Here is a 144,179-nt window from a genome sequence, read left to right on the forward strand (position 1 = left end):
AGAAAAAGACCTCACCTACCCAACCCTTTTTAAATTTTCAGGATTCATTTGTCGTAAGATGAGACTCCTATACAACAGCTATATCAGCCTCCATCTTATACAAATGTGATAAAACCTGTTGTCTCTTTCTGGGAAAATTCAAGCCTCTGACATTTAAAGAGACAATCTCCATAGACATAACAATAACACATATAAGAAAAGAAGACCATGAGCCAGACAAACCATCGAGAAGCAAAAGAAAAAACATATATCAACCCAACTATACAAGAAAATAAGAAAACAATACCTAAGAAATAAGAAAGGTGAATGCAAATACAAATATGCAACACTGAATATAGGAAAAAGAAAGAAGTAGAATGAAAGAATGGGGGAAAAGGTGATAGAGAAAGAAAGAAAGAGAAGAAGAAACAGATGCGAGGGTAAGAAAGGCAAAACATATCAAAAAGTATCATATAAGGGTGTGGGGGTGAAACCACGTGGAACAGATGACACGCCCAAACTCAAAGGAACGGGGGACGAGGGGGGACCGCATCATATAGGGCTCGTATACATGGCGGGCACAGACATTGAAAATCCTGCAAAAAAGGAGAAAAGACAATTGGGATAAAAAAAGAATCACAATAAGATGTTAGAATAAAATATAAAACACAGCGTAAGCTAGTCAACCACACAATAAAGTTGTTAAACATGAGAAAAAGAAGAGAACCTACTACGGAAAATCATTACCATTATATGGTCTGAGATGTCGAGGCTCCAGAGAAGTCCATGGATTCTGATTTGCAAGAGTTATTGAAGCTCTGCAACTTGACTGGATCTTTATATGTTGTGATTTGTTCTTATAAGTGACCTTAAAGAGGCAAGGATGTAAAAGTCCATAAGAGGCCCCTAAAGAATGTATGCCAGGTCCCATGTTGAGAAATTCTTTGCTTCTGTTTGCTGTGGCTTTGTTGTAATCTTGGGCAAAGTACAAGGTGGAGCCTAATTACAAGACTCGCTGAAATACCTTCATTATGTGAGGTCTTTAAGTAGATCTGTGTACTCAAGAAAGTAAAGGATGACTCCCCTTGGTCTCCGTGAATTAGACACAACGGTCGGCTGATGTCCTAATCTTTGAGCACGCTGGATATTAAGCAATGTTCCCTCTGGTAAATGCAGCAGCTTAGGAAGGAATGATTTGAAGAAAGGGGGATGCTCAGAACCTTCCGAGCCTTCCAGCAGACCATAAATGCAGAGGTTATTCCTTCTATTTCGGTTTTCGAGGTATTTAATTTGACTTTGAAGTGAGGAGACCTGAGATTGAAGTACATTAATTTTGGCATCAGTGAGCCCAAACGAAAAAACATTATGTTTGACTGCTGTTAGCCGTACGTCCATCTGAGACCAGTTGTTGGTGGAAATCTGCAGCTTGGTGTTTGTTTCTTCCATGAAAGGACGAAGAGCACAAGTCTCCTCCAGCACTAAATCTAAGGTGACAGGAGAAAAAGACTCTGGCTGCAATGTCTAGAGGAGTCAGTGCATCCAAAATGGCGGTTGCGTTCAGCGCCATCTTGACGCATGTGTAACTATTGATGAGAGAGATGGGCCACAGTGCTGAGCAAGTAGCCGTGAAGGCTATCTTCAATGACCTCTCAGTAGTAACGAAAAATGTCTCATGGTAAAGAGCCCAAGAAGAAAGGAGCAACTGCTGTATTCTTCCCACTGATGCTTCGGTGCCTCAGAGAGCTGTCTCACCTAAAATGGCGGCCGCTGTCAGGGGCGCGTTGAGGCAGAAACTCCCATTGCTGCAAATCAGGTCATGGGGCTGTGAAAGTGGCTTCCAAAGTTATCCCCATGGGCAGGACAGCATCCGCAATCAGGAGCACCCTACCATGGAGAAAGAAAAAGCATTATGATGCAGCCCGTTCTCGCCGACCCGAGGAGTCTCACTCGGGCACCGCCATCTTCCACAGCCATGCCCCCTGATTTGCGCATATTATTGACCAAATATTTTCACTTTCTAAATTCCTTGGTAACCCTCGGTAACGTTAATTCCTGGGGAGTGGAAATAACAGGATTTATACTATATAATATGCAGTACTCTTGCTCCCTTCTTCTTTAAATAGATTACATAACTGACAAGTAGCACCATGTGATATGTGACCCCTTCCGCCTATCCTTCTGCTTTAGCCAACAGTACTATAGATGTTGACCTGCAAACAAAACTACACAATCAAAAATACTGTTAGCTAAAAGCACAAGACTTTCAGAAGGTGTCTGATTTGATTGGCACTTCATATCTATCGTTAGGCACTCAGTAGGAATCGGCACAGCGAGCCATTCGATAAAACAACATTATTTTTTTCTTGGGTAAATGGAACAGGTGCAATCAAACTCATTTGTTTGATTCTCCAGCTTTGGCACGTAAAATAAATGTTTTTGATTCTTAGATGGACAGGGGCTGCTCATTCCTATATGCTGCTCAAGAGAGACTACCTTCCAACCGAGGAGGATGTTGGAAAGTGACCCCTAAGGTCAGTCTCTGTGAGCATTACCATGTGACGTTATTTGACAAATGCTGGTGGCATTTAAACCACATACACAAACACACACATACACATATTTACTCACACACACAGTTCTTCACAGTGAGCGAAGGCTGTCATGACCCTACTGCACAACCATCACTTCACCATGTAAATAAGCATATTTTCAACTCTGTTAAAGAGGTGGTCAAAACGTGGCTTCTCAACAGCGGAATTCAACATGGTAGTACACCACTGGCCTGGTCAAAAAACTGTGTATCCCAGTGGCACAGGAGTGCAGCCTTGGCGATGTCAATGTTTGGTGGCTCAACTCAGGATTATCTATCACACTGCAGAGCCTGAGATGTACCAAAGATTGTCTAGCACACTGCAGGGCCTGGGATGTGCCAAAGATTGTTGTGTGGGGGGAAACCCAGTGCCCAGGTTCAATGAAAATGAGTAATCTAATTCCCTTTGGCCTGTCCACCAAGGAGTGGCAGTTTTTCCACATTGCATGGGAAGTCTCTTGGGTTCCCTCATAGCTGGAAGATGCATGCACATTTAGTGGAGGAAAGTCCAAATGATTGTTAGTGTTTCAGTTTGACAGTAAACATCTGCAGCAGTGTCCTCGTTATTCCTGGAACTGACTTGAGAAGGTTTGTATGTGATCCCGAAATAGTTCAACAGTCCAGTCCCTGAGCTTTATAAATGAGGAAACATTTCTATTGCTATAACGAGCATCTGCAGTGACCCCAATGTATTTTAGGAGCCCACTACTCTTGCTACCAAATGCCAGGGTTACCAAACGCTGGAATTACTGCAGATCAAAGCTGCCTCGTCTTGATTTTGCTCCATTCCTCTTACCTTTTTCTTCCTTCTTGCTTTTTCTATCTTTGTCTCTCTTGCTCTGGGTCTAAGTGTGGTGATGAAAAACAAGTCTTTGTGCTGAAAAATAAGCTCTAGCTCCCAACAGCTTCAACCACCTGCACACACTGAACACTGTCTAAATGTATGATAATATTATCATTAACAATTAATCCCTATTTAATTTATGGTTATGCACCAACCTTGTAGTGTGTAAAAAAATATTTTTGTTCATGCATGTCAACTTTAAACATTTGACCTTCTCCAATCCTATGATATATGTCAATGTGCAAAGGAGACCTTGGGGCATATTCACAAGCCCCTGTCACCACAGGAACGTCACTCTTTATGATGTTCCTGTGGTGAAAGGGACTTCACCTTATTTACAAGGCAGCTTTAAGCCTCTTAACATGGCTTAACGCTGCCTTGTAAATATGGCCCCCTATCATGATATGCTTAGCATGAAATTGGAGGGCAATGAGTGTTGCTGTAGGCACTCCACCGCAACACCCATTGATTCTTACGCTGTCCCCTGTTTACAAGGGAGGCGTAAATAGGAGGCAGCTCCAGAATTAAGACCAGGGAAAACCTGGTCTTACCCTGGCGCTATGAGGAGAAATGTTTAATTTCTCCTCGTTTTGGCTGTTTTCAAGTGTACTGCGTTGTGCAGCACACATGGAAACAGCAAAACGCCAATCAATGTTTATGTATAGGAAGAGCAAGTTTAGCGCTGGAAAGTAAATCTTTAACAAACGATTTGCACCAATTTGCACCACTTTTGTGGCGCAAACGCAGCGTGAAATCTTAGTAAATCCCCCCTTTATGTTTACGCATTTTATTCTACTTACCAACATCCTTTCAATTGAAACCCTTTTACAAGCGCAATCTACCATAAATATTTCATGTATGTAATCGTGCACCATATGTGGACAAGTGTTCTAATCTAAATAAAATCTAGCTATGTTAATTTATTATAGTGAATTTTAATTAAAGGTTATTGTTATTTGCATTTATATTGCAAAGTCATTAAAAAAACACAGCTAACACTCAGCACTATAATCACCAAAACAATGTTAAACGCAACCTTATGAATTCTTTATGAGTTTGAATTTAATGCAATTATTTTTTGAATTACTATTTAGTGAATAGATATTAGATCTGAATCTCCAATGTAGTCTTATTAGGCAATAATGCGTGTGCATTTCCTTGTTTTATTCATAGACTAGATGCATCCACCATTTAACAGCATGGTTAAAAATGAAACATATTTTTTACAAGCAGGAATAATGAGGAGTGTGTTAGAACATTATAGAGGGATTGCATTCTTCTTTGTCATGTGCATTGCAGCTGAGGCTGCAAATGAAAATTCGCCAGTCCACTTGGTGCTTGTACTTGTGAATATGTGTAACATTATTTTCTTGTAAAGTAGCATGGCTGAAAGATTTTTCCATTTTCTCCTCTGACCTATTTTAGTGTTAAACAAAGTTGCTGCCTTAACATGAGTTTATTTGTTATATTATTATTTATTTTAAATCGCTTCTTCCTACAAAGACTTAGGTTTTGAATGCAAGTTGTGCATAATGTAATGGGGTATTTGTCTTTAAAGAAAATGCAATTACCAAGGGATGAGCTATTTAACAGGTATAGCAAATACCCTCTATTCGATTTTAAAATAAGGAATAACTTAAGGAATTGGTTTTTTTATTATAGTACATTTTGCATGGGTTTTCCCCAATACATTTTGGCATGTTCGACCAGCCCAACACCGTTAGGAGAAAACAGATGGGATTAGCATGCAACTCATGTGCCATGTAGACTTCACTCACCGACACTGCCGGATTTCGGTGCACAGCTGCTTAACCTTCCCAGGGGCGACCTGCTGATGGGGGGAGACTGTAATGCCGCCCTTAATGGGGAACTGGATAGAAAGCCGCCCAGACAGGGAGAATCTCCCGGAAAACTATTAGCTGACTTCTTGAGGGCATGGGTGTAGTGGATATTTGGAGAACACAAAACCCCTCTTCCCTACCATACGTTTTTCTCTTAGGGGTCCACAGGAGTTTGTCCCGGATTGATTATATTTTCTGTAAGGCTGATCAACTCCCCATGTTTGGAGAAGTTGCCCATCAGCCAAGGGGCATCTCTGATCACTCTCCCATGGTGGCGCGTTACGGGGGCTCCCCCCCCGTTACACGTCGTGAGATGACTCTTAACCCATGGTATCTTAAGGTGCTGGCAATTAGGGTGAAGCTTATACAGGAGACCACAGACTATTTAAAGGACAGCGAGGGATCTGTAGAGTCAGACATAGTGCTATGGGAGGCATACAAGACAGTGGTGCGGGGAAGGGGTGTATCTGCGATCACTAGGCATAAGAAGGAACATAGAAAGTGACTGCTGGAGATAGAGGCTGAGCTCTGTCAACTGGAACATGATTTAATTACAACTAATACTCCAGATACTAAACATAGGATGCTTCTGAAGCAAAAGGAATACAAGGACATCTCAGAGGATGCAGCTAGAGCCCATCACTGCGCCACTCAATTCCGCATATATGAGGTGGGTGATAAAGCCAGCAAACTATTGCCCTGGCTAGATAGGCGGGAAGGAGCCAATAGATGGGTCTCCATGATCGAGGGCAAAGAGGGCTCAAGGCTACCGAATAAGACCGAGATTGTGGAGGCATTTGCGGACCACTTTGAGCAGATCTATGCATCTGTAGGGGCCTCCATGTACGAGGAAGCGCAGAAGCTACTGGCCACCCTCAGGCTGCTGGTCCTTGAGCCACAAGAAGCCGAAGATCTAGACTCGCCGTTGACCACTAAGGAAGTTGTCAAGGCAATCAGGGCTCTTCGGTCTGGGAAAGCCATGGGCCCGAGCAGCCTTCCAATAGAATTATACAAAGTAAACGCGTCCACGATCGCCCCATATCATATAAGAATGTATGCCTGTGGGCATTCTGCCCAGAACGCAGAGAATGGCCAATATTGTAGTTATATCCAAAGCAGGTAAACCCCCTTAAAGGTGCGGATCATACCGGCCCATTTCCCTCCTAGACCCGGAAGTCAAGCTACTCGCCAAGATTTTGCCAACGCGTATATCTCCCTGGCTAAGCAAGCTGCTTCATCCGTACCAATACGGCGTCATGCCCGGCAGAAATACAGCCCTTAACTTAAGGCGCCTTCATGGTGTCATGGGTGGGGGAGCGACAATCAGGAAAGACGCAGTGATTATGTCACTGGATGCAAAGATGGCATTCAACATGATTGAATGGCCTTTTTTATTTGCTGTACTTGAACAATTCGGGTTTGGTACGAAATTTCTCTCCTGGGTACGGCTCCTTTACTCGGAACCCCTGGCCCTAATTATAGTGAATGGCGGGAGATTTAGAACGTTTGCATTGCAAAAGGGCATGAGGCAGGGCTGTCCACTTATGCCCTTGGTCTTTGCTCTTGCCCTCGAGCCCCTAGCGATTTGGATCAGGGGGGATCCCCTCATCGGGGGTTTGACCTGGACGACAGAGTGGGAGGACAGACTCTCCTTCTATGCCGATGATATTTTGCTTTATTTGGCCAGACATTATTTTTCAATACATCGGACGTTACACATTTTCACTCTATACAAGAAGTACTCAGGGTACACCATTAATTGGGACAAGTCCCTGGTGTTGTTCTGTGTGGGAACTGCCCCAACTTGCCTCGAGACTGTGCGGCTATAACAGTCACAGAGAGTTTTCGATACCTGGGGATATATATCACGGCTAATCCCACCTTCTTCTACAAGAGCAACTTGGCTCCCCCCCTACGCCGCTTTTGGGAAGATGTGCTGCATTGGAAGACCCTCCCAGTAGCGTGAGCCGCCTTATACAAAATTATGGCACTTCCCCGTTTTGTTTATGCTTTGCAGAATACGCCTCGCTTGGTTCCCGATCATTACTTCCATTCAATTGAGTCAGAGGTGCGCTCCCTACTCTCGAATTGCATTGATTAAACTAACAAAGAGCTGGTGTGATAGAGGGATAGCTCTGCCGGCACTCAAATGTTACTACTGGGCCTCTCAACTGATGGTCACAAGCCACTGGGTTCATCGACCCCTAACAGATCCAACTAATAGGATGGACAGGTACAATATGACCCCTGGCGATTACAGCAGAGCAATTTACGGAGGAATAAAGAACACACCCCGTGCATTCCAACCTCTACTACCATCAAACTATGGAACATGGCAAATTCTGCACTGGGGTGGAAAAAAAAGTTCACACAAGTCACCCCCCTGCTGGAATCAGACAGATTGGGGTTATTGGCCAGACACCCAGGGTTCGACAAGTGGGACCTGATTGGACTCTCCACAGAGTCTCAACAAGCAGGGGACCACCCAGATGACTGAATAGGTATAGGATGGGGAATGCCATCAGATTTGATGTAATGGAAAGGGTCATTTGTAGCATGGGAACAGGAATAGGAATAGGAAATGGTTTTATAGAGCGCTTGAATGCCGAAGCGTCTTGGCGCTGAGAGGTGAGATAGGGGAGTTGCACAGCAGTGACTAAGTTTAAGGAGGTGGGAACAGCCGGGTTTTTAGTGCCTTCCAGAAATGAAGCCTGTTGGACATTAATCTCAAGGAAATCGGTAGCTGGTTCCAGAGTTTGGCTGCACAGAGGGACACTGGGATGATGGATATTGTATTTCTGCACTTGGCATGGAGGAAGACAATGGTGTTGCACTGTACTTTGTCTTTTGTCATTCCTTGTTTGTTTAATAAAAAGATCTTCCAAAAAAAGGTTCATCTAATAAAGAGAAAAAAATGCTCTCCTGAGCCAGTCCTACATCATTAGCAATCACCAAAAATAAGCATTTCAAATATTTCTTTGTTTAATGATGTCTGCTGTTGTTTTGAGACATAATGTGCCATTCTTCACTGAACGATCCCTTTAAACCCAGCCTATAAACAGGGCCATAGAGGTACTGGGATTGTATTAGACATAAACTTGAAGTTTGGGTAAATGAAAAGAATTCACTAAAAGTGAAACTGACTAAAAGCAAAAATACTAATAAAGAATAGTTAGAAAATGAGGCATTAGTTATGCGGCCTGCACAAGTAATGGGTCCACATTTGTCCTCCACTGAGAACCAAACACTTCAATGTGGCACTTGACTCTGATAGGGTAATGTTGCAGAGCAGTCCAAGGACTACTCAATAGAAATGGTGTGGGCTAGTAATCACCATTCGCAGAGACACAATAATAACACTCAATGAGTGATTATCCAACTTGTGCTTTTCTTCAAATAAAGGAAAAGTACATTTATTACACACACTACTCAGTACTATGCAACAATTTACAAATATACTCAAGTTGATGGAATTACTTTTAGCTATCATTGCATAATCATTCTTTCCCCTCCCAAAGCAGGGAAGACTAATACCACAACTCACATGTCTAAACATTCTTGTCCCTAAATGTCATGGGCTGAACATAAATTCGAGGAAGAGCACTTAGGTTCGACTCCAAAGCAAGTGTCTGTCCAGCTCATTATTTCATCAAGCATCTATAACCATGAATGAGGGCACATAGTACTGGCAATAAAGCATGTAAACTTTAATCAGGAGTGGTTCTAAGTCTCATTATCCAAATAAAGTATTAACAAGAATCAATGTCTCAGCAGGTCTGGGAGTGCAGTACACTCACCATATCTTTCTTTCTTTCTTTAATCTTTATTTCGACTACAATTAGTCATAAAAGATAACACAGAAAAAAACATAAATTCCACAATTATAACACAATTGGACATAAAATTTCATAATTTTTACAATCAAGAAAAAAGAAAAAAGAGTATATCCATCATACAGTTATGATTGGAAAAGCCACTAATCACGTTAACAGACATAATTTGCATCATTCGATCTAACAGAGAAGTGTGGAACTAGATAGTATCATATTTACAATGCTTTCTCCTTATTTTCCACATTGCATCTAAAAATTTACTAACTGCAAAAACGGTTAGAAGCGATAGATCCGTTTTCAATAATCGATATGCCTCCATGTGTTTTCTAAAACCCCATCTTTTGCATAGTGGGATAATCCATTTTTTCCTGGATTCTATGTATAAAGGACAAAAGAAAATTACATGGAGGTCATTTTCAGGGTGGGTGGTGCAAGAGGGACAATTAAGATCAGTTGAGGGGCGCCATCTATTCGTAAGAGCGCGGATGGGAAGGGAATTATATCTCCATTGTAGATACATTTTTCTTAAGGTTGTGGGGTAAATATCATCCAAGACCATCTCCAACCTATAATAATCTTTCATTAAAATGAATGATCTTGTCATAGAGCCCAAGTTATCAGAGGTCAGCCAGACCGAGCAATTTCTTTCATAAAACAATGTTACCAGGGCTTTACGTGATATGGCCTTGGATGCAGTTTCTGGAGAACTCCATAGGGAGGGGCAACCCAACCTATCACACTCTGTCTTGATATACCTTAACCAAGGAAGGTTTTGTATAATTTGGTACTTCAGTAAATCTGAAAGTTCTTGTCTATAGGTATTGAGTTCCGCGGTTGCCCATAAACGTCGCCAAAAGGTTAGAGGCTTTAAGGCTAATTCCTCCTTAATGGATCTAATTCCTAGGTCCAGCCTAAGGGGAAGAAGTGGGGTGCTAGCCGGTAAAGATGATAATTGTCGTAGAAAGTTATTTTCCACGACCATAAATGATTGCAGGCAATTATTGCCCCATAGTTCCGCCCCATAGATTACTGCCGCTCTGGCCTGTACCTTATAAATTTCTAAAGGTGGGCCAATTGGTTTTATGTAGGAGTTTTTCCAGAGTTTAGCAATCGCCCCAGTTTTCTGTGTTAATTTTAATCGTGATTTGGTTTGGTGTTGAGTCCATGTGAAGTTTTCATTTATTGTCACTCCTAAATACTCAAACACACGGACTCTCTCCAAACCAATTCCGTCAATGGTTGGGTTTGGCCGGGATTTTTTTGGGGGATTCAGAATCATGAATTTTGTTTTTGAAGTATTGATTTCCAAGCCCCTGTCCTGGCAAAAGGAAACAAACCCATCCAATACCCGCTGGATACCCATAGGGGATTTGGCAAGTAGCAAGGTGTCATCTGCAAACATGATTGCCGAAATCCCCACTCCAGCCAGCTTTGGGGCGTCTCTGTTTGAAACCTTGTTTAGGTAGGAGATAACTCCATTTACGTATAGGCAGAAAAGAGTGGGAGCCAGGACGCAGCCCTGGCGGACACCTCTATTGACAGGGAAACTAGCTGATAATTTTCCCTCTCTCCCACATCTAACCCTAGCATAGTTTTCAGTGTGTAATCGGATTATGATGTCCAGAAGGGAAGGTGGAATTCCTAATTCACGAAGAACAGCCCATAGCTTGGTACGTGGGACCAAGTCAAAGGCTGATCGGAGATCTACAAAAACTGTGTATAGGGATCCACCTTCAACCATGACAGTTTTCCAGTAGAGCATGTTAAACCTGAAAATCTGATCAATGGTAGATACAGATTTCCTAAAGCCAGCCTGATAATGGCTTAGGATCTCCTCCTCGTCAATCCAGTCCAGTATACGATTGATAATTAGTCTGGCAAACAGTTTTTGGGCTACGTCAATAAGGCTGATAGGCCGGTAATTGACTGGGAGGAGAGGCGATCCCTTCTTGTAGATAGGGACCACCTCCGCGCCCAGCCAAGTAGAAGGAATCTTCATACCCCTTGCGATCCCATTATATATAATTAAAAGATAAGGAGCCCAGACTTCTGGTTCATGTTTATAAAGGTCGCCAGGGACCTTGTCAAGGCCTGGAGCCTTCCCTGCTGGGAGTGCGGCGATAGCAGTCAGGACTTCAGATATAGTAAAAGTAATTGGATTAAAAGTGAAATCATCAATCAGTGGTGATTCAGATAAAAGAGGAGTTGGGCTGGGGGCTGGGTTGTTGTACAAAAGTGTAAAATGATCTTCCCAGACTTGCGGGGCAATATTCGGGCTAATAGCAGAGACCATATCAGTGGAACCGGTGGTGACAATTTTCCAAAATCTAAAGGAGTCTCGTTCCGCCAAAGCAGATGTTAGATCGGCCCAGTTCTGACTGGCCCACTCAAATTTGGCGTGGTGAATCAAATAACAATACACACGCCTTTTGTATTTGATTAGATCTCGCTCAGCATTTTCCTTTAATGCTGTCATTAGATCAGCTTTTGCGAGTCTACAAGCTCGATTATACCATGCATGTTTCCTGGGTTGGTGTTTCTTTAGGGGAACTACAGGATTCAAGATATCTCCTAGACTTGCATAGAGTGCATCATTATGTACAGCAATCTCACTATTAAAATCCAAAACTAATTGAGACTCAATATGGTCAGCAATTTGTTCCAGAGCTAAGCTAACCTTCCCATAAATTTTGGAGATGTCCTCCGGATTGCTGACCAATTTCGACCATTTCACCCTCCGTCTATTATTGGAGAGGGCAAGATTCTCAGTTCTGTCTGGAGTCGTCAAGGGTTCAATAGGACCCAAACCGGACAGAGCATAATCCAAAATTAAAGGGTTATGATCACTTTCCCTCCTTGGAAACACCAGAAAGTCCAAAACTCGATTCCATTCCTTGCACTTAACAAAGATGTAATCGAGATGGGCTTCTCTGCCCGATACATTGAAGGTCGACTTCGGGGGATTATCGGATTTGGAGCGTCCGTTACACGCTCTGATGGAATGGGCCAGCGATAGAGAGGTAATTTGAAGTGCCAATGGGGTCCATGATCTTACTATGGGACCAGCTACTTGTGGGATGTCCCAGGAATCATCCTCTTCTTGGTTTATAGAATCTAATAAACCCTCTAAGGGTTCAAAGTGGGAGTTGAAGTCCCCACCCACCACAAGAGGAATACCCTCAGGTAACTCTGCCAGTACCGTTGATAAAACCTCCACAGCTTTTGATTCTGTAGAAATACTAGTCGGTCTGGAGTAGATATTAACCAGGGCCATCTGTACCCTGCTGTGCCATTTCACTATTATGGCTTGAACATCATCAGATCCAGTACTAATGGGGGTAACGGTACAACCCAAATGAGTTGCCACCCAAATGATGAGGCCACCAGACGGTCGGCCTCTACCTCCCCAAATTGCCGGGATAAAAAAGGAGGCAAATCCTACTCGATGATAATTAATCCTAGCCCATGTTTCCTGGAAACAACATATGTCATGTTGATCTATAAAAAGGCCCCATTCGGGGGAATCAAGTTTATTGTTAAGACCCGCTATATTCCAGGAAAGGATCTTTAGTGATAAACTAGGACGTGGGTGGTCGGGAGATATACCAGCGTTAACTGAGGTACACCGGAGATCATTGTTGGTAATATCAATTGGTGGAATCTCCTCAGTCTGCACAAATACGGAATCACTTTCATCTACAGAAGAGGTAGATCCAACCTGCAGTCAGTCCACCTCTTCGAGTAGACTAAACCTATTGTGGCATGGAACAGTATAAGCAGTAGGATGATATGGCCAGGAATTATCACAATTGCGAGGAGCAGAAGAGAGTGAGCCCACCCTAGTCCATCCCTCTGCATTCTCAGCATATGCATTGTTATTTAAGGGGGGGTAGAAATAGGAGAGTGGTAAAGGTTGAATACAGGTCTCTCGGTGTTTTCCCCTCCAATTGAGGATGTATGCTACTATATTAGGGTCTCTGAAGTTCACCAGGACACAATCGCCCTTGTAACGTTTAGGTGAATTTCCCAACCAATTAATCCTCCTAACCATCAAAACAGCCGTGGTTACAAAATGCGGAAGTGGCCTGTGGGTATTTAACCAACTTGTGACTTTGTTTTTAAGAGAGTCATAGGTTTCTACATCAGAGTTGGTATACTTAGGAATTCCAGCCAGCACAAGTACATAAGGGGCCGCCTCGGGGGGTAAGTTAATCACATCCTTCCTACCCAGCTTACCCTGTGCACTGGTGTTGTTTCCAATTATGCCACTATAGGCATTCGATTCTTCAGCAGTGTCCGCAGGCCTAGATTGAGCAGATACACAATTCTGGATGGGGTAGGGGGGAGCGACAGAAGTCTGTTGGGGATTCATAGATTGAGCCAAGGCCTGTTGGTCAGTAACCACCCCCCCTCCTGCTTTTTTGGGTGGAGCTCCTGAACTTTCCCCCCTAAGGGACAAGGACTCAGGTAATTGTTTTTGGGCATCATTAATCATTTTGGGGATAGAACTTCCTTTGTTTAACAAACAGTTAGTAATAGTTCCAGTAGCTTTTTTTATTTCTATAAGCGTGTCATTGATGGAATCAAATCTAGCCAAAAGGGGGTGAATTAAAACTTTTAGCGCATTAACTAATGAGCTAACAAGCAATTCACTGTCTCGCTCTGATCCAACAACTCTGTTGAGGGGTGGGGGGAGTTGAGGAGTTTGATTACAGCTTATTATTGTGGGTGCTAGAGTCTGGTTTTCAATAATACCTGATAACTCAGTAGATGAGGCGTCAGTATCTAGCCTAGGCTTTTTACCACCCTTCAACTTCCTCACACTTTTCCTTTTGGGTATCGCCCCCTCCCGTGAACCATGAGCTACAGTTGGAAGTATTTCCTTCCCCTGGTCCGTAGGAACATCCGGTGCCACAGTTGAACTAGATCTTAAATCATATAGTACCGAATCAATTGTTTGATCAATGCTGTTCATTAGGGCAGTATGAGAGTTATCCAATCTCTCCGGGGTTCTTACAGCTGCTAGTAGGCCGAGAGAAGATCTCCTGGCACTTTCAATGCCTTCCGAGAGTCGTTGTTCCAACATTACCAATTCATTATTAACCACCGAGTTTGCCCTAATAAGAAAATTGTCCAATGTACCTGCAATTATTGAGGTTGATGGCTGTGTTCTCGACCGTGTGGCCATAATTTCTCCTCACAGGCACGACAGTCAAGAGAGGGGGCCCGGTCCGGTCTTGAGCGTGCTTGAACGGGCTTAAACGGGCCCGCCCTTTGCCCGGGCTTCGCCCCGGACTTCGCCCCGCACGCGTCCCGCTCACGCGTGAACTGGGAACAGTTAAGTAGCGGAAGGAGGTGTGTCCGGGAAGAGGACCAGGTGCGTTCGATGATTTTTGTCCAAGGCACCCTGGTCCTCGCAGTCCCTACACGATGTCAGCCTTCTGTGGTGAGCGCACCTGTCCGTTTCGCCCCACTATCCGGCCAGCTCCTCGGTAGTAAAAAGATGTAGAAATTTAAAACCAGCAAAGTCCCAGCCTGCGAACGGCTCCCGCGAAGCGGGGGCCGTGAGGCGTTTTGAAGCAATTGGAGGCAGAAGGAGGTGTGTCCGGGAAGAGGACCAGGTGCGTTCGATGATTTTTGTCCAAGGCACCCTGGTCCTCGCAGTCCCTACACGATGTCAGCCTTCCGTGGTGAGCGCACCTGTCCGTTTCGCCCCACTATCCGGCCAGCTCCTCGGTAGTAAAAAGATGTAGAAATTTAAAACCAGCAAAGTCCCAGCCTGCGAACGGCACCCGCGAAGCGGGGGCCGTGAGGCGTTTTGAAGCAATTGGAGGCAGAAGGAGGTGTGTCCGGGAAGAGGAGCAGGTGCGTTCGATGATTTTTGACCAAGGCACCCTGGTCCTCGCAGTCCCTACACGATGTCAGCCTTCCGTGGTGAGTGCAATTGTCCGTTTCGCCCCACTATCCGGCCAGCTCCTCGGTAGTAAAAAGATGTAGAAATTTAAAACCAGCAAAGTCCCAGCCTGCGAACGGCACCCGCGAAGCGGGGGCCGTGAGGCGTTTTGAAGCAATTGGAGGCAGAAGGAGGTGTGTCCGGGAAGAGGACCAGGTGCGTTCGATGATTTTTGTCCAAGGCACCCTGGTCCTCGCAGTCCCTACACGATGTCAGCCTTCCGTGGTGAGCGCACCTGTCCGTTTCGCCCCACTATCCGGCCAGCTCCTCGGTAGTAAAAAGATGTAGAAATTTAAAACCAGCAAAGTCCCAGCCTGCGAACGGCTCCCGCGAAGCGGGGGCCGTGAGGCGTTTTGAAGCAATTGGAGGCAGAAGGAGGTGTGTCCGGGAAGAGGACCAGGTGCGTTCGATGATTTTTGTCCAAGGCACCCTGGTCCTCGCAGTCCCTACACGATGTCAGCCTTCCGTGGTGAGCGCACCTGTCCGTTTCGCCCCACTATCCGACCAGCTCCTCGGTAGTAAAAAGATGTAGAAATTTAAAACCAGCAAAGTCCCAGCCTGCGAACGGCTCCCGCGAAGCGGGGGCCGTGAGGCGTTTTGAAGCAATTGGAGGCAGAAGGAGGTGTGTCCGGGAAGAGGACCAGGTGCGTTCGATGATTTTTGACCAAGGCACCCTGGTCCTCGCAGTCCCTACACGATGTCAGCCTTCCGTGGTGAGCGCACCTGTCCGTTTCGCCCCACTATCCGGCCAGCTCCTCGGTAGTAAAAAGATGTAGAAATTTAAAACCAGCAAAGTCCCAGCCTGCGAACGGCACCCCCAGCACTCACCATATCACAATTTCACCACAGGCCATAAAGGGCAACACAGTCCTAACTACAACCCTAAGCAATATTAGACTTCAACAAATATTGTGGTTTATATTCAATGTAACATTTTTGCCATAATCCTTTTGTGAATACACAAACAGTACAATTACCAAGTTTCAACTCTAGAGAGTGTCAACGTTTACACTTTCATTGAATACTTTCAGGCCACAAAGCTTACAACCATCATCTTTGCCCATGAAGAACATTGTACTCTTTTTTTTTTGTTTCCTCTTGTCAGGGCATTGTTTCTGGTTCAGATACATCAGTCGTCACCTTCCACAACACCCTATTTATTCGTCAGTCGTTTGCAACAAGTGTGCAAGCTATCCCATTGATCTCTTACCTGTGAAGGGAAAAGGTATTGTTAGTCAAATACATACAGGAAATAACTACATTTACTCCACCTGTCTTCATTTGCCTTCTCCTTTCCCCTGTCGCCACCTGGTCCCTGGTTTAAAGAAAAATGGACAAAAACAGGTTAGTGGCACCTCAAGGGTCTCCCCACGTGCTAGGGTACAAGTCATCGTCGTCGCCATCATCTGATCCGTCCAGTGCAGTGTATTCATGCAGGAGGCTGTGGATCATCTTACGGCACACCAGGGTCGATGTCTCCTTCATCCTTACTACCAGGAGATTTCTGGAAAACAGAAGAACATCTTCAAAGCAGTACAGGAGCCTCCAGCAGCCCTTGTGGTTACTTAGTGCATGTGTCCCTGGGAAAAAACCCATATACCCCAGAGTCTGCGTTGATGCATGAAGTAGGAATCCAGGCCCTAAGCTCTGTGCCTAGGGCCTTCAGCAGGTTCTTTGTGTACGTGCACTCCCAGAAGAGATGGTATGTCATCTCTTCCATGGTCCACCCTCTTGGACAGGACTTGTATCGGATGAGTCCTCTTGCATGCATGAAGGCTCTCACAGGAAGTCCTCCTTGGATGGATATCCAGGCAATGTCTTTGTGCTGGTTCGGTAGGTGCTTGGATGCGATGTTTCCCCACATGTGGTCCGCTGGGGCAAAGAGCGGCTGCGCCGGTTGGCTCCCTGTTGTCCCTTGCATGTATCTGGCATCGGACATGCTTCGGGGTCCATGTGGCGGGCGTTGTACTCTTGCTAAAGAACACATGCTCCAGCCACAGAACTACATCAAACACATTGAAATCCTAGGGGGATATCAATGGAGAGTCCCATCTAACTTAAGGTGCGAACTCTGGGACTGCCTTTGCGGGGTGGCTGTGTGGCTCCTGTAGCTTCCCCTGCATTTTTGTAATTACTTGGTGGTGACCCCATCCTCCTAGGTACAACACAAACTGAAAATGGGGCAAAACAGATTGCCTGTGTAAGTCCCGCAAAGCATTATAGGGTGACTTCTCACAATGAAGTGAATTCCTAAACAGCGTCTCTCCCGCTGAGCAGGGGAGACATGTGTTGCTGGTTAAGCTTTACCTGCTTCTTCTTCTTGATCCCACCCAGGCACCCTGTGTGCAGGTACCACCCATTGCTCTAAGATATATCCTAAAATCAATTCAGTTAATTAGAGCATGCTGAGGAAGTCCCATTTACTTATGCTAATTATAATTGCTGGCATAATGATGCAAGAGTGCCTCCATTGACGTTAGGCTGTCTGAAGTTTGTGAGTACTATGAGTTAGAAGTGTGCCACACTTTAGTAGATGTGGCGCCTTTCAGCTCTCTCCCTTTCACAAAACACAATGCAGCACGTTGCCTTGCTGTCCTGCTCTGCCAGAATGATTAGTAAATCTGACCATAAGTATATAATGTTGCCTGTACATACTGCCTAGTTAGAAGCAGAAAAGCGCCTATTGTTTTGTTTTTGGTCGCGCTGGACTAGGGCAAAGTCAAGAGTTCAAACCAACAGCGATGGAGACCGGGCCAGATACAGGAGCCATGCAAGACTTGCTGAACATAGTACCTTGATCCTGATCACAACAGTGAGATGCAGTATACAGCCAAGCGATGTGTCACTGTCGATCTTGCAGTCAAGGTGAAGTGTAAATTTTTTTCAGGCGGTAGACGATGCACTGGGTTTCTTGAAGCAGTATATGGGACATGTTGATCTTCCCACACTGCAGCGGTGGTGATTAAGCGGTTTCCATGCTTTGGTTCTTTAAGGCAATGAGCTGGTTCCGACTCAGATGCACTGATTCTGGTCCAGCAATGATGTGTTGGTTCTGCTTCACGTAGGCAGGAAATTTGTTGGATCGACTGGAGTAAGCACCTGGGTCCATTTCCAGTGGAGCTGGCACAGGAGCAGGTGGTGAGACTTTGAAGTCTCCGAGTTTTAAAAACAGGAGTCAAGCCAACAAGCCCTTGCAGATCACTCTGGATTCAAGCATAGCCCAGTTCTTCCACAGCAGGGGCAGATGGTAGAAGGCAGCAGGAAAACAGTTCTTCCACAGCAGCAGTCCAGCTTTGTGACAGTCTTTGTAGCAGCACAGCAATCCTTCTTCCTGAGAGAGTTTCTTTAAAGGTCCATGAGTGTCTGATTTTGTGAGGTCAGTGACACTTTACTTATACCCAGTTGTGCCTTTGAAGTAGAGGTGACTTAAAAGAACAGTCTTTGAAGTGCACAGAGGTCCTCTATTCCTAGCCCTTGCTCCAGACTCACTTCAGGGGGTAATCAACCCTCTTTGTGTGGACAGGACACAGCCTATTCAGGTGTAATCAACTGCCCCTACCTCCGATTCTGCCCAGGATGAGACATCAGGATGTAGAAGGGCATTCAACACACTTAACCTTCCTTTTAGTGTGGCTGTCTGGAGGAAATTGCACAAAGTCAAGCTGTCACCCACCCCAGATGTGAATTAGAAACAGGCTGCAGACACACAGAGCTTTAAGAGCAGGCAGAGAAATGCCAACTTTCTAAAAGTGGCATTTCTCAAATAGTAATGTTAAATCCAACTTTGCCAGCAAAGAAGATTTATCATTACCTCTTTCATTATATGAAACAAGACAGAGATAATCCTTTCCAAATCAGGATTAACAGTTTAAAAGTTTAATAAGGAATTTTCAGGGTTAACATATGAAAGGAGTTGGCCTCACGGTGGTGTAAAATGAATGTAGGTGTTTTTGACTACCAGGATACGCAGAACTTAAAATTACATCCTACCTGAGACATCTTTAAAGGACTACTTATGTGAGTGGTCCTATCAGTGCTGAAAGTGCACTAGTAGCATTTAATGTACAGGCTCAGGGCACAGGTAGTGCACTCTACAAGGGACTTGTAGATACATTAAATATCCCGCTTGTGGATGAACCAATATAACCATGTTTAGGGGAGAACTGTATGCACTTTAGCACTGGTCAGCAGTGGGGACGCTCTCAGAGTCCTAAGGCCAACAAAAATAATCAGAAAAAAGAGGGGGTAAGCATGCACGAGTTTGGGGAAGACCACCTTAAGGTTGACAGGTTTAACACCACTAATTTATGCCTGCACAATTCAGTCAATTCCAACCAATCTCCATAACAGCACCTCCCTAGCAACACATTGGCAATGCAGTTCTTATTGGAAAACTTCTTCAGTTCTCTTCTAATATATAGTTTTCTTTACATTGTATTCCTCCATCCTGTTTCTCTGTATTCTCCTAAATCTATTGTACCATTTCTTTCTGTTTATCCTCTTCTAGTACCTTGCATATTACTATGGTGGGACGGACGAACTAGGACAAATTCCATCAGCCAAACATCTTTTTCTGGGAATCGCTACTTTATCAGCTGCTTATATTCTGTGTTGCAAGCTGTTTCCACAGCCCTAGCGATTCCACCCTTGCAAGCATTCAAGTCATCTAGTAAGGTAGGGAAATATTTGTAGATGCACGTGCTAGAACAATGTCCTAGGCACTGTAGTTTGTTTTTGTTTTAGTGTCTCCTGCGGCTAATGGTAAGACGCCAGTGTAGACACTGATTGCATACCTTCAAGGCCGGATACAACAGAACTGTACAATATCATCCAAGCCCAGTGATTACCATAAGATCTTATTTATACAATTCAAATTGATCATAGTCTACAAATATATCTGATTTGCCATTGGTGCTACATGGTAGACAGCACTAATGCAGTGTTTCAAACTTGCTCGCATGACCAGGTTTGCCGGACCTTTATATAGTTCTGACCTTTCATAATCTTGTTAAAATTACCATTACCCAGACTGTTCTTGTGATGTGACCCAAGAGATGTCTGGTCCCCAAAACACACACACATCACCTACCCCACAGAGTTATCTATTTGAATAAATCAAAGATTTCTACAAATCCAGGTTTTTAGCACTGCTGTTGCAGTCCCCAAAACTTAGTTCGCCACTATCCAGGCTGTCTCAAGGACCAGTAGAAACGTTTTTTTGGCATATACTGTGCATATGTACTATTTTTCAAATTGTTATAATTTTTTTCATGTATTTAAAGTTGTGTATAGCACGAACATGACCCAAGTGGGTAACAGAGCGCTTTACATACGAGTTGAGGAAGACATAGGTTTATATATGTGGGAGAAAAGTAAAGACATATAGAAATAACATCAGGTACAAAATGACATATAAGAGGTCGACATTGAGGCCATAGCATTTGCCAGGTAGCAAATTAATCGGCTATACACAATAGCAGACAAAAGGAGAAAAGCTTCTAATAGAGCTTTCACTTCCCTGTTGAAGGAATCAGTCTTGTTTTCACAGGTAAGGAGTTCCAGATTTTCGGGGCAATACTTAAGAATCTACGATTGTAGGTTTTCATTTTTTAAAATTTCTTCGGATTGAGCAGCAAGGTACTGGAGCTCCTTGAGTAATGGAAGCCCCCCGAAAATTTGTGCTTATTTGCCAGGTATAGAGGAGTGTTGAAATGTCGTGCTCTGTGGGTCATACATGCAATTTTTAATTGAATCCTTGACTGAAACAGAAGCCAGTTGAGAGATTTCAGGTCCGGGGAAATGTGGTTGGTTTTCTTGGAGGCAGTGATGAGCCTAGTCGCAACATTCAGAGATGCTCTGAGGGGGCTAATCTTAGTCTCGGTAGCCCACATAGAGTGGCACTGCCTTATTCTAGTAGTGAGATGACTAGCGCTTGCATCGCAGATTTGAAGTCATCTTGGGGAAGGTGGGGTTGAGCTTTCTTAGGATGCTCAGTTGGAAGTTTGCTCCTTTGGTAGATGCGCTGATGTGATTTTTCATGTTTAGGTTCTTATCTAGCACAATTCCCAGCAATTTTGTGGAATCAATGATGTGTGGTGTGCAGTTGAGAGCGGAGAGGTTTTTCAGATATTTCTCCACAATAAGGGTTTGCTTAGTGGTTGAAATGAGGAGGAATTCTGTTTTAAGGGTGTTTAGTTTGAGGTGGTTGGAGGTTAGCCACTTTAGGGTTTTGTGCAGGGTTCTGTTGAGTATCTTGATACCTTCAGGGAAGAGATTTTCATGTACAATTGATTGTCATCAGCATACATGTGATATTGGATGTTAGATGCTTTGAGGATTACAATAAGAGGTTCAATGAATAGGTGGAAGAGCGTGAGGGAGAGCAAGGACCCTTGGGGCACCCCCAGTGTGCAAGGACTGGAGTTGGATAGAGTTTGATTGGATTTGACTCCCTGTGTTCTGTTATTGAGAAAAGAGGCAAACCATTTTATTACAGTGCCTGAGAGCCCCATTTGCATGCAGAAAGCTCTTACGTAACATCGTTGTTACTCACGGAATACGATCATGCCATCACCCTTCTTTTCTTTTTTGTTTTCAAAATAGTTTATTAAATTTTATAATAAACAATGACAATACAAAAAAGAGCACTATAAAAAGTACCCAAGGAGGTTACATAGCTATGAAGAACAACAGTTATATATAAAACTGGCACAATGTAATAGAGAATTAATGTTATTAAAAAACAAAAAGGGAGGAAGAGAAACAAGCATAAATATGTTACTAATAACATTTGAGTAGAGCTACTATCAAATAGAGACAGAGAAATTCATAATAAGTAACTAAGTAGAGAAGGATATATCTAAGAAGATAAATAATGATCAATATGTTTCCAAAATAAATGATGAGTTAAAGTTATGATTAATACCATTCAAAGATAAGTGAACACCTCTTCTAGTAAAAATAACCCATGACCACCAAACATCAACAGATATTAATGAACATCTTTTCAACATGTTGTAATGGATTTTAAGTATTTTTTTATAACATCCCAAACTTCAGTCCACGATGTAAAAACAGAAGTACAATCAAAAAGCATATGTTTTAACAAACCAGCATGTCAGTTACAATGCTAGCCATTTGAAGTCGGAAGAAGTTTAGCTTGAGATAATCTGAAGGGAGACCATAAGCAATTAGATAGAATATAAGAATTTGTTTGCTAAATTGATACAGGTAACCATCCTGAGATAATATTCAGCCAAATTGTTTTCCATATATCATATGAGAGAGAGGTTGAAAGTTCATTATTGCAAAATTTTGAAATCGTATCAATATTGTTACCTTGGAATGCATTCATCTTCTTATACATTAATGAAATAGCATGAGATGAAGAGGATACAGTTTGAATATAAATTGATAAATCTGATTTAGGTATTTGAAGAAATATCATGAGGAAAGGAATCTAATATAGAGTTACACAAAAGTTCATATTTGAGGAAATCAGAAGATGGTAAATGAAATTTTGTCTTTAAAACATCAAATGATATAAAGGTATTATTATTGTAGACATATTTGAGGTAAAAAAATACAAGCCTTAATTCCTGAAAGCCAAAATCCAACAGTTGGAGAAAGTTTTAGGCGTGGATTATACCATAATGATATATCTACAGTGTTGGACATGGGTGATTGAAAAGGTGAGTGGAAATCGTTTAATATTAGTTTTGTGAATTTTAAAATAATGGATTTATGAAAAAATATTGACTTATTAGACATGGATAACATGGTAGACAATGGAAACGCAGTTACCAGATTCCTTTTTATAAAAAGCCATGTAGGAGGATTAATCAGGTGAGAATGATTAACCCAAAGAGAGCTTTGTTTTAAAATAATGATAATTAAAAAAGTCTGGTAAACAAAATCCTCCATGACGTTTTGCCATTTTTAGTTTGTTATAACCAATACAAGGTGCTTTATTGCTCCAAAGACACTTAGAAAGGAGTTGATCAACAACTTTATAAAACTTCATAGGAAATTGACTAGGGAATAAAAACAATTTGGTGCTATAATCATTTTTATTGAGTCCATTTTACCCCACCGTGAAAGATGAAGCGAAGACCATTTAGATATTTTATCCTTAATGTAACTTAAAATAGATTCACAATTTAATGACATTCTTGTTTTTATAGACGAAGAGAACAAAATGCCCAGGTATTTGAATGTATCTCTTTGCCAAATTAATTCCTTTATGGGTAACATATCTGGGGTACAGTGAATATTTTTAAAGGAAAAAATTCAGTTTTATTAGTGTTTAACGTGTAACCAGAAATTTCAGGATATGAGGAAATAATCTCTAATAAAGGAGGGAGTGAAGTTTCAGGATTGCTAATAAATGAAAGTATATCATCTGCATATGCTAATGTTTTAATAACCTCATTAATTTTAATACCAGCGATATCATTACATTTCCTAGTGGAAACAAGTAGAGATTCAATAAAAAGAAGAAATAATAATGGGGAGAGTGGACAACCTTGTCTTGTACCTCTAAAAAGAAAAAATTGATTCCAAATTTGACCATTAATAAATAAACGAGCAGTAGGAGAAGAGTAAAGAGCAGATATCATATGGATAAATAAATCACCAAAATTAAATGCTGTTAAATTACAAAATAAAAATTGTCAATGAACTTTGTCAGAAGCTTTTTCAGCATCCAATGCAAGTACACCAGACGGTAAGGAAAAAGTGGATCCCTGCTCGATAGCATGTAATAAAGTTCTTGTGTTATTGACAGAGTATCTATTTTTCATGAACCCAGACTGATCAGAAAATAGAGGTCAGTCTAGTTGCAAGTATTTTGTCATAAAATTTACAATCCTAATTTATTAAGGAAATAGGGCAATAATTTGATACAAGAGCAGGGTCTTTGTTAGGTTTAGGTAACACAACAATCAGAGCCTCAGTAAAACAACCTGAAGTTGATCCTGTAGATCTAAAAAAAGGTAAAGAGTTTAAACAAATGAGGAATACGTTTGCAAATGAAATTCCTTATAAAATTCTGCTGGAATGCCATCAGGGCCTGGGGATTTATTTTGTTTAACCTAAGAAGTGCCACGGGCCGATCTAATCGGCCCTGTGTTAAAAGTGAAAGCGCTCAGGCCGATCTGATCGGCCCATGAGCTGACATTCATTTGGGAGGGGTTTATTCCCTGCTATGCCTGTTAAAAATAGACACTAACCTCTCATTCCCCTCAAGAACACATCCCTCTTTCTTCGCTGTGCATTAGTTCTGCATATTCTGGCCGAGTTGCAGATATTTTACTTTATAAAAGTTGCGGGGAAATCTTGTTCACAGAATGGAAACCAGGCTGCTCAGAGCTGCATAGGACCTTCTGCACCACTTGAGGGCGCAAATAGAGACATTGCGCTAATCTGCCATGAGCCCCAGAGACTGTGCAGCAAGTGTGGGCGCGTGACTTGACTGGATCGTGACTGTGAGTTTTGGCGTTGAACTTCAGACAATTTTTAAACTAGCGCAGGTACGGCTCGTTTTATTTTTCACAAACAATATCTTGGGTGACACTGAGACTCTGCTGTAAACATGCTGTCCGTTTTTTGTATTATCCTCTATTTAGCCCCACCCTCCAAATACTCCCACTCGTATTCCTATTTTTTGTTGAGACAGGCCACCGTTACAAATATGGGGTCAGTCCTCTGCTCCATGTGTGCTCCTGTTTGCCAATTGGTGCACTCTCCTGTTTGTTTCAGCCTTCCGGAAGGTTTTACACAGGCCGGCTGACGAGGCCTGCAGTCACGGTCTCAGCTCACCGCCACTGCAGGAGCACAACTGCCTGCGCCACCCCTCTGAAGAGCCTGGGTCACAGTGCTGAGCCTGCTTCCAATTCGAGGGACACCTGCACAGTAAGTTCCATTACTTTACCACATGCAGCACGGAACAGGCAGGAGAGCATAAATAACATGATCTGCTTTTATTATTTGCAGTTGAACTCTTCACAAAGGTATTTTACATGAGAACCAGTAACATTAGACATGCACGCATTATTTTATTGGTAGGCACGGGGAAATTGTGATTTGTATATGAGCCGAAGCGGAGTCTCAAACCCCAGCTCCAAAGTCGTCAGAGATGTAGAGGCAGTGACTTAGTGCAAGAAATTAAATCTACATTGCTGTGTTTTTGTTGCTGGTATGCTACAAAAATACGGCAATGTCGTTTTAATTTCTTGCAGAGATGTAAGCACAGTGACGTAGTGCAAGAAACGTCGTGTTTTCGTTGCTGGTATACCACAAAACGAGGCATTGTAGTTTTAATTTCTTGCAGAGAGGTAAGGGCAGTGCCGAAGTGCGAGAAATTAAATCTACATTGACAGGGCTTGCTTTAGGGCGTTGCGACCGGTGCCACCGCACCGGGTGCTGGCTTCCTGGGGGCGCCGTGTTTGCAAGTTAAAAGCACCTGCTGCAGCATTTCTTTCGGCCGGCATTTACCAGGCCTCACATAAATGTCAAGAAGACTCGTGTGATTAGTTATCTTCCTGGAGAGAGAGCAGCATTTTGTATAGTTGAGGTTTTGACTCATGTGAAGTTTATGCAGAGGGTTACAGAGTGCATATGATGTAAACAGATTACTGCTTTCAAAAGAGACATCCTTCTGTTACTTGCCATTTATAACTTAAAGTCCTAATACAGAACTGCATACACACTGCAAAGTATACATTATTAGAACATTGATTAATGTTGCAAAAAGGATTAATTTGGCTAGAAATCAATTCGTATTATGAAAGAAAACTCCCAACTATGCTGTTTCTTTTTCGACTCTGAGTTTGTGCTTCTCCACACCAAGCACTCTTAAACTATACTGCCTACCAGTATGGATGACATGTGACTCCTACACTTTCAGTCCTTTGGCTTATGTAACATTTCCTATACACTGATTTACAAACGTATGATTGATTGTCTCTGTGTAATGTGTGTGTGATGCAAAGTGCTCGGACACCCTACACTGGTATGAGTGGCGCTATATAACTAATTCAATGCATCTGAGAGAGTGTGGTTATGGTGACTTGGTGACTGTTAAAGGGTGCTAGTGAGGGAATCCGTGGCAGAGGTGGTCATGGGGGGGGAGCCAACAAACATTGTCGCACAGGGCGCCACCAGCACTAAAGCCGGCCCTGTACATTGCCATGTTTTTGTTGCTGGTATGTCACAAAAACACGGCAATTAAGTTTTAATACCTGACACTTGTGTGATATGTTGTTAGAAAGTGGACCAATAATGATGACGCATCTGTTATCTATGAAGTGGTATGCAGAACTACATTTCCTGAGCTTCCCTTATGCCACATGCCTCTGTGTCTACACAGCTAATGTGAACATCAGTGCTGTGCCTGTCTTACAGATATGCAGGACTGCTTTCCCCAAGAATCCCACATACTACGGGTGACAAGATAATTGCAGTGTGTAATCTTTAATTTTCACATTTTTTCGGAACATTTATTACAATTTTGAAAGACCTCTGAGACCACCATCAACCGATATGACTTAATCTTCTTGCCAGCTATACCATTCAAAATGCTGGGTTCTGGTGATTACATTCTCTAACTAGGATTGAGGCATACTGGCCATCATGGTAGGACAAGGACGAATGACTTGTGATCTTTTGAAACAGGCCAGTGTCATTCAATGCCCCGGTCTCGGACAGCTTAGTGCTGCCAATGCAGACAGAGGTAAGGCTAACCGAGGCTAAAGTCTATGTTGGCAGGTTGAGCTTGATGCAAGATGAGTGCGGAATCATAACTGTCTTGTGTGCCCAGAGTACAGGTACCACTGAGACCACAATTGCCAATAGGTACACCAATACTTGAACGGTAAAACAGAAACAAAAAATGATGGCGCAATATTCTTAATAAGGTGGTCAAAACTCATTTTTTTCCACAACTGAAAACCTTTGTGTTAACATAGTATATTTTACCTCAAGGACTATTTGATTCTGTTATTAGAGTTTTGAGTCATGTGAACACTGCAGGGTAAATCTTGTGAGGTGTGTAGTATAAAAGCAATGAGACCATAAATTAGTACATCGAATTCTGTTAGGGAATTCAGCCACTTATAACTCGTGAATTGTTCCACACTGGGTGTAAACTAATAAGTTAACTTGCAATATTTTTTTTTTATGTACCTTCACTTTTTAGTTGTGATTTGGTACTGTTAAGTTATGTGGTAGAACGTCCACTCCATTGCATTGTTGGTAATTTTTTACCATTATATTTTAGTTGTTATAACATGTACTTTATTGTGTCTCTTGCTTCAATCTTTTTATTATGTTTTCTTATTGTTTGGTATCTGTGTGAGCGTGTTTTTTTATTTCTTTCTATCCTTTTTGTTATTGTCAGAACCCCTCTCAGAGGGCCAAAGGGTAAGCGTGAGCTACTGGGCACAACCATGGATGCAGTGCCGGTGACCTTTTACTTTTATGCTCAGGACCCAACATACTATGGGTCCAGAGTAACTGGGCCAAGCACTACTCCTTTAGCACTTGGCTCTGTGATCTCTCTGGCTGAGCAGTCCAACGCTCCTCGTGGGCAGTAGATGCAGGATAAACCAAGGCTCATATCTTAAAAAACTCACCAGTGACTCTAATATGATGATTATGCAGTCCAACGTTAACACTTAGAGTAAAAAGCAGTGTTTATTTTGTATGTTAGACAGCTATAGACTTTTTGGTAACGAAGGGGACATAAAACGAGTGATATTACTTTTCTGTTTAAGTTTTATTGACACAATGAGGCATTAATGCATCCTTCTTTCTTTGCTTCTCTTCCGTCTCCTCTTTCTACAGGGTCTTCTGCTTAAGGCCCTTGGAGGTGGAGTCCTGGCTGCCGTTGTCCCTCGGACAAAAGCAAGGCTCAGGTAAGTGTTTTTTGCGTATTCTGGATTATAAAGGGGAGGGCGTGGGGGACAATATAAACTGTAGTATAATGTGAGAGGAATAGGTGGATGGAGTAACTAAAAAGAAAGAAATAATCAATAGCGATGAAGTTCTCAAATTCCTTTTAACTCTTCTTGTCTTTTCCCTTTTTTTATTATTTAAGGCTGTCCCTTCTTTTAGGTCTCTTTTCTCATCCCATCCCCCTCAAGTCTCTCCTTGAATCCCCCCATTCCAATATCCCCGTAGGTGCCCACGCACCTGGGAAAGCCACGTCCCTCCGGGGCCGTGGCAAGGAGTCTCTGCGTTCTTCTGTGCTGTTTGGCTTCTTGTTCTTTCGGTCTTCTCTCCACCGTCAGGTTCGGGTTTTCCACACTTTACTCCGATCCGGAGTCTTCTTCCCCAAAGGTGCTGTCTCTTCCTCGGTTCACGATTCCTCTTCGCAAATGCTCTCGCCCGCCGCCCTCTGTGTTCCCAGAAGTATTTTTAACGTGCTCTCTTAACCGACCTCAGGCGTGTCGCACATGATGTCAGTCAGCTGGTCTTCGCTTGCTCCTTGTTTAAAGGAGCTGCTTGCCTATTTTTCTACCTTGATGTCTTGCTGATAGTAGTAAGGCCAATTGACGAAGGGGGACTGTAAATATAGGAGGGGAGAGATTCATGAAGGGATGGTATCACACTCCATTTCTTCTATCTCGTCTTCTGTGACAGGGGTTACCTGACTACAGCACACAAAATAATCCACACAGTATCCGCTCAAGGCTAGGACTTGTTAGGGCGGTGCTTCCCCCATGGGTACTCCCACTGTGCTTTCTTTATATATTCTGGCAGATTCTAGGAGGTAACCCCAGGTGCTGCCCACACTAGTGATGTGCATAAAAGGCTGACTTTGGCCTGGAAAGATTCCAAATCATCGACGAGCTCTAACAAATCTCTCCCTATGGCCCTGCTTCCATCTTACACCAACCACGGTCTTCAGACGACTCCAGGAGCCTGTGCTCCACACCGAGAGGCTCTCACTGTTTCCTTCCTATTGTTCAGCTGGATCACAGACACAGGTGATAGCCCACAGTCTCAGTTGAATGGGCAACAGCCAAAATCTCAGTTGTATGGGCGATGGCCCACCACACAGGGTCACAGATGTAGGCAATGACCTCAACAAGATAAGTGCTATCGGGTAACTGCCCGCTACTTCACTGCACCAGTGATGGTGTAGTTGCAGAATTCCACAAGAGAACAAAAGACTATCTCACAATACCAGTCCTGACTGCAACAGGTGCATCAAACTCTGTTGATTTAGATCCACTTGCCAGGGTGCCAACTGGGCCTTGCTCCCTCCAGGTTTTCTCCTTTTCCTCACAGTATCCGCTGGTCTTGGTAGGCAAACTGCTGGTGTTCCAGGCACAGGGCATGTATTCTTGGTTCATGGGCAATGGCCACTCACCTGTATGGGAGACTGGCACGCCTTGGTCCTGATTTCAGTAGCAAGAAGTCTTGGTGATCTTTCCTTTCCTGATGAGGCGATGCTATTCAACAAAGTTTGGGGCATGGGCTCCCAACTTTATACTCAGACACACATGTGATTTTGTGTCTCACCTTTAGAGTTCTTTCTGGGGTTGTTGACTCCTTTGAATTTCTTTCTCCTCTGCATTGACTTTGTCAAAAGGACAGTCATCAGAAGACATGGCTCTAATTCTGAGTGACCCACAACACAGGCCAAGGGAGTAACCAGGGATCGCCCCTGGCTGCCAGCCTTAACATGAAATATGCCCCCTAAAGTTCAAAGGACTAAGCTGCCTTCTCTATCATATTCCCTGGTAATGCCAGCCTTCTCAGTCCCACCATATCCCTGACAATGAACCCAGGCCCCACTGCCCGGTATCTCTTCCTGGAATCAAATAGCCCCTTGATGTACACAGAGTATGTCCTGCTCCTCTTTCTTCAGTGTGTGTGTGCATGTGTCCCCCATCCCAGCTCTCAAGAATGTCAGCAGTACACATCTCCAATCTGAGGGTCGTAGTCCTCTGCAGGCCATGGGCTTCCAAAATAAAACCCACAGGCCTACGTCTTCATGTTAGGTACCATCCACAGGCACGCACATGCAATCCAGCATACACTCAATTATCATGTTATGTTATGTCATATTGATTTGTATAATGTACTAATCACCTGAGAGTGTACCCAGGTGCTTGGGAAGGTGTGTAGGTTTGTGGGCCAGAAAGTGCTTATATAAAGAGCCATGTCTTAAGGAGTGAGGAGGAGGCTCTGATGTGTTGTGAGAGGTCGTTCCACATCTTGGGTGCAATGTAGGTGATTGAGTGACCTCCAATTTTGCTTTAGCAGATACAGGAAATGTGTGCGAGTGAGGCAGAGCGAAGGTGGCTGGTGGGTTGGTGAAAGTGTATGCGTCTGTTCAGGTATTCTGGTCCTGCATTGTGTAGGGCTTTGTATGTGTGCGTGTGAAGTTTGAACTGACTGCATGTGTGAATGGGGAGCCATTGAAGCTTCCTTAGGAGCGTTTGATGGGGAAGGTCGAGTATGAGTATTGCAGCAGTGTTGTGGATGGTCTGGAGACTGTGTAGGAGTTGTTTGGAGATTCCAGCATAGAGAGTGTTGCCGTACCATTGTCTAGCCTGCTAGCGGTGAGTGCTTGTGTGACGGTCTTCCCATTCAGCCACAGTTCTGTATGCACCCAGATCTGGCAGGGTATAACTTTCTGTGCTGACAGCAGCTCAGTCGAAACTGCTGTCAGCCTGGCAAAGGCTTTTTTGCATGGGCATTAAAAAGAGAGAATAGGGCAGTCAGGTGGGAAGACTGAACCCCCCACCTCTCACAAGCAGGTAATATGGAGGATATATTTGAAAATACATTTGGTTAGGAAGATGGAAGGATGTAAATAAACGGTTAGCAGTGAAGACTGGCAGGACAAAAAGCGTTTTTAATTTTTTTTCAAAATATTTGTGGTGCAAGGGAAGGTTGTTGCCAAGGGTGGTGGGGTGCTCGGTACGATTCTCATGTTTTTAGAGTTGGAGGAACGGCTAGAGTTTGGCAAAGGTAGACCGCAGAATACAAGGGAAACAAATGTGCAATATACAGAATTGGGGTAGTGGCGCTATGTGTCCAAGTCTCCCTCATGATTCCTCTACTACTGGGCGCCTGATCCATGGTCTCAACTATTCAGCATTAGAGGGACTTGGGGTTGTCAAACGCCACATAACATTTTAGATGGGTATCTGTCATTAAAGTCCAGAATTTAACTTTTGTTTTCCAATTGACATAAACAACTTACGCTCCACTCTTGTTGTCTATGATTCCACTTGAAGCTCCTTGGTGGAAAGGAACCCTGATATTGACATCTGCAAGTCTATAATGCTACTATTCAAATGCAACCCACCTCAGTTTATGACAACACTAGGTGACTAGCAGATATATTTTAATCCATGTCGGCGGTCCAAGTTTTACATCCAGTTTATGAGCTGAGGAAGGCCTGACGTGGTCCCAGCACCCGGTTTCTGTGACACAAGAGCCCTACATAAATGAGAGTTGTTACCAAGACACACTTGATCAGGTTTTTCACCATCTTTGCCAAATCTATATTCCTGCTTCTTTTCTGTTTTCTGCACTTTCCTGTGCTCTGCCTGTCTTTTCTTTATCACCTTTCTCCCGCTTTATGCTCCATTTTTCAACTTTTTTTTCACTCGCTTTTCACCATCTTTGCCTAATCTATATTCCTGCTTCCTTTCTGTTTTCTGCACTTTCCTGTGCTCTGCTTGTCTTCTCTTATTCACCTTTCTCCCACTCTCCTCCTTTCCCGCCCGGTTTCCCCTGCCGCTGCTGTCCCTGCGGCCCCTTCCCCCCAGCACCACCAGCGCAACCAATCCACTTCCCCATTCCCACCTCTCAGCTGTCCAGCCCTCCCCGACCCCTACTTAATGGCGGCCACTGAGCGGCTGTGCCAAAGGCAAGCCCGTCTGCGCCCCTCCGCGACCCGACAGCGACCATCGCCAGGAACCCTGGACTTCCGCCCCGCCAACGATACGACCCAGCAGCACTCCACAAACTCAACCCAGGCCGCAACAACAACTGCAAGCTATCTTCACCAGCCGACACCCATGGACCCTTCAGCTGTCATCTCTGCTGACATACCTACAGCACCACCAGGAATACGAACCCAGCACAACCCGACCATAAGACCACACCCGAACCGAAGACCATGCAATACATCCTCCTCAACGTCCAATCCCTCCACAAACACGCCACAGAAATCTGGGACCTCCCCAACAGCACCACCCCAGAAGTAGCGTTCTTCACCGAAACCTGGACCAACACCACCTCGGAACTGGATATCACCATCGCCATTCCCCAAGGATACAAGATCCCCAGAAAGGACCGCCCCACCCGCCCGGGAGGAGGAATCGCCATCGTCCACAAATCTACCCTCTGCCTGAGCACACTCCCCGACGAGCCCACAGACATGTTGGAACATCTAAACTTCAAGATACAGACCAGCCCTACCATCACCAACCGAGGAACCCTCATCTACCGACCCACCAGACCCCGTGGACTGTTCACCACCTCCATCACGAACATCATCTCCCTTCATGCCATCGCATCCACCAACTACACCCTGCTGGGAGACCTCAACTTCCACATCGACAACCAACTGGACCCCAACACTACGTCCCTCCTGGACAACCTCCACAACACTGGATTCTGCCAAATCGTGACTGAACCCACGCACTCAGCAAGACACACCCTCGACCCCCTCTTCAGAACAGGAAACTCCATCACCTTCAGCCACACCACCAAACTCCCATGGACTGACCACCGATGCGTCCACTTCACCTTCAGAACACCCACCATCCACAGACACCAGCACCTGCTCCCACGAAGAAAGTGGACCAGAATCACCAACTGCCAGCTCACCGCCTCACTTAGCAACTCCACCCCAACCACAGATTCTCAAAACAACTTCAGAGCCACTAACAACGCCCACCACCAACTCATCAGAAAAACGAGGAAAAAAGCGATTGAAGACAAAATCTCCACACACGCACACAATAGCAAAGAACTCTTCAATATCATCAAGGAGTTCGCCCAACCCACCAGCGAGTCGACTGACAGCCCTCCATCACAAGACCTCTGTGACAAACTCAGCACCTTCTTTCACCACAAAGTCAAGAGCATCTATGACAACTTCGGCAAGGTCAACCAACACACGCAACCCCCACCAACTCCCCCCAACACCGTGAGCTTAGCCTTGCATGATCTTGCGGACAGTGCAGAGTAAATAGAACTGCTCTACTCTGCATAATAAATAGCAGTCTAACTTATCAGAAAAGGATACAGAGAAGCATACTGTGTTGACTGACAAGTGGGTGGATATAAACCAGTGGAAAGTCAGTCACGTTTGATGTGGGGGTGAGAGAGGGTGACCAATGTCTTTTTGGAAGTGATTTGATTGCCCTTGGTTTAGCACTCCCATGGTTTCACTAATACCAACCGTGTTCTGCATGAGAGTTTCTGTTGGGATGCTCTGCCTCTGAAAATGCTACTTACAATCCAACTCTGCATAGAAGGAGGGCGAGTATCAAATAAATGGATGGGTGCGATTTGGGGAGTTGTGACTAATAGTATTTAATCATTTTCTTCACATGGTGGAAACTTTACTCATGAGAACACTTTGATGGTGTCTGCGATGAAGGTGAAGAAGATGAACAATCACGTCACGCTGGAAAGACTGTTGGATGTTGCCAAAGAAACATCATTCAGGTAAGTCGGTGACTAGAAGGTATACCAAATCTGTGGACCTCCTGGGAAGCATCTTGGTATACGCTCTAGGAATCCGGATCTAGTTTTTACTCTTTCAACAAGAGGAGCATAGGGTCAGGTTATAGACATATTCTTTTTTCCCTCCTAGGTGGACCAGGAACTTCAACAATAGTCAACTACACGTTTAGCTTAAGGACAGCTTGCAGGTTTATGGCAGCTTGCCTTGAGCTAATGCCCTCACTGAGGTGTTTTTGCTTCCAGCAGAGCCACAGCACCACTTTGTACAGTTGGTTCAAGGCAACCTGCCTCTCGTTTTGCATCTCCTCGCTCTGCCATAAATGTTTAGAACAGGGACAGGAGGTAGGCACACTCTCTCTCTTTTTCCCCTTTTAGGTGGACCAGAACTTCGACAACCGTCAACTAGACATGTTTAACCTAGGGACAGCTTGTAGGTACAGGCTTTGCAGCTTGCCTTGAGCTAATGCCCTCACTGAGGTGCGTTTATTGGCAGCAGAGCCACAGCACCACTTTGTACAGTTGGTTCAAGGCAACCTGCCTCTCGTTTTGTATCACCTGGCTCTGCCATGAATGTTTAGAACAGGGACAGGTTGCAGGCACACTCTCTCTCTTTTTCCCCTTCTAGGTGGACCAGAAATTCGGCAACCGTCAACTATACATGTTTAGCCTAGGGACAGCTTGTAGGTACATGCTTTGCAGCTTGCCTTGAGCTAATGCCCTCACTGAGGTGCGTTTGCTGCCAGCAGAGCCACAGCACTACTTTGTACAGTTGGTTCAAGGCAACCTGCTTCTCGTTTTGTATCTCCTCGCTTTGTGATGAATGTTTAGAACAGGGACAGGTTGCAGGCACACTCTCTCTCTTTTTCCCCTTCTAGGTGGACCAGAACTTCGACAACCGTCAACTAGACATGTTTAGCCTAGGGACAGCTTGTAGGTACATGCTTTGCAGCTTGCCTTGAGCTAATGCCCTCACTGGGGTGCGTTTGCTGGCAGCAGAGCCACAGCACCACTTTGTACAGTTGGTTCAAGGCAACCTGCCTCTCGTTTTGTATCACCTGGCTCTGCCATGAATGTTTAGAACAGGGACAGGTTGCAGGCACACTCTCTCTCTTTTTCCCCTTCTAGGTGGACCAGAACTTCGACAACCGTCAACTAGATATGTTTAGCCTAGGGACAGCTTGTAGGTACAGGCTTTGCAGCTTGCCTTGAGCTAATGCCCTCACTGAGGTGCGTTTGCTGGCAGCAGAGCCACAGCACCACTTTGTACAGTTGGTTCAAGGCAACCTGCCTCTCGTTTTGTATCACCTGGCTCTGCCATGAATGTTTAGAACAGGGACAGGTTGCAGGCACACTCTCTCTCTTTTTCCCCTTCTAGGTGGACCAGAACTTCGACAACCGTCAACTAGACATGTTTAGCCTAGGGACAGCTTGTAGGTACATGCTTTGCAGCTTTCCTTGATCTAATGCCCTCACTGAGGTGCGTTTGCTGCCAGCAGAGCCACAGAACCACTTTGTACAGTTGGTTCAAGGCAACCTCGCTCTTGTTTTGTGTCTCCTGACTCTGCCAAGAATGTTATTTTTTTAACATATCTTTATTGCCAGTTTACAACATACATTCCAATCATATATTCATAGCACTCAGCTTTTAAATGGATTAAAGATTTTCTCACCAGTCGGCCTTTTCAGGTCTTTTCCCCATCTTCTAGCTCTAAGACCCATGCGTCTCTGTATGGGGTACCACAGAGCTCGATCCTTAGCCCAGTGCTATTTAATCTCTATGTTAACCCGCTAGCTACAATTGCCGAAGAAGCTGGGTTGTCTATCTTTTCTTATGTGGATAACACCCAGCTAATCTTCTCCTTATCCTCCAACGAGCTATCTAGAGTGAGAGTACAAAAAGACAAGGTGGAGCTGCAGGAGAGGTGAATTGGAGGTACAAGCAAATATGGTGTGTGCTAAAAGAGACTGGTTTGAAAGTTGAGTTACAAGTGGAAAGTAGGTCGTGAAGGGAGACGTGTTTGAACAAGATCGCCTGACAGAGTGGGATCTAGTGGAGTAGAGAGTCAATCATGATTCTGTGCTTTGAGTTAGTGCACTCAGCTTCACCTGACCTAAATAAACACGATCCTGGCACAAGTACTTTTTGAGCTCTGTTCTGCAACCCTCAGAAGATATGGAAAACCCGAAGCAATTGTGAAAAGATTTTTTGGTGACGTGTTGTGTTAGGGATGCTTGATAGGTATTTTTGGGGACACTATAGCTACCTTTGCTTGATTCTTATTTGGATATGGCTGACAATGCTTTCAACTCGGCTTCGCATGCCATGGGTAAGGGTGGCATTGAATTGACATAGGGATTGTGTTGTACAACTGCATCGCCCTACCTTCACAGAGCAAGACTATTCCTGTCTCAGCCTCTGAAGGCTGTCGCAGGTGATAAGGCCACCTGTGAACTCTTATGTACCTGAAGCAAACTACTATACCAATCGGTCCAGGGTGATGTTCAATCTGTCTGTGGACGTCTTTAGTGGGAATTGTGACATGTTGCCTGGTGTGGGTGCTTTTTGACACCTGGAGGGAGTTGCATACCTGACTGCTATATTGGATGATATTAAGCAAATTAGAGGGGGGGTGAATAACCTGTCTAAAACCTGGGCATTTAACAATATTGCAAAGAAAGGGTTCTCTGTAGGGATAAATCAAGCAATTCATTTGTCAACAATATTCAACTTGTAGGTATGTCTAAAGCAGTGGGATCTATGGGTGTCTGTTCACATTGGTGTTTGATTGTAGGCATAAGTGAATGGCCCAATGAAAAGGTGTCATCCTCATTCATACTTTGTGTCATTTTGGAAAGTTAGGAAAGTCCTAGAAAAAATAAAGATGCCTTTAAGTTCTGTGTTTAACTTGTCACCTCTCCAAGTGCTTCAAAGACAGAGGTCAAATGTCTGGCTATCTCTTCTGACAAATTGCTACAGAATTGGTGTTTATATTTCTTTCTCTGACTGCAAAGTGAAAGGAGTTTTCAAAGTGAATTATGTGAAAAAGTGTAGGAAGCTGGCTCCGTATGTGATATTGCCACTAGGTGATAACATGCAGAGAGTCCAAGGGGTCTCCAAGTGTACAGGGCTCAATGTTGAACCCAAAATGTTCTATTAGTGGTAGTGTTAGCAAGCAGCATTAGGCCTAACACAGAGGACTGTAAAACATGTGTTGCACAACCGTGATCAATAAAGGACATATGACTCAAAAGGAGAACCACAACAATTTTAGAAAATATACTTTGTTTGTATTTTATTTTAAGACTAAGATCTTCACAATCAGGTAAGTACGTTTATGAATAAAAATACTTTTCACTTTCATAAGTTGACAGAATATTTTCAGAACAGTTCAATATCCTATGGTGAAAACAATATAGCAGTAAAACAGGTAAGTACCACATTTGCAGTTTCAGTCTTCGGGACCAAAGGTCAGCTAGGGCACAGGGTAAGGAGAGTACCAAAACTGCACCACTAGTGGCACAGGGGCGGCTGGGTGCAGTGGTCAAAGTTGGAGGTTGGTCCAATGCTTTCCAATGGAGATTGGGAGTGCCTAGATAGCCGTAACCTCCTGAGGCACAGCCGGGAGATAGTTGTTGTTTGAAAGAAATAATTATTTTAAAAACTGCACGCAATTGTTTTTAAAGCGCACGTTCGCTCTACCTGCCTGTATACCACCTGGAAAGCTTACCCAGCAGCGGTGACACGCTGAGAGGGAGAGCTCGTGGGAGGCTTCGTAGGCGCCATCAGCCCGACGGAACGAGGGACACGCCCACTTTGCGGACACGCCCCCCTGCAAACACGTAAATAGAACGCTGACAGTAGCGCGTCCACTGATAGCCGTAACCTCCTGAGGCACAGCCGGGAGATAGTTGTTGTTTGAAAGAAATAATTATTTTAAAAACTGCACGCAATTGTTTTTAAAGCGCACGTTCGCTCTACCTGCCTGTATACCACCTGGAAAGCTTACCCAGCAGCGGTGACACGCTGAGAGGGAGAGCTCGTGGGAGGCTTCGTAGGCGCCATCAGCCCGACGGAACGAGGGACACGCCCACTTTGCGGACACGCCCCCCTGCAAACACGTAAATAGAACGCTGACAGTAGCGCGTCCACTGATAGCCGTAACCTCCTGAGGCACAGCCGGGAGATAGTTGTTGTTTGAAAGAAATAATTATTTTAAAAACTGCACGCAATTGTTTTTAAAGCGCACGTTCGCTCTACCTGCCTGTATACCACCTGGAAAGCTTACCCAGCAGCGGTGACACGCTGAGAGGGAGAGCTCGTGGGAGGCTTCGTAGGCGCCATCAGCCCGACGGAACGAGGGACACGCCCACTTTGCGGATACACCCCCCTCCCTCTGACCTATAAGAATGTGTATGTACCGGAGGCGCAGCGGACGAGCGCAGCGGGCGCGACGAATGCGCGCCGAAGGCGCGCATAAGGCAAGCCCGTCTGCGCCCGTCCGCGACCAACCGGGACCAGGGACCCTAACCCCTACTTCTCCCATACGCCATCGACAGTGCTATTCCAGCAGTAAATTGAGAGACCTGTGTCCCATCACACTTACCCTCTGTCATAATACAATGGAGCCACAGAACCTAGGTCCCTGCCCACATTGCTCATTTAGAGGAAGCAGCCTAGCGCTACCTGCCAAAAACCCGGAAACGACTCTGGTCAAGGGGGGTCTTCTTAACTGTAGGTCCATTAGCAAACACACTCTTCAGCTATGGGATCTCCTACTAGAGGAGGACCTACACATATTGTTCTTGACGGAGACCTGGCTGGGAGAAAACTCAGACCCAGATATAGTAGACTCCATCCCTCCAGGATATACCCTCCACAGACTGGACAGGAAAAAAGGTAGAGGAGGCGGTATCGCCATCATCGTTAAACACCCATTTGAGTGTGTTTTAAAACCAGCAGAAGTTGATGATAGCGAAGCAGGCGAATTTAGCATAAAAATGACTCAACATGAGAGCATCTCGGGCATTCTAATTTACAGACCTCCAGGGTCCCTGGGCAACTTTCGCAGTAGCCTATTAGAGGGGGTTGCTCAGACCGCGATTAAACATAAAAAAGTTCTAGTACTGGGCGACTTAAACCTACACCTAGAGGAGCAAGGACACAAGGAAGTAGAAGACGTGCGTCTGGTCCTACAAGAACTACAATTTAAACTTCTGAGTGTCGCAGCCACCCATCAAAAAGGGCACTGTCTGGATCCCATTTTTGCAAGCTGGGATATGATTAAAGTTCTTACTCCATGTCAGCTTCCATGGACCGATCATTTCCTGGTCCCTTTTCAATGCTTCTACCACACTACGAAGAACATTGAATATGGGAAAGGAAACACTAAGAAACGCAAATGGAGATTATACTCCAAAGAAAAATTTATAAACGTAATTCAGAAAGCACAATTCCCCCTGCATACGGATACTGAACAGGCGAACAAGGACTTTAATCTACTTGTTATCTCCACCTTAGACGAGATAGCCCCTATGTGCAAAGGTAAAACCAAAGAGGGCAGACAGCGTACTGCCCCATGGTTCTCTATAGAACTACAGCAACTAAAATCGAACTGTAAAAAGCTAGAAAGGACCTGGAGAAGGAACCCAAGTGTACAAAACAAAACCAGCTATAGCTCATCCCACCGTAGCTACCAGTATGCGGTGCGCAGAGCAAAAGCAAAATATTTTCAGACACGAATCGAGGACTCTGAATGTTCCTCACGAGAACTGTTCAGGATCTACAAAGAAATCTCAATAGTTTCTAGCTCCAACACCCCTACGAACACCTCCTCAGAGGGTTGCAATAAAATCGCAGACTTTTTCTCTAATAAAGTTAAAAAGATCTACACCTCCTTCTCTAAACAACCAGGAAATCGTTTAGACTGCATAGTAGAAAGTCCATCCTTAGCCCCTGAGCCCACACTACGAGTTTTTAATGTCCCCACAGATGACAAACTGACAAAGATCTGTCGAGGTGTGAAGTCTGGTTCCCCTAATGATCCGGCCCCGGCCTGGGTATTTTCAGAGGGCCTAACAGCCCTGGAACCTCACATTAGACACGTCCTACAAACCTCCTTCTCCACTCAACGGGTACCGATGGAATGGAAGAAGGCCATAGTATTGCCTATTAGAAAAAAACCAACAAGAAGTCTGGAGGATCTGGAAAACCTCAGACCCATTTCCCTACTGCCATACGTGGCCAAGGTGGCTGAGAAGGTGGTCAACGCTCAGCTCACTGAACACCTGGAAAAATGGAATATACTCCATCCTTCGCAATCAGGTTTCAGGGCGGGCTACTCTACGGAGACAGCCCTCCTTAGAGCTACTGAGACCTTAAGAGCAGGGGCAGACGCAGGTCATACTATGGCCTTGATTATGCTTGACCTTAGCGCAGCATTTGACACCGTAGCACATTCCATCATGCTACGGTGTCTACAAGAAGCCGGGGTCGCTGGTCCAGCGCTGGGTTGGCTGCAATCGTTTCTGACGGAAAGATGCTTCCAAGTACAACAAGGGACATGCCGATCAGCGGAGGTGTCATTAGACCAGGGAGTACCTCAGGGCTCGGCTCTTAGCCCCACTCTTTTTAATCTATATATGGCCTCACTAGCAAAAGTGGTACAGTCCTATGGGGTGGAGTTGGTGTCGTATGCTGACGACACCCAACTGCTCATCTCCCTATCACAAAACACCTCCAACATCCCCCACAATTTCAAAGCATGTATGCAGGCCCTAGCTGAATGGATGGACGCCCACTGTTTAAAGCTCAATGGCTCTAAAACGGAGGTGTTGGTGGTAGGGGGAAAAAGGGAAGACTGGTCGGATGAATGGTGGCCTACTTGTCTGGGTCCTACCCCCATACCTTGTCAGGAGGCTAAGAATCTAGGGATCTGGATGAACCCTGCTCTCTCTTATGACGGCCACATTAGGCGTCTTGTAGGCAAATGTTTTGGAGTACTAAAGACTCTAAACAAAACGTTAGACCTCCTCCCTCTATCGGCCAGAAGAACGCTAACGCAGGCACTAGTAACCTCGCGTTTAGACTATGGTAATGTCTTGTTCCTAGGGGCCACCGAAGGCAGCATAGGTCGCCTACAAGTCATACAAAACTCCGCCGCCAGACTGGTGCTAAGAAGACCCAGGAGAGCAAATTCAATAAAAGCACTAGATGCGCTTCATTGGTTACCTGTAAAGAAACGGGTGCGCTACAAGTGTCTCCTCTTCTGTCACCGCATCGTCTGGGACAGATCACCGACATATCTTAGAGACTTAATCAGCAGATATGAACCTACCAGGTCCCTTCGATCAGAGGGCGCCGGACTGCTGAAAGTACCTAGAACTAAGAAGGCTAGAATGGGCGGACGCTCATTTGCACTCCAAGCAGCCCAACAGTGGAATAAACTCCCCTGTGCAATGAGACTGGAGAGCAACGAAACGCGGTTTAGCTCCCTGCTCAAAACTCATCTTTACTCCTCTTAACCCGGTTGGTCTGTATGCTGAGTTCTTGGCTATTGTTAGCGCGGGGACACGCCGTGATGGCGTTACTGTGCGCTCTATAAACTCGATATTATTATTATTATTATTACTAGAGCCACACTGCTTGCAGATAAGTAGACCAGTTGCCGGTGCCAAGCTTTGGGGGTTAGCTCAAGCACGGGGGACTTCAAAGTAGAACCAAACATACACCACCAGGGCCATAGGGGTTGCCAAGTGCAGGGTGCCAATTAAACGCCAGGCGCCCAATGCTTCTCAATGGAGTTTCTTCTTTTGACAAACAGTTTACAGGTGTGGTACTGGAGGTTGCAGGCGAGAGACCAATGATAGCAGAGGTAAGTAGAGGTGTAGGGGGTCATAGGGGCAGGAAGGATCCAGCCGTAATGCATTAATGACATTGAAAGACTTAGAAAAGTGTAATTAGAGGTCAAAGGTCAACAGACATGATCCCCCGACACCAATTAAACCAATGAAAACGCAAGTATTTATCAAGACAATTACAATAATGCAACACTAGTAACAAATGATCCAAGGGTAATGCAATAACGACCTTGATACACCTAAACAAGTATAAATAGAGGTCAAAGGTCAAAAAGCATAACCTCCTCCAACACAGTAACTAAGGAGGATGTAGGTACTCATAATTCCAATTCCAATAATGCCTCACTTGTAATAAATGATCTAACAGTAATGGATTAATGAACATGAAACACTTAGAACAGTGGAAATAGAGGTCAAAGGTCAAATCACATGACCCCCTCCCACCAATTTAATGAACAAAAATGTAAGTACTTATCATTACAATTCAAACACTGCAACACTTGTAAACAATGGTCTCACCATAATGGAATAAACACCTTAAAACACCTACAATGATGGCAAATAGAGGTCAAAGGTCAAATATTATGACCTCTACAATAATTCGAAGAAGGAAAAAAATAGTACTTTGCATGTTGAGTCCAATAATGCCCCACTTGTTGAAATTGATCCAAGGGTAACAGAATAAAGAGAAAAAAGGTTAAAAAAAATGTGTATTTAGGGGTCAAAGGTCACGTTTTTTTCACCTCTTTTAAAATTTGACTAGTTGACCTGTGAGACCAGACAATGACCTTTCCGAAGACACCTCACTTTGCAAAAACAATTTCACTGTTACAAAGATATATCCTTTGTACACTTCCAGGAGCTACCATTTAGGGTCAAAGGTCAAGGACTGTGACCTTCAGGAGTTATATGCATGAAATCATATGCCAACTATTCACAAAATATGCATCACTAGTGTGCATAAAAGTCAGAAAATACATTTTGAGGTGTTGAACATGTGTCCAATAACAAGACTAAGATCATTATATGAAAAACATCAACAGACGAAACAACATGTCGGCCATTTTGTAGCATGTAAAGTGCTGTGAAAGACAGCAAAAATATGTATTTTCATATATTTACTAACAGTAGTCTCTGAAACATCCATTTTACTTCTGTGAACCAATTCTGCTAGGCGTATATAAGTTTAGATTCTGCACAACAATAGAAAAACATGAAAAATGTATGTGCCTTATATCTATGTCATTGTATGACAAAGAGCCATAAAAAACACAAAAACAAAATTAAAATCAAAATCTGTCCTATTACCAGGTGAGCAAACAGACTAGTAAATATTTCTGCGTATCTGCTTTTGGAAAACACTATTTTTGTTATTACCCTACCAACGCGGTCATTTACTCTTATCATTTTCACAGTCACCTGGCGGCCATCTTGAATTGTGTCATGTGACTTCAGGGTGTTTTATAAATGTAAGTTTTATATATAAAATAATAGCACAAGAAGTACTGAAACCAAAAATATATAGGTTCCCAACATTATAATCATAATTACACAAACTACAGCATGTTGAAGCAAAGCACTCCAAAAAGTCATTAAATGGCTTGGCACTGAAGGATTTTCAATGGGCACTAATATGGTTAAGAGACTTAATGACTTATAGAATTTCTTCTTCAGCAATGGGTAAATCTAGTTTGTTTTTGATTAATTGAGGAACTTTAGGCAAACCTCATTTAGATAAAAAAGAATCAATTAAAGAAGGATCATCAAATTTAGGTTTATTATATAGGGCGACATAAAAATTTAGGAACTCATTAACAATATCTTTTTGTGATAATGCAATTTTCCTATTGGGGCTAGGCATTGAATATATTTGAGTTTTATCTTTTTTAATACGTAAATAGTTGGCCAAAAGCCGGCCAGATCTGCTAGCATTAAAACAGAATTTGGCTGTACACCCGCTCTTTTGCTTAAGATGAATTGAACTCATATCGAAGTTTTTGTAATTTCATTCTATATTGGGGGTCATTGGAGGTGATAAAAAGTCTCTCAAATTTTGCATTTTGTTTGTCTAATTCCTTAATTCTTTCATTGAAAGTTTTATTTTCATGTGCCACGGGAGAAATGGAGGCTCCCCTGATATAGACCTTGAAAGCATCCCATCGATTCACCATAGATGTATAGCCTTCTGGGTCGAGTTGGAAGTACTCTTGAAGTGCATTTAAAATTTTCGGTTTATTTTGTATATTGAGGACAATGCTAATATTCATACGCCATCTGGATTGAGATTTAAAATTTGAGTTAAGATGTAGTACCATGGAAATATCAATATTGCAAATATTAGGAGTAACAACTTAATTATTTAATTGTCGAGAAACTAATAAATAATCTAGTCTTGAGTATGAGTTATGTGGGTTAGAGAAAAAGGTAAAAGAAATTTAAGTAGGAAAATGTAATCACCAGATATCCACCAATTTTGTAGTTTTAAAAAAAGATTTAAAAGTAAAAAATGATTTAGGTGGTTGAAATTGTGCGAGAGAAGATCTATCTAATAAAGGATCAAATATGAGGTTGAAATCCCCTCCAACTATAAGTGGGACGTTACCCAACTTGAGAACTTCAGTATATAAAATGGACCAGAAATTAAGATAATCAACTGTTGGACCATCCACATTCAGTAAATATATAACTGCATTATGAATTTGAACTTTTGCTACGACATATCTACCTTCTGAATCCGAGGATTTACTTATAATTTGACAATGCAACCTTTTTGCAAAAAGAATAGCCAAACCACAGCAGGAGAAGATATAATAGACTCAACCCACTTTCTTTTCATAAAATCTAAAACCTTGTCTTCAATATGTGTTTCCTGTATGAAGCAAATATCTGCCTTACAGCTACGTAAAGAATATAACATTTTTGTACATTTTACAGGATGTGTTAAACCTTCGACATTCACGAAGACTATTTTAATGTTGTGGACATTAGCTGTAGTAAAGTAGAAAAGATATAACTAAGAAGAAGAGAAAAAGTTGAAAAAGAAAAAGAAGAAAAACAGTAGATCAAGGAAAGGGTCCTAGGGAAAAAATGGAAAAAGAAGAGACAAACAAACATAGAAAAAATGACAACAATTAAACATTAATAATAAATTTGAAACGCACACACGCTTTGCAAGCATGACCAAACCATTAGAGCCCTATGAAGGAATAAACAGTTAAATGAGCCAGAAAAACTTATAATAATAATGTTCAAGCAGCAGGATCATGTATATCCATGGAATACTGTGAGTGTTGATCCAGAAATATTTGTAAATCTTCAGGCCGCTGGAAGGACTTCGAAAAATTAGCTTTCCAAATTCGCATTTTCGAAGGATCAAAAAGACCATATTTAAATGCAAGACTTCTTAATTGTGGACGAATGTCAGTGAATTTCTTGCGAGTCTTAACAGTATCTTTAGCAAAGTGTTGGTGGATAAAGTTTTTATTAACACTGACCATTCAAGAAGGAATTTCACGTGCAGTTTTCCTTATCAAGACCAAATGATGGTGACGTAAAACCTTGAAAATCATTTGTCTCGGCTTTGCGTGGTGAGGAGTACGATGAGAAGTAATCCTATGAGCTTTATCTATTTCGAAATTTGATGCGCAAAAGGCCAGGTATCAAATTCTCCAAATATCATCTACAATCAGAACCTTCTACGCCTTCTGGTAAATTAAAAATGCGTAGGTTGTACTGTCTGTCATGATTTTGCAAATCCAGAAGAAGAGCAGACATAGGAGATATTTTTGCCACAAGTGGTCAAAAGGCATCAATTTTAACTTTATTGTCTTGGATTTTGATTGCATTGTCTGAAATCTTCATTAACATATTAGCTATATATTTGCACACATTTGTAATCACTGACACTATTGTATCAGTGCTAGAATGAATATCCTGAATCTCATCAAGTATTAAAGTTAAGGAAGGTTCACTAGATTCCACCACTTTAGACTTAACAGGAAGATGAGAAATATTTAGTTTCCTCTGAATATGTGGAGTTTGTACATTTTTGTTTTCCATTTTCCTTAGTGGAGTGGTCGAAGCAGAACCAGGAGGTAAGAGGAAAAACCTCCGATGCTGCGCAGAGTTGGAAAATCACCACAGAGATAAGTATATGCTTTAAAACACTGCTGCCAACATTTAAAAGAAGATTCTGGCTGTAATTTGTTTTAAAATCAGCAATTAAGGGCTATAGCGATGAGGTGCTCACCGGGGGTGGCCATCTTGCTTTGCACGCTCGTGCGTCTCCCGCATGCCTTTCTTTTCTGCTTGCATGGCACAAGTGCCCAGGTAACAGCCTGCCTGGTAGAGCATCCCATCATCGCGGAGAAGCTCCTCAAAGCTGGCATACAACTAACCTGAAGATTGTACCGCCAAAAGCTTAATCTTTTGCTATTTGCACATCACATTCATTGCCACTTTTTTCTTGAATGTTTTACACAATTAAGCCAGTGGCTTGATAAAGGCCCCCCGTAGCCCCCGCGGTGCAGAGGGCCCAAGCTCTGGGCCCTCAGCACAGGACCCTTGCGTGATAGCTATTGTTTGAGTCCGGAGGGGGGCCACTCCATCTAGTTTGGAGCAGGGCCCCCTCAAGGTTTGTTACACTAGTGAATTAACCCCTTCCATGCTCATGACGAGCTGGACTCGTCATGGCACAGAGTACTTGTGTGCTCATGACGAGTCCAGCTCATCATGAAACATGCAATGGAAATCCCTCTGGTGCGGGCACCAGAGGGATTGCCTTTCTTGCTGGAAGAGCCTCGGAGGCTGGGGAAGAGCTTCCCCAGCTCCCGAGGCCACCCCCCTGGTTTCCCTGAAATGACGATGGGCGTGCACGTCACGCTGACGTCATTTCAGTGAAACCGAGACTGAAATGAGCCAAGCGGCTCATTTCAGTTTCCCTTTCTACGTGCTCAGGGGGCTATCTCAGCCCCCTGAGCACGTGGAAAGACGGGAGAGGTATCATTGGAAAGGGGAGAATCAAATCTCCCCTTTCCAATGGTACCCTTCCCCAGTGGATCCCTACTTGGGGATTTCCACAGGAGGGCAATCCCCAAGCAGGGATCCACCCACTAGACACCAGGGAGGGGGGAGCGGCCCCATGGGCAAGGGCCTTTGCTCCCCCCAATTAATTTTGGCAGTATTTAGTCTTTTTACCCCCGTGGAGGGCAGTTGGGGGCAGCAGCCCCAAATCTGCCCGCCGGGGGGAGCAAAAAGCCCACTAAACATCAGGGAATTTTTGGGAAATAAAAATAAGGGTGGGGGCTGACCAAAATGGGCATGCCCATGCCCCCACATGGGTTTGGTAGGTTTCCCTAGGTGGCCGCCGAGCACCGGGCCAAATACCCAGGGGACCCCCCTTGCAAAACCAGGTAGTTTTGAAATAGGCAATTTTGATGTCGACTCAATACGTTTTGGGCCCTTGCCTGTCATGGGTACTTGGGCCTCCCACACGTGTGAGGCACTGTTTTATCGGGAGACCCGGGGGAACACTGGGTGGTAGGAAATTTGTGTCAGCCCGGTGATGCCACAACTTTCCCACACAAAAATGTGTGAAAAAAGTGATTTTTCAGCTAAAATTGAGATTTGCAGGGGATTCTGGGTAAGGAAACGTTGGGGGATCCACGCAAGCCATACCTTCCTGGAATCCCCCGGGTTTCTAGATTTCATAAATGTGTGGGTTTGGTAGGATTCCCCAGGTGGCCGCTGAGCACCGGGCAAAAAACCCAGGGTACCCCCTTTGCAAAACCTGGTCGTTTTGTGATAGGCAAATTTGATGTTGCCTCACTACATTTTGGGCCCTTGCCTGTCGCGGGTACTTGTGCCTCCCACACGTATGAGGCACCGTTTTTATTGGGAGACCTGGGGGAATGCTGGGTGGTAGAAAAGTTGTGTCAGCCCGGTGATGCCACAACTTTCCCACACATAAATGTGTGAAAAAGGTGATCTTTTCAGCTAAAATTGAGGTTTGCAGGGGATTCTGGGTAAGGAAACTTTGGGGGATACACGCAAGCCATACCTCCCTGGAATCCCCCGGGTGTCTAGTTTTCAGTAATGTGTGGGTTTTGTAGGTTTCCCTAGGTGGCCGCCGAGCACCGGGCCAAGAACCCAGGGGACCCCCCTTGCAAAACCAGGTCGTTTTGAGATAGGCAATTTTGATGTCGCCTCAATACGTTTTGGGCCCTTGCCTGTCACGGGTACTTGGGCCACACTATGTAATAAGGTATTCCCCGTTTACTTTAAGGTTCAAGAGGGGGGAAAAAGTCAGAAATATTGAAATGTAAACCTCTTAACCAACCTATCTTATTTACTTGTGTGGAAAAAATCTCTGAATTTATATAACAATCCCCCAATTGTAGCACATAAATGTACTGTCCTCACAACATAAGTGCTTTTTCTTTGTTTTTATTATTTAGTCAAAGATAAAACATGATTTTTATAACATTTTCAATTTTTGCTTTTTTGTTTTATAATTTACATAAATTGACATAAAACATACATGTGCATAATCAAGTAGTGTAGACAAACAAATTAATAGTTGCCTAAAACTAAAAAACAGCTAAATGATTGACAGTGCCCCTCACAAAACAACAAAAGAAAAGAAATTATAAACATAAAAAGTTTAGCTACCTCATCTCACATACCAACATCCATACCACATACTGCACTATATACACAAAAGAAGTTGTAAAACATATGTTTAAACGCTGGAAATATTTTCTTTCTCAAAGTGATATTTATCAGTGTATTCCGTTGACATTTATCTTAAGATAACTTTTCCTTTTTATTTCTTCTGTGTTTAAATTGATCCGTATAGATTTATTTTCCAGCTGTCAAAAACATTCGGTCTGGTCTACGCACGTTTCGGTGATAAAGATCACCTTCCTCAGGACCATCAGATAATAAAAAACCTTGGAGGGGCTACTTTCCTTCTGTTTCAACACAGATTGTGTATTTGGATCGCTATACTAGCGCTTATGTGTTGACTAAATAGTAGGACGAGAGCGGAGACTGACTGCTTAGATCTATAGAGTCAGAGATTCGTATGATGATTAAAATATATTCTTTTTTGCTGGTATTGGCTATTAGCCATAGGACTCTCCGTCATAAGTCTCCTCTGGCAAAGCAATGTATCTCAAACGATTTGTAAGACGCCAAACAAGAGGGTAGTCTATTTCAAATTTGCATGCTGCTGTTTCTTATACCGACTTGCACATGAAGTTCAGGTTATTAATTCTCGCGTGCTTTAGTACAGCGTGTCCCTCTTGTTGCTCGGTGTCGTTGGGCCTCCCACACGTGTGAGGCACGGTTTTTATCGGGAGACCCGGGGGATCACTGGGTGGTAGGAAATTTGTGTCAGCCCGGTGATGCCACACCTTTCCCACACAAAAATGTGTGAAAAAAGTGATTGTTTCAGCTAAAATTGAGGTTTGCAGGCGATTCTGGGTAAGGAAACATTGGGGGATCCATGCAAGCCATACCTCCCTGGAATCCCCCAGGTGTCTAGCTTTCAGAAATGTGTTGGTTTGGTAGGTTTCCCTTGGTTGCCGCCGAGCAGCGGGCCAAAAACCCAGGGTACCCCCTTTGCAAAACCAGGTCGTTTTGTGATAGGCAAATTTGATGTCGCCTCACTGCATTTTGGGCCCTTGCCTGTCACGGGTACTTGTGCCTCCCACATGTGTGAGGCACCGTTTTTATCGGGAGACCCGGGGAAACGCTGGGTGGTAGGAAATTTGTGTCAGCCCGGTGATGCCACACCATTCCCACACAAAAATGTGTGAAAAAAGTGATTGTTTCAGCTAAAATTGAGGTTTGCAGGGGATTCAGGGTAAGGAAACTTTGGGGGATCCACGCAAGCCATACCTCCCTGGAATCCCCCGGGTGTCTAGTTTTCAGAAATGTGTGGTTTTGGTAGGTTTCCCTAGGTGGCCGCCGAGCAACGGGCCAAGAACCCAGGGTACCCCCTTTGCAAAAGCAGGTCGTTTTGTTATAGGCAATTTTGATGTCGCCTCACTTCCTTTTGGGCCCTTGCCTGTCGCGGGTACTTGTGCCTCCCACACGTGTGAGACACTTTTTTTATCGGGAGACCCAGGGGAACGCTGGGTGGTAGGAACTTTGTGTCAGCCCGGGGATGCCACAACTTTCACACACAAAAATGTGTGAAAAAAGTGCATTTTTCAGCTAAAATTGAGGTTTGCAGGGGATTCTGGGTAAGGAAACGTTGGGGGATCCACGCGAGCCATACCGCCCTAGAATCCCCTGGGTGTGTAGTTTTCAGAAATGTGGGTTTGGTAGGTTTCCCAAGGTGCCGGCAGAACTAGGGTTCAAAAACTACAGCTAGGCACTTTGCCAAAAAAGTGTATTTTTTCACTGCGAAATTGAGCTGTGTCCACGTTGTGTTTTGTGCCGTTTCTTGTCGCGGGCACTAGGCCGACCCACAAAGTGAGATACCATTTTTCTTGGAAGACTTTGGGGAACGCGGGGTGGGTGGAAATGTGTGGATCCACGCAGATTCCAGAACTTTCCACCAGAGAAATGTGGGGAAAATGTGTTTTTTTGGCAATTTTTAGGTTTGCAAGGGATTCTGGGTAACAGAACCTGGTGGGAGGCAGTCAAGTCACCCCATCCTGGATTCCCCTGGGTGTCTAGTTTTTAAAAATGTATAGGTTTGCTAGGTTCAAAAACTACAGCTAGGCACTTTGCCAAAAAAGGGTCATTGTTCACTGCGAAATTGAGGTGTGACCACGTTGCGTTTTGAGCCGTATCCTGTCGCGGGCACTAGGCCGACCCACACAATTGAGGTACCATTTTTATCGGGAGACTTAGGATAATTCAGATTTGTAAAGCAACTGTTATTAGCTATTGACTTTCGATGCATTTCTGCCTTCCAAATGAAAGACAATGTGTAAAAAAGAAGTCATTTTGAAAAATGACCGATAATTCTCATGCTAGTATGAAAATTCCCAATTTTGAAAATGTGCAAATATCTACTGTTTCTAAACTCTATAATTTGTTCCCATTTCAGAAATACATAGGTGTCTTTCATACCGATTTTTCCATGTATACATTTTCCCACAATAATTGATATATGCCCAGTACATAATAAAAAGCCATTGCAAATTGCTGCTCAGTTTTTGACACTGGGTTCGTCGGGTTCTTGGTGAACCTACAAGTCCTATATATCTCCACAACCAGAACGGTCTAGCGGATGTAACGGTATATTGCTTTCAAATAGCTGTCATAATTAGAAGAAGTTACAAGTGAAAAGGTTGACACAAAAGGCAGTTTTTTTCAACTAATTTTTAATTTTTCCTATATTTAACTGTTAGTTTCTATAAAGAAACCTCGATGGATCTACACAAATGATCCCTTGCTGAATTCAGAATTTTATCTACTTTTCTAAAATGTATAGCTATCCAGGATCCATTATTGCTTACCTACCCATTGCTCTCATTAACTGGAAGGAGGTTGAAAGCACAAAAAATAGTAAAAATAGACTATGTCCCAGAAAAATGCCAAAACTGTGTAAAAAATGTTGGTTTTCTGACAAAAGTCTGTCATTCCCTAAAAGCTGGGAAAAAGGTGATTTCAGCCCCACAAATCCTTTTTTGATACCATTTGCAGGGAAAAACCCAGACGCTTTCATTTGCAGCTCCTTTTCCAATTATTCCCAAAAAAAACAAAATGTAGCTGTATTTTGGCTACTTTCTGGGACCCCTCCAGGGGAATCCACAAACCCTGGGTACCTTTACAATCCCCATGATGTTGGAAGAAAAGGACGCAAATTTGGCGTGGGTACCTTATGTGTTCAAAAAGTTACAGGGGCCTAAGCACACACTACCCCAAATAGCCCAAAAAAGGCTTAGCACGGGGGGGGGAAAGGCCTAGCAGTGAAGGGGTTAAAGACACAACTGAAATGGACTATTGGCACTGGTGTGCGTGTCTTTGAATCCATTCAAAGTTGATAGCATACAGTATTTATAGATAATTTTAAACAGCGTTCTTTGCCGATGCACTTGCCTTTTATCTGTTTTTATATTCACAATTTGTTCTCTTTTAACATGTATAAAGGTTTTATTTAACTGCATCATGATTAATAAATAGAAGGTCTCTAAATTCTCTTATGCCTGACCCTTGGAAAGGTGGAGCTAGTCTGTGGATCTCCATAGTTGGAAAACAGATAGGAGTCTCCCAATCCTTCCTTATGCATAGTTTGTAAGGATGGATCCATATGCAGCCTCTCCCAGACCTGACAGAGACACTGCACGGACATTTTAAATATTGGGAGTGCACAGAGAAGTCAAAGAAATCCACAATGATATCTTGTTTATCCCTAACCGAGCTCAGCTAATGTTGTAAAATTAACTAAAACATTTGTACAGAAGAATATTAGAAATGTGAACAGATAGTAAATTCCAAACATTTTATTAAGAGTTGACAAAACCTGAATTTAGTTCTTTGCTGATCTGCTGGAAAAGTAAACCTAATCCCCTCAATAAATTACTTAGGTCAATGGTGGTGAGACATACTTGAATTTAGTTGGTAGTCAGAGTTCATGAGCAGTGTTCTCCCCTGACCAGTATATGATGCACAAGATTCTTATTCACTATTACCACCAGAAATGTCATAATTGTCCCTGCCATCTCCCTCACCAGACCACAGCGAGAGAAGTTCTACTTACATGGCATAATGAGAGAGATGATGGACACAATTTAGAGGTGAAAAAGCTGATTTGTAGGTTTTCACATGACATTGCTAAATGTCGGCAGTAGTACGCATTAATGAGCCCAATGTATATTCATGTTTCCAGCATACAGGTAAATCCCAATCACCATGCACCAACATAAAACTGGCACAGTATGAATTCAATGGCCATAGATCATCAGTGGTGGTAAATTGTGATGTTTACAACATCTGTCCTGCGTGAATTTATGTTCTTGGCAGGAACACCAATACAATCAGAACACTGTGGACATAAAAGTATTCCCGTTTGTGAAAATGTGCAACTGTTAGATTTGTATTGCAAATGTCAATAAATGTTTGCATAACATTGCAAGTAGTAAATGGCAATACAAAACTATTTTTGTCGCTGTGATATCCAGTTAGACTGTGCCATAGGGTTTACATTGTTAAAAATTAGAACACACATATTCATTCACCCATTCAGTCACTCATTCACTTGGTTGCTTGATGATTAATTCAATCACTGATTTGCTGTCTCTCTCTCTCTCACTTATTCCATCAGTCACTTACTTTGTTTCTAATGGAGTGTGGTGTTGTGTAGATCCTTCAAATCTATACAGGATCTGTGCCTTTAGAGAACATGAACTAAGGGTTTGGTGTCCAACCTGATTCCAGACATGCCCAAAGGATATGTTAGTCTGTAGACCAGCTAGCTCACAGTGCCATTATAGGCCTCTCTTACCAAGGAGCGAATAGTTTCTGGCATCTATCGAACATGACAACCCTGACCCCTCATGGATTGCAGAAACAGTACAGTACTTTTTGCTCACTTGGCTCACTATGTCTCACAGATATACACATTCATTGAACCAGCGTCATTCTAGTGTAAAATACGTGTGCTGTAACAACCATTAGACAGAAACAGATATATACGAATATGAGCACCAGTAGAGTAAAGAAAAGGTAGAATTTTACCATAGTGCTAAATCAATGGATATATGCAGGCATGTAGATAAATGACAGTGACAATGTGTTCTCCTATGATGCAAACCCTAACTAGATGTACCTAAGTGTACCTAGCATGTATGTAGGTGTATAGCCAAAATGCCCCTTAGGATAAAGCCAATCCCATTACCAGATGTGGGAGAGCGAAGAACCCTGTTGTGGTCTTGAGACGCTTTTTCTTCTGCTATTTGGTGGTCACTACAGATAAACAGCAGGTTTACTTTTTGCTCCTTTTTCTTGTCATTATGCTATGACTATGTATATGTTGACACACACACACACACACACACACAAAGTAAACTGCAAAGTTTTTACTGAAAAAATGTTAAGCAATGTGCAAATTCTGCCATTTAGTGGTTGCTACAGATAAACAGCAGGTTGAGTCTGCGTGCCTCTTTGTTGTTGCAATGCTATAACTGTGTACATGCTGACACACACACACAAGTGTAAATTGCAAAGTTTCTACTGCAATAATGTTAAGCAATGTGCAAATTCTGCGGTTTGGTGGTCGCTACAGATAAACAGCAGGTTTACTTTGGGTGCCTCTTTGTTGTCACGATGCTATGACTGTGTACATGCTGACACACACGCAAGTGTAAACTGCAAAGTTTTCACTGCAAAAATGTTAAGCAATGTGCAAATTCTGCTGTTTGGTGTTCACTACAGATAAACAGAAGGTTTACAGTTTGTGCCTCTTCGTTGTCATGATGCTATGACTGTGTACATGCTCACATACACACACACAAAAGTGTAAACTGCAAACTTTTTACTGCAATAATGTTAAGCAATGTGTAAATTCGACTGTTTGGTGTTCGCTACAGATAAACTGAGGGGCAGATTTACAAAAAACTGACGCATCTTAGAGATGCGTCAGTTTCCCTGCACCAGCCAGCGATACCCTTGCGCCACCATGGATGCACGGTATTTATAATACGGTGCACCATGGCACAAGGACTAACAGATGCATCAGAAATGTTGACGCATCTGTTGACCCGAACATCATGCATTGCTGGAGTCATGTCGCAAGCACACTGCAATTCTAGCAATGCATGTTGAGGCCTATACTTATTGTACTGTGTCATTCCTTAGGATTTGACGCAGTGGCATCCTAGAAGTGGCACAGTGAAATCTTCTAGATTTCACTGCGTCACTTCTACAAGGCTTTCCTGTGTGGGAACGCCCACCCTGCATGCATTATACCTGATGCAGGTATAATGTGAGGCAGGGCTTTACAACGTTATGCATTTCCCTAGATGCGTCATGTTGTAAATTGGCTGCATTGTTTACACCACTGCTGTGTCACAAGAGTGACGCAACGGCGGTGCAAAAGTGTCGCAAGGGGCTTGTACATCTGACCCAGAAGGTTTACTTTTTGCACCACTTTGTTGTCACGATGCTATGACAATGTACATCCTAACACACACACACACGAGTGTAAACTGCAATGTTTTTACTTCAAAAATGTTAGGCAATGTGCAAACTGTTTCAGATAACTAACAAGCTCATATGACCTTCATATTCACCGGCAGATAAAAGGGAAAAGCAGCCTAAGCAATCGAGTCGCTCTAGCACGGCTTACAAGTAAAATATCCATGTGCCACCATATGCAGAACAGAAATGAAAACTCATCATTTCTTAGCTTTACCCTTCTCTTTGCCCTTCTACCCAGGTCGCTTACTTTGCTGTATAAACCAGTTTTTATGGTTAATATTTTATTGCAATACACTATAGCACTTCTAAAAGTATTGCTCTGCTCATTGGCAATGAATGGGGAAGAAAGCTGTTTATACACTGGTCACATCAGTGGAATAGTATTTATGTCCCTTCTGAAAAGGTAGCTGCCCCACTCAAATGAGGCTATCAACCTTCACATACCCTGAGCAGAGGAATTACATTACAGAGGTTTAGCAAAGCTTCATTTTGGAGGATATATCTTGTTTGGATTATAAATCACTGAATTGCCTTCAGCGCACAGCATGTTGAATCACAGATGAACCTATTTTCTGCTAAGAGTAGCTTACATGACAGTTTTCCTTAAATAATCCTCCATTCTAGAGGAAGTGAAATGAGGGAAAATATAATAATAGATAACTCTAACAACGCACACCTGAGGTGCAGAGTCAAACATATTGGAATGGAAAAGGTCATCCTGCATTGCACGTCTGAAAAGTTATATTAGAAACACAATATTGAAACGAGGTTCTTTTAAAACAATTTTTAAAACCTGGCACAAAAAAAATAACATCAGATTTCTCATAGAGCAATTTCCAAAGAGTCACTGAGTTCAAGCAAAATCAAATCATATATAATCACCTTGAAGTCTCCCTCACTAGCATATATTTTACACTGATATTTTCAAACTAGACATACTCATCTTCTGGACCCTTATGTATCCAGTTAGAACAATCACAAGATCTACCGCCAAATATTCTATAACTTGAGTTTGACTACCACAATTTTAGAACTCCACAGTTCAATTAAACTGATGGTCTATTATTAGCAATTATTGTGATTTTGGCATTTCGTGGGATTAGCAGGTGTTACATTTCACCACCAAACTGTTACGGTTGTAATGTGCATTCATTGAGACGTTTGTATAGGTTTATTTTGCACAACATGTGCGCATACGTGTGCGTCAAATTATACTTAACACTCCACGAGTAAACTTAAATGCATATTTGTTGACATGACAACCACATGCTCTTCCCCTTTAAGAAAGCTGATGCTAACTAGCATGAAACTTGTCTCTTTGTTTACTCCTAGACATTTTGGGGCATATTTATATAGGTTTGCATCACGCATGCATCACGGAATGGGGAGCAAGGGCGACACAAAACCCAAGTAGAATTTATCAAGCCACACAGGGCCACCTCACGTGGCCTTCAGCGGCTTGATAAATGCAGAGGAATGAAACGCAGTGGAAATCAGTGGGTTGTGTTACTCTGCACTGGGAAGGCGGTCAATGGGTGAAGAGTGGGTGTTCCCACGGATCCACCCAAGGATTCTGAAGCTTTCCCATATTTACCAATACTAGTAGACCTGGGAATGCTCCAGAATTTTGCACCTTTCCAGGTGAAATGTAACAAAGACAAATATCTGTATTCCTCCTCGTTACTTCCTCTTTCTAAGTTTGCATCATTCTGCAGCACACATAGAAAGAGGAAAGTGCCTCTCAGGATTGTTTTTGTGCTGGAAGGTGTTCCTTTCTACACAAAAACAATCCTGCTTACAATGCAGGCATCCTTGCACCATGGTAAACTTTCCAACAGATTGTCTCACTGGGAAAATATTCTGTCTAAATGGAGTACTGCTGAACTTACGAGGACAATGAAACACCAGACCAAAACAATGTCACATACATGTGTATTTGGGCCGAAGCCCAGAATATTGAGCTCATCATTTTGGCCAATACACATCAACTTCTTAAGGGAGATGTTTTCAGGCTAGAGGGTTCTACTGAAAAGACACGTCCCTTCAGAGTACATAAGCTGGGATGACAAAATCATTCATTGATTTTTATACCTTGCTACCTGCGCTGGTTGCCTGCTGCCACACACTCACTGTTCAAACGCCATGATGTAATTATGGCAAAGACTCTTCTTCTGTTCTCCATAGGTTACATCTATAGAACGTTCCTGTTCCTCAGCTCAATGACTCGTAGTGCCTAAGATCCTCCACACCTGTCAGGAAAGCTGCACTTTTTGCTGCCTTGTGCCAAAAGTCTAGGGGCATATTTACATGAAATGTGTGCAGCGCAGTGCCGCAAACAATTTTGGGCGAACAAAGTGATACCAAAGGGGATGATGGACGGAGCGCTTGAGCAAATCAAACACTCACCCCCAGTCAACTGATATGGGTTTAATCCATCATCATTCTTTAGCTCACTCCACCACCCCAGTTCAGACATGGCCATATGCAAATCAGTCTGACCCTGTGACTCATGGGAATAGTCCAGCCCGAACTGCCAAGCCATGTCTTCCCTGGACCGGAAACAAGCATCCTGGGACCGGTTTCGGGGTTTCACCCCTCTTCAGCCAGGATAGCTTGATTCCAGTGGCATGGAGAGCACGGGACTCACGTCTGAGCATACCCGTCCCACTCGGGGTGACAAATGCAAACACAACAGTTGATGGACAGAATGCAGAACAATGTCATACATTCACCCTAGTACAGAGATCTGGGCCTAAATCCATCGTTTTTTTGGTCACCATGCCATTCCAGTTTGAACCCAGCAATATGCAAATCAGTCTTGACCCTGTGCCTCATGGGATCAGTCCAGCCCGAACTGCCAAGCCAGGTCCTCCCAGGACTGGAACCAAGCATCCTAGGACCGGTTTCGGGGTTTCACCCCTCTTCAGCCAGGATAGCTTGATTCCAGTGGCATGGAGAGCACGGGACTCACGTCTGAGCATGCCCGTCCCTCTCGGGGTGAGAAATGCAAACACAACAGTTGAAGGACAGAATGCAGAACAATGTCATACATTCACCCCAGTACAGAGATCTGTGTTGCAGAATGCAGTGCACATAGAAGGAGCCAAAAACAAGGAGAAATTAACGCCTTCTTTTAAAAGGTGTTCTTTTTTGGTGCTGCGTCAGATTTCCTGATACTTCTAAATTTGGAGCAGGGTCAAAAAGCTATGCGTGTTGCCCACAGAAACACCCATTGCACGCCCCTTGGCCCCAGAAAACTACATGGCAGAGGGCCATATTTACAAGGCTGTGTTAACCCGTTCCATGCTCATGACAAGCTCAGCTCATCATGAGTCACAGTGGAGCTGTGCTCATGATGAGCTGAGCTCGTCATAACTGCCGCAGCCCGCCCACGAGCGATTAATTCCCCGCCTGTGCGGAAGAATTAATCAGTGGGCGGGGTCGTGACGAGCTCAGCTCGTCATGAGCACAGCTCCACTGTGAGTCATGACGAGCTGAGCTTGTCACGAGCACAGCGCCGCCGCGCCCCCCTCCGCACCGCGGGGAATTACCCCACGGGGAAGGGGTTAAGCCATGCAAAGTGACTAAGCGCAGCCTTGCAAACATGGGCTAACATAGAGCACCACTGCAGCACCAAAAACAGTGATGCTCCGGTGGCTCTAGGGCCTTGTAAATATGGATTTCCTCCCACTGTAATCAGCAGACAGCTTGGCCTTTCCGTTTTTCTCAAACTGTTGACTTCATGGAAGCTCCATCCCATCCAGTCAACCACTGTTGATCTACAGCGCCAGAGCCTCCATATACACGCTTTATAAAAAATGAATGCAAAATGAAATAAACCTCAATTTACCCAATGGTGGTAACAGTCTAATGACTTTATTTCAAAATAAGATTGTTCTTGTGATTACCTTTCTTATTTTTAGATTGTTTTTATGATTTCCATTCTTTATTGTTAGATCCCAGAATACATGAGAGTTAGCTGGTCTATAAGAAGATCTATTTCCATTGTGACAAGTATGTGGTAATGTTTTAGAAATATTATTGGATGAAAGTATTGATCTAATGAAGAATAATAATTCTATGAATTTTGCTGAATTGGTGAATAGTTCTAGCGTTAGCCAAGTCCTTTTGATTTCACTAAACATTTATGTATAGAAAACGTACTTATAGAGGCTTTCAGCCAGCACTCTTTATGCATTTGTCTGTTGCTGTCATTCAACATTTTTCTTCCACCCACCGCAGCATAAAGGATGGAACAATGGCTCATCCCTCTGCAGCCATTAGCTAACTGTACTGTGAGTGATGGGATTCTGGCCTTTCACGAGTAGGTCATCCACCCACACAGTTGTTCCCTTGAGTGCCAGCGACTGCTCTAGCAATGTGTCCTATTTGAGACCAAAAATATTGTTTTCCTTTTGGCCAATTTTTTTCTAAGATTGCTTAGGGCCTTGCAGCTTCTTCAACAATAAAGTTTTCCAAAATCCATGGCAAAACGAAACAAGCATTGACAAAGCCAAAGGACTGGCAGCCAATGCCTGCATTATTGGCTTTGTCAATGCTTTTTGATATCAGCATAGCGTTTGTGTCATGGTGAGGCTACTTTCAAGCGCTGAAAGGGACCATAAGTGTGTAGGAGTATATGCAAGCGAGTAATGGTATGCCATTTTCGGTGCTTGTATAATATATGTGTGCCCCAAGGATACTTCAACAGAGAAAGAAAATTGGAAAAGAGGAGAACGTGAGAAAGAGAGATAGGAGCCCTGCTGCACTTTGAAGAGCATCTTAATGGTGGCGAATGTGCTACAACCAACATGCTATTCTGTTCCCTTCTTCTCATTCTCTTACTTTCAATTTGGTGTCGAGCTTTGCTTTGAAGCTGCTTTAGAATGTAACATCAGCCCTATGCAATATTAAATAGTGACAATGCGAAAGATGGGCCCCATACTCCTGGACATCATCCGCTAAAACATTACAAGCACATCGAATGCTAAAGAAGCTCATTGAATCAGTATTCAAGATATGACAGTTGCACGGGGTATAAAAGAAGGGCCCTCCATATCCAACAGGGAAAATGAAGGCAGGCCATGATCAAAAAAATAATAATAATTGTTGACGTACTTTAATGGCAACTCAATACAATGAGTAATCTCCGCAACACATTCCTCATCTTTGCATTTAATTATAGCAGCAAGGCAACATTCGGAAAAAAAACCTGCAACACAAAATGAATAGACAGACACGCGCACAAGACAAAACACTTAAAGACGCCATTCCATGACTGTATACTTCCGTGATACAAGTTACTCATTTTCTTGGATATCTGTGCTGGCGCTTTCAGGGGTCCCCGCCCCCCACCCTCGTGATGATCCAGAGCCTCTAAGTGAATGGTCAGAGTCTGATCTGTCCGCCATTTCGCAGGAAATAATCAATTCTGCCAAAAGGAGCCTTCTTCTTGATTCAAATCAAATGTGTGCAAAGGAGAAAGCAATGCATTCTGCTGAAAAGCCAGCTGCTCGTCTTTTCACATGAGCAGCTGGTAAAGCGTTTTTTGATGTGTGCCTGTGAGCTGCTCTGAATGTGCCGCTGTGAAAAGCAATGTTGCGCATGCTCGCACAGCCTGCAGAGAATATAGATTGAATCTAATTTCAATAGGATAGCTAAGTGCATGCAGACTTGCAGGTGGAGCTTAATTTGCTAGAGATTAAGTGTCATGGCCCAAAGTTTTTCTCAGACGCCTACAGTCGGCTCTATAAATTGTCAGCATACTGGACACCAAGGCAGCTTAGACCTCATTCAAACTCTTGCCTCTTAAATCCTCCACCAGATACCCTCAGCCTCTTTATCTCACTCCTGCAGGTTCCTCCTTTCTCCCTTTGTCATCTTTTTCTGTCTTCTTTTCTGTGTCTTTCCCCCTTGTGTGTGTTTCCATAATTTCCTCTGGGTTGAAGTATGATGAGTAAAAATGGTTGTATGTTGGAGCCCTGCATGCATTTACCCCCATGCCTTTGCAACACAGTCACTACCCCGACTACGACGTTACCATGTGTTACTTTACCATGCAAGTCATTACAACGACTTGCTTTAGGGGACACTGGACTGTAGAATAGTATAATTTTCTATTCCAACTCCAGTCTACGCAACAGTAGGGAAGGTGTTGGATGTAAAAATCCAACACCAGTCCAACAACAGCCCCCTAAAGCAAGTCATTGTAACGACTTGCAGGTTAACCGAACGGTAACATCGCAGTTGGGGGGTGACTGCGTTGTAAAGGCAGGTTGTTGTTGTGACTGTGGGTAAAGGGTAAAGGATGTATCCCAGGAACAATATGTGCCAGAGCCCAAAAATGAGTGCCTTGGGTCCCATCTGCAACTATCTGCTCACATTAAACACTGCCTGCAGGTGTTCAGATGTGTACAGTTGGATACCTGAAAGTCTCAGTAGCATAGCAAGTGGGGCACAGGCAGCAAGAGTTTTGGGGTTGAAAGCAGCCGGCCTCCCCCCATCCTTACCTGTGTCTGTCGCGGGCAACAGACACAGGGGTCGCCACGGGTGGCCTAAGGTCTAGCTATGCCACTAGAAAGCCCTCAACTTTTACAGGGGATGGCTGGTAATGCACATGGGGACCACATTGCTAGTAGTGGCTTCATTTTTCTTGAGCCACAGGCAACCACAGTCACAATCTTGGCCAGTTCTCAGGACAGGAAGGGGAGTGTTCAAGCCCACTGACGGAGCTTGCCATGGGGCACACATTCTGACGGATGGGGGATGAGAGGTGGCTGTAGGGAGTGAAATGCAGAACTTGTACACACTCTTCCATCACCTGAACAACTGATGTGCTGCATGAAGATTGATGTTCATGGGCGTCACACATCGTTAGTCACCTGAAGAAGTTATGTATCTGCACTGAAGATTGGTACACAGACTAGTCCTTGAACGGGTGTAGTGATGAAAGATTGAGGTACATGACCTCTTGTGATCATTATACATGGAACAGGATGTATGCAGGGTGCAACATTTAAGCACACTGAAACGTATGATGTGATGTAGGGTTCAGACATGGGCCTCTCATAATCATCAAGCGCACAATATGAGAACATGATTTGCTAATGCAGGGCTCAGGCACACAAACATCTTAGGATCAAGCTTTGATTTTATATAAGAGATTTTAAAAGCACCCAACTACCCAAGTGTCTCTTGGAGCTTAATCCAAGTCCCCAAATGGTACAAGACAAAACTAACAGACTTTTTGCTGAAACAGAAAAGTTTTCTGTCGCATGTGAAAATGTAAGTAGGTTGAGTTGTTTCTGAGTTTGTTGGTAGATCATGCAGCATGTTAGAAGCCAAAGTTGAGCAAGCATGGCCTTCTACGAGAATTCAAATAAATCTGAAGGTGCCTTCAGAAACTCTGAGCGGAAGAGCAAGGAGATCTAATTCGGAAATAATGAGGGAAATGATTAGCATTACAGTCAGAACAGAGCCATGCATGGCTTGGTGCATGAGATGAGTACTTTAAAGTCAACACAGGCTTTAATGGGGAGCCTGGGCAAGGATGTTAGAGAGGAATTATTGTGATAGAATATGAAGGAGTTACCACTAGTCAGGCAGCCTGATTTTCAGTTTCTAGGAGATGGTCAAGCAAAGATAATTTGACAACAAGAGGAGTCGTTACAAAAGTCTAAAACCAATAAGAACAGGTATAATTTCACAATGAACATCACTTGACCCAAGACTTGGTTGGGTCTTCTTTAAATAAAAACTGCTTGGAAATATAACTGCTTCTATCTGTTTGTATCAAGTTTCAAGTTTGAAGTTTAACACTAAGGCATCATTTATGAAGTTTTGGCACAGGGCAGCGCCGCAAGGAATCTTGCTGTGCTTCCCTACGCTAATACAAAGGGCAGGAATGTGCCATATCTATGTGATACAGTGCATCCCTGTCCTCCTCCCCAGCACCAGCGCACAATGGGATGCCATGCGCTAATGCAAGCACCCTTGCACCACGGTGCAAGGGTGCCTGCTTTGAGGGACTGATTGGTTTTGTGCAGGAAGGGACACCTTCCTGCACAAAATCAGTCAATTCAGGCAATTTCCTCCTTCTATGTGTGCTGCATTCTGCAGCACACATAGAAAAAGGAAAAACCAAGGAGAAATGAAAACATTTCTCCTCGTTGCACCTCCCTAACACCTCCCCAGAAGTGGCATTAGATTCTGATGCATTCCCAGGTTTACGAATTCTCTTAAATGTAGAATGCTTCAGATTCCATGGGAGTTTGTGTAGGAACACCCACAGCAACACCCATGGAACACCTCTTTCATGCAATGTTCCACGTGAAAGGGGCACATATTGACAAGGCTATGAAAAGTCACGTAAAGTATCTTACAAAGAAGTCAGGGCACAAAGGTGAAAGCTGTATTTGTTGATGTGACTAGCTTAGATCGACTTAGGCAACTTCCACATTGCGATTCAACATTTCCTGTGTGCAATTGTTTAATAGATACTCATATCTATAATTCAAAATAAAAAACAATATTTTCAGACATTCCAGTAACAGAGTGGCACAGTGTCATTAGAAAGACTTTATGGAAACCCTAGTAGGAATACTTGAACACCTTCTAATGAAGTTTGAATCCCAATGGGTAAATATAGCTAGAGACTTCAATATCGGAGTCCTGGATAAAATAACAGATTTAAACAGGCAAACGGGTAAGGCCGCACCCTTCCTTACCTTCCTTCAAAATTATAAGTTATGGTTGACCCACTCATTAAAGGGATCACACTCTACTTCGTGGAGCTCTAAACCAGCTTTCAAGAATGCCTCTAAAATTGACTATATTCTATAGCAACAAGGTTGGCAGACTTTGAAGCCGATGACAGAGGCGAAAGAGACCATAGGCCACTGCGCGCCACCTTCCAATTAGTAGTCCGCTTATCAACCCCACTCCAAGTGATAGGGGATCCAAGGGCAAAGAGTGGCACAAGGTTCTCCAAAGAATCACATGGTCAGCTAGACTTGGAGGCAACTGGTCTAAGTGGGTGGAAAAGAAAAAGAATGAGCAAATGTCAGTGACGCCCACTTCAGCAATTAGTGACTAGGAAGCCCTCATCGTAGATGTACAGCAGAATTTGGGCAAGGTTCAACGCAAGACCCCAAGATTTAGCTTAGCAATTACATAACAAGAGCCCCGCCATCTGAAGAATCAAATTAATTGCAAACGCGCCCTCCGCAGGGCACTGGAAGCCAAGAAAAGAGGTGGCAAATCTCTTGACCGATGCCCCATTGCCACTCTGACGGCAGCCTAAAAAAAGAAGGTATGGGAAAGCAAAAGGAAGTACATCGAAAGGGAATTGCTTAAAGTGTTTTCTTTGCTGAAGGAAAAGAACCACTCCAGGTTGTGGAGATACATCAACCAGCTCGACACCCAAGGAATGGCAAAGGAATAGGGGGTAGCTAAAAATAGCTGGATAAGGTATGTCAAATATCTGAACTCGAAAGACTCATTAGATGAGGGACCCACTGTAAAAAGTCACCCGGAAATAGCCTGTGCCCTCACCCAAGGTACTGTAATGACAAACAGCGAAGTAATCAAGAATGTCAATAAAATGAGGAGTGATAAAGCACCAAGGACAAACAGGACCCCTGCTCTAGTTTTCAAACCTGCAAAGGAATTCTGGGCTCCAATCTTGACCCCACTCTTTAACCACGTTTTCATGACTGCAGTGACGCCGCACTCATGGAGGGATTCAATTCTATATCCTATTCACAATAAAAAACAACCAATCTGATCCAGCAAATTACAGGATTGTTTTCCTGCTAGATTTAGAAGCTAAGACCTAAGCAGAATCCTTCTGAAAGAGCTGGAATCATGGTCTGAAGAAGAAGAAATCCTCCAGTTTTCTCAGTCCGGATTCAGGCAACAAAGTTCAAACATGGACAACATCATTGCCGTGGTTTATCTTTCTAACCAAGCAGTCAAGAAAAAGCACCTGCCCTTGTTCTGCTGTTTCATATATTACAGCACAACATTTGATAAGGTGGACCGTGGCAGACTATGAGAGAAATTGACCACCTGGAGGATCTCGTCCAAGCTCCTGAAGTCAATTACTTATATCAGGGAACATGAGTACCGGTCAAAACAAGCCCCACCACAGAAACATCAAGAGTTGCCAGAAACAACGGTCTCAAACTGGGCTGTGTTTTGACCCCCTTAGTTTTCAATCTTTACACAACAGATATGGGACCACCCTGGAAGGTACAAGCTTGTCACTTCAAGGCTGGGCATGGAGAGACTCTCCATCTTACAATAAGTGGACACAACAATAATCAACCATACTAGGGTGGGCTTCCAGAGAGCCCTCAATGCACTCAATTGCTACAACCAGGATAACCATCTGATGGTCAGCCAGATCAAAACCAAGAAAGTTGTGTTTGGAAAATGTTCTCACAAAAGGAAAGCCCACTGGCTATTGGGAGAATATCAAATAGGGAAAACAACATCCTACAACTACCTTGGGGTTTGGCTCTCAGAGAGAGAAAAAACAGTCACCCCTTAAAACATCTCAGTGTAAAGGCAGACCATGTCATCCACACATTGAAGTGAGTGTGCCCAACGTCCGAGCCAACGCTGACAGTCATGAAAGCAATAATAATACCGGCCATCAACTATGGACATCTAGACTTTCCGGGCTCCCTGGATAGGTTCATAACAGATGTATAGGCCAAAGTATATAAATCAATGCTTCTAGCTCCAAGGCATGCCAGAAATGCGAGGCTAAGGCTGGAGCTTGGTCTCAGCAGGCCTGATTTGGCGTTACAGGAGGAACTAATCAAGTTCTACATCAGGGCTTTGAGAGCACCATAAGACACACTCACACACCAACTGAGAAATATTTTTGAGGAGGGCTCCCCCTGGCACTCCAGGATGGTGCAAGCAAATGGCAGCTTGAAGATCAAAGCAGAAGGCCTGCTCTTGCTCATCATCCCACTGTCTGCTTGGAAAAATGCGGTGAAAAGGCAGGTATTGGTAACTTCGTATGAAAAGAACTTGACAATCTTTTGCCTCAGTCCCATCACTGCAGGACTGGATACATCATATACCTTGGGGAAAGCTCAACCCTTTCTGCACAATTCACTGTAGGAAAATACTTTACATGAGACTCATTGTGCTAAGAATTACAGATTTCAATCCAGCTTGGCATGTTAGGGAGAAGCAGTCTCGTACAGGCTCTGCTCATACCACAAGGACTCCTGGTTGCACCTGCTGCGTTGCTACCCCTAATTTGGCCGAAGATCACCCCCATCCGCTCTGCCCTATTTCAGGGGTAAGGGTGTGGGGACTTGTAATGAGCAAAGATTAAACAAGAATGGACTACTTGTACCTGTGTGACCGGGGTCATGGATAGTTGGTACCTTTATAAAAACCCTCATACACTTATGTAGGTGGAAAGGCAGTATATCTTGAATCTCCGCCTACTCGTGATGTGACAGCATTATCATAGGGTTGTTTTTTGGTATGCTGACCTCCACCAGGAGGGAGACCCACTGGTACTACAGTAGTATCCAGAAAACAAAAAAGTAAAAAGAAGGTGAAGTGTTAAAAAAACAAGTGAGATTAAAATTTTCCACATCCTCATTGTCGTGAAGTCATTTATTGTATGGAGAAGTAATAAAGTTAAAACAAGAGGGTGTGCGTATGTAGATCGCGTTACTAATCTCTACGCACTAGTGTAGTCCATATATAAGATTGACATGTTTCAGCCCTATTTTGCCCAGCCGGGTCTAAGGGGCTTTCTTCAGGACCAGTAGAAGTGTGCTGTTGCTGTTTTGTGCAACAATTCTAAAGTGGGTTTTTGTTTCACCACTTTCTATAAGGTCAATTGTACCTTCTGTTTCTAAATGGGAAACAAAAGCAAGAGAGAAGACAGAACACGTATGAACTCCAGGAGTAGTGTACTGTCTGTGTTATCTATGAAATGTTGTTAGTTAATCATTTTGATTGTTACAGAAGCCACATTGTTAGCCCCATGCTATTGTGCATTAGAAGAATACATTAATTCCTACGTAAACAAAGGCAGTTTCCAGGGTGATAGTGTAAGCGGTCAGAGCAGCGCATATAGTTAATATTTCACATATTTAAAAAATCTGAAAATCTTAATTATCCGATGAGAGTATGTTTTAGAGTTTAATATCATTAAAATGTTACTTTTCCTTAAATTTTGCTTATGTGCCCATTTTCTCGTGCATAGTATGGTGATGTGTTTGTTTGTGGTGAATGGCGATAAGGTTAGGTGAGTTTGTTCTCTTCCTGTGCGTGTGCGCTATTTAAATGCAGTTGGAAAATGGAGAGGGTGGTTAAAAAGAGAGGTAACAATAAAGATCGCTGTCATATATCGGTGCTTAATTCTAAGTAGTGATGGTATTATTGTAACTGTGCGAACTTATGATGCTAAGGATTTAACTGCTCTGCTCTTCAAGGAATGCCTGAAGCCTCTTATGGTGGCGTGTTGCCTTTATCGGCTTTCGCGTGCCAAGTACAGAGCTCTTTTGAAAGCGCATCTTGTAATTCTTTACCTGGGAATCCTTATTGTAGGCCTCCACGGGGGGACCAGCGAGCTCCTCCCAGCCTTCTGGACTTAGAGAAAAAGAGTTATTAGGTTACCTGTAACGAGTCGGATGGTGAGGATCTTCCGTCGCGTGTTTTACCTGCAGCATCAGTAAGTTATTGCTTCAATATACTAATATGTTACAGTCCAAGCTGTGGAGAGATACAGCAATGGAGATCTCTGTCCTCAGCAACAATGTGCTGTGTAGTAACCGGCTCAATGGCAGGCACTGTTTATTTAGTATATTGAAGCAATAACTTGGCGCATTGAAATGTGGTCCATCTGCACCACAGTCTAACTACCCAACAGCTGATCCAGGCAAGGAGCAGCACGCTCCAGCGCCCACTAAGTTTTATAGAAACCTTAACTGCAAGCGACCAAACCAAAAGCAACAACGCTGTTCTTCATTGTCAGTTTCCACTCTGACCTGCCATATGTGATACCCCTATGTCCTCAATTGGGGCGTTAAAAACCAGGCAAATGTTATAAATTTAGTCCTGAAGATGATCCCGTTAATCAATGAGCTTGGGATCGAAACGTCGACTTTTTAAAAATAGTGCCACAAATATCCATTGTGCTTACTCGTTGTGGTCTCTATTTTGTCAAACTTGCTACAACTTCATTTATGCCTGCAAGTTGCAACGGCTCTCAGTCTTTGCCTGTAACTGTTGTTTGTCCTAAACTGTCTGTATTGTTATTCCCTTTTTCCCCCCCGCACGTTCCCCATGCTGTAGGGTGCAGGATTGTGCCCCACGATAAATGTAGTGTTTTCATTATCCTTGACCATATCCTTTAGTATCTGAAAAATAAAAATCCCCTGTCCGGCTGGACATCGGATGTGTATAGTAACCCATTGTGGTCTATATTTAATTTTATGTAAAATTTAGTGTCTGCTCAGGACCATTGTTTTCTACATATGCAAGCCCACTAGTAGCATTTGGTTTACAGGCCCTGGGCACACACAGTGCAGTATACTAGGGACTTCACAGTACTTAGTAACTGGTACGCCACATGATGGAAAGATGACCTTGACTGATACTGCGAGATTGTTTTAATATTAGGTAGTACTGTAGTATTTTAAAGCATACGTCACCTTGCTTTTCAGACATTCTGGTCCGTTTTAAAGAGACTTTGAGAATTTATTTCATTGTTTATTTAAATTGTATTTTGTGCTGAGTTACTCTGCTTACCCGCACACTAAAAAGAAAAGACACCGGAACTCTTTGTTCCTATCTTGGCTGACTTCTTTTACTTTCTATTACCGCTATTCTGCTCTGTCTAATATGGCGCTGTTTTAACTCATTCTGCTGCTAGCTCTTGTGGGGTCTTGTGACTCACTTCTTCGAGCCTATCAGCTCGGTCCGGCTTCTATTTTTACTGCCGGATGCAAGCGCGCAGCGGGCGCGCCGATGGCGCGCCGGGGGCACGCCAGAGGCAAGCCAGTCTGCGCCCGTTCTCGCCCTGCCATGCCCTGTGCCAGGTAAGGCTGGTTTGCCTGCCGTCTTGACTACTAATATTGTTAAATACTCTGCTGCTGATCTGTGGTCTTTGCGAGGCCTGGCCTCACCTTTTTGTAATGTAGCCAAACATCTACCGCAAAGATTTGTGTGTGCTAATTGACAATTTACTATAGGTCGTGGCCGCAAAAATCGTCAGAAGCCTATTATAAAAGCCCCTGTTCTATCTATCCCAAAGGATAAGGCTCTTCCAGTTGTAGACAACGTTTTTCACTTCTGGAGTCTAAACTGTCGCTCTCTCCCGAAAAACAAGGCTCATATTTATGATTTTTTACAATCAAAAAAACCTGATGCCCTGTTTGTCACTGAAACCTGGCTTCATGCTGGCTCTGGGCTGGATATTGTTGAGGCTCTTCCCCCAAATATGTCATTGTTAGGAGTGATAGGATTACGGGAAGAGGCGGTGGGATAGGGATTATTTTTAAATCTGATTATTCTTGCAAATTCGAACCCCAATCCTTCCCAGGTTGTGAGTCCGCCTTATTTAAACTTGCTATATCTCCGCAACTTACTATATCTGGACTACTGATTTATCGCCCCCCTGGGTATGCAAAACACTGGTCATCTTCTCTACCCGACGTAATTGCCCCTTTTATCCTACAAGCAGCTAATTTCATGATTTTGGGTGATTTTAATATTCATTTGGAAAACTTAACGTTCTTGGACAGTTTTCATTTCCTAGCTGACTTGGAAGCCCTTGGTTTGTCTCTCCATAACAAGGGATCTACACATCAGGCAGGGCATTTATTAGACCCTATTTTTTCTAATCTTCCTTTTGTTTGTAATAGTCCGGCCCTGCCTTTAAGTTGGTCCGATCATTTTGCGGTCTAATTCCAACTGATGGTTTTTGATTCTCCCCTGCCTTTGCCTACCTCTGACTCTGGGAGCAAGAGACCCTGGCATAAGTTAAATCTAGATTTTTTAAATGGTCGCCTTGAAGGGAATCCTCCAGATCTGACACTTTCACTTACATCTTTAAATAAGGCAGTATCGGACTGGTTACTCTCCACTATTGACCTTTGCCTGCCCCCCTCAACAAAAACTTGTTCCTCCCATCGTACTCCAGTGCCTTGGTTTAACGAAGATCTGAAGATTTTGAAATCTAAATGCAAATCCTTAGAGAGGAAATGGCGAAAATGTTATGTTTCTCTTGGCTAACTACCGCCCCATTTCACTTTTACCAGTATTTTCCAAAATTCTGGAAAAACATGTCAACTTTCATCTAACTGCCCATATTGAAAAGTCTGGATACCTACACCCCTCTCAATCGGGTTTCAGAACACACCACTCTACTGAAACTACCCTTCTGGGAGTAACTAAAAAACTACGCTATTGTTTAGATCAGGGTGAGACCATGGCGCTCAACTTATTAGATTTGAGCGCAGCTTTTGATACTGTGTCTCACTCTATTCTGTTAAAATCACTTCAGTCGGCAGGTGTGGAAGGTCCAGCCCTGTTATGGCTGTCCTCCTTCCTTAGTGAGCGGTCATTTCAGGTTTTCTCTTCTGGCTTCTCATCTACTTCCCGGGCATCTGCATATGGAGTTCCACAGGGTTTGACCTTAAGTCCACTTCTTTTTAATATCTACGTGCGTCCCCTTGCTACTATCGTTGAGGACGCAGGGCTTACCCTATACTCCTATGCTGATGACACTCAAATTATCTTTTCGCTATCTTCTTCAAAAAATACCTCAATATCCTCCTTAAAGAGTGGTCTGCTTCAAGTCTTGGAATGGATGAATACCAATTGCCTAAAATTAAACCGGGATAAAACGGAGGTCCTCATTTTGGGCAAAGATAAACATCTCTGTAACCATTCCCATTTGCCGCAAGAAATGGGTTAATAATAATAATAATAATAATAACTAGATAGGCAAATTATGGAAACACTAATCCATGACAACAATATTAAGCCTGGGGGGAGTTCACGTAGCGGTGCTACGTGGAATCCCCCGAAGTTGTAAAAAACTCTGCAAGCTAAGCGGAGTTATGCAAGCATGCAAAGTTGCTTGCTCTGCCCTTTCATGATGCATTTTTGACATTCGGGAAGGCGTATTGCTTGTTCGGGAACACATATTGCGTGCTTGGAGGGAAATATCACGCAATCTTCACCAAGATGGTCGCCTATGTGCGCGGCCATCCTGTTTTTCATGTTTGCTATTGTTCTGGGCCTGTTTTTCTATCCTCCTATCTTTTCATTCCTTTGTTTCTAAAGCCTTTTTTCTGTTCTTTTTTTATTTATTATGTATCCCTCTCTGTTCCTGAGTGTATATTTTGCGTTTTTTTCTACTTTTTGGGTGTGTTTTTATGTGTTTTTGACAGTTTCTCTTTACTTGCTTTTTATTTCTTTTACTTCTTTTCTTTACTTCCTACATTTTCTTTTCTGCTCCCAGTGCCCCCTCCCAGAACCATGGCTAAGAAGATGACTAAGCAGGGGAAGAGGAGGAGTGACAGCCATGGCCACCTTCTTTGCGGAAGGCCTCGCCCCGGAAGGGGTGCAGGCTCGGGCCTTAGTTTGTGTGGTGGATGTGGATGCACTTGTTTTTTTTGCAGCGCCACCTCCCCTTAACCCTGGCTCCGGGTCCGGGTTCCAGGAGTGTTACCGGCAGTGGGCGAGTGTACGCCGGGCATTGTTTCGCTGCTCTGGTGTCCGGCGCACTCATAACCAACTGACGCACTAGTGGTCTGACATCCTGGACCGGGAGCAGGGCCTGCTAGGTGTTGAGGTCCCGGGGCGTGGTGAGTAGCTAATTATATGACTATTGTTTTCTGATCTGTGTAATTGCGAATATTATTTTTTTTGCAAATAGCAAGAATGCTGCTGCTGCTTACATGCAGGTAAGGTACATTTCAAATTCTTATAATATGTGTTTGTTATTCTTCTAGACAGGTGCTCGGCGCTAGTAATCACACTTGTTTGCAACTTTGCGCTCGCTTGGACTGGTTATGTAAGAGAGATTAGAGAACTCAAGTTAGACTAGAAAGACTCATTTCCTTTTCCTGTCAAGCTGTCCTGTCACTAAGATAGTGGTAGTTAGTTGCTCAGTATTATTCTGTATTTTAGCAGCCTGCGTGACATGTGCTCTCACGTGAATCCAGTCCTAGCAGAACTATTACTAGTAGTAGTAAGGACTCCTTACTACTACTAGTACGAGTAGTACTAATCTGCTGTGCAGATTGCAGGCCCAAGTAAGGTATTCTACGGATTTTGTTGAGATGAGAAGGCTTTCTTTTACAGTCTCATGCTCAATTAATTAATGATGGTCACTCACGTTGGACACCCCAAACTGGTGTATTTAACTTTTTCTCGTCTATGCCTAGTTCTTTTTTTGTTAGCAGCAGTTAATGGTGAACACTGAGCAACTGTTTACAGTGCACCAAGACTGGAAGGAAGTATGAGGAGGAGGAGGATGGCACCATTATTTTCCAACCGAGAGAGACCTCATGTGTGATTGTCCGCCCAGTTGGCCACTCTTTTTCTTCTTTTAAAAACATCTGATGCACCAATAGCTCTAGCTACTGAGTCCAGTCCTTTGGGTTCACGTCTTCTTGAGAGGCGTTTCAAAAATTGTCACCAATAAAATGCCCAACTGTATATTTTGTTATTTTTGATAGGACATAATGTAGTACCGGAATTGTAGTGATGTGTGTTGTATATATTGTATTTTCAACTTGCTAATGGAATGAAAAAAATAAATAGGGGAGGCTTATATGGCATCTAAAAATTGTGAGATGTTTATCCAGGTGTATGGACCACCAGTGCCTGGGCCAGCTGTGAAGGAGACACCACTCCATAGGGAGCAGATGCCGCAGCTGCAGGGATGAGCCAGCAGCAGTGGTGGGCGGTGGCTAGTCATATTCCTTACTTTTTGACAATGATGAATACACTCACTGCAAGAGTGTACAGTACATGTTACTGCTGCTGAGACTAAGCTGTTATGAACAGTTAAAGAAGACACCCTTTACTTAACATTAGCTGGAGTTGAGTAACTAATTGCCTCTTCTAGTCGATCCAGCTCAGCAGAGAAAGTTTTATGATGAATACAAAGAGTCAGACACCATGTGATATATGACTGGCAGAGGAGAATGTGTGGGCGATGGAAGGGGCCCAAGATGCATATAGGTGGCTGATAGGATGCATGGGTGGATGAAGGATGGATGAAAGGTGAAAGAAAGGATGCCTGCCTGGGTGGGTGAAACTGTATGGGTGAAAGGAATCCTCTGGGGGTTTGATGGGTCAAACTCAAAGGCAAGCAAGGACGCATGGGTGGTGGTTAAATGACAAAGGTATGTTGTTTGTGAAAGAATTGTTGAGATTGAGAATGATAGTCATTTTTGGATGATGGATGCCTGGATGGTATCTTAGGTGAAGAGTCAGACTGGATGAAGAGAATGTAAAAGGAAATCAAACCGTGCCAGAGTAGCAAAGCCAAGGGTGAAAATTAAAATAATGCTGGAAGAGCAATGCAATTATAAATGAAAAAACCCTGGGGAGAATATAAACAAAGACTGTTTTTTTCAAAGGTTTTGATTCAAAGGTTTGAGGTTGTATTTCAGAATACTCCCTTGACTTACAAGTAGTCAAGTAGTGAGTAGTTTGAAAGCACAACATATATATTGTGTATGTACCCACCCATCATCAATCGCATCCCTCCAACTCCGAGGCCAACCCCTGCTCCCTACCCATGTAATTTTAACTATGTCGGCCATGGCTGACCTATCGGCTGCATGGTTAATTTACAATCAAACAATAATAGTACGTCATGTCATCATCATGAGACGATGTGACTTAGATCATCATCATTCATATCAGAAAGCATATCATGTCCTTTGTTGTAGCAGTCAGGTTGAAGGTGAAATTGATCATTTGCCATTGATTTAACAGAGTATGGCAGTAAATTTGGAAAAATACATAATTGTGTAGTACGGCTTCCCCACCTGCAGACAGTAGTAAAGTAACGTGAGTCTGTGACATGAGTATGTCTGTCTAGGTGCAAGCTGACTAAGATGGTGTGCCTACAATATTAATTTAGCTAAACAAGAGAGAGAAGAAGAATACTTGTCTACTCCATAGTGCCTAATGCCTGAAATTCTAATCATCATCACATACAAATGTTAGGGGTTGAGGATGTGAGGATTCCACAAATGTTATATACTGCTAGTGCTACTGTGCCTCTATAATTTCATGTGTATAATTTTGTTTTACTGATTTCCTAAGAGTATTGGTTACAATTGTCTTTTTTCTTTCTTGATATAACTACTACTTCCCAACCCGCCATCAGATTGGAGTTAGCAGCCAGGATACGGCAAAGGAAGCTGGAGGCCATCCGGGCCAAATATTGCAGGCTGGTTGTCCTGGTGGAGGAGGAGGCAGCAGCTGCTGCTTTCTCAAAAGGCTGTGGGCCCCAGCCAGACTCCCCCTGTGCCCTGGTGATACAACGCCATGTTCTGCCAACCGCCCTCCGTAACTCATCCTCATCAACCACTGCTGCCTACCTCTGTTGTTCCTGCAGGAACTTTCAGCGCCGAATGCTCCTCAGGCATGGCACGCCGAGCGGCCAGCCTGTAGGAGGTCCAGGAGAGCCAGCACGCCCACCTGTAGACCCCAGTCTTCTTGACCATTGCCCCTTTTCAATCTTTTTTTTGGTGGGTGGGATTCATTGGGGAGTAGGTGGGATTGCTAGGAGTTGGGGAAAATTTGGGTGTTGTTCTTTTTTTATGGACATTTACTGGACATTGGTTGGGGTTAGGGAGAGGGGTGGGTTAGTTGTTGTGAGTTTCTTCTAATGTATTTGTTAGAGTAATACATTATTTATAGTTTTACAATACATATGATAGATGTGGTACCCTCCCTCGTCCTACTACTTTCAGTCTCTCCTCCTAGTCTATGCAGTCTGCAACTAAAACCCTTATCTACTCGGAAGGATGTGGATGTTTGAATTAATTAATTTCCATAGTATATACATTATTGCCTCCCCCACACTTCTTCTCTTACCCGTGATTGATGTTTAGGTGAAGCGATGCTGCATGGTGATGGTTTGGTTTCCCAAGGTGCATGGTGGTGGTAGCAGTAGTTGACAGCAGTATTTTCAAAAAAAGAAAATTAGACAGTCAGTCATCTGAGGGAGACTAGGGAACGAGTAGTAGAAGTATTGTACACAAGAAGAAGACTGCCAAGCAAAAAACCATGATGATAATTGATGATAAGCAATGCTAAAGTAAAATAAAATATAATGGTGGTGGGGATAGTCTAGTACACATTACAAAACAAGTTGACTCGACTTATAAAGAGGACAAGTGAAACCTTTAGTGCTGGAAGGATGATGAATCGATGCCGACAATTATTTATGATGGATTATGTTCCTCTGGAAAAAGAAATTGAATATCGAATGCTGTGCATGGTTGGGCTATCTAATCTATATGTTGGCAGTGTGGGTTATATATCTAATCTATATGGCGGCAGAATGAAGGTCCAGGCAACCCGTATTCCTTTCACTGCAACTTTCAGGCATGAACAGGTGAAGCTGCAGGCACCACCCACTGGAGAAGTAGTCCCGTTCAGTGCCTGCAGTCGACGAACCTGGAGTGGTGAGTTTGTAAACACCTCCCTGTTTTGCCTGTTAGAGTGCCTCAACCAATCACGAAGGAGACACTCTTTTTTAAAGTGCGGACATTGTGAGAAACACAAGATGGCAAAGGCATTTGAGAAAGGCATTAGCTGAAACGCATCATGCCGCATTCATGTGGCTGGAATAAATGAGAGTTCCCGGTAACCTGTGTGGGCTTGTTTCTTTCTTAATAGGAAGGATTCAGGTGTGTATATATATGTGTGTATATATATATATATATATATATATATATATGTATATATATATATATATATATATTTATATATAACACACTTGTCACATCAGGCCCCGCCCCCTCCCTGCACCACTGTGTCACGTTGTAAGTGGGGGATTAGGTCCCCTTGAATCCTGAGGGTCCCTTGGGTCCAACTAGCCCACCAGGTACCTCTAGTAAGCGCCCATGAGGTGCATTGCAGAGAGGTGTAAAAAGGGGCATGGCCTCAGAATACCTCTCTGCAACGCAGCTCTGTGCCCCTTCTTGGAGGTACCTGGTGGGCTAGTTGGCCCCAAGGGACCCTCAGGATTCAAGGGGACTTAATCCCCCAACTTACAACGTGCTAGGGGGCACATTTGCACAGTGGTGCAGGGAGGGGGTGGGACCTGATGTAAGAAGTTAGCAATCTTGCTGTGTGGGACTTACTGGTGGTAATAAAAGGGATAGTTGGCCCCCAAGGTTGATGTTGGGGGCTAACTACTCCTCCTGTTACCTCCAGTAAATACCACACAGTGGGATTGCTAAGAGGCGTTTCGGAGGTCATGTTCACCTTTCTCCACCACTCTGGAAACGCGACTGGTATGTTATTGTTAGAAATTAGCATTTAAAAACCCTTAGAAATTCACAGAAAAAAACATAGGTTTCAGGGACATTATAGTTAGTTGGAAATTTCTCCATTATAGTCAGTTAGGCTAACTATAACTCGCGCACCCGCAATGCAATTCTGATGACATCACATATTACATCATTCATGACATGGTCAGTGACATCACTGATGACATTTCAAATGACATCACTGATGACATCAACCACGTGAATATCTGATGCACCTCCTCAAACTCTAATATAACCTTTGATACACCCACTGTAAAATACAGACTACCATTTTCCAAACCATCGACACACGAATACCAGTTACTACATACGCACTGATTCCTAGGTCTACACACATGTCTACTCATTCACCCATAAAGTCACTCATACATGCAGTCACTAATAAATACAACACTATCATAAGCATTCATACACCTATACAGACACTCACACACCACCACTCATCCATGGAGTTACTCACATAGCTAGTCAGTCATGCAAAGAATCAATCACACTTCCAATACTGACCTATACAGTTATACACACACCACATCCCTTATTCAAACAGAAACAAACACACACTTACTCTCTTATATAATCACTGATACAAGTACACACTCATCCATACAGCCACTCTCACAATCACTGACTCTCACATATAGTCAATTATATACTCCAACTCTCACATACACTGCCTTTTACATGTGTAGTTACTTGGACATGTACCCCTGAGACATCCATTCTCTCACCAACACACCCATACACACACTCACCCACCCATACAGCTGTTTACACATGCACCATTGAACCCATACACCCAGTGAATCAACCACTCACACATCTATGAACAAAATCACACATCTCCCACCCACCCACAGACACACTCAGGCACCCATACAAATACTCTGGCAACCAATCTGTAGCCCATATAGACTCTCATGTAGCTACTGACCAACCCATGCAGCAGCTTACACAACAACAGACTGATACAGACATTCACACAGTTTAGTTACTAACCCATGCATTCAGTAAGACACGTTTAATCACTCACTTACACAATCAGTCACACACCTACAAAATCCTCCATCCACACACTTATATACCCATTCATTCTTCAATACACCTTGGCATATATATATAAAACATATTTCAACTCTACAGAAATACACAATCACTGGATTATGTCATCAGTGATGTCATTTGAGATGGCATCAGAAGTGCATAGCGGGTGCGCGAGTTATAGTTATCTGAACTAACTATACTATAATGGGCAATTTCTATGGTTTTGTACGAGAGAAATGTCCAACTAACTATAACGTCCCTAAAACCTATGGTTTTTTTCAGTGAATATATATATATATATATATATATATATATATATATATATATATATATATCACGAAAACGACCTCCTTAGTGCAAAGAAATCCAGGCACACAACGGGGATTCTGTGGAAGCTTTTATTCACCGGTATTCAGCATTAGCATAATGCATTTCGACTCACGTCTTCCTCAGATGCTGCTGATTACTCGTTGTTACTTGCTCCCTCCTTTTATGTATCCTCAGGCACTCCTATTGGTTGGAGAACAGCTGACCCTGCTGCCGTGACGGGACCGAGGTTTAATGCACAACTTCATGTCCCATAGTGCATTGTTCTAATGAGCACTGCAGTCGGGTTGAAAATAAAAGTACTGTAATTGCTGCTTAATGCCTCGTGAAAAGGGGGGGCCATGTGGTGGCGGGTAAAACGAATTGTGTGTGTTGAAGGCTTCCTCAGATCCCCAACGTCCAGCCCCAGCAATGTGAACAGCACAGGGCCCGAGACAAGCTGTGATCATGCTCACCTCCCTGTAGAGTATCAGGCTGCCAGATAGCAGTGGCCACTAGTCTGGTCCATTCTTGAGGCGGTCCTGGTCATATCAATCCCTTGATAAAAGTCCGAGTTTGCCAGCAAACGACCAGGACAACTTGATGGACGGGTCCCTGTATCGCGCTCCTGGCAGGCGCGAAAAACATCACGAAAACGACCTCCTTAGTGCAAAGAAATCCAGGCACACAACGGGGATTCTGTGGAAGCTTTTATTCACCGGTATTCAGCATTAGCATAATGCATTTCGACTCGCGTCTTCCTCAGATGCTGCTGATTACTCGTTGTTACTTGCTCCCTCCTTTTATGTATCCTCAGGCACTCCTATTGGTTGGAGAACAGCTGACCCTGCTGCCGTGACGGGACCGAGGTTTAATGCACAACTTCATGTCCCATAGTGCATTGTTCTAATGAGCACTGCAGTCGGGTTGAAAATAAAAGTACTGTAATTGCTGCTTAATGCCTCGTGAAAAGGGGGGGCCATGTGGTGGCGGGTAAAACGAATTGTGTGTGTTGAAGGCTTCCTCAGATCCCCAACGTCCAGCCCCAGCAATGTGAACAGCACAGGGCCCGAGACAAGCTGTGATCATGCTCACCTCCCTGTAGAGTATCAGGCTGCCAGATAGCAGTGGCCACTAGTCTGGTCCATTCTTGAGGCGGTCCTGGTCATATCAATCCCTTGATAAAAGTCCGAGTTTGCCAGCAAACGACCAGGACAACTTGATGGACGGGTCCCTGTATCGCGCTCCTGGCAGGCGCGAAAAACATCACGAAAACGACCTCCTTAGTGCAAAGAAATCCAGGCACACAACGGGGATTCTGTGGAAGCTTTTATTCACCGGTATTCAGCATTAGCATAATGCATTTCGACTCGCGTCTTCCTCAGATGCTGCTGATTACTCGTTGTTACTTGCTCCCTCCTTTTATGTATCCTCAGGCACTCCTATTGGTTGGAGAACAGCTGACCCTGCTGCCGTGACGGGACCGAGGTTTAATGCACAACTTCATGTCCCATAGTGCATTGTTCTAATGAGCACTGCAGTCGGGTTGAAAATAAAAGTACTGTAATTGCTGCTTAATGCCTCGTGAAAAGGGGGGGCCATGTGGTGGCGGGTAAAACGAATTGTGTGTGTTGAAGGCTTCCTCAGATCCCCAACGTCCAGCCCCAGCAATGTGAACAGCACAGGGCCCGAGACAAGCTGTGATCATGCTCACCTCCCTGTAGAGTATCAGGCTGCCAGATAGCAGTGGCCACTAGTCTGGTCCATTCTTGAGGCGGTCCTGGTCATATCAATCCCTTGATAAAAGTCCGAGTTTGCCAGCAAACGACCAGGACAACTTGATGGACGGGTCCCTGTATCGCGCTCCTGGCAGGCGCGAAAAACATCACGAAAACGACCTCCTTAGTGCAAAGAAATCCAGGCACACAACGGGGATTCTGTGGAAGCTTTTATTCACCGGTATTCAGCATTAGCATAATGCATTTCGACTCGCGTCTTCCTCAGATGCTGCTGATTACTCGTTGTTACTTGCTCCCTCCTTTTATGTATCCTCAGGCACTCCTATTGGTTGGAGAACAGCTGACCCTGCTGCCGTGACGGGACCGAGGTTTAATGCACAACTTCATGTCCCATAGTGCATTGTTCTAATGAGCACTGCAGTCGGGTTGAAAATAAAAGTACTGTAATTGCTGCTTAATGCCTCGTGAAAAGGGGGGGCCATGTGGTGGCGGGTAAAACGAATTGTGTGTGTTAATAAATAAACATAAAATTGCTCCTTCCGACTGTATCGACCCAGGGGGGAGGTGGCGCACACTCCGGCGGAGCGTGCCGGTAATTAAAGTCCCAAATTGAAAAAGCAATCCCAGTGCGCTCTCAGGAGACAAAGCCACAGACACGAAATGCAAAGGAGGGTTGTTTAATCCACAACGCGTTTCAGCTCGGAAGCCTTGATCACGTGGAAGAATGTGTGAAACAAGGTAACTGATAAAGTTGTCATTCATAAACATGGACATAGGACTGGAGGTGCAGCCCAAAGACACATAGGAGGACTGTGGCAGACATGTTGGAATGTACAACAGAGAATAGCCAGTGTCTGGGTATACATTCACAGTTCTCATGAAATAAATAAACAATGTAAATTAAATAAATGGGTATAACAAGCTCAATGTTAATACATGAATGCATCAAATTCAATCACATACGCTACAGGGAAATGAAGGTTGCAGGCATAAGTGCCCAAAATAGAACGGGTTGTAGCGTTGTTGCAAGTAAATGCATAGTGCATGTGAACTAAGAGCGGTGCTAGTGCCTGACATATGCTCATCAGTCAACAAATTAAATAAATAAATGAATGACCCAACTGGGTTCGTGGTTGAGAAAACAAGTAAGAATACAAACCCAAGTGGGTTCGCTGTGGCGCGATGCAACAACGTGTATGTCAGGCAGATAAGTCAATATGTGTGAGACACAACGTGAGGGTCAAATACCCAAAGATGTAGGTATAGTACATATGTCGGTCACCAGTAGGTAGATATAGTTAGGACCTATTTTCCATAGGAAATCCGCAACATTCTATTTGGAATACCATTGGCGCCGATTGATGAATCTTTGCGAAATTTTCCAAACTTTTGTCCAGCTCCGGTCCGCTCCTATCCTGAAAATTTCACAGTGATTCGTCAAGCGGGGGCTGAGAAAAAAGGGGGGTCCCAAAACGTGTTTTCCCCATGCATTTTCCCACAGGACCTGTTGACGCAGCTACAGCCCGAACTGCTGAACAGAATTACACCAAATTTGGCAAAGAGGTAGTCCTCAGTTCAGACTCGTGCCTTTTGCTGAAATGGTGTAAATCCGTTCAGTAGTTCCTGAGAAAAATAGAGTTAAAAAGATAGATATATCTATGGCCTCGGAGGATCCGCGCACCCTCCCCGCACCCAGCGCGCACCCTGCCGTGCACGAGCTGAATGCTAATTGGCTGCCAACACTCTGAATCAGGAAGTGTTGGCAGCCATCTTGTGCCGCGGTAGAACCGAGGCACAAGAAAACCGTAAAAAAAAGGTGCAAAACGCGACAAGGGGGCAGGGTAGAAACACCCTGACCCCCTAGGCCTTCTCAGGTGGTCCCACAAGGACCCCCAAGGCCCAAAAAGTTTTTTTTTTTTTTAAATCGCGGGATGCATCCCGCTGACAAAAAAGAAACGAAGCGCGGGCTCCTGCGCTTCATTTACAATTAGCCCCCGGGGGGCCAAGCTTATAGTAATGGGGGGCCCGGGGACCGCTACCCCCGGGGTTTTTGTGAAATACGTGTGGGGGGCTCTCAGCCCCGCAGCCCTGGGGACCGCCACCCCCTGGGACTTCATTATAGATGAGTGGGGGGATCAAAGGCCCCCCAAGCCCCGAGGACCGCCACTCCCCGGGGCTTTAAGTCAATGTCTGAGGGGGGGCTCATGGCATCAGTGATGTCACTGACCATGTCATGAATGATGTAATATGTGACATCATCAGCAGTGGATTGCGGACGCGCGAGATGTAGTTAGTACAACTAACTATATTGGAGGAATTTCAATGGTTTTATTCGAGTGAAATGTCCAGCTAACTATAACACCCCAAAAACCCATTTTTTTTCAGTGAATTTCTAAGGTTTTTTAAATGCTCATTCCTAACTATATCAGGCCTGAAACCTATGGTTTTTCCAGTGAATATATATAAATATATATATATATACTTCGAGCAGAAGACGATCCTCATCCTGCCTTGAGTTAGTGTAGCTTTCACCACATCCGACTCAGCAAGTGTGTGATCAACTAATGGTGTAAATGTAATTTAGTCACACCTCAATATAAATCACACAGCCCGGGGGAAGAGGGTTAGGGTTTGATGAATGGTTGGGAAGGGGGATGTGAGGGAAATGCTTGACAAAGACCAACACTGCACATGGACAACACATTTGTCTTGGCAGCTGACCATCATTAATCTGTTAGGGAAGAAAAAAGGAAATGCATGCATGATGAGGAGTAGCCTAGAGTAGTACAGGGCAGTATGTTACTTATGCAAATGCCTGTCTGCCCCCGGAGAGACCCAATTTACATACATACATTATGTTCTTTTGTACCTGGCTTCATTTGAAAGTTAGTAAATAAATGCAAAATATCTGTAGGAATAAAATATAAGCAAACAAACAACACACACAGCCGTAATGATTGAAGAGAAAATAAAATGAATCAAATGAAGAAGATACTGTTAATGTATTATATTTTTGACAAATTTGGAGCTGCATCTCCACGTACCCTTGGTCCTTTCTTGGACTGCCCATCTGTCAATTTCGGGTGCCCGGTGAAGGGCCTGTAAATGGAAAAACAAAAAGGATATTGAAAAATCAAGGTGAAATGTTTAACTGCATAATTAGGGAGGATTGCAACAAGAAGATTTTCAGAGGCGGCATGGCTAAATCACATCTGTTTCTGGCAGTTGCTTACCTCCAACAGCAGGAACAGACCCCCCACCCAACCTCCACTTAGATCTGAATTTGAGCTAGACAGCAGTAGCACTGAGAAAGCACACACACACACACACAGCAACATAGAATTTTCCAAATTAAGTAAAAAAATCAATGCACCACTGTCAGTCACACCACCCCCACCACACAGACATGTAGTTCTGGTGTTTTTGTTTACCTTTAGGCTACTTCACACCCTGAGTTATAAGTTCCATCAATCATCTCTGATCCTCCTGACTCTGATTGCGAGTATGGTATGGTGTCCAACTCTGTACCAGCCAACTCACGAGTGAGTCCTGCAGACTCCAGACACGTCTGACTCAAAAATGCAATGGAACGGCCTGCAATAGTACAGTTTTGTTATTGAACAACAGGCAGGGAAAGATTGTCTTGAGTCACATTTTTGTGCGTAGATTCAGAATAGTAGACATCATGCACAACAAACAACAATCACTCTGTGTGCAATGCATGCCATCATTTACCTGTTCTTCCGGGGAAGTCGCTCTAGGCTCGAAAAATATATAAATAGTTAAGGCCCAGGTTTGGAGGCAGGCACACATTTCACATTTGTTGTATTATCCATCCAATGTCTGGCGTGAGGGAAATTGCTTTAGGGCGAGTCAGGAGTGGACTAGTTACTTCTTTACTGACTGCAGTTGCAACTCTAATCTGGCAATAAAAGAGTAAGATGGTTGGGATGGATTTGTGAACTAGAAAGACAGTGGAACACACAAATAATAAACTAAATGATGTTCCTCAGCTACATGCATTTTTTGCTTTTTTAGGGCTTCAAAAAGAAAGAAAGAAAGTAATTTGAGCCGACTCAGAAGCCTAGTTGTCAGGGAAGAAGAACTTATCCTCAAACTCTGGTGGTTATCCAGAAGTAGGTCACCTAACACACTACTTCCATGACCTGAGTCGCCATCATCATCTTCCTGCTGTGCTACTTCTGGTACAGTGTAATCCAGTGGTATGAAGTGCTGATTCATTTTGATCATGGTTTACCTCTCATGTTTTTTTGGCAAGAGACTGGTCCTTCTCACTGTCAGAACGGCACCTGCAGCACTGAAAACACGCTCAGTGGAGACACTTGCGACAGGGCAAGCCAGATAGTTTATCGCCAGCCTGCTGAGCACTGGACATTGGCGTCTTTACCCACATCAATACAGCAATGGGTTTTGATTAAAGTAGACCTCTGTTGGGTCATCCAGATAGGCCTGACCCATCCGCTCAGTTCTCATTGGTGCTCGGCTTTGCTCAGCACTGGACTTAAGCCCTTGCTGTAGAAACCATTCCTGTGCCGATATTGGGGCTGATGCTCCTGTTCTTCTTGTTGTTGATGTTGTTCTTGGTGTTGTTGGTGGTTTTGGCTGCTTCAAGCCAACCACACTGCCCTCAGGCTCTGAAGTTCAGCTTGAAGCAGGCTGCCCTGTAGTGCTTGTTGAGTCCTGGAGGAAAGGGCTTCTAATTCACGGCAGTTCTTTTTCTAGTTGACTGGCTTCACAGCTATCCAAGTTTTGTAGTTGGCAGCAACCCCATCTGAAAAAGGAATAAAAGTATGCAGTAATGGTTTGTACTGTGAATCCAGAATTGTGACACAAATCTAATAGTTGGATGGCACAATGTCACTTTGCACCCTTGTATTTTCAGATAAGAGAAGGGTTAAGCTCTCCAACAACTCATATGCTTTTTTTTCCTCCACACCTGGGTACATTGCAGATACCCCCTTCAGCTGTAACTGTAGCATGTGCAACAATTGGATAGCTTGGAGCATAGTACAGTCCTCCTTGCTGACTTCACATGTGAAGACCTCGATAGGAAGCAGCATCTCTATCAGGCATTTAACTAGGACCCATTGGTCCATCTCAATAATCATGCCTTTCACAGTAGCATCCCCTCTTTGCATGACATATTCATTGATTGGTCTGTACTGCTCAAAGAGATGTTCAAGCATGTAATACGTTGAGTTTCAACATGTTTGCACCTCCTGGAGAAATGCTTTCTGGCATTCTATTATCACGTTGAATGATCCTCAGCTGCTTCCGGGCTTTGAAAGAACAGCTGAAATGTGTGCAGAATCTTCTGGCCAGTAAGTTTCTGACCTCTTCTTTTCAGAAAGTCTTGAACAATGATGTTAATGCAGTGCACCAAACACAGGACCCTGAAATAGCCACCATCGGCCATAGTCTTAACGATGTTTCTGCCATTGTCCGTGGCAACAAAACCAATGTTAACCTCTCTTGGTCGCAGCCATACAAAGACCTTACTGTCAAAGTCTTCCAAAATGTTTGCAGCAGTATGAGATTTCTCCATGGCGAACATGGCTACAGTTGCATGTTTCCGAGTGGCATTAAAAATCTCAGCTGTGTCAACACATGCAGATATCTTTTCACTAACCCCCACAAAAGAGATCCAGTGTGCAGTGATGCACATGTAATCAGTGGTTTGGCAACTGGTCCAAATGTCTATTGTCAGGTAGATAGTGTGAACAGCACTCTGCTGTAAAGCTTGTCCAAGCAATTCCAACACATCGTGATGTAGTGCTGGAACAGCAACTCTGGTGAAATAGGACCGGTTGGGAAGCTTCCATTTCGGGCAGATGGCTGCCACAAATTCAAGAAAACCCACCCCTTCCTCGAGAGAAAAAGGGAGGTGCTAACATTTTAGCCAGCTTTGCGTTGTACAAACGTGCCGTTGGGTGGTTGCGTTTGTACTGCCCCTCCGACCTAAACATGCTGAGAATGGTAGCCTGGATTTGTTTCTTTTCTGTTGCCAATAATGCAGGTGACTTCTCAACACCAGATGTTAGGCTCAATGCATGTTTTTTGGTTGCTGTACTCTCTTGCCTTGGACCCCTTGGTGTCTCAGCCTGACTCGTATGCCATTGTGATGTTGCTGATGATGATATGGGAGATACCACCACACCGCTGGGGACATTGCTGCTTTGTGTAACAGAGAATATGTCTCCCTCTTGTTCACCTTCTACCGTGATCGGTTCTTCTTCTTCATCCCCTCCACCAACAACACGTGCAGTTTTTTGGCTGCTACGGTGCGCCTCCCACTATATCAAGTGGTGTTTTCTCAGATGTGTTGTTTTGCCTCCGGTACCATAGTTTGTACCAAGCTTACCTCGAGTAACACCTTGTCCACAAATGGAGCATATAGCAATGTTCACCTCCTTCTTGCTAACCAAATACAATTTTCAATCATCTGTGTTGGTGGTGTCAGTGCCACACCCCTCACAGCAATTTGGGATGGGGTAATGTCAGTCTCAACTGGGGGAGGAATAATGTCCATGATGACTGGCTCGTCTTCATCCTCCTCTTCTACATCTACCTCGATAACTCTTAGGCTTTCTGGAATCTTACTTTTCCCTAGCCTTGTCTTGTGGCGTGTCTCACTCTCAGACTGAGGTGGCTTCCAAGTGGCGTGTGGATCATCAGAAAGGGGGCTTGCAGAAGAAGTTGATGGACTAACCCTCTTTTTCCTTGCTGGGGATCTGGAAGACATTGGATCTTCTGAAAGAGTGGCTTGCTCTTCTTCTTCCACTGCAGGAAGCTCAATCTCCTGAGCTGCCCAACCTTTGGGAGGAACAACTACTATTGGGGGTGGTTGCGGCTGTTGTTACCCACTTATCTGAGTTTTCTGCATTGATTGGGTACTATTTTGCGATAACTATAAGTCAATTTCAACATCACTGCTCATCGGCATTGGACTCATGATTAGACTGGCTGCCTCTGTGACAGACATGGGCCTGGGTTGGTGGGGTGGGCCCACTGAGGCAGGGGTGCTGCTCCCAGCTTGCTGCCTGGACACCGCTGCTGCAGACGCAATTTTTGGTTTCCCAAAAACTTCTTCGGCGACATACAGGTCTTGGTAAGTGGCAGTGCCTTCTTCTCACTGGCAACTATCTTGGAAGTGGACCTGGTACCTTTCTTTGGGGCCATCTTGAACATGTCAGCAGCATGAAGTGGCACAAGTTGAAGAGATGTCTGTGGTCACACGTCATGTGACGTCGGGCACAGCAAGACTTTTGTCTGGCAATACAATGGGTTTTGTTGTCTCCTCCTCTTTTGTGCGCCTAAAAGCAAAGAAGCAAGATGAACATCATTGAAACGTGACATTCATTGTTGTGGTTCAATTACTACTAGTTCAAGCAAACAAATATAATAATATATAACTTAGTGTGTGGTCACACTTGTTAGTGTTATGAATATAAATACATTTTTTACCTCAGTTATTTAAAAAAACATAACAATACAGTGTGGCCATTTGTGAGACTTTAACAACAACAAGGGCTTTCATGGTTGGTGTACTGAACAGTACACTCAGGAAGGATAGGAAAGAAGAAGAACAACAACAAAAAAACAAATGTAACGGACCAGATTTGGCATTGTGCATCACATGGGATGCAGCATTCAGGGAGCTGCAGCTGACAATGGATGGAAGCAATAAGCCAAGAGGAACAAAGGAAAGACATGCAGGTCTACAGCAAAAGCACACTAACTACCACCTCATAAAAAACAGGTGACCTGCAAAACAATGAACTCAAGCAGGCCTATATGGACACAGACTTTACAAAATGGCCCTTGGCAACATTGGGAGGCTCAGCCAAGGCAAATGCTGGCCCACTATTACAAACACACTCACACACTGGACAGACAAAGGAGGCATGCTAAACAACACAGCTTTAATGCAACAATGCCAAAAACACAAATCCCACAGGGCTAGAAAAGGTGTGCAACTTACAACCAGACACACACACCAAAGGCATTTGTTTAACACACATGAAAAAAGTGAAATACCAAAAAAAAACACATTTAGCCAAAATGATGTTTGAATTCAACAAACAAGAAATGGTATGCAGTTCCTGAGTGGGTCAAAAGGAATTGTAGTAGAGAGAGGTGCTTATAGGATAACGTAGTCCTATATCATGAAGTGGGGTTGGGGAATTATCCCTTCGGAACTAGGGCCCTCACACCCAGCCAGCTAGATGTCATGCTTCATCATTGGGTCTGCTCCTCGTCGGGTCTGCTCTGCAATATCCAGCGGGCAACCAATGAGGGGTTCTTTAGCGGAGATCTTTTGTTCCTGCCATTTGGTGAGGTGGGGGTAAGGGGCCTAGGAAAGTGTAGATGTAGTGTAATGAAAGTGTGAGCTAAAAACAGGTTGGGTAGTTCAAAAGCAATTTTAATAAGATGGCTCCCACCTGATTAAAAAGAAGGAAGAGTGGTGACTTATCTGAATGTAATGTTCCCAGATCCTAGCACTCTACTCTAATAGGGTCAACATGTTTCTTGCCTAAACCGTCCTATGGATCAAGCGGCAATTCATCAGGACCATGTGTAAACTATGTGCACACAGTGGTAGTAGTAGACCAACCTACCTACCACGTGTAAAGGTAAAGTACCTAAGTAATGCCGAGGAGAATATAAAAGACAAAAAATGTAGAAGCATACATTAACAAAGACATATTAGTCACGTATACTTTATAGCCATGCGGCTCTCTCAAGATAAAACCAAAAGTGGTGACCCAAAGGATGTGCACCCGTGATCAAGTGACAAGTGAAACACGTGATGTTGTACACATGAGTATTTTAAAATGAATATTTAAAAGTAAATCGCAATAGCTTCACAGAGGACAATTTAGACTCACCAACAAGCTCTAATAGCCATGCCTCAACAGTGTCCAGCGGAGCTGTGACACCTCTAGATGCAGTGTCCTAGAGGAAAGCATCATTGAGGTTGTAAGATTGACAACATCAAATATCTGTAGGTATCCCCTATAACTCATATGCCCATGGCGGGTGGATATAGGAAGGATCATGGTACAGTTCTCAAATGTCACAAAGTGATCATTAATGCAAGCTCCCGTTTGGCATCAGTGCAGGGGCATCATCTGCCACTATTTGCAACGTCCCACCATTGCTAGTTAGTGATGTGGCATATAGGACAAGCACTGCGGAGACCTGCCACTGTGCTTTACTGTGGCCGAACGGTCAAGATTGCACAACATGAAGCCAGCGCGCTTCCAAAGCAGTAAGGAACCGTCGCTTCGGTCCCCGCAACATCACCAGCATGGTAGATATGAAAGCAAAAAGAAACGTATCAATGACATTCTCAGAAGGCAACCGCACTCACCTAAAATCAGCGTCACTGCACCGAACGACTTACCCCTGCTGCCGCAACTGGGTGGTAACTAGCAGCGCCTGCCGGGCTCTGTTATACTTCCCGGGAAACCTCCGGTAGGCGGGGCCTAGGTCGGAAGTGGCCATGTCTAAACTGGGGTGGCGTAGTGGGCAAAAGAACGATGGATTTAACCCAGATCTCTTGACTGGGGGAGAATGTTTGCATTGTCAGCATTCCGTCCATCATTTGTTTGTTGTAACGCTTTTCGCCCTAAGTGGGATGGGTATTCCCAGACGTGGGACCCGTGCTCACTGCGCCACTGGAGTCAAGCTATCCTGGCTGATGACGGCTGATAGCCAGAAACCGGTCCTAGGATGCTTGATTCCGGTCCAGGGAAGACATGGCTTGGCAGTTCGGGCTGGACTGTTCCCATGAGGCACAGGGTCAAGACTGATTTGCATATGGCCATGTCTAAACTGGGGTGGCGTAGTGGGCAAAAAAACGATGTGTTTAACCCAGATCTCTTGACTGGGGGAGAATGTCTGCATTGTCAGCATTCCGTCCATCATTTGTTTGTTGTAACGCTTTTCGCCCTAAGTGGGATGGGTATTCCCAGACGTGGGACCCGTGCTCACTGCGCCACTGGAGTCAAGCTATCCTGGCTGATGACGGCTGATAGCCAGAAACCGGTCCTAGGATGCTTGATTCCGGTCCAGGGAAGACATGGCTTGGCAGTTCGGGCTGGACTGTTCCCATGAGGCACAGGGTCAAGACTGATTTGCATATGGCCATGTCTAAACTGGGGTGGCGTAGTGGGCAAAAGAACGATGGATTTAACCCAGATCTCTTGACTGGGGGAGAATGTCTGCATTGTCAGCATTCCGTCCATCATTTGTTTGTTGTAACGTAGGTTGGAAGTGGAGCACATCAACCGCAGTCTGTATTCAGGTTAAAGACAGGAAGTATCTGAATGGCCCTGGCCCGCGGCCATCTTGGAATGGTCGCATATCTCTTGATTGGTAAAGACTCAACAAGACATCGTTTTCTGTGCCAGACATGTATCATAGGCGTATTTGTGTATATTCATGCACTTAATGGTGGGTCGGTGGCATTATCAGGAGGTTGATATCATAATTGAAAACCCACAGTAGTTTGAATATAAGGATGTATAGTTATAAACTGGCAAATTCATGCACAAAGGTTTATAAACTCAATTAGACAAACAAGGTTGTCTGTGCCATGAGGGTAGCCTAGATGAATTTGTCTGCATACATGCATTTACTAAAGAGGCAGTCATGTATTGGGAAAGTAGATGTCAGTGTTGAGGCCACACATCAGTTTATATCTGAAGATATTTAGTTATAGATTGACACATTCAGGCATATAGACGGTAATAAAGTGACATGCCTGTATCAGGAATTAAAGTGATATCCATATATCGATGTGGATCTATAAAAGGGTTATCCAACCCTTGGACAGAAGGAGGTTTCAGCCCAATGCTCCCCAAGGGATATCATCATTTAAACCATGTCGATCAGTGGATAGAGGGTGACACACAGGGAAAATCGTAAAAAAGCACTGGGGCATTTTGAGGACGGGGTCACTAAATTTTCCCACACCCAGATTTGCGTACAAAAGGACAAGAAATCTAAAAGATATTCTCGTAAAACACGCGACCAAAGATCCCTAAGACCATTGATCAGGGACCTCTCTGAGACCTGCCACCAGTACAGGGACATTATTCGTGCAGCTCCTGTTCGGTTATTTCGCCAAACCTCCCCAACAAAGGAGATTGAATTTCCTGATACCTTCACTTGGCGCCTCACAAAACACACGAACTGCAACACTACTCAGTGCATCTATATGATCACTTGTCTGTGCCAAAAGAGATATATAGGCATGACCATGAGAGCAGTCAAGATAATGATCACAGAACATAAAAGTAACGTTCGATGCCAACGAGTGTCTACTAAGATGAGTGCACACTTCAAAGATATTGGTCACCTGCCAGATACCATTCGGTGGGTAGTACTCGAAGCCCACCAACACATTACTCAAAGAGCTTTGTTTAGGACAGAACAGAGATGGATACACCGTCTATCCACTGATCGACATGGTTTAAATGATGATATCCCTTGGGGAGCATTGGGCTGTAACCTCCTTCTGTCCAAGGGTTGGATAACCCTTTTATAGACCCACATCGATATATGGATATCACTTTAATTCCTGATACAGGCATGTCACTTTATTACCATCTATATGCCTGATTGTGTCAATCTATGACTAAATATCTTCAGATATAAACTGATGTGTGGCCTCAACACTGACATCTACATTCCCAATACGTGACTGCCTCTTTAGTAAATGCATGTATGCAAAGAAATACATCTAGGATACCCTCATGGCACAGACAACCTTGTCTAATTGAGTTTATACACATTTATGCCCGAATGTGTCAGTTTATACCTATACTTCCTTATATTCAAACTACTGTGGGTTTTCAATTATGATATCAACCTCCTGAAAACACCACCAACCCACCATTATGTGCATGAATATACGCGAATACGCCTATGATACTCTTATGGCACAGAAAATGATGTCTTATTGAGTCTCTACCATTCAAGAGATACGCGACCATTCCAAGATGGCCGCGGGCCAGGGCCATTCAGATACTTCCTGTCTTTAACCTGAATACAGACTAGCGGTCAATGTGCTCCACCTTCAACCTAAGCCCTGCCCACCACCGGTTTCCCGGGAAGTATTACAGAGCCTGGCTAGCACTGCTAGTTACCACCCAGTTCCGGCGACAGGGCTAGGTCGCTAAGTGCAGTAACACTGATTTTAGGTGAGTGCGGTTGCCTTCTCAGAATGTTATTGATACGTTCCTTTTTACTTCATATCTACCATGCTGGTGATGTTGGACCGACGCAACGGTTTCTTACAGCTTTGGAAGTGCGCTGGCTTCATGTTATGCAATCTTGACCGTTCGGCCACAGTAAAGCACAGTGGCAGGTCTCCGCAGTGCTTGTCGTATATGTCAGATCACTAACTAGCGATGGCGGGACGTTGCAACTAGTGGGAGATGATGCCCCTGAACTGATGCCAAATGGGAGCTTGCATTAATGATCATTTTGTGACGCTCTAGACATTTAAGAACTGTACCGGGATCCTTTCTATATCCACCCGCCATGGGCATATGAGTTATAGGTAAGCCTGGGAAAAGCACTACGCTACGCTCGCGTAATTTGCGAAGTTTGCGCTACTTCGCACTACGCGAATTGCACGTAGCACAGTGCGAACACGCGTAGCGTAGTGTTGCATAGTGCAGCGGTAATTTTTTGTTTTTTGCTTGCTCGCGGTCCTCAACGTCAAGTTGGCGACCGCGAGCAAGCAAAATGACATTCCGGCGAGACTTTTTCCTCATTCACGATCAGCAACATCAAGTTGGCGATCGCGAGCGTGGAAAATAAACCTCCCGGTGAGATTCTCAATGCGAGGAGGTAAGGTTTCTCATTGCGAGTGGTCGCGTATGCTTGCGACCGCTTGCGATGAGAAACTACCAGTTCACGTTGAGAAAGCTGCTGCTCGAGTAAAAATCTACTCGAGCAGCAGAAAACTACAGCTCGCACTGTGCAAGATGCCGTTTTCAATGATTGCACAGTGCTGGTTGCTTGTCCGCACTGTGCAATCATTGAAAATGACATCTTGCACAGTGCGAACAGGGTACTACGCTGTTCGCGAAGGGCTATGCGTAGCTCGCGTAGTGCGAAATTCACTTTGCGTAGCTTCGCGTAGTGGTACTTCGCGAACTATGCCCAGGGTTAGTTATCGGGGATGCCTACAGATATTTGATGTTGTCATTCTTACAACCTCCATGATGCTTTCCTCTAGGACACTGCACCTAGAGGAGTCAGAGCTCCGCTGGACACTGTTGAGGTCTGGCTATTAGAACTTGTTGGTGAGTCTAAATTGTCCTTTGTGAAGCTATTGCGATTTACTTTAAAATATTAATTTTAAAATACTCATGTGTACGACATCACGTGTGTCACTTGTCACTTGATCACGGGTGCACACCCTTTGGGTCACCACTTTTGGTTTCATCTAAAGAGAGCCGCATGGCTATAAAGTATACGTGACTAATATGTCATTGTTAATGTATGCTTATATATTTTTTGTCTTTTAGATTTTCCTTGACATTACTTAGGTACTTTACCTTTACACGTGGTAGGTTGGTTGGTCCACTACTACCACGGTGTGTAGATAGTTTACACATGGTCCTAATGAATTGCCACTTGATCCATAGGACGGTTTAGGCAAGAAACATGCGGACCCTATTAGAGTAGAGCGCTAGGATCTGGAAACATTACATTCAGATAAGTCGCCACTCTTCCTCCTTTTTAATCAGGTGGGAGCCATCTTATTTAAATTGCTTTTGGACTACCCAACCTGTTTTTAGCTCACACTTTCATTACACTACATCTACACTTTTCTAGGCCCCTTACCCACACCTCACCAAATGGCAGGAACAAAAGATCTCCGATAAAGAGCCCCTCATTGGGTGCCCGTTGGGTATTGCAGAGCCGACCTGACGAGGAGCAGACCCAGTGATGAAGCATGACACCTAGCTGGCTGGGTGTGTGAGGGCCCTAGTTCCGAAGGGACAATTCCCCAACCCCACTTCATGATATAGGACTACGGTATCCTACATGCACCTCTATCCACTACAATTCCTTTTGACCCACTCAGGAACTGCATACCATTTCTAGTTTCATTTACCTGGGCATCTATGATGGACCTTACCAAAAGCCCCTCTGTAACGCCCTGAACGCAACCACTTGTGAAGGTTTAGTTATTTTAATGAAGGCAAAAATAATACAAGGAATAAACAAAGGTTATAGTCACTGGAATCCTCCAGGCTAAGTACGTTACCAGCCCACAGCACGGATGGCCCTAACCGTCCTCTGCATATACGCCGATCCCGGCGTATGCCAACAGAGGGCAGAAATGAAATGGCCGACAATGCCAATCGGTAGGCTGTGAAGGGCACGAAGAGTGTTGGGGAGAATCGAGGAGTCAGGGAAACACCCAGCCGGGGTCTCTACCTGAAGGGAGCAGCCGCTCAACCTCTTCCTCAGACTGCACCGGGACGCGGAGTCACCTCCTGGTGATGCGTCACCGATACCCCAATCACAAGCAAAGAAGACTGAACCGAGAGCAGCCGCTCGATCGATCCTGTGGACTTCCTAGTCTGTAACGCGGCAAACACCTCCTGGTGTGCGTTACAGCTGGCAGTCCCTGTATCTCTGGTCGGGCTGGGAGTTACGACTCCAACCAGCAAAAGCGCCACTGCGCTTTGACTCAGCCGAGTCAAAAAGCAAAGCTCAATGGTTATCCGGTAGAGCTTCCGGGTCCTTCACAGGTGACGATGGGGCAAGACACGGCCCAGGGAGTAACGACTCGACCTACCTCCGTTCTTGCCTTACTGGAGCACCACTCCTGAACACTGCTCTTCCCTAAGCAGGTACGTCGGTGTAAACACAATATCCGACAGCGTTGTACCTCCCGGTTCCTCCCTTTATAGGGCGTTGTTTTCCTTGAGTTATGTAACAGCTCTCCTGTTTACATAAGGGCGTGTTTTCCTTGTGTTATGTAACAGCTCTCCTGTTTACATAAGGGCGTGTTTTCCTTGAGTTATGTAACAGCTCTCCTGTTTACATAAGGGCGTGTTTTCCTTGAGTTATGTAACAGCTCTCCTGTTTTACATAAGGGCGTGTTTTCCTTGAGTTATGTAACAGCTCTCCTGTTTACATAACCTCTCAACCGCTAAGCATCCTGGGGGATGTAGTCCGTTTTCGCTGGTTACCGTTTTCCTCCCCTCGCATGACAGGAATTCTTGACACCCTCTGAGTCCCTCTCTGGATTAAAGTTTAAATTCAACAGATACCACAGAAACAGTTGTTTCATGCACGCATGAGTAGCTCTGGACCTATTGGTTGGAAAAGCCATTGGCAGACTAGGCCACATAATTAATCAATTCAAATCAATAATATTGCACATTAGAAAATGGAGTGAACTGTGCTAAATTTTTTGCTGGATAAAAGAAGAAATAATTGCATGCAAAACAACATCTAGCAATAAGGCATGGTCTTGACAAAAAAGGCTTGCTTGCCTAATGCAAAAACACACTGGCTGCCCCTTCACAAAATGGCCACCAGAAACCGGTCCTAGGAAGCTTGTTTCCGGTCCAGGGAAGGCATGGCTTGGCAGTTCGGGCTGGACTGTTCCCATGAGGCACAGGGTCAGACTGATTTGCATATGGCCATATCTGAACTGGGGTGGCAGAGTGGGCTAAAGAACGGTGATGGATCAAACCCAGATCTTTGGACTGGGTGTGAGTGTTTGATTGGTTCTGATGCTCCGTCCATCACCACCCCCTTTTTGTACCACCAGCCACTTGGCCAGGCCACAACAACAAGAAAGGGAAGACAGACAATGCAGGCCTTTGGCAAAAGCACACTGGCTGCCTTTCCAAAATGGCGCTGGCCACATGGCAAGGCCACAACAACAGGAAAGGGAAAACAGACAATGCAGGCCTATGGCTAAAACACAATGGCTGCCTTCGCAAAATGGCCGGCAGCCACATGGCCAGCCACAACAACAAGAAAGGGAGAACAGACAATGCAGCCCTATGCAAAAGAACACTGGCTGTCTTCACAAAATGGCCAACAGCCACATGGCCAGGCCACAACTACAAGAAAGGGAAGATAGACACTGCAGCTCTATGACAAAATCACACTGGCTGCCTTTACAAACTGGCTGCCAGCCACATGGCCAGGCTACCACAACATGAAGCAATAAGCCAAGAGGAACAAAGGAAAGAAGGCATGCAGGCCTATGGCAAAAGCACACTAACTACCAACATAAAATGGCCACATGTTCACTCACAACAACAAGCAGGAGGCCTGGAAAACAATGAACTCAAGCAGGCCTATATGGACACAGACTTTACAAAATGGCCCATTGCCACACAGGGAGGCTTAGCCAAGGCAAATGCTGGCCCACTATTACAAACACACTCACACACTGGCCAGACAAAGAAGGCATGCTAAACAATACAGCTTTAATGCAGCAATGCCCAAAATGAAAATCCACACGGCTAAAAAAGGTTTGCAACAAGTTACACAACAACCACACACATCCAACAAAGGCAATTATTTAACACACATGAAGAAAAGTGAAATACCAAAACAACACATTTTGCATTCCAATCCAATGCCACCCATGCCCTAAATGGTGTTTAACTTCAACATACACCACAGAAAGAATTGTTTCATGCATTCAAGAGCAGCTCTGGGCCTACTGGCTGAAACTGAGGCCTATTGGCAGAATACTGGGTTAGTGAATTAAATCAACGATGCAAATTGATTTTAAAAGTTGGAGAAAATATAATGGACTGTGCAACATGTTTCCTTTATAAAAGATGAAAAATTGCTTACAAAGAAACAACTAGGCCCCTACTGAAACTACAGGTCATTCACCACAATAATTAAAAAAAAAAACAATGAAAAGTGAAGAAATGTTAGGTGCAATGCCCCAATCAACCAAACAACACCAATTTTCCAACTTACTTGCAAAATCTCAATTTCAAAAGTCCTCCAATCCAAAGACATATGATGCAGCAGACACAAAGAGTGATCCTTCCAGCTCCAAATGCAAATGAAAAGTAAAGTGGAGATGGACAAAGCACTGGGAGGAGCCTGCTGGACAGAAACAGGTAGTTGAAAACTCTGGGGCACTTCCTTCTTTAAAAAAAAGTTCAAAAAAGAAAAAGGACTCCGTGCACAAAAATGTGCAGACAAATGTCAATCTGATAAGTGTTTTTTTATCCAAATCGTAATTTTGAGAAGGTTTTGATACTGCTCAGGAAAGAACCTTCTCTAGATTGCAGATTCTGCATGTTCAGGATTGCGTTCTTCACAAAACGTCCGACGGGTGTTGGATGGCGCACCCGAATGACGTGTTCATGATCGCAAACGCTTGTGGGACCATGCGGCCGGCTAGAAAAACTCGTGGTGCTCGCGTACAGATGGGAAATCTTGTTGCCGAACTCAGGCACCCGGTAAGTCACTCTCATGTGCTTGAAAATACATTTTGGGCGCACAAACACAAAACATATCAGCTCCATTGCGAAGTGCAGAGTCTTCCAGCAACGCCAAAAATCTGTGAAGTTTTACGCCCAGGGTTAAACAATATATCAGAGAGAGCACTTGCACTTTGGCACTGAACATCAGTGGCAAAGTGCCTAAAGCATCTAGACCAGCAAAAATGAAATCCGACACACAGTAATACACAGGAGGCAAAGGCAAAATACAGAAGAAAACCCACGCCAGGGATGCTAGGTCTAACACACAGCAATGAGATATTTCAGGCCCCACCAGATTTCCAACTCTATCAGGGGCCATATACAACCCGCCTTAGGTATAAGCACTTGCAACCCCCCACAATACACTAGCACATTAGCACAATGTTTAGTTTGGATGTACCTCCAGTTGTGGTAAGTCCACAGAGTTGGGACCTAGTCCCATTGCAGTTTTTAGCCTCTCCCCCAGTTTCTATCCAACACCATTATCAAATTTCCACAATGGTCAGGCAACACAACCATCCATCACCAAGTAAGCATGGGACATGGGCAGGATTTATGGGAATGAGTCCCGAAGATGCCCTGCTCCGGACTCCACAAATACCCAGTCATGACCTCCATCACAGACGCTATCTTCATCACACTAAACATCAGGGGAATGCACTAAGCATGAAAGCGATACACAGTCTATTCCTATATCAAGCGTCAGCAGGGACAGATTGCCCTGCTGCAGGAAACACATCTCACAATGTGTGAATTAGAACATCTATGCAGATGATGGAAAGGCACCCTTTGCGCTACTACTTTCTCTGCTTATGAGCGTGGGGTGGAGAATTGGCTCAGACCAGGGGTCCCATTTCAAGAAACCCATAGGACAGTTGACCCAGATGGAATATATGCGCTCCTGGAGGGACACTTAGATAGCTGACCACTTTTGGTAGTCAGCATATATGCCCTGAACACTGAGCAAGGGAAATTCTGGGACCACCTATTAGAAGTCCTTGCCCAGTACACAACTGTTCCATGGATCCTGGGGGGAGACTACTACTGTGTATTAGACCTTTCCCTGGAGAGATCCCATTCTTCCTCCCCCACTCCTCAGTCAACAAGCAGACAGAGCGATAATGGTCCTGGATGAACCACTGGTCGCTTGTAGATGCTTGGAGAAGCTGACACCCAACCACCGAGCTCTACTCCTTCCATTTTCTCCCTCACAATCTGTGAGTGAGCCTCTGTGCTCCCCAACAATAATCTCTTTGGCCCAGCAGATAGACTACTTGGGTCAGGTCCTATTTGACCATGACGATCATCTCCTAACTCTTAGGTGTCGACCCCCCGATCTCCCGGTCCCCAACTGGAAATTGCCACAGGACTGCCTGGAGGACCCACTGTTTAGATATGAACAGGAAGGCAGTATACAGGATGAATTCATGACAAATTCCTACACAGCGTGCTCCAGGGTGCTGGAATGGGATGCTTTTAAGGTGGTCACCAGTGAAGCATGCATCAAACAGAAAGCAGGAGTCCGTAATATGTTAGAACACAACCTAGCAAAAACCAAAAATAAACTAGCAGCCATGTCCAAGGCGGCAGATACAGCGTCCCCGACCCAGGTCTCTGAGGCCAAAACGGCATATGCAGAGGCACTAGTAGACTTACGAAGGTATAACTTCTAAACATATGAAGCAAAGACACTCAGGGAGGGGGATCAGCCTGGTGCTCTCCTAGCCTGGCTAGTCTGTCAAAATACAGACATACGTTCAATCACGGAAGTCCCCCAGATATCCTGCAGCTCTTCTATGACTGCTGCACTAGGATATATGAGAACCCAGAACAGAACTGTCAGGAGCTTGCAGATTGATTCCTGGCTCCATTAACTATGCCCCAAATCTCGACAGTGGCCAGATCCTCCCTTGACGCAGCAATCCATCCGCAGATGTGAAAGAAGAAATCCAGGCCCTGGCACGTAATAAGGCCCCAGGTATGGATGACCTAACATTAGAAAATTATAGCACCTTCTCATAACTATTAGCACTGCAGTTAGAAGACATGCACAGGGTGGCACTTAAAGGGGGGAAGCTCCCGGGCTCACTCCGGGAATCTCACCTGGTATCATTAATAATATTGGACCTAGAACCAACACTGCTGACTTCCTATAGACCAATAACACTGTAGACAGCAGATTGCAAAATTCTCAGTTTGACATTAGCAGGCCCCTGGTTATCCATCTCCATCACAAGGAAGAAACCTGGGGAATCCCACTAGCAGACACTACCCACAGTGTATTCCTATACGCAGATGACCAATTGCTTTACGTACGGGATGTTTTGATGGACTTTACCCCTATCTGGACCACACTCACAGAAGTTGTGGCCACAGTGGGGTTGAAAATCAATTGGGCGAAGTCTACCATTTATCTGCTGAACCTAGATTCCCCTCAGAAGATACACGTGGAAGACTATGAACTCCCTTGGAACACCCAAGCCCCCGATACCTAGGAGTCAAACTTTACCATACTCCAAATGATCTGTATGAGGGCATGGTGGGTTTCAGGAAAACCCTACCATTAGCCCCAATTGGGAAGATAGCCCTAGCAGAGATGATTATAGTACCCTGGCTACTGTACCACTTTGCTAACATACCTCTCATTTCCCCTTATTTCTTTTTACGAGAAATAGACGCCCTACTCAGCTCCCTCATCTGGGGTAACAGGTGCCGAAGAGTGGCCATCACCAAATTACAATTGCCAACCGACCACGGAGGGCTAGGGGCTCCATCCTTTGAGGTGTACTTCTTGGCAGCACAGCTTTAGTGGCTGAGCCACTGGACAGCAGGATGCTATATAGGAGAGACAATCTCAGAGACTGGACCCCTACCAATACTGCCACTCTGTCATCTCCTTCTGCTTGGAACCCGACCGAACATACCCACTGCAGGTAGCTGTGGCTCGAGCTTGTAACTACAAATATATTGCATGTCCTCAAGAGCTCCACTCTACATCTCTCTGCTGTCACTAGTTGGTTTACCACAAAAGGGAGAATATTATACAGCCCGAGTTATGCAAACTTGGACAGAACATTCACTCCTTGAGTTGGAGTCTCTATTTGCAGATGGTCAACTCCCTCCGTTTGGCCAATTAGTGGAGGAAAGTGACCTCTCCTGAAGACAATTCCTTCTACACAGACAAATTGTCTCAAGTTGTCGCCAACTCTGGGATCTGTCAGTACTTCACACCATCCTCCACAAGGGTACCGGACGTCAGTTAGTCAGATGGCTTTATAAAGCCATACGAGAACTTATGACCACGTCATTTGATCCAGATGGGAGGAAGAATTGGGGAGACCACTGAACAATAAAGAACAGGAACACACAATGGAATACCCAAAGAAGGTTTCCCAAAATTTACGATTCAAAAATATAAAGTTCTTTATCTTAACCACGTATACCTCACACCAGCATGTCCCCAGCATTTTTACCCTGAAGCACAGTTCCTATGAACACACTGTCAGACCCCCGACACAACATTCCACATGTTTTGGCACTCCCTCATTATACAGCCTTACTGGAGCGCAATACATGAAACACTATTTGAGATCACAGGACTAACGAACAAAGACACATGGAAGACCTGCACGTTGGGGGTGTTCCTACGCTGAAAGCATCACAAATTTCTAACAAAATTCACCTCTCTGGCTATCCTGTTAGCAAAGTGAGGGATTGCTATGCATTTGCGAGCTCCGACGGGACCCCCGTAGGCGGCCTGGACAGGAGCATTCAGCAAAAGTAATTAGACACAAAGAATTGTGAGGAGTACGCAGATGTCGCATTTCTACAGAATAGGTCACACATCTGCACCACTTCAGACAACACGTAGCAGACACCCGGCCACGCTCAGCACCAGCAACCACAAAGAAGGGTCCAGGTGGGAGTCCACCCACCAGATCCCCAGGGACCCCCCTACACTGCAGGGCTCAAACAACACCACACAGACAAACGAACCCACAGGTTGGCCAATCCCATAATGCACACAGCATAACCCCCAGCACTAAAAACAGAGAGGTCCGCAAATGCCATTACCCTCAAATACCTATCCCCAGTTTGATCCCAAGTTTGCAGTTAACAGACCACTCTGGTAGTTCTACACACCGGACTAGTTACAGTAAGGATAAAATTCCCTTAGATGCTACAAAACACACAATTTTGTTTCCGGTTCAGGGTGGACCTGGCCTGGCAGTACGGTCTAGCCTGTTCCCATAGGGCACAGGGTCAAGACTGATTTCCATATGGCTGGGTCCAAACTGGGGTGGTGTAGTGGGCAAAAGAGCCATGGATTTTACCCTGATCTTTTGACTGGGGGAGAATGTTTGCATTGTCAGCATTCCGTCCATCATTTGTTTGCTGTAACACAACACACACAATAACACCCTTAGATCTTCTTCCAACCTGAATACTCACTCATGCTTGCCATTGACCGTAATGTAATATCTAACTAATTGACGTCTACACAAGAATGTATGTGAATAATGTGTATAGTATTTTACAAAGATCTTGTAACTTGGAAAAACTCAATAAAAAAGATTTAAAAAAAAATAAAATAAGTTTATTCTAGTGGGTATGTATTAGGAATTGGGTTTTTGATTGAGGAGCTGAAAACCCTTCTTAAGCAACATCCACAATCCATGTTGGGTGAACCGCAAAGGTTATTAAACTAACCTGTGCTTAACCATCTGGTAGCTTGGCACAATAGCAGTCAGACATAATTTAGGGCATCGAGTTAAGTATTTATGCTTTCCTCAAACACGCACTTTTTATAGTTTTAAATAAAAAGTGGTGCCTAAAAGATCAAAGTGCCATCTGCAGATATCTAGTCATGCAAGACCAGGGCAAAGTCAAAAGTTATGGCCGACAGCGATGGAGCGTGGTTTGGATACAGAGGAAGGACTGGGCTCGGTCTCCGCATACCTTTAGACTTAGAAGAAATTTTAAGGGAAAATGTCTAAAAATGTAAAATTCAGTGGAGCAAGGCAGACGGAAGTGTCCGAGGAGGAGATAGCATCGTCAGAAAGCTGCTGGACAAAGTCACAGTGAACATTTTCACATTTGGACTTTGTCACTTTTATGGAACTTGAAAATCTCTAGTGGGACCATGCTGCAGGCTGTAGCATAAGAGGGCTCCATGAGGCCGGATACCCCTTTTGTGAACAGCCGCTGAGCTGCTGCAGAGAAGAATGTAGCTAAAGCAACCGCAAAGACTGGTCAACCATGGTGCACCTTGGGCGGAGCAGCGCGCAATAGGTCCTGATCTCCTGTTGGAACTTAGCGCACTTTTTGCCTGAAAATTTGGTACTTTTAAAGTTTGAGTTTTTTGCTACTTGGGCTCCTTTTGTATAGCTTCCAGGGGTCCAAGACTGGGTGGGTACCACTTTGAGGTTAGGACTCACTTAAGAATGGGTCGAAGTGCAGGGTTGAAATTTTATGAGCTTTTTGTGCCCCTGTAGCTCAAAAGAGAAGACTAGCTAACTGGTCATTGGAGTCCGTCTAGTAGTCCTGGGTTCAAGCATCAAGGCAGTCCTCAATTATCAAGGTAGTCCTCTGAGGATTCAAGGCAGGCTTGAAGCAGCAGGGCAATTTTTTGGAATATCGGGGCAGGTCTCTGAAGCACAAAGCAGGCCTCAAACAGCAGGTCACTACTCTGAAGTACAGGTTAGGCCTTCTGGCTGGGTTCAAACTGGATTGGCATGGTGAGCATAAAACGATGGATTTAGGCCCAGATCTCTGTACTGGTGTATATGTATGACATCGTTCTGCATTCTGTCCATCAATTGTTCTTTTTGCACTTTCTAAATGTGGTATTTTCAGAATTGTGACTGATCATCTGACTCTAACATTAAAGAGGATTTTAAATTATTATTATTGAAGCTTGTAGAGCTACCTCTAACGGAGGTGTCCCGGCGCTAGGCGCGTGTCCCACCTTTGTGGAATGAGCCGGACTAGACAGTGAACTCTAGGGCAGGCTGAACATCCATGTTTTTAAAGCTTTCCTGAATATGGTTTCCGAATTAGACTTCCTCAGGTGGTCAGGCAAAGAGTTCCATAGTGTGGCGGTTTTCACAGAGAAAGCACAGCCACCGATCCCGGCTTTTTCAAAGCGAGGGATCACCATTAAATTCTGGTCGTTAGATCTAAGTACTCTGGCCTGGCTGTATTTCTGAAGTCTCCGCTTTAGGTATTGAGGGCCAATATCCCTGACTGTTCTATACGCCCAGGTCAGTGCCTTAAACTCTATTCTTCTTTTTACAGGAAGCCAGTGTAAGCTGCGCAAGGGGGGAGTAATATGATGTCGCAGTGGCACATTCCTAATTAGCCTAGCTGCCGCGTTTTGAATAGTCTGTAATCTTCTGAGCAAATACTCAGGAAGACCAAGGTAGAGGCTATTAGCATAGTCAAGTTGAGAGGTGACTAAAGCATGCACTACTGACTTCCTGCAGTCCATAGGGAGAAAATGAAGAAATTACAATTCTTTAGTGACCAAACGTGACTTTTTAGCTCTTCCCAAATATCACTTATTACATGTTATAAGGCAACCCAGTGTATGTAGGCCTAACAGTAGTGAAAAAATTAATTTGGAAGTTTTCACTACCAGTACATGTAAAACTTAAAAGTACTCGTCCAACATTTTAAATATACTGCATCCTGCCCTGTAGTATGTTTAGGGCTTACCTTGGGGTTGGCTTATATGTATTAAAAAGGGAGATTTAGGCCAGGTAAAATGTTTATTTTGTCAGGTGAAAATTGGCAGTTTAAAACTGTATACAGACTGAAATGGCTGGCCTAAGACAAAACAAATGTCAGCAAGACCATAACGGAGAACAAAACTGATTTCCTTATGAGTTTATCTATCTGGGAAATGAGACTGTCATAGATAGTAATGTTACTAATGACGCATAAGTGTCAATATTTACTTTTCTACCATGCTGTGGAATTGATCACTAGCCAGAGCATGGTGTGAGGGACAGGATGCATGTTAAATCACCTGTACAGAGGGGAAACATATCTGCAGCTGCCTGCTCATGACTGAGAAGATACAGAGCCCCAGATATTTGACTCTTTAAACTTGAAGGGACTGTCTGAACTCAAAACATAGTAGGCTACAGGAGACCTATCTAGATAAAATTCTGCATGGTGGAGAGATAATGATCATACGTTGTGGATCATTGAACAGGGGCTATCAGCAAGGCAAGACACTATTGAATGTTTATTGCCTGCCGGATGTATGATATTCTCCACAGACATTCAGGACCCTATGTCTGCGACCACTAGATTGGCAGTGATACCTCAGTGTAACAGTCATCTTATGCTTGACACAGCTCATCATATCTCTGTGTCAAGGACATAGTTGTGTGGACAAAAGTCTTAAAAGACTACTCAGGCAGACCTGCATGACTTACTAGGCCACATGGAAGTCAGGAGGTCAAACCAACGTTCCTGTCATTCCACATTTATTGGCATAAATACATTTTCCCTACGGTGGAAATTAATTAGTTTACTCTAAAGAATCCCTTGAAATATATTATAATGGTTCTAATTTATGCAACTATGTATACTGATTTCACTAACCAGACTATTATTGCAGTCGTGGTTGTTGATGTTCTGCTTAATATTAGTAAGAGAGAGAAATAAAATAAATCCATTCAATCTCTGAATTAGAGAACCAAGAATGTCATCCTGTAGAATGTAGGATCATTGGAGCATATAAATTGGTGTCTTGACGTGTAAAAATTAATCTTTTTGTATTGTACCTCTATTTCACTGACTTACCACTAGTATATTTGTACCTTTGCACACTAGAAGGCATATGTTATACCCCTAAACATAGGTAAATAAACGTAAGGGCAACCCAGTGTCCCTAGAAGCAAGGATATGTATATGTGAACAAAAACAATGGTTCCCTTGAGGGAAGCTTGAGCCTGTGCTTACTAGGCAAAAGGGGTACTTGTGGTCATAAGATTGGTTTTAAAAAAGACAATCAATTTAAGAAGTACCCATGTATTCTGCTCTGCACAATCCTGTGCAGATTATTTATATATACCATATATATATAACACAATTATTCAAATTCTTCACAAAACATTATGAATCATAAGACGTAGGTACTCGGCCGCAGTGTAGTGACTAATGAGTATTATGGTGAGCAAGGAGTGGGCTGTGAAACAAGAACATAAGCAGATGATTTATAGTTGCACAAATTCAAAAATGATGAGGCTCTCTGCTCAGGGCCCCACAGATGGCACTTTAAATTAAAAAGTCAAGTCAAGTGTAAGGGAAAAGTATACGCATTGGTTGTTTTGAGTCAATCAGTTTCACAATACCAATCTATAAAGCAAAAAAAAGACAGAGACAGACTGTGTATGCACAACACATGCGTAGTTGTATGCTTGACTATACATCTATCTTGGACAGCGAGTGTGCACCACCCTGTGAGGGGGGATGCTAATTATTTGACCTGGGAGTCAAGGAAAGAAGAGAGAGTCTATCCGCCTACTATGAACTTGACTAAGGTTTTCAAGGAGTGCACAGTGAACTGTACTGGTGAATCATCTGGAAAAATCTATCTCAGAGGAGATGCCTGCAGGAGGACCTGGTTTATGTGTCACGACAAAGGATACAGTGAGGCCAGATAAGCCGGCCTGTGCTGAAGGCCTGTGGCAGCAACACAGAGCAATAGACCATGAAGGATAGCCTGTCCGTACAACGGAATATCAACGATAGCGCGGGAAATGAACCATCCGTGGAAAATAAAGAGTAGCATGTAGCAGCCTGAAAAGGCGCGTGCCTGGTGCTGGTGTGTAAAAGAATACCCTGCCGCATCTCACAATGTCTAAATGTTATAGAATGTATACAGAGCAATGCACTGGTGTGGCATGCAATAGCATATCTGGGATATCAGTTACATTTGTGATGGAGTATTCCCTCTGCCAACTTCTAAATCATGCCCTTAGTTTCTTTTGGGGGAATTCAAAATATAAAAGGGGGGCAAAGTCCTGGATTGTGGCCAGCAAGTGGCCCTCGAAGTCAGACATGCCTTAGTAGCGCTCCCGCTGAAGCTATTGGCTTTGGTGCCTCAAAGTCCTAGTATAACAAACCTAGATTTCATAGGCCCCAATGTCCAAGGTTTTAGATTTGAACTTAGGCCCTAATGCAGAGTTTGGCAGACAGGTCACTTCATCACAAATTTATACTGCACTTGTACAAGGCAGACACAATAACCAGCAGATCTTACGGCAGAACCCTCAAGAATATTCTGTGGACGTGGTGGCTGAGGTGCCAGATTTAAATTTTGTGTGTACTAGCCAGTTTTTAGAGAAGTTCTACTACATAAGACTAACTATTTGCTACAATCCACCCAACTCTTTTTGTAGCACTTCCTATTTACCTGAATATAAAATGAAACATTCCCTGTCCCAAGAGGACAGAACCAAGAAGCTACCAGTCAGGCCTGTCTTCACTCCCTATTGGGATGACCACTTCTCCCATACACTCGCCCACTGTGACTGCAGTCTTGTTGTCTGGAAGGGTGCTAAGAATGAATTTAGAGAAGCCTTTCTTGGTATCTCCAAGTCAGAAGTGGTAGTGCTAAACCTACCCTGTGTTTTTCGACCTGTTTCTGGTCACTCCAGAGAAGGAATCCCTGCTAATTGGTCAGCAGTTAATATCCTTTTGCACTCTCTTGACTCCAAGGCAGGCTATTGTCAACTTTCCCAATCAATGACATAGGTTGTAGCTCTAAGTGGCAGAACTACTTTTCAAGCAATTCTGGCTCTGGCATTCAAATAGCGTTTAATAAAGTAACTTTTCCAATTAAGTTATCAAAAATGAAATTCCACAATTAAATCAGATTTTGAAAATTACCCGAGAAATAACTTTGAAGCATTTTTCTAACATTGTTCCAAGTCAAGATAGAAAATAGAGATTTTTATCCTATGTAGTTCTGTTCAATGAAAAGTATAAAATGGCCTAAGCAGTGAAATAACTTTTGGATTACATTTTCCCATGGGGCCAGTAACACCAATATGTAGCATGCCCAATTTTACATAACAACACACTGCCTTGTTGGTTTGTTGGTTTACAATGCATACTTTACAGTGCTTATGAACAATATCAATTATACTTATCCTATGTGGCAAAGGCACTTTGCCTTACCATGTGTTACTGCAGTGCATTAAAGCCGCATCTCAGCCAGAGCAGAGTGGTCCTCACGGAAGACATATATTTTGTCACATAGGTGGGTGGTGTAAATATACACTGAATCCTTCAAATGACATTTAACTTAACATGCCATATTTGCAATTTAGCTACTATTTACAAGGGACCTATAGGGAAGTTAAAAAGGCCAAACATGAAGAAAACAATTTTACCACAAAGAGCACAAACCCAATGTTTCTTATTAACAGTTTCTCAGTGCACTGAATTGTACTAACAGGAAAAAAAGGGTTTCACCTCAAATCATCTGGAGGTATCCGGAAAGATATGGATAGGTTACCTCACACACTGATTGTTTTGGCATGCTTCATCATAGATGACTTATCGACAACAACATGGATGAGTACCACCATAACCGGCTCGACCACTAAGTGAGGGTCCAAAATATAGTATAAAAGTATCTCAGGGTATACTCCTCAGGTTTGCTTTTAATTGATGGGGTACACTTGATAATATTTAAACCGTAAAATGTGGATGTAAGGTGAGTTACAATAAATTATCCATCCACTTCTACATAACCAACATATTTTGTCTTTGTTTTATGTATGTAAGGGTATATATAAGGGTTTCATTCAGTTTAGTATCCTGGCCTATTTAAAGTTCATTCCATGCATCACCCCAAGGAATGTAGATTTTCTTTTTTAACCTACTTGGTTTGGGTCATCATCTACAACGATATTTATTATAATGTTGATACATTTTATTTTTACATTTTCACATTGAAATCAGCACGACAAATTCATAGGACACTTCGAAATATGCGTATATTTTTATATTTAAATTTTTATTTTTGTGACCTTGATATAATGAGGGAGCATCACTCTGTAGTCACTGACTAAAGACCATCATATGAAAAGAACACACTGATCAAGTCAAATGATTTCATTAAGTCTTAAAAACTGACATTGGGGGGGGCGTGCCTATGGGTGCAATGGAGTAGGGCACGCCTCCCTTGCTCTCTGTCCTCCCGGGGCCTGCCATGCTGCGGTTTGCTGCGACAGGCTGTCTGTGGCTGCTGAGGGGTGCTTCTGGGGAGCATCTGATCCTGGTGGGTGAAGGACCGCACAGTTGGTGGCCCAATAGACCAGAGTAGGAGCTGCTGGAGCACAGGGCCCAGAGACACTGATTGGCGGCTACCATCTTGTTGGCGGAGGCCACCTCACACCTGTCATTCCCTGCCTCGGTCGGTCATCGATGTACGCCCTGCTTGATACAAAAACTTGGTACCCTTGGAGCTGCCTGCTGCTGGGAGTGATTGCGGCCAAACTGGATCCAGTGGGGACCGCTCCCATTAGAGAGAGGCAGTGGCTATACTGTGTTCCCTGGTGGCCCTGCTCCAGACCCGGGAGCCTTTGCATTCTGCCTGCGGTTACCAGTGACATTCCCGACCCACCTGTAGCTGGGCAGAGCAGACAAGACGGACACCAGGTGCAAAACCGGGAGTTGGCTGCGGCAGAGTTTGATGCCCGAAGGGGCTTTCCCAGCCCTCCAGAGATGCAGAGGCTGGATCAGCAACCTTGTGGCAAGAGCCTGCAGAGCCAGGCTGCGCCTGTCTCCCTATAGCCACTCACGGAATGCCTAAACCTGTAAGCGGGGGTCGCTACTAGGGGGCGGGCATAGCTCCTGAAACCATGTGCTGGAAGTGCCATGATCTGTGAGCCCCCCTGGCGCTGCGTGGACATTTCTTGGGGGAGCTCAGGTGGGGTGCCTCTCTTGGCAGGCACAAAAGGCATGAACCCTAGAACAGTGGTCCTGAGCTGGGCCATGAGGGCTGCTGATGTGGCTGGCAGTGGGCTCCTCTTGGAGCTGATGGGCTAGAGGATCACACTGCCATCCAGGTGAGACCCCCCACCACAGCCTCTTGCTGCACCTGGGAAACAGACAGCACTGATCCAGGGGACCTGGGACTAAATCTCTTAACCAAGCGCATGGCGTTCACTTGGCAGCAGGGAGACGGGTGGCAGTGGACTTCGCCGTAGGCATCCACTTGGCCACTGCCCGGATGTTGATGCGGCCCCTGCTTGGACAGCACCCAGCCTGCTCATTGGTGTGGTAGCTTGGGACCACGTGTCCCTGCTGGAAATGCATATGCATTCTTTCTGCCCGTAGCCTGTTGGGAGACTTGTTGGAGCTAGCGGACACGGTCCTGTGCACTGGTGGGCTGAGTGGAAGAATTTGGGCCCTGTGACAGTCCCGGCGCCCCCCGGCCATGCCCTGCATTAAGGTGACCAAGGACACATCAGTAATGTCTCTTTGGGACAAGACTTTGCAGCAAGAGGCAGCGCAACATCCCCCAACGTCTCCAAGCATGGTGGTGACTTGTGAACCCTCGACCCGGTGACCCAGGGTCACATGGACCGCTTCTTAATGGAGATACGAGCTGACTTCTCCTCACTCAAAGAAGACTTCAAATCGGCCCTTCAGGACATCCGGAAGGAGGTGTTAGAAATCAGGGACAGGGCAGGCAATCTGGAGACAATGGTCAACATGCAAGCTGAAGACCATAACATGCTGTGGTGACGTGTTAATGCTTTGGAAGACCAGCACATTGAGTTACAAGCAAAACAAGAGGACCTAGAAAATAGTAGCCGCTGCAACAATATCTGCAGCCGGGGGGGTCCCGCCGGGGGCGGAGGGCACAGACATTATGACATTTACGGCAGAGCACCTGCAGGAGGTCAGGGGAGATGGGGACTCACCCCCCCAGCCCTAGACCCACCCCTCTACATTGCACCAAGGAAGGGGAGAAACGACAGCGGTTCGGAGATCATAACAAGAGTGCACTTTTTAACTGAAAAAGAGTCGATCATGCAAGCAGCTAGGAGCAAGACAGAACTTACTTTCCAAGGGTACACAATACAACTCTTCCAGGATATCTCACCGGTCACTCTACGCAAACACCGCAACTTCAAGCCAGTCACAGATAAACTGTGAGCCCAGTGCATTCGCTACCAGTGGGGACACCCCTTTGCCATCCTATTCCAGTGGGAGGGTAGGCACCGCTCGCTGCACTCGCTGGCTGAGGCTAAGTCACTGCTGGGACTGCCATAGAACTCTTCAAGTGGTGATGGGCAATCCAAACCGTGTCCTTGGGACTTGAGTACAGACCCAAATGGACCACGGTCCCCCAGCATCACACCAGCAAGAGGCACACAGATCTCTCCTCCCAGGATGCTAAGCAGGACATCATTAATCACCTTTAAGCGCTCGGCAGAGAGGCCTCACCTGATCACTCGACCACCGGCTCTGTTAGATTACATGCTGTTACAAGGGTGGACTTATCTTCAATGCTTTGTTGCAGCATTCTTGCATTATTTTGCCACTGCCTGAGGTGGGCCCCGGAGACATTGGAGGGCCCTGGGGATTGGACTCTGTTGTCCCTCTTGAATTGCTGATGGCTGCCCCTCACAGACTTCCTCTTCCAGAGGGTGACTCCTCTAGCAGGATTGGAGTGCCTCGGTGCCGGTCTCCACATATAGAGCAAGTCCCAGTTAGACCTGGTTGGTCTATTATTGCTCTCTGTTATATATTGTTTTCCCTTACAGGTCGGACATTACACAATGCAGGTCAATGGCAAAGGGCCATGTATTGCTATATGTGGCGGGGAGGGATGTTGTGGGGTGTAAGAGGCGCTCCTTGGGCCGTGGAAGGGGCGGAAATGGGAGTACCCCGAAACCGGTCCTAGGATGCTTGATTCCGGTCTAGGGAAGACATGGCTTAGCAGTTCGGGCTGGACTGTTCCCATGAGGCACAGGGTCAAGACTGATTTGCATATGGCCATGTCTGAACTGGGGTGGCGTGGTGAGCAAAATAACAATGGATTAAACCCAGATCTGTAACTGGGGGTGAATGTTTTGCCAATGTGCAACATTCCGTCCATCATCTTGTATGTTTTGCGGAAATGGGAGTACACATGTGTGGAGTACTGGCAACGGGGATGGGCCTAACACAATCAGGAGTGGCAGTAGTCAGGGATGGCTGGTCTTACCAAGAGTGACCTGAACATCAAAGCCCTCTGCTGGTACAGCAGCCTTCCTCTCCCGGTGAACCTGCTGACCCCCCAACCACCTTGGGTGACCTCTCCATAAAAATTTGGGGCTTGAACAACCCAAACAAGCTCAAACAAATTTGGGGTATGTGTTGCAACATGACCCAGATGTATTAATGCTACAAGAAACTCACTTGGTAAAGGCTGCTCTCCACCACATGACACACCCAAAATACCCCAATTGACATTGGGCATATTCTTAGTCCAAAGCCCTAGTAGTGGGCATACTATGCAAAGCCACCTTTAATACCTCTGTGGTGACAGAGATATGAGACAAGCAGGGCCGCTTTTTATTTCTCCAACTACTTTGGGGGCAGAATCCGTTTACTCTGCTGAATATTTACACTCTTAACACCTCCCAAGACACATTTATTAGGCACGTCCTTTGTGAGCAGCTGGGGAGGTAGAAGGCGATGTCATAGTATATGGGGATTTCAACCTAGTCTGGGACCCCTCGTTAGACAGGAGCTCCGTAACATACCAGAACATGGGCGGGATGTTTTCGAACCTTAAAAGGGATATGGAGGGCTATGGGTTGACTGATGCATGGCGATATAGACATCCCGGCGTGAGGGATTTTAACTTATACTCACATGTTCATGCTTCCTATTCCCACATAGATTATGCCTTTGTCACATCCTCCATTCTGCGCCACCTTCACATAGGTGAGCTCTCAGATATCTCCATATCCGATCATGCGCGCACTCAACTATCACCTGAGCATGTCCCGTGCTGGCACCTACCCCCACACCTGCTGCAAGACCCAGTAGATATAGAAGAGATACGCAAGGGTATTGAAGAATACTTCCGTTTCAACACCCTGCCCGAAACCTCTTTGCATACACTTTGGGATGGATTTAAAGCCCCTATCCATGGCACACTGACTACAATAGTGATAGCCCAGGGGAGGGAAGCGTAGTTGGTAGAATCTAAACTTACTGCGGAGATCAAGCAGCTGGAGCGCTTGGATAAGTAGCCCTCACCCGACGCTCCAAGAGACAGCTGGCCATACTACGTGGCCAACTACGTGCCCAGCGCACAGGCTGGGTGGAACACAGCCTTCTATCCCTAAGTGAATGATACTATGAGGAGGGGACACGACCGGGAAACTATTGGGGTGTAAATTGTGACACCGGCGCACAAAGTCACATATCCCCAAACTGCAAATAGGCAACAAATAATGGGTGAAAGCGGAAAGGGATAAACTGGAGGCCTTCCAATCCTATTATCAACACTTGTACACTCATAATGACCCCTCCCCCATGCAGCTCCACACATACTTTACAGACTGTGACTCGGAACCCCTATCTCCACACCATGCAGTCCTTCTGGACCACCCTATCACTGCGGATGAGCTACACGACGTCATCCGATCCCTTCTCCTAGGTAAGACCCTGGGCCCATATGGACTGCCGGTACATTTTTATTGCCTGTTCTTTCCCTAGCTGCAGGAACACTTCCTACATCTATTCAAGTCCTTCTCACAAGACACTGGACTCACCCCCACAATGGCAATGGAGTAGATCTCACTTATCCCCAAGGCAGGAAAAGCCGTGCACAATTCTCCTCATACCGCCCTATAGCACTTCTGAACACGGATGCTGAGCTTTACACCAAAATCCTGGTGACACCTTTAGATCCATATCTACCTGGCCTCCTTAGCCCTGAGCATGTGGGGTTCATCCGCCAGCGGAGGGGGCTGATAACATATGGCGCATTGCCCATTTAATAGAGAAATTCTGAAGACACAACATACCCACTTGCCTTCTCTCACTAGACACAGAGAAAGCATTTGATAGGGTGGACTGGACTTATCTCCGAGGGGTGCGCCACAAGAGAGGTCTTGGGCAGACTTATATCTCCAAAACCATGGTGTCATATGTGGCCCGACCACCTGTATCTGAGTGAATGGGAGGACCACGAACTTGATCCCCCTGGGCCGCAGTACCTGGCAGGGTTGCCTGCTCTGGCCCCTGCTCTTCGCCCTGGCAGTAGAGCCGCTGGCTATTCACATCCGGGCACCGGATGGTATCAAGGGCATCCTCTTTGGAGAACAGGAGCACGAGATCAACTTATTTGCAGACAATGTCATCCTTACCCTTGCCCAACGTGCGGTTTCGCTCCCCAATGCCATAGAAGACTTGCAGACCCTTACAGCCGTCTCTGGCTTCAAGATCAATATGTCCAAGCCGTTCGTTCTCAACCTTACCCTTCTGACCACGGAGGCAAAGGCGTACAGGGTGTCACCCCCTTCCAAAGGTCCTCAGATTCCATTAAGTACTTGGTCCTTCACATCACCCCTACTCTTTCAATGTGGTCCCTAGCTAATTGGTCCCCCCTTCACCACTCAATTACGGTGCACCTGCAGAGGTGGAAACCCCTTTATTTCTCCTGGCTGGGGCATATTAACACTATAAAAATTAATATTCTCCCACGAGTTCTTTATGTCTTCCAACCTTCCCCACATCGATCCCTCAGGAAGACATTCAACACCTCCAGAAAGACCTACAAAATGTTATATGGAATGGGAAGCCTCCTCGCATAGCCCACTCATTACTGATGCAGCCCTGGGATATACGGGGGCTAGCATGCCCAAACCGGAATATTACTGAGCGTTGCAACCTGAGGTATATCTCTGAGTGGGTGGTGCGCGAAAGTGAGAAGCACTGGTTCCATGTGGACTGGGCAGTGGCATGCCGGCCCTTGTGGGACCTCAGCTGGCTCCCCAAACGAGCCCGCCCGCCCAGTGCCTATGTGGCTGCCCCGACTAGGACAGTACTAGATATTTGAGATAAAAATTGCCCTGAAGAGGGGACTAACCTCATTCCCATCTCACAATATGCCACTTACACGTAATCCGGTCTTTCCTCCTGGCCAGTCAACACTCACTTTTCACCACTGGGTGGAGGGGGACTGTCGGACTCTCAGTGACCTGTTTGTGGGGGACACCATAAAGTACTTTGAAGACTGTAGGACAGAAGTTGCTCTCCCGGTCACTGTCCTGCACCAATACCTCCAGCTATAGAAGTGGACAATGCAATCTGGGATAAACACAGCAGCAATGCGCCCTCTCACCCCTTTTTGAGAATCTAGTTTGTGCCTTCAGTGGTTCCAAAGGGTAGATTTCTAGAACCTATCAAGTGCTCCAGCATTCAACTCCAGATCCCATGCACAACTACCAGGCTGCATGGCATGATGCTACCCCCGGGGGGATAACCACTAAGCAATGACAAACACTATGGAGCGATATCCCCAAAACGTATTGCAGTCTCGCAGAGGGTGGAACCACGTATAAATTGATGTTCCGATGGTACCATACACCTGCCCGCCTGGGTGCTGGGTTTTGGTAAGCGTTAGCCCTCATGGCTCTGCTGGCTCCCTACTCTACAGTGCCAGTGCAAGAGCTGGTTTTCTCATTTGCCTAGCTGCTTCAATGCGGGTGAGGTGCTTGCTGGATTGTGCTCGACACTCCCCTAGACAGAGGTGGGTGTGCTGGGTAGATGCACCAGCTTGGCTCTGGGAGATGGGGGCCCCTGACGGCTGAAACAATAGATGGGAGGGGGGTCCATGCACACCCCATCCTGAACACACTTTCCACTTGTTAGTCGCCTGAGATACCAGGATGATGGTGGCCCCCCAGAACTCTTTTTAGACATGATGGAGGGATGCATGGGCCATTTTTCTGCCACTTCATTCTGGGGAGATGGGCTCCCCTGAGGATATTTCCCGGGTGCCAGGCATGCACGTTCATAACTGGTCCCCCTTGAGGATTATGTTCTTTCTTCATTTTCTAGGCCCCTGTAGGGGCATTTTGGTAGCATGTGTTCTTGGTGGCCCATTACAGTCACTAGGAGTTGTCTCTTCAGGCTGCTTAACCCTCATGACCCTGGGTATTAGGGTGTGCCAACCCTACCCACTTAGAGTCCCATAATGGTTGCACAATAAATTCTCCATGTTGGTTGTGGCCAGCCAATAAGAATCTTCCCTGTAAGTGGACCAATTGGAGCATATCTCTACACCAATGGTCCAGATGTCTCTAGCTATTGACCAGCGTTAACCCCTTCATGCCTACATTGAACACCTCTTTAAATGCCAATTTCTCAAAAATCTTTGAACGGGCTTACACCAAATAACAAAAAGCAAGCATTCTGAGTAAAATTTTTACTTTTTCCAAATATGGTGTAATTCAATTCTGCCTTGTATTGTATTGTGAAGCATACATTGCTATGTTAATTAACATGGAAAATTGCACTTTTGAGGCCATGTTTTCTGAACCCCCGCTTTAAGAATCGGGTGCAAATCTTTCCGTGAAGGAGCCAGCATAGACAATTTTTGGGAAAGTTCCAACCAGATTTGTCAGACAGCACCAAACTAATGTAATTAAAGAAACAAAAAATTGATTTCCTATGGAAAGGCTGGCCTAATTATAGTGACTATCTACACTGTGTAATATATGAATGTATGTGTCCGTGTGTCTTTGTTTGTATTCTTGTGTGTTTAAGCCTTCGTAATGTTCTCCCGTTGTTACATAGCCTATATTTTACAGAAAAGTGAATTATTTCTCTTAATTAATAGTGCAAAATTTATTTTCAGGATATTTGGCTTAATAAGCAAAAAGTTAAAGTAAAACACTATTGGGCAAATGTAAAAAGAAGTGGAGTAGTGAGGTCTTAGCCATCATAGCTTAACGCCTCACTCTGTCACTTCAGAAACGCAAGGCTGCAGCATATTTTCAAGAATATGGTGCAGCTTTGCGTTTCCCTATGCGCTGGTGCTACACTTAGTTGCCTAGTGCAACACAGACACCCTTGCACCATAGTGCAAGGGTGTCTGCATGCAGGTGAAGATTGTTTATGTGTAGGAAGGTACACCTTTCTAAACATAAACAATCAAAGGCGTTTTGCTTTTTCCATGTGTGTCTCACAAGGAGAAATAAAGCATTTCTCTTCGTTTTGCCGAGTTAAGACCAGGTTTTCCCTGGTCTTAATTTTGGCGCTGCCTTCTATTAACACCACCCTTGTAAATAGGGGGCAGCGTCAAAATCAATGGGTGTTGCAGTGGAACGCCCACCGCAACACACACTGCCCACCCCTTTCACGCTAAGCATAGCGTGCGCCAAAGGGGGCCTTATTTGCAAGTCAGTGTTAAGCCACGTTAAGTGGCTTAACTGCTACCTTGTAAATAAGGCGAAACCCCTACTGCCACAGGAACGTCCTAAAAAGTGACGTTCCCATGGCGATAGGGGCTTGTACATATACCCTTATATTTCCTCCTTCTTTCAGTACTGGTGTCTAAAATGCATTCCCAATAACAGTTCTGCTCTAAACCCATTGTGCTACAAAAGAAAAGCACATTTTATAATGCATGTTTTTAATTACCTTAATATGCAGACTGCATGTGAAACTTGTAATAAACCTTGTTGAATGAACATTTGTTAAGTTTGAGCACATTATTCCAAACAGATATATCAATTTATCAAAACATTGACAGACATATCTACAAAAATGAATGCTAAATGGATGACTCACAAATGCTCTAAATCTTTCTAAAGACAACTAAAATTAATTAGTTATGGTTGCAAATTAAAACTGATAAAACACTGCAGTTCGCCAGTAATGCTTACGCCAGCAATCCATATCTTATGAAACAGATAGGCAAACCATAATTCAAATAACAAATGTAATGTACGTGACATCACCCTAGATATAACAGATGCAATGACAAATGTAATAAATGATCTTCAGGATCAAATATCACATCATATTCCCTTGATTCTATAAATTAGATGGAAATGAATATACTAATATTTTTGGTAAAAATATTATTTATTAGGTTGAGCATGTCTTGTTATTTAATTACATTGCTCTTTTAGACGATGTTACTTATTGGTACAAATTGTGAGATATCATAAGCATTCCATTCAGCGTGCAGGTAATATTACCTATCTCTGCTATGAAAAATGCTTTCATTTATATGACAAGACTAGCCTTTAGCGACTGAGAATTTTCCTTTTCAAGCCACTCTCTAGTACTATAATGTAGCATGCCAATCCTCTTGTCAGTAGAACACTTAGTGCACAGTTTAGTCTATCACTGGGAAGCACAGATTGTATGTATATAGGTTTTTTTGTATATCATTGCTTCTGTGCTTGTCCGAAGCTGTGTCAAAAAGTACTTAGTGGGTCATGGGGATGCCTGTATTGTGGAGCTGCAGGGAGTTCATTCTGACACATTCGAGGGTTACTGAAGCAGCACCGAGTGACAGGGGCTTTGAATGGTATTCTAGCACTATTTTTAATGCCACAAAGTCAGTCAGTAGGGCCCGGCATGTTCCACTTCGAGCTTTGATGGAGTCTCCCCAGGAGAGAGTGGTGTAGCTTGATCTTTTGGCTTTTTCATTGACAGGAGCTTGGCATTTGACATTCACGGGAAGCAGGCAGCATGCTCTGATATTATCTTTTTTTCTGCACACCTTTTTGTGTCACGCTAAAGCTTTCATCCCAACTTCAACCTTTCAAACTGTTCAAACATCTATCACTCACCGCAGCATTCTTCTGGAAATTCAGGTTTGTATCTTTTTTTTAGGTTCGAAGAAGGCCATAGCTCAAAAAAGGCATACTCGGTTTGCAGAACGGTTGTTATCAAATGTGCCTAACCACAGAGGGTAGACTACTGTGCAAGATAAGTAATAGAATTTACCATATTTGAGGGAATTGTGACATGAGAAGTTTATGCCTATGTTTTAGCTAATTGATGGGGATCTTGGGCGGCCATAAACATTTCAGATGGACTCAAGCATGGTGCACATTTTATAGCCTGTGGGGCCGATTTACCAGCTGGTTTGTGTCACGTTGGCACCATGCAACTTGGTAACTGCACAGCACAAACCTTAAGTGAGATTTATGAAGCCACGCAAGGCCACTTTGTGTGGCCCTGGGTGGCTCCATAAATCTGAAGGAAAACACCACAGTACTAATTGCTGCATTGCTTTACTCTGGGCAAGGGAGGTTTTCCATGGGCATAGCATGGGTGTTCAAACGCAGCTCCCAGGGTTTTTGACGCGTTCCCAGATTTACCAGAACTGGTAAACCTGGAAATGTGCCAAAAAGATATGCCTTCCCAGGAGAGGCGTAACAAGAATATATATTATTCTTTATCCTTGTTACTTCCTCTCTCAATGCAGCACACATACAAAGAGGGATATGACTCCCAGGATTGTTATTGTGCAGGAAGGTGCACCTTCCTGCACAAAAACAATCCTGCATGCCATGCAGACAGCCTTGTACCATGGTGCAAGGTTGCCTGCTTTGGCGCTAGTCTGCCAAAAGGGCATCAACACAGGGAAAAAGGCATTCCGGCCCTTTTCCTGTCACACAGTGCAGCACAGTACAGCAAGGTGACTTGCTTGTGATTCACTGCATGACAAATGCATAAATCTTTCGCTGTGTGCTTAAGAAAACTGTAGGCTGTGCATGAACATATGTGATTCCCACTAAGGGGCAGATTTAGTAAAAATGTCATGCAACGCAGCAAGCCAACATGCTGCATTGCACGACAAGTGGAGAGCAGGAATATGCAGCACACTGAGTGCTGCATAGTGTCAAGACAGGCATCCTTGCACCATGGTGCAAAAGTGCCTGCATTACAGACAGAATAATTTTTGCGCAGGAAGGGACACCTTCCTGCCAAATAAAAATTGTTAGAGCCATTTTCCTCTTTCTACCTATGCTGCAGAATGTAACACACATAGCAAGAGTAAATAAGGAGGAGAAAGATGTTTTGCCATGTTATGCCTCTGTTGGGAAGGACAATTATTTTGGTCAATCCTAGGTTTACTACCCTTACTAAATTTGGGATTGTGTCAACATTCATGTGTGGATATAGGGAACACCCATCTTCCACCCATGGAACACATTCCCAATGCAGAATACACAAGGCAGCAATTTGCACTACCTCTCTGTCTCTCTGTACTAAGCCACGCAGTGCCAATCAAGGTGGCTTTGCGCAGCTTAGTAAATTTCAATTAAGCCCTTTAGTTGCATTGCAGATCCGTATTTTGCCATGCGTGATGCAAGTGTGAAAAAAGCACTTACTAAATTTAGCCCCAAGTTTCCTGTTCGGAGATGTGCGTAATGTGCAGTTGGATACACAATGCACACCTTGTTCCAGTAAAAAGGGCATTTGCATACCCTTTTCACATTTCTTTTAAACTTTTAGGTCCGTCATATTACCGTACATGACACCCATTATTATAGATGTCCACCTAATAAAAGTGTACATTAGTACTATTTTATGTACCATTTGCAGTGGTGTGTAAATCAGGCTGTAAAATATGCAAACTACATTAAATGCCTGTAATATATTTCGCCAATACTCTCAGAGTAATTACATTGAGTATCAGTGTGTTTGTGATTCAACTTTATATTGCATGCTCCTTGCATTCTCATGAGAGGACCCACTCCTGCCTTCATGTGGGCTCTAAATGATCATACTACACATATGATTTCCATAAGGTGCGCATACATAGCACCTCTTCATGCATATTAGAGCTTTGTGAATTGTATGATCAATTCTGATACCTAGTTTAGATTACAGAAGGACAATTTACTACCTTTCGCAGTCATAAGACACACTTGCTTACAGTGGGTTCAATGTGATTTGGCCCTTCATATTTTTAGTTGGAACAGTCACGGGTCCGCCTCTGTTTTAGTCCTTCGAGCTGACGAAGATCATGTTTTTACTGGATTGTTAAGCCACTTTGTTGTGGAGGCTCATGACAACATTCAAAGTACCCATCGGGTATTTTGTTTGGGGGGGGGGCATCTAGCTTTAAACCTTCATGTATGTCACAGAAAATCATATTTCCCGCAGAGTTTCCACACAACACCTAGATTGGATTAACGTCTATCAAAGAGATGCCTCCGTATTAGTATCCTCAGAACTGACGATGATTCCTGCTGGAGGCAGGTGGAAAAAAGAAAGATTTAAAAATAAAATCTGTCTTTACAGCAATTGTAATAGTTTATGAACTGTAAATTAAGGACCTGCCACTTTAATTCCAAGGGCTTGATTTCGATGCGGTTAAGAAGGCCTCCTAACAGCATTTGCTGTGTCCAAATTGGATCGGGATCGTGTCCTTCCGACCGACTCAGAAAGGTTTCTGAACGACTGAGTAGATGCAAGTTAGGCATTAGGAATATCCCAATTCAAACCCGATGGCATTCAGAATGGACGAGCCGTACTGTGCAGAATCGTACGTCTCTATGGGCCACGTTTCTGAACAACAGAGTACGATGATGAATTTGAACAGCCTTTCCGAATTGTGCCGTCTGACTCGAATCAGCAGTGGGAATCAGACTTTGGGGGCCTGTAGTGGGCCCCCCTGCATGCGCAGCCTACCCAATCGGGCCCATGGGGGTACCCATGGGTTCCCTCTTAACAGTCATGCACAGTGTGGCAGGCACCAGGGGGTGCCCGCCACAGGGTGCCCACATTTCCCCAGCCCTCCCTTTCTTCGATGGGAGCCTATGCATTCAGTTGTAACAAGGTCCTCATTAAAGTCAATGGGAGTCCAACCTGGAAGCATACGGATACATCGTACTCGGTCGGCTGGACTCTCCTGATCTGGTTCGGTCAGAAACCATTCCCAAATCCATTCGGTCTCGAACCTTTCCAAACTGCATCAGAATCAGGCCCTTAGTGTGTAAATAAAATTTGCAATTTTGTAATAATGTGAGGATTCATTGTTTTAATGACAAAGGGTATTTGAAATTTATATGATTGATTTCACTGTATCTGTATCTGTTACTTCTCTCTAGTGCTCACTTAATCGTACATATTTATTGAGCTATTTCAAAGAGAAATTATTTCCACTGTAGATAATGTGGAAAATGTGATTGATTCCCTAGCTAGAAAAGCAGCAGGCATATAAAAAGCACTCTAAAATATAATCAGGTCATAGGAACTGGACAAAACAGTAATCCCAAAGACCCCCCTCCATGAGCAGTTGCAGTATGGGGGCATTAGAGCATTGCTCCCCTCTGTTCTTGTTATCCCCCTTTGCCTCTTATTAAAATGTTTAATTAAAATATTTTTTTCCTCATCAATGGTGCTTTTTTTCCAGCCCCGGGCGCCTTAGTTTCTTCAATCATGAGTGCTCAAGGGAGTGGGACCTAATTATTGAGTCAGCAGGCTGAATCTGAACCTAAGTGAAGTGCGCATGTTGGGTTGAATGGGTGTCTTTATATGACCAACTCAATGGGGGATATTTACAATTTTTTCACATAGCGTACTGCAGCAGCCGCAAATACAGTGCTGCGCTGCGTGAAACAGAGAGAGGTGGAGAGCGCCAAGTTTAATAAAATAAGGCTCTCTCATCCCCTATCCCTAGCGCTGGCGCTGTCATCAGCTGCTGTGCACCTCGCAGACACCTTTGCGCCATGGCACAAGGGTGTCTCCGTGAGTCTTGTATAGGTATTGTAATGGAAGGGAATCCTTCCAGTGCAAATGATATGCTTAGATAACTTGAAGCCTTTTCCCACTTTGTCTATGTGCTGTACAGTGCAGCACACATGCAAAAGTCGGAAAAGGGAAGTGAAATGAAAGCATTTCTCCTTCCTTGCGCCTATTTCAAAAGGGCACAGTTTTCTCATGCCAAACATTGTTTACTTTGTTTAGTAAATTGGCTTTAGTGTGAGAAACCTTGGGTGGCTCTATGGGAACGCCCATGCTCCACCCATAGTATGCCCTCTTGGTGCTAAGTAATGCAAACCATCGCTATGCGCTGCTTTACATTACTTTCCTATTATTTCCAGCGCTAAACAAGTTTAGCACTGGAAAGTAAATAGGGAAAAAAAATGTTGGCGATGTTCGTCACTTCTGTGACACAAAAATGGCTTAAATTCTTATTAAATGTCCCCCAACATGCGCACTTGAGCCCTCTCATATAAGTGCAACCTTAGTGAGCCTGGGATGAGAGTTGCAACCCCCTGGGTCTCCTGAGAAGCGCTGGGTTTGCCTGCTCTAGCCAATCCTGCACTGATCTCATGCTGTTTGCTAATATAAACTGCAAGAGTTCAATGTCCGAATTGGCTCAAGAGACAGAGTAGGCCTCTAGTCTAGTAGTCTTACACATGGGACAGCACGGGGTGGGAAGGTTGGGTTCACATAACTTGGCCAATCACTGTATGGCTCTATTTATAAAGCCATGCAGTGATTGGTCATTTTCTGTACATTGCTTTAGTCTCTTCCCTTCTCTCCTCATGCCCAGCCCATTGCCAGGAGGAATTGAAAAAGATAACATCTGAGAGTCTTGTCAGTGGACTGAAATAATTAGTTGCATTTTTCCACGTTACCTCTCCACGTTGTGTCCCAAGGGTGCGTAAGAAATTTATTCAATCAGGCCCTGTCAGTTTTTACATTTTTTCTGAATTTTCTCTGCGCTGGACTTTTAATCTCTGCACGATTCCGAGCCCGCTCCCTGTAACCCCGAGAGCAGTCAGTGTACATGCATGCAGAGCAGCACTTCAGGAAACTGATAATGAGGCTTGAGCAGAGTTGGCTGGGTTCTTTTGGAATGGGGGATCTGTGGAGGCGAACACACATTGCATGCCGCAATGCGAGGCAAACGTAATAGTCCAATAAACAGAGGCGCTGTAAAGGCAATCAGCGGGCAGAAACCGAGGCTCAGTGGAAGCGCCAGTAGTGAACCTGGTTCACTTTGCCAGGCGGGGAACACAAATGGTCTTCTCTTAAGTTTTCTCACGTTCCTCTCGGGCTGCTTCATGACTTAAAGTGAGCAATGAAAGACCTATCTTTAGACGGGGGCTCTCTGCCACTGATCTGGGTTGATTGGAGCCTCAATCAGCTGAAGATCTGGAGTCGCGCTATTTTACGTCCTTAGTGCGGAATTGTTGCTTTCCACTGGAACTTTAAAGGCGTGTGCTGATTTTGGCTGGTAATGCTGCAAAATATGATATTTTTAAGATCAACAGCAAGCATGAAACAACACAGTACAATTAAAAAAGAAGAGGACACCACAAAAGTGTGAAAATAGAACATCTGCACTGTAGCATGACACTGCACAAATGCTACACAAAAGTCCAGCAGCACCAAACAAACAGAAGACATCCACATGACAACAAAATGTACAAAACAAATATGCATACACATGATTGCTGCACATTATCAACAAAAAAATTATGCAGTGGTTAAAGATGTTTGCACCAAGCACTGATTTAGTTCCAATGACACAAAATTCATCCACTGGGTATCCTGAGTTTATGGACCACCCACATCCATGTCCCAAATGACCTTCCTTTATGTAATCTGCTCAACAAACCCCTCCAATCTTCCTTCATTGACCTGGTGGCCCTCCCTACTGGGCACCTTCCCAGGTACCCCTGAACTCTTAGGCATGAACTTACCAGTCTCACCTGCGCTTCACCCACGGATTCCCATTCTGCAGGCCTTAAACACCAAAGGGTTACCCCCTTCCCACTCGGGACTCTTCATTGTATACAATACACATCAGTCACCCACTGCCTACCGGATGGTACTGGCATACATCTAGCAGCAGACTCTCCCATCACTGTGGGCATCCCTGTATACACCCCGTTTCCACCAGACCCCTATCCTTTCAGATGTGCCCCCTACCTGAGCGCTATTCCTGGTTTGCATCCTACCATGTCCTTCCCCCAAGAAACCCGGCCCTGCCGTGCCCATATCTATACCCAATCACCTGAAATCTCCAGAATTGTACCTACTCGCTTCCCAAAGCTATCTACTGCAAAGCCGACCTCTGCCAACTCAGGGCACAATCTTTGCCATGTATCATTTTCCTCACACTGGCAGTGGACACGCTCAATTCCTGAACCCTTCCAAGATCACTCGTTGATCCTCCGAACACCCGCCAGATCCGACAGTAGGAGTGACAGCACCTTCTAGTTGTAATTCTTGCTTTTTGCTTTTTTCCCTCGTTATACCGCTGCCCCACAGGTGCCCCCCCTTCCCTGCTCTGACAGCAGCTTGCCTGCTATGTTGAAACATTCAATTAGTTACACAGGTCATGTAGCAAAAGAACGCCATGCTTCCGAATGATGATTGATATTTTACAGGTGTCATTTGTTTATCTAGAATGTCATTTATGAGCATGTTGAATCTGTGTAATAAAGGAAAAGGTTTCCAAAAGTATTTGATTAATCATGGTTTTTCTAATTTATTAATGTTTTAATACTATGTATACACTGCTTATGTGTCTGTTTGAAAATGGCCCTCTCTGAAGGGACACCTCAAATGTTTTTGCCTTCCTCCTTCTCTTTTTGCTGAATTATTTTTGTTGGCCATAGGACTTTGAGCACATTATCAATGTAAACCAGTCCTAAAGTGCACATGCTTCTCCTCTAAAGCATGGCGACATTGTAATTACCTGATTGGCCTACTTAGTTTACTGTTAAGTCCTTTGTAAATTGATATACCATATACCCAGGGCCTGTAATCATACTGCTACTAGTGGATGTGTAGCACTGTTTGTGCCATCCACACAAGTAACCTTTCAAACCTGGTTCAGGTCTCATTGGCAGCCAATACAACACAAATAAATACTGGTGGGGCGGGTCGGGTGTTATGTTTCCGAGTTAGGGCCAAGTAGCGAGGCTGCTTGTTCCCTGCATTGTCTTAGAAAATAACATTTCTCCTGTGACCTTTTGCATACATTTGCATACACACCAATTCTGGATTTGTTTCTCTGAAACTACTTTGTTTTCACATCCAGCTTTGCACAACATTATCACGATGCCTTACACATCATATAATAAGCCTCTCTACGCACTAGGTACAAAAGTCTTCACATCTCCAGCCATGAGGCGACAGCGCTATCCACATATCCATAACATCAATAATCTAGCGCGCACATCTCAAAGGCTGCTTTTTATTACAAATAAAAGACATCCTGATAGATTGGTAGAGGAGGCACTTCTGCTGACACTGAAAGTCCCTGCATGCTGAGAAATCACCATGCACTGGTCTGATATTTCGTGAGGGGTGTCCATCTCAAGACTAAGACGGGGTCCTTCACTGTATCCGCTCAGGTAATAGGGTTGGATCATGCCTTGGGGGGATTCTTGGCTCTGCACCTACACAAGTTCTAGATACATGTAGAGTAGGGTTTGTATCATAGGAGTACGTTAGATTACCATATTGCATAGATGCCTGCATATATTCATTGCTTCACCACCATGGTAGAAATGTATCTACTGTTCAGTCTTTTGGTGCTTGTAACAAACTTTATTTGCTTCTGTCATTACGGCACATCTATGTTATCCAAGAATAATGTTGGGTCAATAAATATTATTGAAAATGTCCCACTGTGTATTCTCTGTATATTTCTCTGAGAACAAGTGAACACGAACGAGTAAGGGAAAGGTTCCATACTTTTTTCACGATTCTGAGGAATCAGGGTTGTCATGTTCAGTGATTGCCAGAAACTGTCCGCTCCCTGGTAGGTTGGGGGGGGGCATACAGAGGCACTGTGAGCTAGCTGGTCTACAGGCCAACATATCCTGCAGTGGTGTCCAGAATCACTCTTGACACCAAGCCCTTAGTTTATCTTGTCCAACCAATGTGCAGATCCTATGGCTTAGTAGGAACTACATGACAAAAGGGGAAAGAGGGATAGGGGACTGGTGGAAAGCATGTGGGGAGAGTGAACAGGGGTGGGGTTAATAATATTACCTGGTGCTGCTAGCCGCCTCACGTTCCTCTGCTTCCAGTTTCTCCAACCCGGCTGTGCAATACAGCTGGGTTGAAAAAAACTAAGAGTGCATGTCAGTTTGGCCAAGCCTAAGGCGACTGGCCAAACCGACATGCCACTTAAAAGTGCACATCTTGTCTCCTCCTTCCCCCTTCTATGGCCCTGCCCCATCCCTCCCTGCACACACCGGCTCAGAGCCAGAGGCAGAAAAGAAAAACAATAGTAAAATAAAACTTTATTTTTCGGCTGCTGGCTCTGAGCGAGTGGGCTACGCTCCTCCTGTATTGCGGAGGAGCCGCCGCTGCCAGGTCTGGCATTGTAAATCGTGCATGTGTGTAGTTTACTGCTACTTCGGCTTAGCATTTAAAACCACTTGCCAAGCTTTAAACTTCTATTTTATTACACATAGGTCACCCCTAATTTAGCCCACCTACTTATAAGTTTTACATATCCTGGTAGTGACAGCTCTTTCAGTCTGTAGTGATAGGCTGGGGTCCATTTTGTCCTTGTCATGGGCAGGTTAGCATAAACAGTGCTGCAGCCCTGGGTGAACACTGTGCCTTACATGCCCTGGATACCATATACTATGGAGGTTTAAGTAAGCCAGAACTTGCCGATTGGGTGAATTACATTTAACATGACTTTGTAAAGCAGTTACAACACTGGAACTGAGGTCTAGTTAACAGGCCCCAGTGCACTCTCAGAGTCGAAAAACCTGCAGCATCAGTCCAAAAATGTGGGGGTGAACATGCAAAAACGGCCATTTCCTTACAAATTTAAATATACACTGCAGCACAGATGTGACATTGAACTTCCATGCCACTGCTGTATTTGCTGCACCAACCTATCATGGCTTAACTGGAAAATTAAACAAGATAGTTGGATATAACCAATTTCTCCTTATCCTAAAGAGGCTGAGCACATGCGTTGTTAGATTCACAAATGAACTCAAATCAAGGACCATGCAGATAAGTCCTGAAAAGAGTGAGAATGCTCTTGAATTACATTTTTTATCCTATACGTGCTTACACAACTCTTCATTTGTTGCACAGATACATTTTGTACTTGAATGTACTTTTGCAACTAAATATGACTGTTCTCCTAAATGTGATAGCATAATGCTGCTTACTTTGCAGCAACATGATTTTACATTAAAAGTGATTTTGCGCCTAAATCTGTTTTGCATATAATTATAATTTGTGCTTCAAAATGTTTCCATATACATGTACCGTAATTCATGCTGCTGTTGCCACCAACAGTGTTTTTGTAAATTACTGTGCTCTCATCCAATTGAGTGGTCAAGCCGAAACACACCTGTAATGTCTAATGTAACAACCCACTATGATTTTTTTTTATTCTACATCCCTTTTTCTGCATATTTAGACTTATTTATTTTCTTTTTGCCTACCTGCAGCTGCTATCCTACCTTTATTTATTGATGGGGACTTTGATGTGCATGACTCCACATTTAGGGCCTAATTACGAGTTTGGTGGCCCAAAGACTGCTGTGGCATAGGCATCGGATTGACAACACACCACTGGCAGTCCGACCACAATATTACGAGACAAAAGACAGCCAGAGTTCCACAATCACTGCCAGGCAATTCCAAATGCAAGCAGCTTCAGAATAGAAAAGAGACTTGCTCGAAAGCAATCCGCAACCTTAACTCACTAACAAGTTATTAAAATTGTTTTGTGTAAAACTAATGTGCACCACATGAATACGCGGGTTAGTGAAGCTTGTTTATGTGTTTACTAACGTGATAACATGAACGAAGGACTAAAACTGCTTTGAATGGAAAATCTTTATTGCGCATGCGTCAACTACATCTATGTAGTATGACGATTTAATGCTTGGAGGGAAATTCTTGCGCCTGAGCAGAAGATACTAAATTTGAGTCTTGAAGACTCGTGTGCATGGCATCTGCTTAGCTAAAACGAAAACAAGCTATTCTACTAACGCTAATGTTGGAATAATATTAACCCCTTCCATGCTCATGACGGAACGGTTCCGTCATGAGCCACGGTTGAGCTGTGCTCATGACGGAACCGTTCCGTCATGAGCCCGCCCGCGCTCGAACCCTTCAGCACCGCGGCGGAATTCGCCCAGCGCTGAAGGGGTTAATAAGTGAAAGGGAATAGAGTAGAGGGGAGTGGTATAGAGTTAGACAGTGCAACCTCTTTATTTGTGAAATTAATATTTGTCTTCTGACTTTATCACTAGTGCGCATTTGGGCCTCTCTGAAGTAAGCTGAGTAAGGGGAAGACTGCGCCTGTCCACCGAAAGGGAGCCTGGAACGATGACTGAAACTTTGAATGTGAGCCAAAATAAAAGTGTTACTCCCTGGGAACGGACGGTGAAGAGTTTAATGATGAGGACATACATTCAGAATGTTAATGAATTGTTGTAAAAGAAACGTGAATGCGTAAGAGAACTAAAAATTATGAATAAAAATTAAGGGGATGGGTTTGCGAACAATAGTGAAATTGATTTAATGTCATGCAAGCATGGTGTGATGGAGCTTCCCCCCTTGCGTGACCAATCATATTTCGTACTTTCCCCATATTGAAACATTAATGGGTGGAACATGCAGAACGAAACATATAATTAAGATAGCTTTAGTTAGTTAGTCAGACGATGAGATGGAGATTTGCTGAATGCAGCTTGGGAGGACGAGATGCTGAAAGACTGAGATGCTGTGAGATGCTGATGAAGAGCTGATTGCAGAGCCTGAAGCAGAACTTTCTATCTTAATTAATTGGGTTTGAACAGAAGATTGCAGAAGAATATCGAGGAGGATGAGAGTGTCAGAGAAGGGTGCGGTGCAATCTTCGGTATACTAGAGAGGTCAACTATCCTGTCCTGAATCCTGTCCTGAAGTCTTTGTCACCTGACCTATCCCGGGGGACCCTTACCAGCCCTTTGACCAGGGGGTTGGTCTTTCACACCATTCTTGGTAATTATAATTTCATGTTATTTGCAGATGTTCTTTTCTCTCTGTCCTCTCACTTTCTGAGCATTAGTTATTGTGTGAGTCCGAAGTATATGCTTGATGTTTAATCAATTTAATTTTCTCTACGACGAATGATGGTGACTATACTGTATTTTTGAAGCGGTTCGCATGCATTTAATTTAGATCAAGACTTAAAATTTTCCTGAGTCTATTCTTATATAAAACTTTGACAAACAAAACCCAGTTGCTTACTCAATTGTGTGTTTATGGCCCTAGGTGAGTATATGGTAGTAGCGTATCTATTGTTGGTACACCGCTGGATCACAACCACCACATTAAAGCTGGAGCAAAATGAGTGAAATAAGGCTGAAACTCACCTCTATACGTCCTGTGCCACCATGGAGCTGATCCTACACAAACTGCAGCTGATGTACCTGCTTTATCATGTTCAAAACCGACAACGTCATGGATGTAACCAACAGTAAGACATACTTCTACCTGTTTCCATAGACACTTTAGAAAACCAATGCCCCACTATGGATCTGGCAAGTGGGTTGGAGACCCTTGTTCAAATATAATTTGTGCGACCCTGATAGAAATGGGCATCTCTAGTTGGCTGTGGTTTGCACCCTGTCCAAGTAGGGACCCTTCCTTCTAGTCAGGATAAGGGAGCAACATACCCAGATAACCCCTGCTCACCCCCTTGGGAGATTGGCACGAGCAGTCATGCTTATCTGAAACACAATTTGCAAAGTATTTGTACATAACACACACAGTACCACAATGAAAATAATACAAATGCACACCAGTTTAGAAAAATAAAGTATCTTTATCTAAACCAAACAAGAATAAAATGACAAAAATCCTAGATAAACAACTCAAAATATGACTTTTAAAAGTTTTAAGCATTTCTGTCCATAGAAAACCATGAATGCGGTGGTTTTACACAAAGTACATTCAAATGAGTCAAAATTCACAAGGCAAAACAGCCACAGTGGAGGGAAGCATCGTAAAACATAGTGATGCGTCGGTCCTTGGGAAGATGATGCGACCGTTCTGCTGCCTGCAAAAGAGAAGTGATGCTTCAAATCTGGAATGTGCTGGGAAATGATGCTTTAATTTCAAAACTGTTCTTGTCTGTGGGTGCTGTGTTGGAAAAACAGGTGCAATGCATGGAAATCCAGGATGCACTGGAGGTTTCCAGCAGCGGCAAACAGGCGCTACATCAATTTCATCAGCCTTAGTCCCAGGGTGTGTTGTTTCTTATGGCCGCACAGCAAGGTCTGTGTTCGAGTCAGTGTAGTGGTCTTGGACTTTAGTAACCAATGCTCTGAACTCAGTGTGCTATTGTTCTTTGGGCCACTGACAGGTGCTGCTTTGATTTCTTTAGCCACAAAGGGCTGTCCGTCAAGATTTATTCCTGCACTGCGGTGCTGCACCGGAAAATGCAGCCGCAAAAAGGGGAGAGCGTCGATTTTGTAGGCTTCTTCTGTTCTTTCTAGATCTTTGCAGCAGGAACAACCTCCAAGGGCGCATCCTGGAGTTGGCACCATTAGGCAGGTCAGAACTCCCAGCTTTGGAGTTCAGGGATGCTGCAGGTCAAGTCTTGTGTCTCTGAGACTTCTTAACTAGAGGAAATCTTTACTTTACGCCCTTGTAGAATCTTCTTAAGCGAGATACCACAGCAAGGCAGAAGTTCAGTCCTTTCCCCTGCCCACAGACAGAAGCAGCAACTACACACCAACCCAGCACAGCAGCACACATCAAAGGGGCAGTACTCCCCCTTGCAACTCTTCATCTCTTCTTCTTGGTAGTGTCCTGTTAGGCCATAAGTAATCTAAATATCTAGGGGTTTAGGTCTAATGCTTATACCCCTTTTCTTTGTGAAGTCTTTGTAGGAAATGTCTCTCTTGCTCAGTAAAACCTGTTCTGTCTTCCTTGGTCCAGCCACACTACAGCTACAGCCTCCCACCAATCTAGCCCAATGACTCATCAGCATATGCAGAACACACCTCAACTCCCTCTGTATGAGTGTCCGGAGTGAATGCACAAACAAGCCCCTATCAGTCTAAACCAGACATTGATTCTACAGGCAGGCAGAGGCACAGAATGGTTAAAAAAGAAAATGTTCACTTTCTAAAAGTGCCATTTTCAAAGACACAATCTAAAAACCACCTTTACTAAAAGTTACTCTTGTAAAATGTTACAAGGCAGCTCCAACAATAGCCTATGTGAGAGCAAGTCTTTGCAATAGTGAAAACAAAATACACAGTATTTCACTAGCAGGACATGTAAAACACACCGGTACATGTCCTACCTTTCACATACACTGCACCCTGCCCCTGGAGGTACATTGGGCCTCACTTAGAGGTGACTTACATGTAAGAAATGGGAAGGTCAGTGTTTGGCAAGTGGGTGCCCATACCAGGTTAACATGACAGTAAAAACTGTGCCCAGAGACACTACAGTAGCAGGACAAAGACACATTTGAAAGGCTACTTGTGTGGGTGTCACAATCAGTGCTGCAGGTCCACTAGTAGCATTTGATTTACAGGCCCTGGGCATTAACATTGCACTTTACTGGGGACTTACCAGTAAATCAAATAGGAAAATCATGGACAAAGAATCATAATCACAATTTACAGAGGGAACCCTTGCACTTTGGCACTGATCAGCAGTGGCAAAGTGCTCAGAGTACATAAACCAGAAAAATCTCAAGACAAAGTAAAAAAATGCAAGTGGTAGAGGCAAAAAGACAGGGAAAACCATGCCAAGGATGCCAGGTCTAAGATATCCTGTTTGGCATTGTTTGAAATATATAACCCGAATACATCTGTATCCAATACACTGACACTACACAGGCACACTGTACACAAATGGACATGTGTTCACAACTCATATTCAGTGATAGTGATGCGTGCCTTAACTTATGTCACATAACAACACCTCCTCATCAAAATCACAACTATTCTTCTCTGTGACACCTGCACGTGCCACACATTCTTTGTCCTGTTTTGGTATCAAAGATACATCTGCATGGATATGTCTTACAACTCAAACACACCTTCTCTACTACAACTCTGTATTAGACTCTCTCCCACAAGAAAAGGCAATGTCAGGAAATGGGATTACAAAGAATCAGGGTGAGAAGCATTCTAATGGCACAATGTAAATACTTTCTGCAGAAAAGGTATGCCTCTACCAATGGTTATCCGGCGCTACAGAACATTTTGCAAATGCCTTAAAAGCTCAATGTGCACAAGACCCGTTGATTAAAGTATATCAGGGACAACCAATAGCATAACCAAGTGCCATGCATGTGTAGGTAAGGTGTAAGTGCAAGTCATGAAATTAAACACAGCTCCAATAGCATTTGTCATACATCTAAATAAATTAGGTGTAAGGTCCACACAGGAAAATGGACACATGTCCCAACAGATGTCCACAAACGTATGCCAATTTAACACCCACCATGTGTAGATAAAGAAATATATACCTTCAACACATCAAACACAATTCCAACCTACATCAGAGGGCAAACTGCAACCTAAACGATGTTGACAGTGGCCAACCCATGCTGCAATACTTACCATACAATATAACACTCAATGCTATGTCTGTGCCAGTTGGATGTCATCTAATATCTCTAACATAGACATCCATCCAATATTTCCCATTGTCCTGTGTAACTCCAGCACTGGGTCCAAGGTCAGATCAAACTAACCACTTCAACTGGATCAGCAGTCAGTGATGAAACAAACACAACTGTAGTCACACATCACTAACTATACAATAACATCAAATAGTTTGAAAAGCAATGGGGGACCAACGTCTTTCAAACTATGAAGCATTTTAATGACAGTATGTCAAAACATAATGTAAAGCAAAGTCCGATGGCCACTGCATTGTAAACATATGCCACAGCACAATGCTGTGCCACTAAACTTGCCCTTACTAACACTGCCAGAGAACGTCCTCACAAATGGGCATCCAGTGGGCATAGCAGACACCTTGAGGATGGAACTTGGGAGGGGAGGCTGCTGTTTAGGAAGGGGTGAGTTTGGTTGTGAGAGGGTTTTTTGGGGGGGATGGTTTTAGTGAGGTGGGGATCTGGTATTTCAGGGGTGGAGTGGGATGTGGAAGGGAGGAATTTGTCTTTGGCAGGTTTTTTCTGCCTTTGCTGTTTTTGGGGTGTTTTACTGGGGTAGGGATCTGGTTTCTTAGGGGTGGAGTGGGGTGTGGAATAGATAGGTTGTGTTTTGGGGAGGGGTTTGGGACTATGGAGGTGGGATCAGTCATCACAGGGCTAAGGGCAAGGATAAAAACACAACTTCACAGGAAAAACAGGTCGGGTGTTTGTGGTGGAGTTTGATTTGGGATGTAGAAGGAGTGGAAGTGAGAGGTGTGTGTGCATTATGAACTGTGTGTTGTGTTGCTGAGTGTTGTGTGGGTGACTCTGAGTGCTTGCGTTTCTGGTTATGGGTGCTGTGGAGATGCTAGGTGTTTTGAAACGGTCAATGGCTGTTGCTGTAGTGTCTGTGTTCATTTTGGGTGTTATGGAGGGGTATGTGTGTGATGTTGAAGTGTCTGGGGGTAAGGGTGTTGTGAAGGGGTCTGTGTGTGGTTGGTGTGGTATCTGTGGGTATGGGTATTGTGGAAGGGACTGTGGGTGTTGGTGTGTTGTCTAGGGCTATGGGTGTTGTGGGGGGTCTGTGTGTGTTGCTGGGGTGTCTGGGGGCATGGGCGTTGTGGAGTGGTCTGTGTGTATTGGTGTGGTGCCTGGGGGTATGGATGTGGTAAAATGGTTTGTGGGTGTTAGTATAGCTGTGGAGGTAAAGGTGTTGTGGGGTGGTGAGGAGTGTGTGTGTCTGTTGAGTGGTTATATGCCTGTGTTTTTGTGTGGTTTTTTGTTTGTGTGTGGTACTTGTGTTGATGAAGTGTGAGTGTGCATATGTGGGTGTGGGTGCTTGGGACAGGCATGGGAATAGGGAAAGTGGATGGGGCAGAAGGTGGGTTGAAGGTTGAAATGGGTAGAAGGCAGCCGTGATGGACTAGACCAGAGTTTGAAAAAACCTATGTAGACCAGACATTGCACTGTGAATGCCTTCCAGGGAATCTACCATCTGGGTCTGCTGGTTGCCTTGCACCTGGATGGTATTCAGGAGTGCAGTTTGATCCACAGAGATGGTCCTCAGGAGGTCAATAGCTTCCTCACTCAGACCAGTATGGGTAGCAGGGGCTGAGGTGCCTGGGGCAAAAGAGACAGCACCCCTCTTAGATGAGCGGGGCCAGACAAATCGTTGGGGACAACCAGAAGGGTAGCAATGAAACTGAGGGTGGCAGACAAAGATAACGGTGGTGCTAACCCAGTGGGGTCCGCCACCACTCAGGAGTGTCCACTAGAGGATTACTCTGATGATGATGAGCTGCTGACCTCAATGGCAATACTCACAAACTCTTGATCACTGGGTTCTTCCGTGTCTGAGGTGTCACATCCAGAAACAATTTAACCAGTTGTGTCCCCAACATTGGCACCTTCTTATTCGCCTGCCCTGGATGAATCTGAAATTACATGTAACATGGGTTTATTGCAACTGCTTTTCCAAACTTGACCATCACAAATCAACAGAAAACATGTATTTAGTGCACACATCACACCTGAATCGTGGTTTCACTCTATATGCTTCAATTTTGGCATGAGCTTATGGATGCATGCTTCATATTCTGCAAACAGTTAGTTCTACTCATGTCAAAACTCCAGACTGATCCAAATACATTGATGAACTTGTCTACACTCCATCATTATTTTCATACTAGGATAGTTGTTCACCTTGCATACTTGTCACATAGTAAAATGATGTTACCAAATAGGATGGATACAATTTTTACATGTACTCACTGTTCACACAAGCCCCAGCTTTCCACACATCTCCCTTTGCCTCATGACACATCACGATGCCACGGAGGTCAACTTAAAGACCAATTCCCCATCAAAATGAGTTGTGGCAGAAATTATGTTGCATGCAAATGCACAATGCACACTAATGAGACCTTTGACTCCAAACCTCATCATCTGTCCACCACCTGACAAGTCTAATGAAAGCTGTACTGAAGTAGTTTAGCTATGTATCACATAAATCTTAGACAGTTGCCTTTGAACATTTAGGTCCAACGTTTTGAGAGATAGATACTCCAAATTCACACAAGACAAGACTTCATATAGCCAATTGAACTACCACAATCCTGCTTAGTAGAGGTGAAAATGCCATTTATAGATTGTATTCCTACAAGCCAATACACCCATGAAGGTTGTTGTGTGTCCGCAAATATCTATGACATGAAGATGTGGGTTTACTAGAGTCCCAATGGGATGGCACATCACAGCACTCTTTGGTATTGCAAACTCAGATTGCCTTGAGTTGAGACACTACATATGATCTCAACAGTTCTCCATCTCACTCCCTCATGCATGTCACCAGCCAGCGATTGACCTTCTGAAACACTATTGTAGATGAACTCACAACAGGCAAATGTAAATTAGGCAACATGTAGGCACTAATGAGGATGTCACCAGTGATGTTTGCACATTCATGTCACTGTTGAAATGCAACATACCAATGGAAACAGTTGGCCTATCACTGCATAAAGAATGGAGCGAATGCCATGTCACATGTAATCGGGCTACCATCACATGAGAGACAGTAGTGAGGGAACATCCCTCTTCACACAAGAAAGGCAAGCAGCCTATGTAGTACAATGGTCATCCAGAACAACTAAAACCATGGGATGATTTATCACTTCATGCAGCTAGGTGTCTGCAAAAAAAATGAAATGTAGCAGTGAACTTAACTCTGCTCTGTTCCTGGCCATAAAGGCAATAGACACAGCACAGAAGCATGCACCTACTGTCAGACCTGGGCAAACAATACCTCATTTTGTGTGTCACACATGGTTCTCCCCCAAAATTGATGGGAAAATGCCTGCCTGTAACACACACAGTTGGCAATGTAACATTTATGACTCAGCCCCTTGTTGCTGCTATTGGGCCCTTAACTTGACCTTATGCTCCTAGTAGGCCACCACCAGAAGGAGGGCCATCGGGGGGTCAGGGTCCAGTGCGCTCCCCGTCCACGTTGGGAGGATTTAGCCAGATGGACCTTCACGATCTTCCTGGTCCAGCACCTCAGGTCCTCCCTCCTTTTCCTGCACTGGATGCTACACCAGTTAAAGAGTCCCAGGGTCCACACCTTCCAGGTGATGGCTTTCCCAAGGTCTTTCTCCTGATGGGCATTGACCCGAAATCTTTCTGTTGATGAAGAAAAAGATTGTAACTGCAAGATTTAGGAATCTGGCTGTTTGAGACACATTTTGTGTACACCTAGCATACACCTATTAATAGTCTACACAATACATGCGTAAATGTCACCTGCTAAGCACTACAAAAGCATGAATACACACTTTTCTGGTCATCTGCTGGCTATTCTTAACCCTGGTCATGACCTACACTGACTGAGCCAGGGCCATTGTACATGTACTGTATGTGAGATACTATGACAAACTGCACACCATTGAGATACTCTGAAGGGTGAACTACTTGTGCATGAATGTACAGACACCTTTACAGCCAGGCCCAGTGACTTGATTCATACGGTCCATAGAGCTTGGTACCATAGTATGGACTACATCTAGGAGACTTAGGTCACAATGTAAGGCCTGGCATATGTGTCACTGAGAATTTCCTCACTGGGGATGTGTGGACATGTAGACTACTTAATCGGATATAATACTAAAGCAACTTGAGTTTGTATGTTATGTACTGCCATCACAGGTCACACCTTTTGCCATATGTGGTACTGTAACAGGGAAGACATTTAACATACCATTGTAAGTCTTGTTGATTTGATTGAATGTAACTAAACTGGTGAACAACCTTTAAAAATGTCTTCAGAAGTAACCAACTACCTCCTCTGGTAATATGTCAGATGTGCATTAGGCTTGTACAGTGGAAGCATGACTTTTGGAAAAGTGACAACAGTTCTGTGGGAGTAAGCGGACTGCCATAAGTCAAAGACACACATTGACAATGTGGGTCAATAGAAAGAAATATCAGGTTTGGGGATTACCTCAGGTGCCATTTCAAATAAAGGACATGTGAAAGCAATCAGAGCTCATTTTGGGAACATCCATTAATCTGCAGGTCTACAGGGAGATTAATCAGTTGTCTTGCCACAGTAACTCTGCCCCAGCCTGGGCCCTCGCCCAGATGGGCTACGAGTCATTGTCAGGCCTTGCTCTCTGCAGGCTGTGCCTACTGATCCCACATGAATATCACACTTCCATCAATTTAATACATAAGAGTGAATCTTCTGGCCATCATATTAGTGACCTCATGGTAGTATGGTACTCTGAAAGGATCTCTGGATTATGGCTAGCTCCCAGACAACAGTGTGGCAAAGCCAGATATGGGCTCAGTGATCTGTGTATCTGTACACATGGCAAACATCATCCTCAACTGCTTCTTACAGTATACGGACACAGCTCATGCTGTAAAGCCTATACATTTATTTGCACGTATACCATGATCTGATATGGCAACACAATAGGTACCATGAAATGTAGACATGCACAGATATGTGCATGCAACACAAGTAAGAGATGGGGCATATCGCATATTAAAATGCTGATGTTCACTCCACATAAATTCAGTGCCCAATAATCTATTAAATGATTGTCCTATGTAGGGACCACTCAAATTCACAAAAAAAGTAGCATGCTTTAACTCTGAGACCCAGAGGTACATTCTAGCCAATGGGAATTGAAAGAATGAAGTTGAACAGCGTAAAAATGTGTATTTGAAATAATTATCTGTTTCCCTGGTCAGACATAAAGATAGCTATACAGGGGAAGGACCTCTCCAACCAGGGTCTCCAGGTCCTATGGAGAGAAGGGACAGGCCCTCTCACCTGCTTGGCCGGGCATGATTGCTCCCAGAGGTGGTAAACAGCATCTAAAGTGGAGGAGGTGTTTATATCAGCAGTGTAAGGAGGCAAGTGAGTTTTTTCTAACCTGGGCATACGTGTACACCATGTATAAGGTCATCAGCCAATACACACAAAGCCATTGGACTGCGATCATAATAATCACCAACGTCTGTTGTGGATGCAACCACCCAACTCGCGGTCAACTTTTGCCACTGGTGGTCGTTTCAAATGTCCTAGATTCAAGGTCAGGAATCTGCCATTTTAGCAGTGTAAATGCAGTTTTGCTGACTGTGAAGTGCATCACCATCACGAGTAGGCCCGGGCGTAAAACCTTGCTCCGCTTCGCTTGCAGAGATTGCCAAATTGCAAGTTCCTGAATACCACCTTCCCGGGCACAAAGCAAAGTGTTTTTTCTGTTTGTGAGCTCGAGATTTGTTTTGGTTTTTGCTTGCTGGGGCCATGGTAATCTTGGGCTTTTGTAATACTTCAGGCTTGTTTGCACCCCTTCCGGCTGCAATGGCACTAATGTAGTGCATATTGCGAACGAACCACTCAAGCAGGTTTTGTGCTCGAGAAACAACTGAGAGGCTTTTTGAGTGGATTTTCTTCTCCAACTGTTGGAGTTGTTTTTTGTGTGCAAGACGCCTTTTTCTTTTTTACTTTTTTTCCCAACAGGAAGGACATGCCCCAGAGGTACCAACTTCCTGTTCCTGTCCAGCAGGCTCCTCCAAGTGCTTTGTCCATCTCCTGGTCATTTTACATTGGGATTTGGAGTTTGAAGGATCACCATCCTTATCTGCTTAATTTTTACCACTGGATTTAGGGACTTTATATTTGCGATTTCACAAATAAGTTAGAAAACTGGTTTATAAGGGAGTTGTTTGTTCGTGTTTGCCATGATTGGGGACATGTACCAGGATGTATTTGTATTTTTTTTCAAATTTTAAAATGTATTGTGGTGGGTGGCCTGCAGTTTCAATAGGAGCCTAGTTATGATTTTTCATGTAATTTTTATTCTTTTGCAAAGGAAAAATGTTGCACAGTTTAGTACATGTTCTTCATATCTTTTAATACATTTGCAATATTCATCTAATTCACAATGTGCCCTAGTTTGCCAATGAGCCTTCCAGCCAGTAGGCCCAGTAGTAGTCATGGGTGCAAGAAACAACTGTTTCTGTGGCGTCTGTTGAACTGAAATATCATTTAGGCCATGGATGACATTGATTACATTACAAAATGTTTTTTTTGGGGGGGTTCATGTTTTTTTCTGCAAGCAGCGTATAGGTGGGGTAAATATATTTGATGCCTTTGGAGGATGTGTGTTGTTGTGCAATAGTTTAACCCAGTTAATTTCCATTTTTGGCATTGCTGAATAATGCTGTTTTTTCTGTGTTACCTTGTCTCGTTTGTCTAGCCAGTGTGTGAAAGTGTTTGCCATAGGCCACCATGTGTCTTTGCTCCTCATGCCATATGGCCTGGGACCATTGTTTTGTATAGTCAGTGTCCATAGGCCTGTGTGTGTTCTTTGTTTTCCATGCCACCTGCTGGTTGTTGCTTGACCATGTGGCTGGTGGCCATTTGGTGTAGGTATTCACTGTGCTTTTGCAAAAGGCCTGTGTGTGTTCTTTGTTGTGGACATGCCGCCTTGCTGGTTGTTGTTCTTGTTGTGACCATGTGGCTGGTGGCCATTGTGTATAGCCAGCCAGTGTGCTTTTGCCGTAGGCCTGCATACCTTCTTTTTTTGTGCCCATGCCTCCTTCCTGGTTGTTTTTGTTGTGAATAACTATGGCGGTTGGAGGCCTTTTTGTGTAGCCTGCCAGTGTGCTTTTGCCATAGGTGTGCATGTGTTCTTTGTTGTGGTCATGCCTCCTTGCTGGTTGTTGTTGTGACTATGTGCCTTGCTAGATGTTGCTATCATTCGGCTGGTGGCCATTTTGTGTAGGCCGCCTATTTACTTTTGCCATAGGCCTGCATGTGTTCTCTGCTGGGGTCATGTGTCCTTGCTTGTTTTTGTTGTTGTGGCCATTTGGTTGGCGGCAATTTTGTGTAGCCAGCCAATGTGCTTTTGCCTTAGGCCTGCATGTGTTCTTTGTTGTGGCCATGTCTCCTTGCTGGTTGTTGTGACCATGTGGCTGGTGGCCATTTTGTTTAGCCAGCCAGTGTGCTTTTGCCGTTTGCCTGCATCAGTTCTTTGCTGTGGCCATGCCTCCTTGCTGGTTGTTGTTGTTGTTGTGACGATTTGGCTAGCGGCCATTTTGTGTAACCAGCATCTGTGTTTTTGCCATAGACCTGCATGTCTTCTTTGCTTCCCATGCCATCTCGCTCAGTGTTGTTGTTGACCATGTTGCACTGGCTGACAGTCATTGTGCGTTCAGTCAGTGTGCCTTTGCAAAGGCATAGGCGTGCATGCAAGGATGAGATATCAGTTTAATAATATGTGTGAGGATAATTTCAGCTATTGTTTTATTTTATTTAAATTTTTAATGTTTTATTTTTGTAATTTAATTTTTTTGCAATTTTCTTTTTTGTAATTTTCATTTTTTGTAATGTTTTTTATTAAATGTGTTTGTAATTTTTATAATTAAAAACATTCTCAATTTTTTTATTGTCAATGTCAATTACTTTTTCCCAGTTACCTCGGTTGAGCCGTCATCCATCCATCCGCCATAGGCACACAGCTGTGCAACAGCATTCCTCCTTGTGGACACCCTGGCTGTGGTGCACTTTAGACTCTAGTATAATTCATTTGTGTAATGATGATGATTATTATTCCATTCTCCCCTGGACCACAGTGCTTGCCATAGGCGCACACTAACCTCCATTTTTTAAAAGATTGCTTTTCCATTTAGTATCCTGAGTGTCACAGGTGTCTCCTTTAGAATACATGAACATAAAGGAAAGAGCTCTATCATTGTGTGTTATTCTGGATGGGGAATTATGGCATGGTGGTGTTGTTTGACATTAAAGTGGTTACCTGAGTTAAGGAAACAACCACACTAATATTGCTACTACTCCCTCACTCTTGTGTCCAGATAACGGGAGTGACGGATTTCACCTACCTGTTAGTAGCCTAATAGGTTCTCACAAGCTTGTTAATTTTAAAGGTTTTTTATATTTCTGAACCCTCGTGCTACTGTAAAATCCGTTGTTGTTCTTCTCTGGGTCCTTATGGCGATCGAAATTGCAGCGCATAGCCGTATGACTTTGCGGCGTCATTTGACGCAGTATGGGGTGCCAGACGATGGGATGGACGTTATTTTTGTGGTGAGTGCCGATGCGTCACACCCCTACGAGTTGTTTTACTCTTGGGTGACGCTGCCGGCTGTGAATGCGGATGGTAAAACGTTTCACTCGTATACTCACACGCGGGTCCAGGCAAATTATACACCATATAGGACGCAAGAGATTTCCCTTTTCAACCTGGCAGCATAGCATTTGGTTTAATGGTGCCCTTCCCCATGCGTTTGACCGGCTAGAATGGGCCGCATCCAGGGGCCACATCGCCGGTGCTGGCTGGATTTACTCCTCACCCCCGCTATTTGACTATTGCGGTGGATGAATTGCGTACACGCCATCCAGCCCTTATTGCAGTATATAGGGCTTTAGTGCAATACGTTTCAAGCAACGTGCAGGTGAGGGCACCTGCTGTTGCGGGACTACCGGCTGGTCATCCCGCGGTTGTTATTAGCTCCATCATAGTTAATTCGGTGATGGGCAAGCGCCCCCAGAATAAGGACGATTTTCCTTATTGGCTTGCCGAGAAATTTGACCAACTGGAAGCAGTATTTCTGCACTCTACTCCTGTTGAGAAACACAGGATCCTCACCATTAGTTTGCCGAAAGATTTGATCCCAGAAGTGTCCGATTGTGACAACTGGGGTAAGGTTTTTGCCGCGGTCTACTCAAAGTGCTTTGGCACTCCGTCTATGGCTGTGCTTTCCTCCATCATTAAACGTGTTCAAGATAACCACGGTCTGGAGGCGGCTGTTGAGTTGGGAGTGCGGCTTGTCGGGGTGTTCGACGTAGTTGCCTCTCTTGTCCTTGGTAACCTCAAGGGAGATGCGGTACAGCTCCAAGTGCCTAATGGCTTAGCCCACGTCGAGCTCGATAAGCCCAAAGAGTTGCCTAAAATTATTGCGGAAGCATATAGAACTATTGGCCGCAGTAGTTTAGAGGTTAAACCAACTATAGTCATTCCTGACTTAATACAACACACTAAGGTGAGTTTGTCTGTTAAAGACGATCGTCCAACTTTTCCAAAGCAAAATTGGCGAACAAAGAAACAGGGAATGCAGCAACAGAAACAGGGGTCTCGTCCTGCGTCTCCCGTACAGCCGACTAGTGAACGCACATACGATTTGCGCGATTGCACTAGGATTAGGTCACCATATAGATTTCAGTTTACTGAACAACGCTTTCTTCGTTCTTCACAGGAAACATCGGCCTCACAGTCCGGTGGCGGAGAACGTGGCAAGGGTCGGGGTGCCCAACAAGGACGTGAGCAACCCTGTCAGGCTGACGGTAAAGGCAAGCAAGACGAGTTTGCACGTCAACGTCCCCCGTTTCAGAAGAAGAAGGTTGCTGCGCTAAGAGTGAGATATGCCACAGATAGTGCGGACGCAGCTTCGGAACCTGACATGGGAACTAACGCTGCTCGACAGCGCAGCGGAGGATACAGTAGTGCGGCAAGCACTGCGTCCATTTCTGGAGGCGACAGCAACTGACACGTTCATTACTGTAGAAACTGCTGACACTAGAGTGGCTCCCCCTGACAGACTATGTGACATAGTCCTCTTAATTGAAGGTGACATACAACGCACAATACAAGGTATTTTTTTGGATAATCTGACCTCTTCCTATGACATTTTCTTGGCAGAGGCGGACTGGCCCCCGGCTTTCATTTTAGATGCTCCTAGAGGGGAGGAGGTAATCCTCCCGTCCTTTGCGCACACGGTGCCAAAGGAGCATGCTGAAAGGTTTGCCGAAGAGTGGGCTCAGGTGCTTGCACCGGCTTTGTATCGTACTCAGGTAGGCTGGGATAAGTTGTCCCCCAGCCATGAGATTCCCTTGCGGTCTATGCCTCAACCACAACCCCAATATCCCATGCGCCGCGAAGCAAGATCTCACATTGCGGAAATCCTTGAGCAATTGGAATTTCAGGGAATTACTGAAACATGTGTGTCACCAATGAATAATCCTTTATTCACTGTAACGAAGCCTGATGGGTCGTACCGCCTAGTTTTGGATTACCGGCATTTAAACTCTCATTGCCGGACGTGCGCGGTACAGAATACCCACAGTTCTGCCCTCGTTGATAGTCTCGTGAGAAAAAGGTTTAAAACCACACTTGACATATCCAATGGCTTTGTCAGCCATAACCTGTCCTCCAATAGTAGTCAATGGACAGCATTTACTTCTGGTGGCAAGCAAAAACAATTTAAAAGATTGGCCTTGGCCTATAAAAACAGCCCTGGCGTCTTTGCCACACGTGTTGTCTCTCTGTTAGAGAGCAGTGACCCTGATGCATACTCCTATGTTGATGATATCTATCTCACAGATGACGAGCTGTGGCCACATCTGTGTCGCGTTGATCGCATTATTGTTATGTTTGCAGACTTTGGTTACAAATTCAACTTTGCGAAGTGTCACATTGCAGAGTATTTAGTGTTGTTTTTGGGCTACGAGCTCAACAATGAAGGTCGAGGGTTAGCTCCTCCCTTCCTGGAGAAGTGCGCATGTCTGCGTGCTCCGACGACACTGAAAAAATTACAATCTTTTCTGGGCTTTCTGAATTTCGGTCGTACGTACATTCCCGATTATGCCCAGTGTATCAAGCCGCTTTATGCCTTGGTACAACCTACTTTTTCCAAATCGAGCTGGCTGCCAGAGCATTCAGCCATTTTGCAATCTTTGCAGGCTGATCTTCTTGCTTCGATAACCACACAAACCTGGTAATAAGAATTGTACCAGGCGCAGTGGGTTTCACGTACTTAACGTTCAATGATGGCGACACCGTCCCCATTGCCTACAAATCACACTTGTACACTTCGGCTGAACTGCGCTTTTCCTCACTTCTCTGACATCGCCAGATGTTACCTATATCTTTGACGCCTCAATGCAGACACAGGAGTACTTGCAGTATGAATTTGTTCATCCAGCTCCTCTGTCTTTGCTCCCGCCCGAAGATTACCATTGTGTCATTTATACTGACGGTTCGGCGCAACCGG

Source organism: Triturus cristatus, chromosome 8 (genome assembly GCF_964204655.1).
Source record: "Triturus cristatus chromosome 8, aTriCri1.1, whole genome shotgun sequence".
In the NCBI taxonomy this organism is placed as follows: domain Eukaryota; kingdom Metazoa; phylum Chordata; class Amphibia; order Caudata; family Salamandridae; genus Triturus; species Triturus cristatus.